Source organism: Fringilla coelebs, assembly GCF_963513975.1.
Source record: "Fringilla coelebs genome assembly, chromosome: Z".
NCBI classification, from domain to species: Eukaryota; Metazoa; Chordata; class Aves; order Passeriformes; family Fringillidae; genus Fringilla; species Fringilla coelebs.
The window spans coordinates 15561703-15705881 of NC_140031.1; the positions used below are offsets into that span (position 1 = coordinate 15561703).

Here is a 144179-nt window from a genome sequence, read left to right on the forward strand (position 1 = left end):
AACCTCTCTAGAAGTCAGAAAGCATCTCTTCCTCATGTTCAAGTGGAACTTTCTGTGCCTCAGTTCCTGCCCACTGCCTCTTGTCCCACTGCTGGGAACCGCCAAGCAGAGCCCGCTCCCTGCTCTGACCCTCCCTGCAGACACTGACATTGATGAGGTTCCCTCTCAGCTGTCTCCTCTGGAGGCTGAACAGGCCCAGCTCCCTCAGCCTGTCCTCAAAAGTTATCCCTCGGTAACTTCTGCACAGCTCCATGTCCTTCTCATCCTGAGGAGCCCCGACCTGGGCACAGCACTCCAGCTGTGCCTCACCAGGGCTGAGCAGAGCGGGCAGGATCGCCTCCCAGACCTCCTGGCACTGTTCTTCCCAATGCAGCCCAGGATACCACTGACCTTCTTGGCCACAAGGGCACACTGCTGGCTTGTGGACGGCTCCCTTCAGAAATTACCGTGTCATTTCATGGTGGTTTATCCTTAGGAGTGGAATGCTTTTGATCCTTTAAATGTTCTACCCCTGGAAGTCAGTATCTTCAGACACCTCTGAGGTTCGCTGTGCTGGTGACTGGCAGATATTCCTGTACCTTGGAGAAAAATTAGAGGTTTGGTTTGTATTACAGCTTTATTTGGAGCATATAAACGTGGAGAAAGATTTTTGTTGCTCTTTTGGAGTGTTGATGACCATTTTGTGGTTTTGGATTATTTTTCTGACCTCTGCCCTTTTGAATGCTCTCTCGCACTAGAGATATTAGATGCCAAATACCACTGCCCTAAGCTGTACATATTCCCTACAATGGCAAGCGTTCAAGTTTGGGGTTTCTTTAGTTTTTCTTAAGACTTCTAGTGTGTGTCTGTATGTCACTTGAACATGTTTGGAAAAATATATAAAGAAGAGAGCTGGGGAGAGAACAGGGTGTCCTGATGCTTACTGAAATATTTCTAACAGCTTTACTAATAGGTGGGAAGGGGAGTGAGTTCTGGCATAAAATGAAAGAAATCTGCTTAGTCTAAAAAAGGTGAAATGCATTTAAGAGCAGAATTTGTCTGACCTATGCATTTCCTCAGTCACTGTTCACACATTACTGAAACACATTCACTGTGTTGTTTCTCTTTATTTTTCCAGTGTTACATTTTGGGCCAGTCTTATTACATAAGTTTTCTAATCATGTACCTCCATTAATTTAATTTCTTTTCACTTCATTTACACCTCTGTAAATATTTTCAGATTTCCAGGAGCACTAACATAAAAGTTATTTGTGTTTCTTTTTTACTTAACCAGTTCAGTACAATATAACTGAGGTGAGCTGAACTTGTGACAAAACTAGAAATTACATGAACCAGTTTTTAAGACTGAAAAGCAACTGGAAAGACATATCCTGAATTCACCTTAGCCATGACTATTACTTTCAAGGCCAACTGTCCTACTGCTCATGAAATTACTTGTAAAGCTCTCCAGGAAGTTTCTTCATGGCTGTGTGTTTCTACTTCAGCCAAAGCCAGCACAGAGATTACATCCCTTGTGGAGGGATGAAAGCATGCATACAGATACTTTTGCAATAACACTTAAGGCACCTGGATGCCAGCATCTTGTCAATTTTAACAAATTTAGGGATCAATTCTATGGATTCACCTTGCCTTTCCAACACCTGATTTCAGTATTTTAATAAATGGAATGACCTCAAGCTGTGATCGAGCTTTTCCTCACTGAAATCAGCAATTGCTGCCATAACTGTACTGAAGTCATCAGGTAATCAACAGCCAAATTGATTTTGGAAAATAATAATTTAAGAGCCACTAACAACAACAACAACAACAACAACAACAAAATAGAATAAAAAACCGTACTGCAGATTTCTTGTTCAATTCAGTGGATGCTGTGAAGCCAAACATACTAACTTTCTTGAACATGGTGTTTTTAGTTTGTGGACGACTCTTCAATTCACTGTTACTGAGCCTAATAAAAGTCTGAGGCTTAAAAAGGCAGTCAAGAATTGTGCTAATTGACATGACACTGAGAAGAACCTTGTGGTTAGACTAAACTGTAAGCAGAATTGTCAGCATAAATATCCTGCAGCTGGCTAATAACCTCCCCCTTTTCTGGTCTGCCTAGGAGGGACAAGAAGAGACCTTTCACTACAAGGTTCAGGACCAAAACCCCACCACAATAAATCAAGTTCTAATTAAGTCTGTAAACTGTGATGAAGGGGAAGGCAGCAAACATGGCTGCTGATATTCTAGATGGAAGAGCTAGAAAGACACCTCAGGATGCAGCACTTCTTAACCAATGTTGCATCACTTGACAGAATGAGAGTGTCTTACCATATTATACTGTATTTTGGACTATAGTGACAATTTCTGTATGCCTTGGAAAAGTCTTGCTGAGTAAAATCATAGAACCATAGAATGGTTTGGCTTAAAAGGGACCTTGAAGATGATCTAGTTCCAAACCTCCTGCCATGGGCTCCAGAAAAACTTCCTCACATAAATCTTCTGCTGAAAAGCATTAGGCTGGTGCTCTGTCTGCTTTACCAAAGCAGAAGGGAAAAAGTGTAAGCTTTTAGGGTAAAAAAATCGATTCCTAACTGTATGTAAGTTTTATCCAAGGACAGACTCACATGAAAAGCAATCTTGCACAGTTTCCACACTGAAAACTCATCTGGAAGTCTCCCTTCAAGATAAATTATTTTATTAAGAGGCAGAAAGTCATATCATGTGATGGATTTAAAGTTCCCTTCTACTCCCTCCTATAGATAGAAAAAAATATGGAGTTAATTTTTCATAAAATACTTCTTGTCTTCTGTGTTTTAAATCAATACTACAAGATTAACACAGACTTCCTAAATGAAAAAGAAAACCTCACCCACTATGAATGAATAATCCATAGAGGCTGTTTAGAGCAGGGTGAATACATAAAAGCTGAATTTTGTGAATATTCTTTTTTTTGGTGAATATTCTAATATTATATCGAATCCATTTCTACTACTTTCAGATCTGATTTTATTAATTATATGCATTGCACTGGGGTGGAAGAATACCTGTTTTTGCGGACTTGATGATTCCTTCCAAGTTATATTATGGTCATTACTTGTCCTGGACTAGAGCCCCAAGCCTGTAACTTGGATGTGCGCCCACTGCTAGGGACTGGACTGCCCGAGCTCTCTCCCGAAAACCTTAGGTCTGCGAGACAGTTCTGCTGGAGAATGAAGGGAGAGGAGCGCAATTAACACCGCGGTGGTCGCAGAGATCCTCCTTTTACTGTTTGGGCACGCACGCCCGTCGGGAGGCTGGCAGAGGACGGCACTCGCCAAGGTGGGCTGCCGGGGAGTCGTGCCCGGGAACGGCGGGGCACAGCCCTGCCCGCGGTGCCGGCCAGGGGCGCAGCCGCCGCGGAAGAGGCGCGGGGGGCCGGCGGAGGGAGAGCCGCAGCCCCGGCAGCGCAGCCCCGCCGCTCCCAGGAAGGGCGGCACAGGTCGGCATTCCCTCCGGGAGCACGGAGGGCAGCGGGCCCCGCCGCCGCCGGCCTTGCGCAACACGGCGCTGTCCGCTTCCTCCCCGGTGCGGCCGGGGAGCCGCCCCGCCGCCCGCAGAACTCCTCCTGGCGTTTCCCCAGCGCTCGGGAGGCGGCGGCAGCCTGTGCCCGGGCCCGGGCGGGCGAAGGCGAGCGCCGGCGGCAGGGCCGGGACCATCGCGCCCGCCGCCGCCTCCCGGGGCGCCCGCACGGCTCTGTGCATCCGCCTCTTCCTCCCCCCGCGCCGCCTCCGCCGGGGGAGCCGGCGGGGGCCGTACGTGCCGGGCCGGGAGCGAGGGGAGGGTCTGCGGCTCGGCGTCGCTGCAGCAAGCGCCGGCCCCGCCGCGCCGCCAGGGACCGAGTGCGGGTGCCGCCGCCGGCTCTCCGCGCTGTGCTGCTGCTGCGCGGCGATCGCCGCTGCTGGCGGGAGGGGCAGGGATGTGAGCGGCAGCGGCCGGGTCGGCTTGGCCCCCCGCCCTTTTTTTTTTTTTTTTCCCCTCCTTTTTTTTTTTTTTTTTTTTTTTTTTTTCTTTCGCCTCCAAAAAAAGACCAAACCAGCCAACCAACCCCAAAAAACCCAGAGGGCGTGGGGGGGGGGAGGGGGGGTGGGGGGATCCCGTGTCGCCGCCGCCACCCTCCGCTGGATCCATTGTGAGGAAATTGCCATTCGCCAGCAGCGGCGGCACATCTGGGCGGGCGCATCTGGGCAAACAACATCGGCTCCCGCCGCCTGCCTCCAACGTCCTCCAACCGGCCGAACGGATCTCACCGGGCCGCCGGGGAGGCTCCTGCTCGTCAGCCCCGGGCTCCTTCTTTCGGGCTGAATCTTAAAAAAACCCTGGCAGCGCGGGAGGTGGGGTGGGGTGGAAATAAAGGCTGCTATTTTTTTCCCCTGGGATTTATTTCATGGGGATGTGTTCAAGACAAGAGAGGATTCAGAAGGATATTGACGTTGTGATCCAAAAGTGCAAGGCGGAAAAGGACTGCCTGTTTGCAGGTGAGTTTGTCCCCGGGCGCCAGGTTGGCGGCGCGGAGGCTCCCGTGGCCGCCACCGCCGCGCCCGCCCCGGACCGCGCTCCCGCCGTGCCCGTGCCCTTCGCCGCCGTTCCCGGCCGCGGGGCCGCTCTCAGATCCCGTCTTCCTCCTCTCCTTCCGAGGGCATATGAGGGCAGAGGAGACCGGGCGCCGGCCGGGAAAGGGGCGGGCGGGGTGGGGGGGCGGCATCCCGAGCCGGGGAGCGGAGCGGCGGCCGCACGCAGCACCGGGAGCGTTGGGGGCAGCCCGAGCCGGGCGCGGCGCAGCCCGCGGCGCTTTCGCTGCGCGGCGGTTCCCGGGCGGCCGCCCTCGGCGCCTGCCCTGATCCCCGGCCCCAGGCCGGTGGCACACCCAGCCGCAAGCGGGGCCCTGTCCCTGGCAGCGGCCCCCGCCGCCCTCCCCTGGGCATTGGCGGCGCCCCGGCGGTGCCGGTGCGGTGCCGGTGGCGGTGAGCCGTCGCAGGAGCCCGGCTGTCGGCTGCCTGTTGCCGTGTGTGACAATGGAATTCCCTGCCGTTGCCATAGCACCGGGCACTTGTTGCGAGGGGCTGGGGGGAGATGCTGCATTTCCTCTGGCTCACCCCGACTCCCTCTCCACCGCCCCCGTGTCGGGAGCTGAATGCTGCTCCGTAAAACCTCGGCTACTTCAGCCGAAATAAAGACAAGTTGTAATAAAGCAGCTCTTTGTCTTTCAGATTTCAGGTATTCAGACTCCACCTTTACCTTCACCTATATTGGAGGCTCCAAAAGGTACTTTTTTTACAGTAATGACTCCATTTCCTGATGGCAGAAAATGCGGTAGTTCAATAACGTGGCAGGTTTTTTTGTTTCCATATCTTTTGCAAGGATGATTAAATCATCAGCCTTCGTGCAAACGTAAACTGAGGAAGAGGTGTGGAGGGAGGTGATGAGAAAGGTGATCCTGGTCGTCAGAGGCTCCTTCCTTAGAGTCCTGCTCTGTGAAGCTCTTTGTCTTTGTTTTTTTTCTCAATTTACTTAGAGACATAGAATTCCTGCCGCATGTCAACCTAACAGAAACATTGCAAAGGCATCAATGTATGGTGTAAAGTTAATTCTTGTTAAAAAACTGGGGAAAGTTAAGATTGTAATAACAAATAGGCCAAATTTCACATCAGCAGCTTACTTCAATGCACGAGAGCCATATTTGGTCCCATGGCAGATGCAAGGCTGTCTGCAGTTGACCAAATTAAATTCTTGAGACTTTAAATGAAATGTCAGTATAACCTAGAAGGCTAAAAAAAATGTTGTTTTGAGTACTATTGTATTAAATAGTATTCAATTCAACAGTGTGTTTTGTATGAAATACTATTTTTAAGTGGATCCAAGCTTGTGGTTAAAAATTGGATAGTACCTGTACACATTTTCAAAATATATTTCAGCATTCATTTGTTGTGCTTGTCAGTTTTCAAAAAGAAATATATGCAGAAACTTGAACACATTCTTCTGCTTTCCCTGATTGTTAGTTATAAGGTGTTAAAGTAAAAGTAAATGGTAAGTTGGTCTCTTTTAGCTAGATTTTGAAAATTTGATGTAACAAGAAGTTTTGCATTTATTTTTGGTTCCTTTTTTTTTAAATAATTCAGTTTCTCTGGTATCTTTGTCAGTTATTTTTCTTTTGCAGGGTACATCACATTAAAGTACTGCATATGCACAAGAATATGCGTTCTTTCATATTCTTTGCAAGTGAACCTGTCAGTGGAGGCAGCACTCCCACAGCCATCGATGCTCCCTCTGTGCATACTTTGGGATGTGGCTGTAGGACCAGACTCCCAGATGGTCCCCAGGCTCCCAGGGTTGCTCTGAAAAATGTTTTCCCACCTCACTACCCTACCACTTCCTACTAAAGGAAAGGACATCTTCTGTCATTTTCAGTAAAGTAGAATATTTTACCCAGTATCTGAGAACCAATATATTTTTGGGTTGCTCATAGTATACTTTTGCTTTCAGCATTTTAATATATGCTTTGTTTTGGTGCGGTTTTAAGACAGTTTCGAAAGGATTGATACTGAAACACAGGCCTGACGTGACATAAGCACCTTAGCATAGATATGAATTCACAAAACCTTAGAGGTGTGACTGCCATGTTTATGATGGCTTTGCAAGCAGGGCTAGCTCTGGTGAGCTGTCGCTAAGGGGGTGAGGAGGGTGAGGCATGTTAATTGTCGTGAAAGGCAAGGAAAATGCAAAATCGTAAGTTTTGTTTTAATAGATAGAAAAGAGAAGAATGTAATCCATAAAGCGCAGGTTTAGCAAAGCGTAGTACCAGCTGGATAAATGTGATGAATATGATAGGAACTATCTACCACGTTTGTAACCCTAAGATAATGAAACCACGAGTTATGTAAGATCTCAGCCCTTAAAACTGTGCCTTTCAAATAAGGAAACAAAAAAGGGCGGATGCCAGAATTGTAAAAGTATAAAAGCCTGTGTGAAAGGAGCCACAGTCAGACATGCATATGGAGGTGCTAACCCCTGCATGTTCTCTTGGCATCAATAAATGTGTGCTTTTCTTTACAGTACCTGCTGTGAAGTAGATTCCTTCAAATCAGTGCAGTCAAAACTATTTAACAGAGACACCATTTATCATTTAACTAAAATGACTGAATTTGAAAGTTGCTTTGGACTGTTCTATAAATCAAAGATCATAGCAAGAAAACAGGAAGTTAAGCCTGTCTTTTCTTTCCATTTTCTGAGCTGCATAAAGTGAAGCGCCTAAGGGCATAAATGATGGCAAACAAACTGGTTTATCAATGTTGAAATAAAGTGTTGGCACTTGCTCAATGAGAAACGGAAGAGGGCCTTTCGTTCCTCAGCCTTGAATTTTAACAGGGGTCAGCATTTGCTTAGGAAGTTGATGGCTGAAAAACAGTCTCGGGACCTTGATGGTTCAAACATAATTGAGAAACAATCGTAATGCTTACAGAAATTGGTGGAAGTGAGTTGTTACTTAGAGCACACTCAGATTCCACTTTTTTCATATTTTAAGCACATCAAAAAAGTATCCTTTTAGAGGAGGGTTTTGTGTTCTCTGTGTTCCCACCGTGTTTGTATTGTGATTTAGGAAGTTGTTCTGCGGTATTCCTGGTGTACACTCGTGTGCTGAGTGGCAGGCTTACGGCAGTAAGCTCTCATACATATAAAGTGTGTGAAATGAAAGCTATTCAGAACAAAACTTCAGCCTCTTACATCAAAGGTGTGTGAGTGGTTTCTTCTCAGAGGAGGCTCTTGTGGAGCAGCAGCTCTACTGCAACATGTGCAGCATTTGAGCGAGTCTCCAGGACAGGGTCAACAGCAGTGACTTATACATGGTGATAGCTTAGGAGAGCACAAGGTCATCCTAGGACCTTGTTTTTGGCCTTGGGGTATGAGATTTTTGCTGACACTGTGCTCTTCCTGAGTGGTAACACCATTTTCTGGTTATTGCCCTCAGGACTTGTCCCAAAATGATCTTTTAGGTCATGGTCATCAGCCAGTAGGCCCTGTTCAGCTGCTTTAGATACTCAGCCCAATGAGTTCTGTTTTTCCAGTCCACAAGAGCACAAATGTTAGAGTAATGGGCAGAGGAGTGGATGTTCACTGAATGGATGTTCAAACCAAGAAAAGGTCTGAATGAATAAGAGTAGAAGTGTTGTGTAAGAAAGATTAAAGTACTTTAGTACTCATTATTAGCCATGCCTGTAACTAAGAATTTTTCATGCTTTGTTTCCATTAAATATTTTTTTTTAGGTCAGTGTGTATGTACTGCAGCCTTGGTTTAGCTGTAGTGGTTACATGGAACAGCAGAAGTCCTTGAAAAAAGACAATTTGTTTGAGAAACAGGATTGTTTGGTAAATTATGATACTAGCAAGTTAAATATCTCTCTGGGTTTCCCTCAGCATACTGTAGTTGCCTTTAGTGCCCATTATGTTTGTTTATCAGTGATCTTAAATTTATAAATCCAGAGCTAGATTAACAGTACATCAGGGTAAGTCCATGGAAGTCAGTGTACCAGTATTATTTCAGTTATTACGAGGACCTAAGGTTTATTTGTGCTTTTTTACCTTCAAACTGCTAAGTTTATCTGTGTGAGATTTTTTTTCTTGGGACCAGCTTCTCAGGTTTTATCTGATTTTTTCCCTTGTTGCTTGCATTGATTGAATAGCCTCTTTGTGCACTTTTGAAATATTATGGTAGTACATAAGCATGCTGCAGATCCATCCAAATAGATAAGTGTGATACAGAGGACATTTATTATTGCTTATGTGGACTTAACTTGTAATCTCATAGTAAATTAGTAGTAGTTCAGACAATCCTTTTAGAGTGTATTCCTTAATGCACTGTGTTCATGCTTCCAAATTATTAGATCTGTTTGTCACTGCAGAGATGTGCCCTGTTTCGGGAAGGTTGTAATTAGCGATTTATTAGTAAAAGCACATCTTGATGCTAATGTGGGCACTAAGTGGAGGGCAGATTGTTTATCAATTTAATATGTTTTTATTTCATTGTCAGAAAGCAATAAGTAGGTTGATTTCTTATAAAAAGAGGTGTTCAGCCAAGTGCTGTGACTGTGCAAGATTTATTCTCCTTTAACTATATCTAGAGAAAAAATTAAAAATTAGTATTTTTTTTTCTGCAGGATCTAAGACAGATATTAAATTGTGAACATGTGGAGTTCTCCATTTTAAAAGAATCTCTGCTTTTTCTGTCCCTGTATGAAACACTGTTCCTCCAGAAACGAAGCAGACTGAACAGATCTGCTGATCTGTCATCTTTCAGATAAAAATGCATGCTGCCCTGAAGTTGTTTTCAGTTTATATGTCATTTGACATGCTTTACATAGAAGCAGTGCTTGGTTGTCCTGAAAAAAGATATTTTCTCTTTAGTATTTTTCCACCCTGCTCTTTTTTTTCCCTGAGGCTAAACAAGGACATCATATCAGTCCTGAAATACTTCTTCATTCAAATACATTCTTAACTCTCATTGGCAGTGAAGGACAATGGCGATAAGATTGTGCATGAGAACTAATAATGAGATTTAATACTGCAGCATATTGCAACTAGGTTACACCTGAACATACAGATTAATTTTGCCAGCAAAGTTCTCATCTCCTATTCATGCAGGGGACTTATGTTCTGCCTTCTGTACTTCAGCACAGTGATTGTGGCAGTTCTGAAAAAGCAAGGAAATTTTGGTCTGGAGTATTTGTTTATTTTTGCTTAAAATGATGACAGTTTGCTATCTATTATGTGATTTTCATTTTGAATATTTGGCTTGTTGTGTTTTATTCAGGAAGTTATTGTAGTCCCATGTAAAATGATGAGTTACTTTCCATTTTGCTGTAGTAGTGCACATTTCACAGATAGGAAGCTGTGCTACTGAAAGAGTGACTAAATTGCTTGTAACTTTATAGCTAGAGATGAAAGCACTATCTGAAGTTCTAGCACATTAGGTCCACAACGTGTTTAAACTTGACAATAAATAGGTGCAGATAACCTTTTTCTCCCCTTTTATGGTATGCTCTATTGATGCTTCTGTGGATTTATAAAACTGCCTACATTTGGTGAACAATTTTGACATTCTAGTGTAACTGGTAACACTGAAGTCTTTGGTGCACAAAGTTTTAAAGAAAAATGTGTTTGAGATAAATGATACATATCTTAATATTGATGTTCACTTTATGTAAAATATAGGAAAAAAGAGAAAACTGAAAAGCAGTTTTTAAACTAAAACATGTAATTGTGTCCATCAGAAAATACCAAAATGAAACACATTTATTTGGTTGGTTTTCTTTATTTCCAAAGTCATGTAGTTTAAGACCAGTGTCTTTTGGATTGGACTCAGCTCCTCTGTCAGGTTTGTTACATGGCAGTGTGCTTACTGGCTGTGCCAGGATTGGAAGGGCAAGGCTGGACTGTTCCTTTTGGAAAGAGTGGTAGCTTGCATAAGATGAAAGTATGGCTTATGAAGGTGAGAACTTGAATTAAATGGAATCCATTGCCCTGACTGGTTTTAGTTTAGATGTAATCAGTTTTATGCAGAGCCTAGGAAGGGCTGGTGCAAGCTCAGTTCATCTCCTGGTGCTGATGGCTGTGTGTAACTTTATGTTCAGTTATTAAGTAGGTAATTACATTCCTAAAATCTACTCTTAGAGTAAGAGGGGGTGAGAACTGGATACAAAACTTTGACCTAGCCATCTGTTAATTGCTGTTTCAAAATACCTGGAAATTTTTACATCTTTCAATTTTAAATTTTCTATCATTTTTTGCTGTTACTACACCATTTCCTACAGTGTTTCCATGGGGGAGAAGTCTGTGGTATGAGATGGGAATCTAGTATAGCTGTAAAATGGCAAGAGTTGTGATTTTCATTTTTTCACTAAAGATTCTGTAGATAAGGAAATGTTGAATACAGCCTTGGGTACTTAAAAATAGCAGTTTTGGGTCAGGCATTACTAAAAATGCTGCTAAAAAGGCATTACTAAACAAGTGTTTTCCATTCTATGAGCTTCTGTTAATGTACCTTCATTCTAACTTTATACTGCTTTTTATATTGTCTGTGTGCAGCATGTACATGAAACCTATCCGTACATTCTGGTAGACAGTTTTTTTGGTAAATGCTGCAAGATGTCCAGCAGGTGTGATTTGACAAATTACTCATCCTAGAAAGAGATCTAGTAGAACATAATAGTAAGAGTGCATCATTAAGTTCAATGCTAAAAGATTGTGAAGAGCAAAATCGCTGCAGCATTCTACTCCCGGTGATACTGAAATTGCCTTATTTTGCTGGGTTTGTGTCTGACAGCTCCTTATTACCTTGCTATTAAAAAGTCTGTCTGAAATTAACTCTGTCCCTACCACTGCATCATTTAAAAAACATATACTTCAGGGAGAGCATGCTCTTGTGGAGATCCTGTTCAGGTCTGGTGAAGCAAGTTCCTGTCCTCTTTCAGCTGCCTACTGTGCTAATACTAAGAACAACTACTTTGAATTGTGAACCCCTTCCTTTCAGTGAGAAAAATGTGGTTTTAGGCATTTAAATTAATGGTCTAGTTTTCAGAAGTGTCAAGCTGCCATACCACATAGCAGTCTTGGTATTAACATGGGTTGTTTAGCACATTTTAAAAGTGTCACAATTTTTATTGCAGGTGTTTTTGCCATACAGATGTATGCAATGTTTTTTGAATGGTTTTCCAGCACGGAGTTGGGGAGAGTGCTTGAATGTCTTTACCGAAAACAATTTCAGTAACTTCTTTCTCTACTTTCATCACATATTTTAACATATTACTACCTAAAAATAAACCTGTAGGCTGTCACTGTTAAAGTGTTAATGTGGTATGACAAATAAATTTGAAAGCAGAGTTCACTCTGCCAAAATTAATTTAGATCATTTTTCGCCATATTGGGACTAATGCCATTTCTGCCTTTTCCTGTTAGTCTCTACTAATTTCCCATATATTTCATTGCTCATAAATAAAGATATGAAGATACCTATTGGCATATTTTTTTCCCATGGGTTACTTACTGTGTAGAACTTGAATTCTCATTTGAGTCAGAGTCCAACCACTCCCGAGTCAAAATACTTTCACCACCTAGAGAGAAAGTAAATTTGAAATTGCTGGGAGAGTTCGCTTAAAACTAAGAAAGGGATCAAATGTGAGTAAATCTAAAAAATGTCCAATGTGTAATTCTGCTTCAGCATTAAATAAATCCTGTGGAAGAGGACAATTTATGTCCTCCTTGCTACAGGAGGGTGAATATTTTTACAGGTATTTCATGAAATATGCCTCATCTGAGGAAGAGGAGCTCCTTTTTAATGACATAAAATTGACTCATGTGGGTGAACCTACTGTCCCATGTCATAGTGGCAGGAAAGGCTTACTGAAAGAAGAGAGCCCTAACAAGGTACAGATTTGACATCTCCTTCCCCTGAGATCCCTCTGCATGCTCACACAGGATGGCATCCATCCATTCTATGGGCAGAAGAGCAAGAAAGAGTCTTGAGTAAGGAACAAGGGCAGTTGTTTCTTTTACAAGTCAGGGTTCTGTGGGAGTTTTGCATCAGGAATTGTATTCCCCTACTGCTAGGGCATCCCAGTAAGCCATGGTCTTGCACATGCTCATGCAAGGCAGCAGGCAGAAAACAGCCTTGGTCCAGTGCTTTGAGCACCTTTCTGTAGCTTGCCTGAAGGCAGAGGATCTGTGTGAGCCTGCCTTGTCTTCTCCTCTCTGTCACAGGAGATGGTGGCATATCCTGGCAATTAGGATAGAACTGGATTGTTCTGAGGAAGAGGTCTGTAGGGCTCTGTAGGAGCCTGTCTGGAGCCAGGAATTAAGGGTAAAGAGGAAGCTCAAAGAAACTAGCTAACCCTTCAGATGTTTCCTCCCAGCCTCAAGGCATTGATCAGAAATAAAAAAGGCAACAGCATGTCACCTGGATAATGAAATATACTGTTTGCCAAAACAGAGTGCAAAAAATGGCCCCATACCATTTGTAGAAAGGAGTATGTAATTAAAGGATAAATTCGTTTTAGATTGTGTAGCATTCTGCATTTCATCTTGTGCAGGCTCCTATCTTCAAATCTTGTTGCTTTAAATAAGTGTTCCATTTTAAGCTTTTAGAGAAGAATTTTTTCACATTAAGAGCCAAGCTAGAAGACAGCATTGTTTTGCACCATTAAGATGTCATGTTTCTACCCAAAAAGGTGTAAGGTGTTTGTGACAGACACTGGTTGCTCTCCAGTAGAAAAGATAAGCTATGGATTAGACACACTATTTCAGGTCATTAGCTTTTCAGCACATTACTTTTTTTTTTTTTTTGGTGTGTGTGTGTATAATCACTCATTCTTGCTTATTATTCTTTCTTAATGCTGAAAAAGTCATCTTGGATCGGGAATTCCCACCCCAGGATGTTCACACACACAGTAAAATATTAAAATAATTAGGATGCTCTTCTGTCAGTCTGGAATTGATCAAAGTGTTGAAACCAAGGAAGCATTTCATTGTAATAAAAGTACCTGTTGATAGTCACTTCTTGATCTGATTTACAGCTCTGAGTCTAGAGTAGTTGTGCTGATGTGATGAGGCTGGCTTGTGCACACAGTGAGATTGCTGAATATTTGATTTCGTACTGACTACTCACAGTGAACAGCAGTTTGGGTGGTTTTTTTTAGATGAGTGGAAGAAACTCTGAAGACCAGAGTTGTGTTTGCTGTCGTATTTGCAGATGTTTTCTCATTTTTGAGTACTTTAGTAGATCGGAGAGCTGCAGTCTATCCATGGAAAAAAACTCTGTTTCATGCATACTTCCAGGTTGCTGATGTTGCTGAGGGCACGGACAGATGGCCAGTTGTCAAACTTGTGCTCCTCCTCTGTCTTTCTAGCCTTAGCATCTGAAAACCTGGTTGTCACAGAGTCATCTTCTAAGAATGTAATCTTCTGGGCCGCATGAAAAGCCTCTTTACCTGTCATTCAGTCATTCAATCATTATCAATTCTTAAGCTGAGTCTGAAAATGGTTCAAGATCTTTTTGTAGGTATAGTCTATGAGTTGAAAGAGAATTGATGATTTCTTCTCAAGGATAATTCAGTGAAAAAAACTAAAAGGATCATACTGATTTTTTCTATATTGAAACTGTGTGAAATCTGGTGATTTCAATATATATTTTTGCAAAACAGTGGAAACAGAGGAAAAGAATTACAGTATTTCAGTTTACAGTTTTTCTGACAATTTACAGTATTTCAGACCCAAAAAAAGTGACATTCAGGTATTAAAAACTTCTGGAAAACCTACTTTGTTTATGCTGCAGCGCAGCAGTTATGGGCACTATCAATAGTCTTTGTTACAGACAGGGACTTACATAAAGCAGTTTATGTTTTAATGCAGTTCTATGAATTTTTCATTAACTCTTTCATACATGGTTGTAGCTGTAGTAGAGTTACAGCTGAAAACTGAACATGGTAATTCTGCTCTTTTAAGAAAGTACAATGTTAAGGAATTATTTTACTGCAAAGACTTTTAACCATTCTGTAGAAGGAAACTTGTTAGACTTGGCATAAAATTTCAATGCTGGGATTTTGTAGGGTCATGCTGAAGAAGGACTGTTGTTTTATCGGTGGTGACAAGAATAGTGAAGTTGGATATGTTTAAGTGGCAACAGGAGGAACATAACCTTTACCTTTGGTATGCAAGTCCTGCTTTCTACGTGTTCTCTGTGCCAGATTTTGCTGTTGATGGAATTTTTACAGAAAATTTCAGTGTTGATTAAAGCATTAAGTAAAATAACATGGGGCTAGCACCTACCAGTTCAGTTTTTGTTAAACTATTTTGCTGTGTAATCTGAGGACATTTACAGTTCCATGTTTTACTGTTCCATTTTATATATTCATTTTGGTATTCTATTTTTAAATGATGAGTTGTGAGTGATTCTAATACTTCTTTGGTTTTAGCTAGATACAGTGAATTAGAAGAATCTCATTCTCCCTGTGAATCACAGATGGGGAGGAGGCAAATGCAGGGAGACTCCAGGCTCTTTTTGTACCTCAATTTACATCTCATTCATAATCATTTACTTGCTATGGTTTGTCCCTCTTGTGATGAATAATTGCTTATTATGCTGTTTCTGTGCTTAATTATCAATGATTAGATATTAAAAAATATTACTTCACTAAAATGTATGCCTTCATTTAAGACATGAAGAAACACATTGATTCTGCAGTTCAGCAGAAAACTGACCTTTGCCAAGGGCAGCAAACAGAAAGAGATATGTTGGGTAAATATATATCTTCTATATCTAGCACTGTCTGGCTTCAAGGCAGACACGGGTGTGTGGAAGATGCTGGCCTCCCAGGGGGCTCCTAAGGATTAGATGTTTGCTGTCCGTGAAGAGAACGGGAGTTGTAGTTAAATGAGTCAAGATAAAAATTACAAAAGCTATTGGTTTTATGGAGCACATGAATCGATCACCATTTGGGGTCAAGGAAAGCTGGCTGCAGTCTTCACTTATTTCACCTATTAAAAAGTCATGATCAGCCAGCAGCACAGTGAGTCAAGTCTTCGACTGAAGATCACTGTCAGAGGGGGCCTGTCTTGTGTGGCATGGCAATTTCTAGAGCACATTTCCAGCATATCTCAGTGTGTGTAAGTTGCAGAGCTTTTGACATAAGTCCTGAGCAGATCATCATAAATTGCTGGCATTCATGAGCATTTTGTCCTTCTTATTGCTGTTTACAACATATTCCTGTCCTTATTTTGTTCCAATTTAACTTCTCTGTTGTACTTTCTGTGATGTAGCATTATTACCCTATTCTCAGCTAATTTAAACAGACAAATTGCCATGGAATTTGGTGAAGTCGTGCCAATTTACAGCATTGCGGACCTGTCTATAATTGTATCCGTCTTGTTAAGGAAGTGTAAGTAGAGCAAAGCTAAATATAAATGTTATCTTCTTTGACTGCTAATAGAAAAGTTTAGTATATGCATGATTAGTTACATACCAAAGTGAAATTACACATTATTTGTGTTTGTATTTAGGTGACAAGTAAGGACAAGTTGCATTGAGGCTGATAAAGTGAGATACAAAGTATGGTTTTTAGGAATGGCTTGTATTGAAGTGGGAAAGACCAAAATGGTGCAGAGATTCCTGAAGCAAGAGGGACTTGAGATGTTCTCCTATGCAGCAAACAAGTGTTCCCAGCAGTGTGGCATTTGAGTCTCAGGTTTGTATGTGCTGCAACTCGTAGGCAAAGGCCAAAGTGCCACAGTGGTGTCTTTTTTTGTTTTCTGTGCAAAGCTGAACTTGGCAGAGCACTGACCAGTTTGTTTATAATGTTGGTGGTCCCATGGGATACCTCTGGCACAAGGAAGACTTTATCCCGCAGAAAATACCACCTCTGTGCTCCCCCTTGGGCAGTAATGATGACTTCAGTCTGCAGAAGTTAGAGAAAGTTTGACACCAACTGTGGCTGATTTCATTTTGTCTGTGCCACTGGGGAGCATAATCTCCTTGGGATTGTCTTCCTATTTCTTCCCAACTTGTCATTTTCCACCTTCTTTGTTACAGCCTTTTGTTTTTCCAGAAGTGCTGTGTGTACTGATTTATTCTAACAAAAACTTCTGGTTGTTGTCTTCACATTGTTGAAGCAGACAGACGTGAAACAGTTACACAAGTGTTCCATGAAGCTTAACAGCACGGAGCAGCTCTAGACCACGCATCTTCCAATTCTTTCCAGTTTAGATATAGGTTCTGAAATGCTGGTTTCAGTTCTTTGGAAGTTTCACCAGAATGAATAATGGATACACGTCTTTGTTGCTGTGTGGCTAGGAAAAATCCCCCAGAAATCACTGCTGAAATAATTGCAGCTGCTGCCTGAGTTGTTTGCTGGTTTAGGTTTAAAAGTCCTTTTAAGCTAGGGTGTTTTTGTGATTTCTGTTGAACCTAAGTAAGTCTAAACTTAGATGTTGGAAGCGGTATGTATTTCAGATCTTTAACTGTAGATGCTGCACAGGTGTAAGAGTGAATTTTAGCTTGAACCAGTAGAAGTTGCATGCTCTTAGCATGACAGAAATTGTAAAATACAATGGCAAAGGAAATAAACCCTGTGTTGCCTGCCTGGTTTCCCATTCTTCATATTCCAGGCTCCTTATGCTTTAACAAGCAACCTCTGTAGACCTCGTGAGTCTCTCTCCAGTAACTATTTTTTAATTCTGTTCCCCTAAATAAATGAAATCTGATATTTTGATCAGTAACAATGTATGGTTCATTAGGTACATGGCGCTCTTAATTGTCACTTTGGGCGCTGAGGGTGTTCACTCACAGTACTCACTTTGGTGATCATGACAATGTTCTTTTCATGTGTGTGGTCAGTAATAGGACTGCTTGATAGTGACTTTTTGCTTACTGTAATGTTTGAGCTTTTCCTTGGTTGGATTCTGCTTTGATTTATAATAGTATAAGTCACAGATGAATTGTCCTGTAAGTGGAGTTTCGCTAGTGTGACTTGAGGACAAGTGGCAGGCTGGCAGATAGCAAAACCCTGCAGGGTGGTTTGGTGGAAGATGGGTCAAGTAAAATAAAAATTAACTTCTAAGAAATAATAATGAGGCTGAAAGAAACCTTTTGTTGTCAGCAAAAGGCTTGCCAGGCAAATAGAAGGTTTCAGTTCAGTATCAGTGAAATCTGGGAAGAAAGGAGTTGAAGAAGGATCACGTACCTTTTTTATTGCCTCTGCTTCCCAGAGATCTTGGAGTCCTTCAAGTTAAGCATAAAATATTTGCTACTGGAGAGGAGCTATGCAGAAAGTATCTCTGGCATCGCTAATCTTATGCAGTAATCCAGCATGAACCAACCTGCTGCATATGCAGCCACTCCAGACAGGAGCCAGTGTGTGCACACACGTTGATTTTTGGCAAGTGGTGTCAGCTTTCTTGTTAGCATTCTCTCCTTTCTCAGAGGATTTATAGATCTGAATACATCTGAGCTCTTCATAGTAAGTTGGGTTTTTTTCCCCTTTCATTTTTTTTCTGGTTCAAATCTGTGTGTTTTTTTAAATACCTATGCAAATGAGTTTTTGCCCTTCATTTCCCTTCTAAGTTGTCACAGTGGCCCTAAGGCTGGCAGAGGTTCTGCAACATTGCTTAGGCTGTTGCTAATATGTGGCTGAAGATGGAAGATCCTTGTCACAGGAAGAGGTTCACTGTTTCCTTTTTGTTGCTGCTGCTGTTGCATGAAGGACTACAGAAGCGATATCAGGAGGAAGTAGAGCAAAGAAGGACCACAGGGTGATATTCAGCTCTGTTTCACCAGTTTAAGGTGCAAACCTGCCTGTGTGGGGAAGGCATCTTTATTAGACTGTGTTACACAGCAAAGACAGAGTAAGATGTACTTTCCTCTACAATTAATATATGTTAAATGACAATCAGGACAATTAAATATCTGTTTTCTCATTATCTGTTTACCTCTTATTTTCTTTGAGTTATTTTATTTTTAATGGCAGTACATAATTCTGGCAAGAGTTTGAGGCCGGATGTGTTATGTGCTATAGTAGTGTTACTTCCTTAAGAGATACAATGCCAGGCTTTGTATTATTTTAATCTTAAGGGCTGAGCATGACTAATACCACACTTTGTTCAAATTTTCTACCTAAAGTTCAAAAAGTAATATCTTATGCATCTGACTGGTGTGTATTCAAGGCTCAGATAGATAAAACAGTTGAGCTGTTCCTCCCCTAATATCCTTAAGTTCCTTGTTGGGTGCAGCCCATAGTTCTGCAGTGGCACATTGTGCCAGTGGTGGGGACATTAGCTGCTACTGACTGAGTGAGGATCCTTTACAGCTCTCAGACTTCAGTGATTTCAATGTCTAATGATTGCAATATGCTTATGATGAACTAACTAGGTAATATACTGTACTGAAAAAATGCTTGGTTGGTGAGGGCAAGGCTGAGTGGGCTGGAGTGATGTTGGGACTTTCCTACCTAGATTGTTTCAATTTTGAAGTCAATTGGTCAGAACTGCTGAGGTTTTTATTATTGTACTTGTTAAGTTTCGGGAGATTATCACAGAAACATTTTCATTTTGCTGCTGATCAGTATGTTGACTGAAACAGAATATATAAAAGGTTTCTTCATTTAGCCTGATCCTCTCCACCTCTGGACTATGAAAGAAGACTGATGAGATGACATAAACTTAACTAAAGAGAAAGCAGTTTAATTTCTTTTATATGGTAAATTTTTACCTTTACTATTCAGGGTCTTTTTTCAGTTAAAGTTAATTGGAGTAATTGAGGAAAATATTTAACTTCTGGCCAAATTTGATTTAGAAATAATCTCATTTATAGTTCAAGTTGCTTTGATTATTTCTGTAGCTGCAATCATCTGTGTAAAGTTGAAGCAATGGTACTGGCTTTATTTACACTCCAAGAACCTAACCCAGTGTATCTATCTGTGTATCTTGGCCATCTGTCTAGCTAACCACCTCACGCCCTGCCTTATGTTTAAATGTAACGTGTATTTATTTACACAGGCTCAAGGTACTCTCTGATTCCTTAATATAATTTTTATTAGGATTGACCATATCACATGGTCAGTGTCACCAATAGCATTTTGAGAAATTCAGTTTGCATTATTTCACAACCAGCTGCATCACAGTTACATTTAGTAAAGTGGCAAATGAGCCTGCAGAGGTGTCTTACAAAACAGCATGGTAGAAACATTTTAAAATAAAATCTAGAACTTTATTTTCCGCTGACAGTGAAGATGGATGAACATGCCAAGCAAGTGCCCGTGTGCTGGTAAGAAGGCGGTGGGGGACATTTGGGTCAGAGAAGCTTACACTTGTCGGTCTTTTGAATAATTTGAATAATAGCTACCTCAGGTCCTAGAGCAGCTGTCTCGTAAGGTGTTCTGGCCTTTCTCTGGTTTCCTGTGCCCTGGAGCTGACAGTGCGGGCACACAGCTCTGGGTGGGACCGTCAGGGTGCTGAGGAGAGGCTTTGCAAAGCTGTCCAGTAGGAAAAGCTGATAGCCCTGTGTCAGGACTTGCACTCCCAGGGAATTTAGGTACTTGGCTCCTGTCTGGAGTCATGCAGTGTGGATGCCGTGGGGCAGAGAGAGAGAAACGGCAAGTGTTGCAGCGGCTGATGAGAATTTTTAGGGAGTTGCAAGGATGTGATAACGTGTTAAGTATTAACAGTGCAAGTGGTGTTTTTCTACTTTGTCTCTCTGTTCTTTTCAAGGACAGTGTATGAGGAAGACGTTTTTGTTAGTCAGCTAATCAAATAGAATCTATCGTATCACTAAATAAACCGTGCGGTTCTCTTGAATAAAGCCTTCTTTGCTCTTTCTGCAACGCTGCCTCCTGCCCGTTCCTGTGTTATTCTCGGTGCAAGAGTGACAATGTAGCATTAGGTATCTTTTGTTTCAAAATATGACTAAATGTTTTGTCCTAGTGGTTGCCCTCCATTCCCTGGTGTGTGATCTTGATCCGTTCCCAGGGTAGAGGTGTCAGGGTGCTCAGCTGTGAGACCACACAATCCAGCTCCACAATGAGGTTGCACCAGCATGAAAATAGAGCCTGAAAATTTCTTAAAACCTCTGCATTGTCAGGTCCTTTCTCATTTGTTGCCTTTTACTTCTTCTAAACTTTGGTCTCAGGATCCTAAATCCTTTTGTAAGGATTTTTGGGTGTGACTAATTGTGCAGGGCCACTTGGATGCTGGCAGCTGGGATGAATGCTTTAGAGCAGCAACATAGGTGCTTGGTGAGACAGCTGGTATGGAATGGAGATGTCAAAGACCTTGTAATGAACATTCAGTCTTTTGTCTCCTGGGTCATCTAAAGAGTTCTGTTGGTGAAGTGAAGCCCAACTGAGTCAGTCGACATAGGTTCCTGTATTTTTCATTGGGATTTTGCTCTAAATCCATCTTTTAATACAAAGCAGTTGTGGGATTTGTGCCTTACTCGTGTTTTCAGTAAAATGACAGTGCATGTCCAGCATACTCTGTGTGAGGTTCAGGTGCCACTGAATTGTGGCATCAGGCCTTTGACATCTTAAGATTTATTTCACAGATGACAGAATTTTCTGGGTTGAAAGGGGCGACCCGCAAACGTGGTGGAAACGTGCTTGATCCTCAAGGATCCTCAAGTCCAGCTCATAAGTGAATGGCCCATATGGTGATTGAACCCACAACCTCAGTGTATTTAATCAGTAAAGAAAAATAACAGTTGGTTCCCCCCCCAGTAAAGTCTGTGCATTGTGATCTCCAAATCTATACATCTCATTCTACAGCTTCCCCTCAGGCTGCCTTGGTACAGCATGGTTTACAACCTGTTTCTGCTCTTGTGTGTTCTCCTCTTCTGATGGTACGTTTTGAAAAGGTTAGAGATAATGGAGGAGAAGGTCTGGATGAGCTTGTCTTTCACAGCTGGGTATTGAACTGAGGACAAAATGTTGCTTATGAACTCAAGCATCTATACTGTATGAATGCATATAGCTGCATCCAGGTATTTGAAATTAATGTTTAAAGAGGTATCTGATGGAATGGAGAAAAGTGACATACCATTGCATCAGCTTGAATGTCTGTGGCTCTCAATGAGAAGTGCTGTTCTGCCAATTTTAAAACAATATGATTATGCAAGTCTTGTCCTAATGTAGCTTTGGTGGATGTCTCATGGCTCAGTGAATCCTGTTGTCTTGTTACAAGATCTACAAGATAAAAAGGTTTAGTGACTTTAGGGGGTGTCCCTGGCTTTACTGGAATGCTTTGGGGCATTTCAGGAATGATGATCTTCCATTGCCTTTCATGTCCTCACACCTTTTGGCAGCTAGGCAGATTGGAAATCTGACGTGGGAGCGTAGCTCAGACTAGGCGCACAAACCCAGTGCTCCGTGGGTGTGCTGGAGCTGCCTTACTGACTGGGAGCCAGGTGTGGGTGCACAGAAAGGGTTAATCAGGAGACAGCACTGGAGAAACTGAGGGAAGGAAGACGGCTGGCTATTAGTAGAAAGGGCAGGGGGAGCGACAAGGAGATAAAACATGTGATTTGGAAGGGGAAATGAAAAGATAGGTGTGAGAGCTTGAGTCAGAGAGAAAATGACGCCAGTGTGAGCATGTGAGGAAAGACGGTGTCTCAGGGAAAAGGAAAAGTAACACTCTTGAGAAAAAAGGAGAGGAATGTATTATATTCTAAGAAAATGTAGCATTCTTTATTGATAGCCTAGGAATAAAGGGAAGAATAAACTTTGATGCTTCAGGGAGAAAATGGACTACACAACAACAAAATAGAGTAGAAATCAGAATCTGTAGGTGCATATGTATTCAGTGCTGCTCTGTAGGATAAGACAGGTTTTATATCAGCAGGTATTATGGAGAGAAGTCTGTATGGATAGATACCTGGAACATCCATCTTTCTCTTAATATCATGTTCTTGATCTAAAGTTTGAGGCCTCCAGGTCTGGCAAATAAGTACATATTTTTTTTCATGTGGGTAAAAGGAAAGTCCTAATTAGTCTCATTCTTAGAAATAATTGGCCCATTTTAGATTTTACGTTTTTTAAAAAAGAAAACTAAAGATAATCTGTTGGAGGAAGTGCCCTCAAACACTACAGTTTGATAAAATTGCAGGGTGTTTTTAATGGTGGCCATGATCAGATTCAAAATTGGATTTAAATTAATTTGTGTCCCTATAACTTGTAAGTGTGATTGCAAACTGTAATATAATCACTACATCTAACTCATGGCTTTTTCGTTTCAGGAAAACAAATTAAAATTGAGTTAATTATAAAAAAACATTTGAGTGAATATAGCGTAGGTTTCTTATTAAAATACTTTACTTTCTTGTCTTCAGTCTGAAAACATAATACTTGCATATTTGCATGCATAAAGTTGAAGCATTTGTAGTGTTTGTAACATCTGTCAGTGGGATTTTAAATAAGGATTGTAATCCAGATTCACATAAACTTACTCATATGATAGGTTACTGCAGGGAATGATCAGATAAGTGTTTGCAATGAGGCCTGTGGTGATGCCTTAGGATTTTAGCTTTTATATTTTTCATGTATTTGTTATGATCTTTAGTGTATAACACTAAAATCCTTACAGCGTGTTAGCTACTGCTTTCCCATTTTGGTCAGACAAAACAATTCCTCTCTAGGCCTGGGAATCAAGGACACCTCACTCTCTCAGGCCCTGAGAAATGCAAACAAAAGTGAGCTGGGGGGGGAGCAAACTTGGGGTAAATGACTTCATTACCTGAAGCTGTAATTGGAGATTAACTCCCAATATGCAAATGGACTGAACTTATAAAAGTGTAAAAACCCGTGACCCATCATCCATTTTTGGGTGTAGCCCCTGGATGGGCTCTGTTTGCCCTAAATGTATATGAAGGCCCTTCAATAAGTATTACTGATTTTTATTCTCTTCATTTTGTCTGGCCTCTGGTTTTAGGTAGTCCCAAAAAGGCATCAGCAATAGTACATGGAAAGTATGGCGAGGCACATGGGGTGTGGGTCTGTTGCTGGTCTGTTATGTGTATTTTAAAAGAAGCTACCACAGTATTCCAAAAGTAACACCTGAAGCAAGCCTGGTTATCGTTGAAAAGATGTTATCCCTAATGGTTTTCAAGGTTCCTTCAAAGCTGGAGATGGAGATGCACAGTCGTTCTTGGACTTGCAAAAGTTAAAATGGAGAAAGGAGATAAGAAAAGCACATCTGGATGCATTTGAAATTTTACATAAGTACTTGAAGTGCTACTATATGAAGTGCTACTGTATGAAATCCAAGCTCACAGCATATACTGTTTGGAGCATCCTCCTTTTGGGGTCCCAGTGAATTCCCTGGGGCAGCTCAGCCCCACAGGGCCCTGCCAGTCACTTGCTGGCCCCAGCCAGGGTGACTTGGGGTTGGCTGTGCTGGCTGTGCCCTCTCCTGGACTCTTGCCCAGCCCCACCACTTACTTAATGCTGTATAAGCTCTGCACAGCAATACCTAGAAGAACCCTGTCTTACCAGCACTGGTTATCACAGAATCATAGCATGGTTTGGGTTGGAATGAACCTTAAGTAGCATCTTGTTCCAGGATGGGCAGGGACACTTCCCTCTACCCCAGGTTGCTCAAAGCCACACCCAGCCTGGTGTTGAACACTACCAGGGATAGGGCATCTGACAGGTGATGCACCACCACCTCTCTGTGCAACCTGTGCCAGTGCTCACCACTCCCATGGTGAAGAATTTCTTCCCAGCACCCAATCTAAACCCACGATCTTTTAGTTTGAAGGCATTCTCCCTTGTTCTGTCCCTGTCTCACCATGTAAAAAATCACCTTCTGTCTTTTTCATAGGCCCCCTTCTGGTACTGGAAGGCTACAGTGGGGTCTCCCCAGAGCCTTCTCTTCTCCAGGCTGACATCTCCAATCCCTCAGCCCATACACATGAGGCTGAGAGGTGCTCCTAGCCCTGTGATGAGTTTTATGGCCTTCTCTGCACCCACTCCAACAGGTCCACATCTTTCTTGGGCACACGGTTCTTCAGCATCTTTCCAAGGAACATGAATTCCCTGTTGATATTTTGCCATCCCCTTGTTGCAGTCTCCTTCCACCCTACGTTGAAAGAGTTGGACTGGTCACTTCTGGTCACATACCCAAAACACAGCATTGTACAAGCTATTGTGAAGAAATTAACTTGAGCCCAGACAAAATCTGTACAGTGCCATACTTTGTCACACATACAGTTCAAGGAATAGGTAGCACATAAGCTAATAGGACATGTGTCAGTCTGCACTGACACTGGCATTTCTGGGAGTTTTTCTTCTTCCAGGAAGAAGGAAGTAAGTTGGTAATTATTCACAGCTCAGCAACTCCCTTTCTGCCCTCACTAACATTGTGTGAATTGTGAAACTACTTCCTTTGAAATCAATAAAGTTTGAAGGAACTACAACAAGCAGAAAGAATAAACTTCTTTAACCTTCTGTGCTTTCTTTCCCACATCTTAGACTGCAGATCAGTGATCCTTATTTGGAACCATTGCTATGTATCTATTTTTGCATAAAATCCTTAAAATGCTTTAAAGTGCAATTGAAGCATATTAAACAAATACTTTTATCTGTTCCTAAGATTGCTTTAATTTCTATCCCTCATGTTTCTTATAGGTCTAGCCACTAAATCTGCATGAAATTAAACTCTGGTGAAATGAGACACTAAGTGCACTTCTCTGGGTTCAGGTAAATCAAGTCAGGTTAGGACATCATTGTGCATTTTATTCTTCAGAGGATTTGTTCACGTGACCAAGGCTGTTTTCCTTTACTGATTCAATTTAAATTAAATGTTAGATCACTTCTGTTCAATAGGCATAGGAAAGAATATGTCTGAGGGAGGATATTATTTAATTCAGATCTTCTTTCTTACTTCAAGACTTCTGGTAGCATTGGCAACCCAGAGATGCATACTACACCTGAAAGAAAGATGATTGACATTTTTATGTCATGTATTTTATCCATCAGTGCTGAGACACTTCAGAATTAAAATATATGGTCCCATTATCTCTTTATGTTTCCTAAAGAAAAGAAGAGTGTCTGTTATGCATCTTTAGAGCATCGACAGGCTGTGGGTTAGAGACAGCATCTGTCTCTGAAGGTAGCATTGGGAATATCAACCCCCCAGCTCCTATCCTTTGAAGAGTTTCCTCTCTTCAGAGTTTTCTGCAAGAGGAATAAGGTGTATGGAAGTGGCTGCTGCCAGTGCTTTTCTTAACAGCATCCCTTCAAGTTGTTAAAAATCTGCTGGTGAAACTGCCTGATCAGTGAGGTCTGTGTGCAGTCACATTTGCAGGCAGAGCAGCAGCTCTGTTCCAGCTGTGTATCTGAGGGTAGGGAGGGTGTAATGGTCGTGCTCTTAGTGTGCTCTTTGCTTGCCCAGGAATCCCAGATGTGAATTTTCTGTACCAAATGTTAGGCTCCTAACCTTTCTCCCATTTAACCGTAAGTGCTCCAGTTCTGCTGGGAACGTGGCCTCTGTCTATCTGTAGATAGATATATGTTACCAAGTCTTTGGGTTTATAAAATATTTGGCTACTCTTCCTACGGATGCTGAGGCTCTTCTTCACAAAGTAGTTCTCAATACTGAATACTTCTCCTTTCATGAAAACTGTTTCTACTGCTGTGTTTTCTGCATAGAAGGCATTTTGTGTTGTATATGTTGTTTTGGGTAGAAATAGAAAAAGTGTTAGAAATACTTTGGTAGGAAGAGATTATTGTATATCCTAGAGATGCTCAGGATGTGGATTCAGCTGATCTTCCTTAAAGAAGTGAAATGTTCCCAAGTTATTATTTTGTCCTTGTCTTTCATAAAGAAGCTTACCTGGTCATCCATGGTGGTTTTGAAATGCACTGTTGTCTCACCTTTGACCCAGCAGTGTCTGACAAGTCTCTCTGGCTGGATCAGGATCCTTCAGACAGGCAGTTTCTTGGCCATGTGCTTTGATCCAGAAGAGGCCTTTTTGAAACAGGTCAGATGTGGTACTAGCTTCAGCTCTTGACTGGTGTGAGTCCTCTTCCAAAAGCAGGGTAGTGGGGGTGGCAGTGAGAAAATGGCAAACCAGGACAGTGAGTTGGATTCCAGGACAAAACAAGGAGAGCTGCAGGGCTGCTGTTACCTCTGTTTGGTACTGTACAGACAGTAGGAGATGGTGTTGAGTCATATAATAGTAGCTTCTGCCTTTTGTTGGGTTTTGTAGAGGCTGCTGCTCTTCTTTTTAAAAATTTCCTGTGTTCCCTGGGAATGGCCACTCTGTTGTGACCCTTCTACATTTGGAACCAGCTAGCCTACAGGTCATGGAACACCTGCTGATGCCTCAGACTCTGCACTCCTAATTAACATTCGTTTCCAGACCTTCATTATCAGGGAATTTTTATGCTTTAATAAGTAGCTGTCGAGTGAGAGGTAAAGAAAGCGAGTAGAAGATAGGTTCAACATGAGTTTCTTGTCTCAGTTTTGCCTAATTTAACCCATATTGTACACAGGGGCTCACTGTCTTGTTTTTTTTTGCTGCTGTGAACATCCTTTGGCCTCGAATCAGGGTCAGGCTCTTTACTGATGTACAAACCTTCCCAGATTCTAGGCTGATCTTGAAGCTTGGCGCCTGCTGGCTTGCTGGAAAACCCTACTTCAGCCTGTCTTTGGTTTGGCACTTCTCTCCATTTGTCCTTCCCCTCAGTCCCCCAGAGATCACAGACTACAACATTGGAGCCTGGACTCTTTATACTGTTTGCAAATTATTTATTTCCAGACTTAACACCTTTTACAGAGAAATCAGAAAAGCCATTGTGCCTTGAAGTAACCATGCTCATTAATTACTAGCTCTTAATTACTGTGTTGGCTATTTTTTTCTCCCTGACAAATTAGTAGTTGTTATTTTTCTTCTTTTAGTGGAAGGAGCACAGTTCAGTGTACTTTAAGAGTGAAAAGCAGCTGTTAGGTATAAAAATCAAGGCATAAAGTTCATAAAGGCAGAACAGAATTCTTATATTTTATGCACACAGATTCACCCACAGCACTGCAGACAGCATTTTCAGTTTTCACTTGTGCCCTGTCCTTTTTTTACCATTTTTGCCATTCTTTCAATTTTTGCACATTTTTCAATCTGTAAAAAAGTACAGGCTTAAGATGCCCAGCGCAGATACTCCCTTTTCCTCACTCTATCTCTCTTGCATGTTGCCTCTGCTGTCTTGTACTTCTCTGGATTTTATGTGCCTACATGGAGACTGTAAATTTGGAGGGGGGGTACTCCTGATACTGTGCAGTGCTCACTTCCTCTTGCTGCAAGAACTGTCACCCACTCACAATCACAGAGGCCCTGGGTCTGTGGGCTAAAAGGAAGGCTGAAACAGTTGTTGGGGAAGATGATAGCTCTGTGTAGCAGTTTTGAGGAAGGAAACTATCGGTTTCAAAGGCATCTATGGGTAGGACCTGTGTTGCCAGAATTAATGTGATGAGCACAGAAGATGTGTGGTTGTTTACATGGTGACTTCACGACTGAGATTTGGCTGAAAGATTAGTATGTTCTAAGCAGCAGAGTTCCTGTTTTGTAGTACATGATATTCAACTGTGTTGGTAAGATATTATTTCTCCCTTTTTTGTGCCTCTCTGCTGTCATATCCTTAACCTTTGTGTGGTCACCGACCAAGTGATCAGTCTGGTGAATTCAGTTTGTTGCAGAAAATATTTGTTCTCACAAAAGCAAGACTAGACTATATCCCTGGTGGCCAGGCATGTTTTAACTATCAATTAGTACCTCAATTTCACCGGTATTGCACGGGAATAATTTGATTTCACATCATAGTAGTGTTCTCAGATTAATTAGTTTGTTTTTTTAATACTGTTATAACTTGTCATTGTTATGATATCTGAGGTTCAGGCAGCAAGAGCAGTTGGAATTTCAGCGCCAGTTGATCTCAGCTTCTCCAGATGAACTCTGTACTCGCCTACTGTGGCTATTGTGAGAATTGTAAGGTAGTCCATTTATTTGTCTAGCAAACTTTTTTTTTTTTGTCTTTCCTTGAGCAACATTTGCATTCTTTTTTTTCTTTGGGAATATCTACAAACTGCATATGTAGTTGGTACTTTTAATCTCTGTGGATATATACCTTAGGACCTGACATTTCAGGGCTTAGGTTTTTGGTGACTTTTAAGGAGCAAATTTCACAGTTCATGCTTGTGGCCATGCAAGTTATTCTCTCAGGGGTTCTGACATTCCTTGAGACGTCTGAAAGCTTTTTGTTGCAGTTTTGATACCAGATGGGGAAAACATCTTCATAACCAAGATGGTTTCTAATGTGTACAGCTCCCCAGATTGGAAAATTTAAGGCAGATAATGCAAATGCAAGGTTGAAATGAATGAAGTATTTAGGGAAATGTGGGTGCAGAGGCTGTGCAGTTCCAGAGTGTGGCTTCTCATTGTGTGCGATCCAGCAACCCAGACTGCTGCCCAAAGGCAGCTTTTTCATTACTCCTGGTAAAGAGGGGTATACCGCTATATTAATTCTCCTTCGCTTCCACCAGTGCCTTGATTTGCCAGAGAACTGGTGATTATGGCTGCCCAGTTGTTATGTGCAGTACAAGGGAAAGATTAAATAGGTTGCTGGCTCTTGGGAACGGTGAGAGTGAAGAGGGGAGAGAAAGGAGACGCTCTTGTACACAGTACAAAACTGCTCGCTCGGGTGTCTAACATTTAATAATCTGTGAGATGTTTTAGTAGCACTGTAGCTCACTGCCCTTGCTTGCTTATCTCCCCTGTCAGCCAGAACATTTCATTCTCCCTTGGTTTTAGCTCGCCTTGCCTCTTGTGTTATATTTATGTATTTGTCATTGCAGACATAGCTGTATGCTGTACACATTCTGATAGAGAAAGCCGTGAGCCTCTTGCCTTGCTCCCCTGTTTGGGGTCTGGTTTGGATTTCATTAGGCATACACCTTCTGGTTCCTCCCATGCCCGAGATGTGATGCCTGCTGTAGCATCTGCTCCCTCAGACTCGTGTCTTTGTGCAGGGAGCACGTTCAGACAATCTCTCACTGTCATGCTGCAGCAGCAGGACCAGGCACGTCCTTGCTGCGCGCAGACCACTTAAGGATTCAGGAGCAGTTCTCTCACTAGGCTCTGGTTATAGCTGTTGGGGTGAGAATTAGCTATCAGAAAATTTTCATACTCTTAATATTAATCACTGTAGGGCAGCCGTGCTGGCATTATGACTTCCAGCTATTTGTTTGTGTTTGTAAGGAAGGTAATTGTGATAACTAGGCAGGCATGTGAAGAGAGAACTGGGAAAGGAGGAGGCATGTTTTATTGATGTGCTTTGGATTTGCCTACTTACAATACTGCTGAGAATGAGATGGACTTCCTGAAGATAATGTATACTGGCGAGAGATCTGGCTGGAGCTTTGAATGTAAGATTGAAGAGATTCTGTGACACTGAATCCAACCTATTTCTGAGCAAACTCTTTTGTGATAATCCACTTGGTAAACGTATAAATCTCCAGAGACAAATTGGTGACATTGGGAGATAGTTTTAGACACCTTCCTTTTAATTATTAGATGCTTTTCCAATTTCTGACCACACTGTAGGTAGTGAACCAGCATCTGTCTTGTTCTTGCAAAAACATATTCCTTTCCATCAAATAGTTGCTCTTCCTTTTGCAGTTTTGTCAGACACAAGCTACACTCATCACTGCTTTGTTTTTGCTTGGCCTCCCTGGTTAGATTCCTCTGCGGTGTTGTTCAGTTTGGAAATGGCTGTGAAGAGCCTAGTACTTGACATCTCATTTCAGGCTGAAAAATAAACTCTGATCTTTGTCTTTGCACTTTGTATTGGTGCGTTTTTTGCTTTGGGTTATTGTGTTAGGACCTGTTAAATCGGTAGTAAATATTTGTTAATTGTACCTTTGACGAGTGTATATGACTAAAAGAAATTGTAACTGAAAGACATAGCTTCTTGTTCATGGCTGCATTTAGTTTATTCTGCTCTGTTTGAAAGAATTCAGCAGTTTAAAAAGTGGCAGCCATTAATGCTGTGGCATCTTAGTGTTTGCATTTTCTGTTGAACCATCCATTCTTAGTATAAGCAAATAGTGTAAATGCAGGAACTTGGTGTTCTCTAACATTGTGTAACATTATTGTTTGTTGGACCTGGTTGTTCCGTTGTAAGAGCTAATTTTTAATACAGTTTAATTTACTGTAGATCCACATATGGTAGAGGTGGAAGCAAGTGTCTGTGGAGAGAAATTTCTCAGTACTTTAAAGAAAGTATGTCTTGCACAGGGTTCTGCTAATAAAAATTGGATGAAAAATCTGTCATGGTGATTAAGGTCATGGCTGTCATTTTATATAAAAAATGGAAATGTTAAGATAAAATTAAAACAAGTGTAAGTATGTAAGAACACTTGATGATCTGTGTAGTTAGTTTTCAGACATTAGTGGAAAGTCTCAATACATGGAGTATAGATGAAGTTCCAAAATGGTTGTAGAAGTGCTTCATTTCCTCACAAGGCAAAAAAAAAAAGAAAAAAAAAAAAGAAGAAAAAAAGCAAAAGCTGCACTGGCTTTTTTTTTTTTTCATTGATGTGTATTTTGTACTTGCCTCTGATACATTATGCCTGATAGACCTATACTTGAATTTATATTTACAGGTTACCAGCTTCTACTTTGCATATTAAAGACTGCAATGTACCAGCTGCAGACTGGGCTCCTAGCCAAGACTCTTTTCACATGTGTGTGTCTTTCTGCAAGGGCGTGCCTTCATTTCTCAGTGCACGTTTTCAGATTAGGGTTTCTGTACAACACAGATGTATTCCTTCTAACTTCAGCTACTTGCTTATAACAGAAGCTCCAATGAGTGGAATTGATTGAAAGGTGTATTAGTTAATATAACTCTCTTAATATAGTATTTTATTCTTTCCTGCATTTTCTCTCTCATATTTGAGGCTGTGATGTTTGATTATGTGAACAGTGAATGTTCAGAATAAGCTGTTTTTCTCCATGCATTCTCTTTTTAACTGTTCTGTTTTACTCATGGAAAGATAACCTGTTTCCCATCTCTGTGCATTTTAAAAAAGCAAGGATTACAAATCTCCTTTGTGTCTTTCAGATACCTGTATTAAATCAATAGGTGTTCTTGCCTTTGAAATCCGTTTTTTCTGGAATGTTTATTGAAGTGGGACCATTTAGACTGTCATGCTCTATCATATGGTGCACTGCTGTAGTTTTTCTTTCAGTTCTGCATTGCTGTGAAGATAATTTAGCATTGTTGACATAGTCTATACTTCTGTTTGAGTTTTGTCAATAAAATATTTCCATGGGTAGAAAGATTCATTAAGAAAATAATTTTAATAATGCATGGAGAAGGTAGGGGTTCTGCTAATGAACAGACTTCAAAGCAACAAAACCAATTATTTAGCTAGGATCCATTTTAATGTATCTGTAAGTAGGCAAAATGTTAAAGTTGTTTGGAACTCTGGGACGATCATATTAAATAGCCTTAATAGCTTTGCTCTAATATAATTCAGTTATTATGGAGACAGTGGGATTTGAGTTGTGTGCTTAATTTCCTTACTTGACCAATATAGCCTGTGTTCAAAGTCTTAGGAGGTATACCTTCTGTATCCTTAGGTTGTGGTGAGTTTCCTCTGCTTGCACTAGCTTTATTATTATTTTTATTGTTATTATTATTAATAATAACAACAATAAACTCTGGTACTGAAACGGGAGTTGTTAATTCAGTGTCCTAATATAAATTAGGAAAAGAGGAAGAATATTAATTTCATACAGAAGTCTGTGTGTTCTCTAATGAGGCTCATGCATCTCATCCCTGTTAGTGCTTGCGTGTAAAGACTCTCGAGTACTTGGAAGTATAGCCCAGGGAGGATTTTAATTGTCAAGTGCAGTTTTCAGCCAAATTTTGTTTTTGTTCTCCCATGAAGAGGCAAAGAAGTCCCCTCTTATGGTGTTGCTGATGTCACTCTTAGAGGGACTGACTGAACTGAGGGGATGGAGCAGTACTATGCCTCCCTCACAACTCCCGCTTTACCAAATACCTTGTTTTGTTTTTCAGTCATTGGCATTGACTGAAAACTTGTGCAGGACTGATTCTGCTTGCCTGTCAGTTTTTACTGTACAGAAATAGTCATGCAAAGCCATTACACTTCTTTTCACTGCTTGGTCTCCAATGGTATTAGTTGCTGTAGTGAGGCTTTATCAGTGGTTATCTGCAGGAGTTTGAAAAGATCATCTTAGTGCCTCCTACCAGAGCATAGAATATGACTGCTGAATTTTATATTTGTCACCTCTAGGTCATGTATCCTAGCAGGATGGAAAATAATTGAAAGGTCTAGATCAGTTGTCTGTCCAGCGTATGTAGGTGAGCCTACAGTTAACTCAGAAAAGGCACATCATTATATGCCTTGTGTATTTGCCAAGTCCTGATATGGCCATTCCCTTCCTGTTTGCCTTCAGTAACTCACATCTAAATCCACAAATTTTAGTCCAGTTTTGCTGTGTATTTGTGTGTTCATATAGTAAGAGACCTTGACTGAATGAGGTTGTAGCTTTGCTTGGATGGATAGTCTTGAAAAGACACGGGAGCCCCATTTTTGCCTGAGTTAGTTATTGCTGAAGTGTTTAATTTAGGCTTTTCATAATAAAACTCACTTAAAGTGATTTTTAGTAATAAATTGTCTAACTATAAAAGTTTGCAAATGTTTCAGTTCAGACACTGGCCCAATATTATGTCTTTTCTTCCTTACTATGTTGTTGGCAAGGAAATGACAAAGCAAACAAATGTCACTGTTTGGTGACCCCTGGACTTTTACTGCTGCATCCTTTGTGCTTGGTCTACCTGGCAGCTGAAGGCAGAAAAGTTTAAATTTCTTATTTCAGCCCAAGACATTTTGCACTTTGTCTCCTGTGAGGCTTCTGTGCCTTTGGTCCCTCTAGAGTTCCTTTTATGATCTCTTTGCAGTGAAATGTGGGGTGGGCTGGTTGGTTGGTTGGTTGGTTGGTTGGTTGGTTGGTTGGTTGGTTGTTTGCCTGGGGTGATGGATCATGTGCAAGAGAGACTGACACTGTGTTGGATGTGAGATGCTACTCTGTTCAGGCCACAAAGGACATGAGGTTTCTCAGCTCCAGTTTCCAGGATTCACTAAGGCTATATAAATACATTTCAGCTGTAAGATACTTACCATTTTGATTAAAAACTCATCTGCTTGGAGGGTATGTTTCTCATGGAATTTTTTGTTCTTCTGGAGACATGATTTTCTGTGGTGAAATAAATGATGGGGAGTTTCAAAATCCATTCCATTTTGCATAATAAACTACTGCCCTTTTACAGTTCTGTGCAGATCACGAGAAAAGAAATGGATATAAAGAGAAGGTGAGAAAATAAAATGCAGAAGAAAATTGGAAAGGAGAGAATCTGATATGCAAATCAGGAAGAAAGATTTCATAGAGGAGTGAGGGGAAGGAGAACTTGACAGTGTCATTATAGTAGAATGAAATGAAGTTTGTATGTTATTAAGTGATTACATAACATAACAAAGAGAAAATAATGACTAAGTAATATTAAAGCAATGCAATTTTAAGTGCACAAATCCTTAGCAAAAGTAGTTTTAGTAATTTAATAAGTAAATATGTACTTCAAAATTATAAATGTGAACTGTTAAAAAATGCATTAGAAATCTTTGTTTTCTACAAAACCTGTAGACTTCTATTTGCATGGCCAGCAATAGTTTCCTAGTTTTATTTTGTATTTGAAATTCAGTCTTTAGAAACTGTCAAATTAATGCCACCAGATTTTACTTTTATGCTGAAAATATAGTAACCTACACATTTTTAAGTTAAAATTAGTTAGTCCTGAATTTTTTGCCACTTTATGGGGATGTTTTACAAGATAGAGAAGCAAATTGGCATGGAATATGAATAGTATTTTTTTGATCTACTCAGTCCTGAGAATTAAATTGGATGGGGAAGTGACAAACAGGTATTCTTCTATTTGCTGCTGGCTGTGCGTGACAGAAGCCCCAAGTTGCCCAGGCAGAGCTCAACTGGAATTCTTCTCATCAGACCAAGTGTTGCACTTCACCTATCAAACATCCTGCTTGAACTGGGGGAGAGGGACACGCACTTTCTTCTTTATTCCTAAAAACAATCTCCTACACCCTGACAGGATTGTGTGCCATGTTTGCCATTGGCTTCTTCTGGTTTTCTTTCCAATGAGTTTGCCCCTCTGCCACCTTTTCCTCCTATTAATCATTGTGAAATACACGCCAGCAAAGATGTTTCTGCCAGACTTCTGACCTCACCATATCTAAATGGGGTGTCAAGGGAGAAAAGTTTATCTCTGCAAACGAGATAACAAGCTATCACTAAAAGTACAGGATTGTCATCCTGATCAGTTTGAAATTGAGGGGATGAGAAATAAGGTATTCTCCGTTCTTGTTTGTGTTGGGGTGTAGGGCATGAACAGATTAAAAAACCCTCTGAGACATGGGGATGTGGGGATCTTTCATATTCAGCAGGAAGGTTCTGTTCTGACCTGCTCTTGAGAGAAATAAAGTATAATACAATACCTTGAAAGAATGATAAATCTTTAAACCCTGTGCAGACAAATAGTGTTCTTCAGTGATAAATAGTTTTGGAAGTTCTCAGCTAAGGAGATATTTGTTATCCCTGCAAGTATTTCAGGTGAGTTATGACTACTCATGACTAATACAAAATCTGGATCTCAAATGAAGACATAATTGGACAGTGGTCCAGTGACACCAAGTTCTACCAATCTTCAGAAAATAGTTGTCTCTTCTTTCTTGTTTAGCAGAGGATAAGTGTTTAATTATTGTTTCTGTACTACAAACTCAAACAGATATGGTCTGTGTTTATAGCTACAGATTTAGATGGTGCATGTGTTTCATTTATTGTGGCTTTATTCCTAATCCTGGAAGATACTTGAAGGGTAATTTCTTCTCAATATAAGGTCAGTAAGAAGGTAAGGTCAATATAGAATAGTAATTCATACTAGATTTTCTTGGCTTAGCACCTGCGTTTGTCAAGATTTCAGAAATAAAAAGGTTCACCAGGAGTTAAAAGCCTCCATATACGGAGCAGCACTGACAGCTGTCAGTGCTTTGACTGTGTCAGGAGTTTCAAGAACATCATGGATGTGTTGGAAATGCAGTGACCTTAGAAAGCCTTAGAACTTCTGATTTATGTTTACTTACAAAAAGCGTAGGACCCCTTGGGGTAATGTGAATTTGGATAGCCTGCTCTGTGAGGAGAGTAACTTTGCCTGTTGCCGTGCCCAGAAGTATTTCTGTTTGATGCTTGCTCCCTCCATGGTGTCAAAGAACAAAGTGTGCTGGCCTGCCCCTTGTCTAGCCTCATCCTCTCCTGTCTGTGGCAGCCTTAGTGCTTCTGATGCACTGTTTTGCACTTTGGAACCTCTCATGTGCCTCTGATGTTTCTTTCTGGCTGTTGTTTTCTTGTTTGTTTAGTTGTGTTTAGTTCTTTCATCATATCACACACAGACATTAGTCTGTTTGGTGTTACCCACTTTTAGGACTGCATACAGTAAGTCCCTACCTTATTCTCATGTTGGTAAGTCTGGGAAGTAATCTATGGATGTGTATGTGGTAGTGACATGAGAGATTAATAGTATGAAAAGGCATCTTCAGATCTGTGCTCAGATCAGCAGTCACTGGGCTGAGGGGTTTATGCTCACAGGAGGCTGGTTATTCTGTCTGCATTTTTAGGGCTGCTCACACAAGGGCTCTCGGAAAGCACTGCTGTTTTGGGTGTACCTGTGGTTGCTTATGAACGTTTTGGTCTCTGAAAGCACCTGTCCCCTGTCTTTGTATGATGGGACTTCGATCTTTCCCCCTTGTAAGTGTAAAATCACAGGCTGAAAGACTGTACTGTCTCAGACAGAGATCTATGAACCATATCAAATATTTGTTATCGAACAGGTTTAGCTGGATGCCTGTGTTTTCAGTGGTTCTAACAGAGAATGGACTTGGTGCTGTGTAATGTTTAAACCTGAATAAATAAATAAGTTTATCTAGTAAGTAAAGACAGAACATGGGGAGGAATTCCTGCATTGTCACAGACAGCCTTATAAAGTAGTGACTTTGCAACACAGCAAAGCACTGGAGAAAATTGTCTCAAAGTAACGAGAGGTACTTCAGTTAAATTAATGTATATTCGTATTTCATTGAAAATAAGCATACATGGCTTCCCTCCTAAGCTAAGAATAAGGCAGATCTTGATTTATGTTTGCTCACAAAGCACAGGACCCCTTGGGGTAATGTGAATTTGGATAGCCTGCTCTGTGAGGAGAGTAACTTTGCCTGTTGCCATGCCCAGAAGTATTTCTATTTGATGCTTGCTCCTTCCAGGGTGGCAAAGAACAAAGTGTGCTGGCCTGCCCCTTGTCTGGCCTCATCCCCTCCTGTCTGTGGCAGCGGGAGGCACCCTGGGGTGATGGCAGAAGGGATGCTCAGAGTGCAGGATGCAGCGTGGCTCTGCCGGTTCTGCTGCAGGGATACTGCATCCTGGAGGTGTTTAATGACAGGGGTGCTGGAGAGCAAGCAGTGCCCAGTCCCTCTTAGCATCTGATGGGTTTTCTGATCCGCCTTGAGACAAGCTCCTTCTGCACCCCAGCCTTTCAAAAACCTCTGTTTTTCTGTCACCCCTTACAACTCACTAGAATTTCATTACAGGCACTGCAGAATGCTTTGCCATTGCTGGGAAAGACTCTGAGCCTGTGCTGCTGAGAAACCATGAGTCAGCTTGCTCAAGGGAAGGAGGAGGAGGCAAGGAAATCTCCTTTTATGATGAATCTTCCCACACTTCCTGCTGTTTCTGTTTTGGGCACACTGGTTCAGAAGCTGTGGGCTGTTTTCTGCCTGGCTCTCAGTGTGTGAAAATTGTTCCTTCCCTAAGAGGGATCACCTACTTGTCCTGATAAGAGGTGACAGTATCCCACGCCTTTCCCCATCTAGAACAAAAGGGATAATCTTTCATCTCCACTCGAAGCGAAGCACAGTGTCGTGGGGGAGCTAGGGCAGGAGAAAGCCCTTGCTGAGCTCTGTAGAGTTTCAGAGTCCAGCAACGTTAGGGAGGTTTTCTGAGTCACTCTTTACTCTGAGAGGCTGTTGTTTAGTCTAATCCTGTGGGATAACTATATTCTCATTAAATTCACAGGGACTCACATCCTAACTTAACTAAGGCGTGACTGGACTCACAAGACTTAAGAGCAAAGAGTTTTTTTGCAAATAACACACCGTACATTTCTGTAGGTTATTCAGTAAAAAGCCCCGCTTCCACCTCTTTGCTTGGAAGGTCATATTCTGAGGGTGAGCAAAACAGTGCTGAACTGGTTTTAATATAATATGATTCTGGATAAAAATGATGACAAAGAGCTAACAAAACAGTGTAGTTCACTTGCTGGAAACATCTTGCAAGTGCTTCAATTATATTTCATGCTCGAGTTGAGAGCTGCTACAATAGTGACAGGAGGAGAAAAATAGAATTGCTTCATTTCTTTTCTCCCACCCACGGACGATTCTCAGTGTGGAAAATGACTCATCAAGAAGAGGTATTTTTACTTTGCAACAGACATTAGAGAAATGTTGATCTTCAGACAAACTGTGTGTCAATTGATTTACTAGGTAAGAGGTCTGATCCTGCTTGCACAGATTTCATTTCTTTTGGAACCACTGCGAAGTCACAACCAGAAGAAGCCAACACAGACTCCCCAGGGTTCACGGTCAGCTCAGGTGTGGCTCTGCTGTGGCAGCTGTGTGACATGGCTGATCTGAGGACTGTGCCAAGTTGCTGGGGTATGAGTCTGCTTTGGCGAAACTGGGGTGGATCTGTCAGATGTGGTCAGGAACATCTGCTGCTTTTGGAGACGTAGACTGACATATCGCGGCTTTCAAGAAGTTTTTTAGAAGAAGTCTCCTGTCACAGGTGAAAAGTTAGCATCAGCTAAATCATGAGGTGGCCTCTTGGTTTGAGAATATCAGCTGGGATGTCTGGGCATGCTGCTGTTTGCCGTCTGAGAATTTGAGCACTTAATCTACTTTTAATTTGTATCCTATTTTGGATTGTAAGGCTTCAGTATAATGTGTAACAAACATAGGGATTTTATCTGTCATCGTCAAAGCATTTTGCAGAAGGGGATGAGGAAACTTGAGGCTCAAAGCCGTGTAAAGGAGTTAATCTAATCGATCTGCAAAGCGCAGAGCTCATCTTCATTGTTTCTCACTAGACCTCACTTTTATTCCTCTAAGCTCTTCAGAGGTGCTGGTGGCTCAGAGGAATGCAAAGCAACAAACCTGCTACCGCAAACTAGTATTTCTCACACCCAAACTAGTATTTATCACCCAAAACGTGTTTCTGGCAAGCCGGTGTTACTGTTGAATTAAGGTTTTTCCCTTCTACTACCTTGTACTTTTGCTAGTATTTACTCTCAGATACCAAGTTTGCACACATCTGGTGAGCTTTCTGTGTTGTTCTCTCTGGGGTTTGCACAGCCAGCCAGGTTTTGGTAGCAGGCAGACTCCTAGGGGTGACTTCTGTGAGAAGCTGGCAGCCGTCCCAAGATGAATGTGCTGCTGGTCTATGACGGGCCTATCAGAAAAGGTGTTAACACCTCTGTGATATTTAAGAAGGGGAAAAAAAGTTATTGCACAGATGTAATTGCACAGATGTAATTGCAGCCAGAGAAGAGAGGCCTTAGAAGAAGTGAGAGGAGCCACTCTGCAGGCCAAGGTCAGTGGAGAAGGACGGGCAGGAGGTGCTCCACGTGCCAGGGCTGAGTCCCCTGCAGCCCAGGGTGCAGACAGTGCTGAGGCTGCTGTGCCCCTGCAGCCCAGGAAGGAATCCAGGTGTTCAGAGATCCACCTGCAGCCTGCAGTGAAGCAAGTGGGTGCCTGGGAGAGGAGGAGGCTGTGACTCCCCTGGGAAAGCTCTGCAGGAGCAGGGTCTAGGCAGACCCATGGAGAGAGGAGCCCATGCTGGAGCAGGTTTCCTGGTAGGACTTGGGACCTGTGGGGGAACCCACACTGGAGCAGCCTGTCCTTGAAGGACTGCACCCCATGGAAGAGAACTGTTGCCCATGTTGAAGAAGTTCATGGACAATTATCTCCCATGGAAGGGACCCACGCTGGACCAGGGGAAGGACTCCTCTCCTTGTGCAGTAGCAGGAGCAATGTGTGATAAACTGATTGTAATTCCCATTTCCTCCTGCACCACTGTGGGGGAGGAGGTAGACCCTTCCTCCTAGGAGGAGGGAGAGGTGGAGGGAAGGTGTTCTTAATTTTATTTTAATTATCCTGGTCTGGTTTTGATTAGTAATGGAATCCTCTTAATTTCCCCAATGGGAGTCTGTTTAGCCCGTGATGGTATTTGGTGAGTGATCTCTGTCCCTGGACTTATCTCATGAACCATTCGTTACATTTTCTCTCTCCTCTTCTGTGGAGGAGAGCGATTGAGAGGCGTTGGTGGGCACCTGGCATCCAGGTTAGCTGGGGCTATCTCACCATGATAACTGATTTCTGGAAGTTTGTGAGCTGAGAGGATTATAGTTAGGATCTCCTTAACCATGCTTTGGTGGCTATATAGTTCTTTTTTGGGTATCACAAAAGGAGTTGACACTTATTTGTGCAAATCCAGTGCAAAGACTGTGTCTGCCAGTAGTTGACAGTGGTGGTAGCCTGCCAGAGGTCAGGCTGACAAAGTTCAGCGGGTTGTGGGGCTGGGCATGCATTCCCAGCAGGCGTGATGCACATCGACATCTCTGTATGACTGCTCCTCCACCCTGCTCACCAGCTAGGCCAGCTTGCTGCTCAGAGGGGCTTGCTGCTCGTGCTTACCCAGTGCAGGGCAAGAAGACAACAGCTCTGCTGACACAGCGCCAGCCTCTTTTATTCCCTTGTCCCTCTGCTTCCCCATGCCTGTTGCTTTCACCCTGTTGCTCTGTTTTGTTGCCTTCCTTTGGTCCTTACCATTGCAAGACTTGAGGAGTTCCCAAGTGCCTTTCCCAGGAGCCTGGTAAGTGTCCCCTGCCCTGGCAGTGACCTTGCAGTTTGGAAGATACTGCAGGAAACCTCTCCCTCTGACCCCTGGTGCGGGGTGTCAGCCCCAGCCCTGGAGCCAGCCAGTCAGTCCCTGGCTCAGCTGGGGCTCCCTGGCCAGACCAGGCTGTTGGCCTGCCTTCCCTGGCTGGTGTCCCTGGGAATGGACCTGGTCACCCCGCCTGCCAGCAGCCTGAGCGCTGTGATGAGAGTCCACATTTCCAGTACATCTGTTCAGGGCTCCCCCACCCCCAGGCCTGTTGCCACCAGTGGCTTCAGCTCTGGATCTTGTCATAGGTGTCCATGGTGTGTGAAAGCTGTGGAGATTTCCCTCAGCTGCTGAGTTGTACTGACTCATTAGGCTGTTTCCATATGTTTTTATCTGTCTATTAATGACTTTTGTAAATAACTTTAATTTTTTCCTAGGCAGAACTGAACTCCTTGAATGCTTGTGTCAGTGTATTTAAATTGTGATTGCGTGCAAACTGATTCAGGAAAATTACAATCTTTTTCCTCCTTTTTTTTGTTTTTTTTTTCCTTTGGCTAGATCTCTTAATGGATTGTAGAACAGACAGCTCGCTTGCATTTCTTGTCCTGGATTTTCACTTGCTGAGACATCCCCTTGCCTGATCCTCTGTGAAGCTATGTAACCACATGGAAGCAGTTTTTCCCTGTGGAAATGGATGTCAGGGCTCCCATTGGGTTTAGGAAGAGCTCTATTTAGAAATGTAATTGCTAGGCATTCCCAGTTCATATTCCTCTTCATGTCTTTTCAGTCTCACATGTTCTTTGGGTTAAAGCATACCCTCTCCTTGCCCCCCTGTTACAGAAGAGGGGCTGGCATGGTGTTCTCAGTTCTTTCTTTAAGAAAGGAGGTTCATTTGTCTCTCTGGATTTGAAAGAAGAGGTGCAAATAGAGACACAAAACAGCCTTTGCCTTAGAATTCTGTTTTTCTGAGGGCATAAGATCCACTGAGGTCACTGAAGGGATTGCAGACCCTGAAGAGAAAAATGGAGTCCTGTTAAATACTTTATATGCCTAGACCTCCAGTTGCCTGAGTCAGCTGTACCCTTTTTTTCATATTCAGATTTAGGTTTAAGCTATAGTTTCTGCTTGCACAAATACTTTGATGAGAACAAATACAGCTCAGTGGAAATTTATTGTGAGAGTAGTTGTTGCCTATGTTTGCCTACTTTATTAGGCACATTTACAGTATGCTGCATTTTTGTTTCTCTTCTGATCTAATATAGTAAAAATAGTACATCAAATTAAATTAGCTTCGTTTTATATTTACTCAGTAGTGGATGTAGTGTCTTGCAGGATCTGCTTTTTATTTTTAAAACAAATCAAACAAATGAAATGCAGTTATTTCCCAGTAATTTAATTTCTTTCTAATTATAATTTTCAGAGGCAAGTGGTTTTGATATTAGAAAGATTATACTGATGTTCATTAGGTTAGAATGACATGGTGAATTCACAGAAGGGGAGGAACAACAAATTGTTTGAGAGATTGAATTTGAATTACCGTAATTTCTCATTAAAGCTTGGATTCATTAATGAAGTATATCAAACAAGAGCAATTTTCTTTCTCACATTTCAGTGCGATCCGTGTTGCAAAGAATGTTCTCAAAAGAAATGGAAGAAATTCTATAAAGGAAAGGATTTGTTGTTCTTTAGATTAAAGTCACCTAGTCACTCTGTATGATCCTTTTCTTTCAGTTTTTCTTACCAGTTTTCTATAGCGTTGCTGCATCTCTGAGCTCTGCATTGGCTTTGCTGCTGCTGCAGAGCATTTGGCAGTGTTGGGATGGTGCCTGTGGGAGTGTGCTCATATTCAGGGAAGTCTTGTATGATTGCACTGTCCCAATTGCAAGAGGTGTAGCTGTACCTCTTCTCCCGATGGAATTACTTCTTGTTCCCAGTGCCTCTTGTGCTATTTACAGACATAATGTTAGCAAAGTTTCAATCTTTTAAAAAATCAAGCTGGTTACTACTCATCTGGCTCTCTTTGCAGTTTAGCAAATGGGAGGACAGTAAAATCCCCTTTCTCTGAGAAGCTGCATGTTGCATGATCAGCTGCTGTGACCTGATGTTTAGTGGAAATTTGGTAAAAATGTACAGGGAGTGTTCCAAAGGTAAAGCTCTAAGTCCTTATTTTATTGAAAATGCAATCGCTTTCATGTGAGCCTTTTCACTTTTCTGAAAAATGGAAGTGGCAGGGTTTTGCAGCGTGTGGAGGAGCAAAGCTGTGTTGTCTGCATTATGTGAATTTTCATTGCATAACATACTCATGGTTGGATATACCTAGCTGAAGTAAGCAAGTGATAGATGTAACCTTCTGGTTGTGTGTCTGATGACTTCAAAAACTGTTAGCAAAATGTTAGTCAGCTTGACTGTTGGGAAATGGGTAGTAAATCATCTGTTGGGATTGAAAGTATCTGTATTTGGCAGGGGACTATCAATGTGAGAGACTGGTACTCTGTGGATAACAATAGTTTTGGTGGCATTGAAGAATGTAGTGTGAGGAAGGATGGTTTCTATCTTGTACCTGCGATGGAAGTGATCTTTTGTTATCTGTCACAGACTGCCTTACACGATTTGGTGTCATGGCAGAGTATTTGTTTCCCGCTTACAAAACAGAACCATCAAGGAAAACACCTCCAGTATCAAGGCCAGCCAACAGCAGAGCCCTGTGAGGGTTGGAACCAGACCACATTCCATGTGCCACATCCATGTGTAGCCTACACTCTCCCCAGGGATGGCAGCCCCACCATCCCACGGGGCAGCCGTGCCTTTCCCATCCAGGTGTTGTCCCGAACCTTTGAGAGTTTTTCCACAAGGACAGAGGTCCAGAGAGAATGCACCTGAGGACGAGAGCAAGAGGTGTGTCCTGTGGTGGCCCACCAGCTACAGAAGTTGGGAGGAGGGGAGAAAAGGTTTATTTCTGTTCCCTTTGACTCAGAGTTTTGAATCTGTGTAACTCGGGGTGAAATGGTCAGGGATTTGTGTGGTGGTGGTTGCAGTTCGGGTTTTTGGGGGTTTTTTTTGTAAAGCTTGAAATTTATTTGCATTTACTCCTAACTCCATTGTTATTGAATGTTGTTAAATAAAGCTTTTTGATCTGATTGAGTAACTTAGGCTAAATTTTGTTTGACTTTTCCTTTGAGCACTGAGGATCTTACCCTGCCAGGTGCTGAATAACCTTATGCTCCCACAGCCTTCCCAGTAGGAGCTGAGAACGCTGCACTGCCCCGGGAGGTGGCTGCATCTTCGTGAGGCCAGGTCACACACAGTCTAGCATAATTTAAAAATAGGATGAAGGTTTTCAAACGTGTTTTAGTTAATACGTCAAGGACCTCCTACAGTAATAGCTCCTGTGGCTTAATATATCACCATAAGTATTTTGTTTAATAGTAAGATCATGCTAAAATTTTCAGGCCATTTGTTACTCATATCCTGTTGAGAAAAAAGGCAGCTATTTTCCCTTTTAATTTTGCTGGTGCAAATAAGTGGTACTGCTGTACTGTTCCATTTCACCACAGGCAATAATTTCAAAAGGCTACACCACTTCTTTTGGGCTTAATGACACTATCAGATGATGGAAAGTGAGTGACCTTTCAAAATGGAGTGAACTGTAATCACTCTGCCACTGAGTTCCTGGTTTTCTGTTCTGGAAGGAACAGCCTCCTCAGTAACCTTCTAGCACCCAAAGGGGCTGTGGCAGAGACAGGAGAGTTTATTGATCAGATGCTTGCATGACTCACATCACCACATCACCACTGCCTCCGTAATAAACAGTCCTGTCAGCAGGTGAGCAGTTTGACCCATGCCTGTCTGCTTGTAAGTTTTCCAGGGGAATTAGTCTGAGATGAAAATGTGGTGTACCCACCCTCAGGTGCCAGTATACTTGACACTGTGTTAACAATACTTGTGCCAGTACTACCTGTTTTTCATGTGAATTCTCTTTCCTCAGGACCCCAGGCCTCAAATTTGCAAAACAGCCTTCATGTGTGCTGATACTCATGTTATTTTGGCTCTTCCTACTTGCAACTATTTGCAGTTGGGTGTTTGTATGTTTTGTGTGTCCTGAAGTGCCTGAGATGACACTCTGTATCTTGGTAAAACTGACCCAGATTTTAAGATGTAGATGTCTGAGTCGGATTTTTTTAATCTCTATATTTAGGTTCCTCTGTACAGTGGCCTCAGTAAAAACAGGATGGCAAGCACTTGCAGCTGCATTACTGCTTCCACTGATGCTTTCTGTCGAGTCTGGGCCCCTGCTAGCTGAGCAGTGCTTCAAGTCCCTGCGAGTGTATGTGGTGTCAGTGAGACATCCATCTTCGGCGTCTGATCCTGTCTTCTTTCATTCTCTCGGTTAATTGGTTTTGTTCTCTTCAAGCCATCTAATTTTTCTTTACATTAAGTCTTCATAGGTCTGTCTTTATTAAAGGCTCTGAGGAGATTTTCAGATTAAGAGCTCTGTGTTAGTGAAAGGTTTACTGGTCTTAATTTCACATTTGCAGGAGACTGAAGTTTTCTGGCTGTGTTTGCTTTCATTCTCTTAACTTACTAGAAATGCTTAATAATAGAATGCCTGATTACAACACTTGCACTTTACAGGTTGTTTCTCATCTTCTGGATGCTTTCCATATTTCTGTGATAATTTTGGTGGGTGGCTGTGCTAAATAGTGCAGTCAGAGCAAAGAGTAAGGAAGAGATTAAGGGAGTACATCATGTTGGACAATTTTAAATTGCAAGTTTACTCATGAAGAAGCAGACAGAAGGATAAGCCTTCACTTTTTTCCTCGGAGTTTTGCCTGTGAAGTTTCATGGGGCCAGGATTTTATTGTGTGTTTTAAAAAGCATGTACCAATTTTGAGCACCTTAGCATGAGTCCTGTTTTGTCATTTTCTCAAAGGTATTTAAATGCTGGCCTCATAAAAGGTGCTTAGTAGCCATATCCCTTTTGAGATACCTAAGTTTCTACTGAAATCTGCAACAGAATGGAAATTTTTGTACCATAGTGAGAACATTGCATTATCTAAAATGGTGAATATGTACTGATGGTATTTTCAAGGGAATATGAAGTTTAGTTTTCTAACTGCCTTTTCTGCACAATTATTGTTGACCAATTATTTTTAAAATCTGGACTCTAAGCCCTATTTTTCAAAACTGCTGATGGTTCCTGCTGATTTCTCTTGGAGATGTAGTGGTTCAGCACACATGAAAGGTAAATCAATGACTATAAGGCTTTGTAGTTACGGATCGCTTTTTGAGAAAGTGTGCATTTTTTCTTGCTGGGAGGCATTTAACAAGACACAGCTGGGAATAGAACTATCTCTGCCTTTGTAAGAATACAGGGGCTTCCTAAACCAGTGCTTCATCTGGCATGTAATTAGTTTTTTGAGAAGACAGGGATCTAATTAAGACTGGTAGAGAGTTTTTTTTAATTTTATCTTTACAAATTAAAATTGCATTTAAAATCTTAACTACATGTTGGGATAGGATACCAGTGTTACCTGTTGTTTTTTGTTGTATAGTTTGTTTAGCATTTTCTGTAGAAATGACGGCCAGGCAATATTCAAATATGGTGTGTTTGGATATAGTATAACATGAATATTCTATGAAAAATCGTGCATCTCGAAGCATTCTTTGGCTCAAGAACTGCCCAAATATTTTAAATTGTTCTTTATTAGATGAGCTGCTACTAAATATAGCTGCATTAAAAAAAAAAAAGTTCAGTATGCTTCCTATTGCTTTCTGTCAGGAGGAAGAAACAGATTGTGTGATATTCAGGATTAGCTAAAATTTGTGAGAAGGTGGAAGAACTGTTTCAGATCCTCTCCAATGCTGCCACTTCAAATGTATAAAAAGCTCTTGAACTGAAATTCCCTGCTGCTGTTATTCTGCACCCTATTGAAATATAGTACTGGGTTATGCTTTGAATTTTTTCCCTGAGTCACATTGAGAGTTGTCAATGTTGTATTCAACCTACAACTTTGCTCTCTGAGCTACTAGTGAGAAAGGGAGGTAACATTTTGCTCATTAACATTTAACTCATGGAAATTAGCAAAGCAAACAGTTGTTGGTGACCTTCCATTGCAAAACTTTTCCATTAATTTTACTTAAACTCCGTCTCCATCCTGGCTTTAAGTTTAGCCCTCTACACATTCCCTAGAAGACTAACTCAAAGTTTAATGGGGTTCTACATTTCTGATACTCAGTCAAGTTATACCTTCTCCTCTGATTTCACATGAATATGGCTTGCCATTTTACCCTGGGCTGTTGTGTAAAAATTGTGCCCATCTTCATGCTGGCACTCTGCAGAAGGTGCTGCAGCGGTCATCACGTCTCCTACCGTGCTTGCTCCTTGATTTGCCCTCCTCTGTGTTATACCTGGCTGTCTGGACCCACATAAATATTTTTGGTCCCTATCCGTTCTTCCAGATTTGTGGTTGTTTCTTGATGATTGCTGTATTCCCCTCAATTTACTGACATCTTCTAATTTTACAGACACCAGGACTGAATATTGCGTTAGAAGTTTTCTGTGCCCTCAGACCGAAACTCTCATACCTGAAAAAAAAGGAATTAAAAAAATGTTTTCTTGTCATCTCATACTGAATTTTCATTTTATTTGCTGCTTCTGAGTGCATGCTCTTCCATGACCATGGTGTAGTGGCAGAGATAGGTATCCCAGTGGGGCTCCAAGGGTGAGGAATGACTACTCTGCTTTTCATGTTATGCCTTTCATCTCTGTAATTCCTGGGTCTTTTGGGCAGAGCAGACAAACTCCCCTGGCAGTGCCCCAGCCATGTAGCAAGTCCTTTTGTGTCTCTAACCACAGAAAACAGAAAGGTTTTGACCCTGTTAGTGTAGCAGGACAGGGGGATGAGCCAACCCTTTGGGTTTGCAAGCAGTCCTTGCATCTGTGGGCAGGAAGAGCAGCTGTTGCCGTGGATTTAAACGCGTGCAGGATATGGGTCAGTGCTGTACCACAGTCTGGTCATTTTCAGAGGTGCTGGACTTCACCTTAATGATTTGAAGATGGGACTCTGTGTACCTGTAAGCAATAGATAAATGACTGGCTACAGGAATGCCAGTGGTCCTTATTTATGTGAAGGGGTTATATTGGCATAAATGAATTGCTGTGGACAAATCCACAGGAAACATGTATTAAAAAATCTTGGTCTGTGGGATTTTATCACGTTGAATGTGTGCGCTTTTGGTTTAGAACAGTTTTAAAAGCAATGGTTTGACATTCAAGTAATATATTTGGAACTTGTATATTAGATTTGTACTAGTGATAATGGAACCTGAAAGTATGGAAAATAAAGAATAACTTTAGTTCATAAATGCAGTATTTCGGCTGTACCAAGAAGTATTCGGGGCTGACTTTAGGGGGAAGGGGAAAAGTTTGAGTTTTGTGAGATGTATCAAAGAATGGATAAGAAAGAGTATTTAAATTTGTTACTTTTTCCCTGCACAGCAGTGCCTATCGCACACCTCATTAGGTAAACGAGCAAAATGCCAACTAAGTAATGAATGTGTAGAGTGTTCAAAGAACAATGCCTTAGACTATCCTCCTTTTCTGAGTGCTGCATGCAAAGGAAAGGAGCCCTTCTGCTTGTCAGGGATATAATGAAGTTAAACAGGGAATATCTCCAGGGATTTATATGGGCTTAATTTTTGGTTTTCATTACTGCTGAAATGCTGAAATTATAAAATTATCAGATAAAATGTTTTATGTCAGGCTTCTCTCGGAGAGCTATAACTGTTCAGTTTGTAGTTTACCTTGCGCTTTGGGTTTGTGGTTGGTTTTTTTTGTGCCCTGTTATTTTAGTTTTGAAAAATAACAACACAAAGGCTTTGTACAGGGGCTCGACAAGGTGTTACTCTTCAATTGATCTGAATTGAAAATCTGATTACTTGAATTAGAACCATAGGACCCTCAAAACAGGCTTCTAGTAGGAGCAATGTGGGTTAAACCTTTAAAATAACTCTTAACTGGCTTCCAAAAGGGCAGATCACAGTGTCTTCTAACAGCAATACTCTAAAAGTAAAAGGTGGAAGCTGAAAAGAGAAAAGACTTTCTTCTCTAAAACCACTCCCCAAAAAACCACCCGCAAAACCATGAACAGCAGAAAAAAACTCAAAAAACCCAAAACCAAAAAAATCCACCAAAACCCCCCAAAAACCCAAGCTAAAACAAAATCAACCTCTAGAAACCACATGGTGGAAGAAAACGGACCCCATGATGTAAACAAGGTGGTCAAAGGCACACAGTACCATGTGATGCTCTGGCTGCTGCTGGGCTGGGCCAAGAATTTTCTGTCCTGAGGTTTTTTTTAGTGCTCTGTTTCCTGGGGAAGACTGAAATTGGATGAAGAGCTCATGGGGAGTAGGCAGGGAGAATTGAAACCCGCAGGATCAGCAGAGGGAAGGAATACCGACCAGAAGTATAAAATGGATCTGTCTTGGGAGGAGGGGGCTGCACCTGGTCAAACAGGGCAACTTGACAAGCAGGAGGCTTTAGTAGTTCTCAGTGAAATGGTCAGATTCTGGTACAGACTGATTGTGGGGAACCTGGTTTTGCACATGTAGGCATACATGTGCCAAATAGGACACAAAATAAAACTGCACAGACACGGGACTCTCCAAGGTAAAAAAGAGTGCATTTAATTTCTGACTCTAACATTTATAGATTTCTAAAATTGACAGTGGATTGGAGGACGACAGTGCCACCTCTCCAATGACCCTGGACAAACTTACAGTCCATCAAATTTCTCCCCCTCCATAAAAGAATGCAAAACAATGAGTTATTTACATAAAGTACTTGAGAAAGTTTGTTACAAGAATGTAAACATCAGAAGGCTTAGAAAAACTTAAAAAAGCAGGGCAGCATACTTGAATGTAACTCTTTCCAGAATGACACACAGCGCATACATTTTTCCCCTCTCCCAAGTGTTGCTGATTTGCTAATTTTACTTTTGGAAGTGCCCTCATGTTTGCTACAGTAATGATCAATCCTGTAGACTTTGATGTAGTTACTAGAAGTTTTTGTGCCTTTTTCGTTGGAGGCTTTGCTAAAGGGAAATGTTTGAGCTGCAGTTTTCTGTGTTCCCTTTATTTGAATAACATGCTAAATCCAGCAGGGCTTTATGAGTAACATTCCCCATTTGATTCAGGTGCAGCTCAGTTTCATGAGAAGACCAGTAGCTCAATTATTCTTAGTGACAAATGCAAACTATAATAATTTTAACTCGGTGCCTCTGTACCCCCAGGTAATGTCAAGAAACGAAAGCAGTGCCATTTTTGACTCACTGACACTGCTCATCTCTCTTTGGAATAGTTCTGATCTGACATCAATAGATGTGCCTGGGACTTTTCATATGTCACCACACACGCACATTCTCCATCATCCAGAGGAAAAGATTACTCAGAACCACTTGTTATTCTTTTCTGTCTAATTGCTGGTGCATCATGGGAAGTTACAATGTGTGATGAAAGGGGCTTGTGTACAAATTTCAATTCTTTATGGGCATCTGTCTGTATCTAGCAGCAAAAAATAGCTGTGACTAATGCTGGGCCATCAGTTGTTGGATCACAAGGAATACAGAAACTCATTGAACTGAGGTGTTTCAGGAGATCTAAAGTGGCCTGAATATCTGTAAAAAAAATTGCTGAGATGCAGACATGTACATTCAAAACATTTTCAAGGGTACTTCAAAAGGTGTTTAGAAATCCATGAAGATTGTTGCAATAAAGAATCTAGAAAATTGTATGGATGTGAAATGGTTGGCAGTCCAGTTGTGTAGCAAGATTCAAAAATTAAGGGGGGAAAAAAAAAGTGCTCAAAAAAATTTGCACCCTTTGGAATACCTACTGGAATTTTTAGCCAAGCAAGGAAGTACTTGCTTCTAGAAAATAACAGAAGTGTGGTAGGGGGCCAAAAGTCTTTTATTTTCTGTGCAACTTGCCTGTAATCTTCTTTGACAAGTACTAAAGTCACCCTTGGACTTCAGTGGGATTTAGTTCAAGTTCTAAATTCTGTAAAAGAAAATAAACCAATCTTTCATAGTGTGAGATTATTCTTGCTGTGCTTGACTGACAGTCACTTTTCCCATAGCTGTGCAAATATACACATGAAAGCCCAAGTCCACCTCCTTTTAATTTTTGTCTCATTTGTGGCGTCTGATGCTTTCTCCCAGAATATAAGTTGTTTTTCACTAATCATCAGTCTATTTAATGGCATCAGTTTTAAAATCTGATGCTTTAAAAAAAGGTGGAAGTCCTGTGCTTTTGTAGTTATTTTCCCATGTGAAAAAGCAAAAGCCTGTATAATCATTTGTATTTTAAAAAACCTTATGCAAATTTTTATTTCCAGAACCGTGTTATGAGATAGGCTCTCTTGTGTACTTCTAACTGTCATGGTTCTCACACTGTTTGTGTTTGGAGATACACCTCACTTTGTGGTTAGTGTTTTATGCAACTGAAACATTTACTTAGCGCTGTTTATGGTTTTGTCACATTACTGAGACTGTATTGTAAGGGTGTCATGAGTGAATGGAGTGCAGCATGTACTGATTTGTACTGCCTAGGAGTATTCATGGATTCACTAAGTTTTCTGAACTTTTTTTATTGTTTGCCTCAACTTTAGCAAGGCTTTGGCCGCTGTCTCTCCCAGTACCCTCATGGCAAGATCAGGGATTGTGGACTGGATGAGAGAGCAGTGAGGGTGATTGAGAAGTGGCTGAACAGCTGATCCCAGAGGGTTGTCATCAGTGGCACAGTGTCTTGTCACCAGTGGTGTGCTCTGGGGGGCAATACAGGGCCCAGCAGTGTTTGATGTCATCAGTGGCTTGGAGGAAGGCAGATGCCTCCCCAGGGAGTTTGCTGATGGCACAAAGCTGGGTGGAGTTGCCAGTACCCCAGAGAGCTCTGCAGCCCTTCAGAGGGACCTCAACAGGTTGGAGAGGTAGGCAGAGAAGAACACTCCAAAATTCAGCAGAGACAAATGCAGGGTCCTGCGCCTGGGGGAGGAATAAAGGAATAACCCCAGGTGTCAGTACAGGCTCAGGGCTGACCTGCTGGCCAGCCTTGTCTCCTGTGAAGGACCTGGGCTCCTGAAGTCCATGAGCCAGGACAGCAGTGTGCCCTTGTAGCCAGGAATGACAATGGTAACCTAGGGTGTTTTAGGGAAAACACTGTCAGCAGATTAGGGAGGTGATTCTGCCCCTCTTCTTGGCCCTGATCCACATCTGGAGAGCTGTGGGAGTTCTGTGCTCTTCAGGACAAGGGAGACAAGGATCTCCTGGAGCGGGTCCAGTGCAGGGTTACAGAGATGATCAGGGGACTGGAGCATCTCTGCTATGAGGACAGGCTGAGGGAGCTGTCCCTGTGCAGCCTTGAGAAGAGACAGCTGAGAGGGGACCCCATCAGTGTCTGTCAGGGTCTGCAGGGAGGGTCAGAGCAGGGACCGGGCTCTGCTCGCTGCTGCCGAGCAATGGGACAAGGGACAATGGGCAGTGAGGGGGGCACAGGAAATTCCACCTGAACACGGGGAAGAATTCTACAGCACAGGGGACCAAGTACTGGAACAGGCTGCTCAGAGATTCTGTGTAGTCTCCTATAAACGAGATGTTCAAGGACTATTTGGACACAATCCTGTGCCATGTACTTTGGGGTGATTCTGCTCGGCCAGGGAGTTTGGACCAGATGACCCATTGTGGTCCTCTAGTCTGAACCATGCTGTGATTTGTAACAGAATAATAGCATAGCTGAGGTTTGAGAAGGCCTCTAAAATCATCAAGCTCAACTCTTAACACCACTAAACCATATTCCCAAGTGCCATATCCATACACCTTTTAAATACTTCCAAGGATGGTGATTCCACCATTTGCCTGGGAAGTCTGTTCCAATGCCTAATTACCCTTTGAGTGAAGAAGCAGAACAAAATTTGTGTTATATAATTGTAAATGTACGTTCTAAAAGTCTCCATATCTTTTTGGTGGAGACAAAAGTCAACGCCATCAGGAGTTGTTTACAAAATCTGCCAGGTAAGAAAATACAGGATGCTGCCATGTTTCTGTGTATGTTTGTGAATGTGAGCTTCAGTGGACCACTTGCTCAGCTGATGTGGGCTAAGCGAGATACAATCTTCCAAAAGCTCCAGAGTGGAAATCAAGATTATTTTCCCATTCTTCTATTATTTTTTTAAGAGCTCCACTGACATGTAATGAGGTGTTTCTCAGCCCAGCACATATATACCAAGTGATGGAGTATCTTACTAATTTACTTGTTCATAATCTGTTGAAAAAACCGAACATTTGTCATTCACTCATACTTGTGGCAGTTGAACACCAAATGGAGACGTTTTATTGAGTTTCTTTGTCATAGCTGTAGTATTTTTTGCTTATTTATCAGTTTTGTTAATTTGTTTGTTCTGTTTTCAACATAAAATTAAACAGTTGTCTCCAGGCTGTGACTTCATAGAGCTTGTCTTTTGGTGTGTCCATCAAACAGGAGATACCTTTTTGCCATAGAAAATTGGTGCTTCTGGCTTCTAAGTCTCTTCTGCTGTTATTTGCATACGTGTAATCTACAAGCAAATTGGAAGAAAGACTTGGCATTGGAATCATTTTCAGTGTGTTTAAAAATTAATTTTGAATTGTACTTCTCTTTGCGTAGTCTAATTCATGTAAGGTCAGTTACAAAAATAAAAAAAAAAAAAATTGGGTTTTTCTTCTGTTAACTAATTCAGTTTTTTGTGTAAATAGTGTACCTAATTTTTCATCTGGTCAATACCTAAATGCCTTCATCTACCAGTTCCCAAGGCACTTCATCAAAGGTATTTCAGAAATGCAATTTGAAGGTTTTGTTTGGGTGCAATCCCACAGTTACTGTCTTCCAAAAATCGTAATTTCTACCCTGTATTTGTGATGTGATTTATTGTAAGGTTATAAGGTTCCAAAGTGGATCTCAGAACACAGAGTGTTGAGAGTGGCTTGTGTCCATGATGAAAGGTTTTTTGGAACCAATTTTATTTTGTTTGAGGACAAAGGCTGGTCAGAAGTAAAGCAATATGAAAGGTCTGGTTTCAGGATCAAATGCTGGCCTTACTGAATAGAAAAGGAGACTAAAGCTGTGACAGTAATAGGAATCCACTGAAGAATTTGTAAGCATTCTCAAAGATAAGAAAGCAAAAACTTGAAGATAGAATTATTCACTGTACAGTTACTGAACATTTGTGAAATGTTGATCTGCTGTGGCATGTTGTGTGCAGATACTGAAAATGTAAGAATGTTGTCAGTTTATAGCTAGTAAGTGGTGAAAGAATACAATTCCACTTGCATCTTTTCAGCTGGATCTTATTCCTTTCTACAGTTTCACCTAGAAAAGAGTAAAAGCATGATGTGTAGATGATGATGTACTTTCAGCAGATCATTAGAGAGGTCCTTTGGCCCAAAGTTGTCACCAGCATAATTTTTTTTTTTTTTTTTGTATTAAAGTTTCAGTCGTATTTTTTTCATTTCACCAACTTGTTGGTCAAAAGCTGACCCCAGCATAAAATCAGTAGCATTTCATATTTCAAGTTTATCCATAGCTTGCTTTGCTGAGTTTTAGTGTCCTTCTTAAGGTATAAAGTTTTGTGCTGATTGCATTACATCATTGATGAGCTAGATCTGAGATTTTGGCCTATTGCAAACAAAATCTCTTGCGAATTCTGTAGTTTCAGATGTATTATGGTTAAGTCCTATTTACTCTTTCTTTTGTATTTTGTTATAGATTGGCATTACCATCAGATGCCACATGACAAAAAACCTTGTTTTCTTTCTTCATCAAGTTTGCAAGAAACAACATTAGGACATAGAGCTCTGGCTCTAATAGAGATGACTAAAACTGGAAGAGAAACTAGATCACAATTTCCACACTTAATAAGGCAGTAAGTCCGTTGCTATCATGGGAAAGAGCTGGTTGAATTGCCATAACTATTCTGTAGGCATAAATCTTAGACGTGCACCAGATGCTTCACACTGTTCCTGCTGTGCAAAACAGCTGGAAGCTCAGCTTAAAGGATTTCTTTCTTAGAGAGAAACAATGGGTGACATGGAGCTGAGATAACCTGAAACTGACGGGAAGCTGCATCCCAGATACAGCATGGCTTTTGTGGCTTTAGGATGTGTATCTGATTATGGGTAAAATGTATCTGATATGTATATATGCATCTGATTATATGGTTCGTATCAGGATGGGTAAAACTGCAGTTCAAGGCTCAGGAAGCAATCTTACAGATGGATATAGGGAGGTGAAGATGCTTGGTTTCCTTTTTGTGAATGTGCTTTGCTGCAGTAGCTTTTGCTTTGCTCTTTTTTTTTTTTTGGTTTTCATGAGTATTTTTCTTTGCCCTGGAGATGCAGTTTGGGGGTAACAATTTGCCTGGTAATGTAATCAGTTAAGACTTTCTACTTCTTTTTAACTAGCTTTGAGAAATTGTAGTAATGTCAGATGAAGATGAATCTGCTTATTTTGTATTCAGTTGGGAAAGATTAATTTAAAAAATAGCAATTACATGGTGCATACCCATCTGGTTGATGAATTAGTTCTCCAATGGAGATGAACTCTTGCATAATAATTTTTCTGTAGAAGGAATAGATATTGTTAAAACACATTGGAAAATTCTTGCAATGAGACCCCTGTGAGTAAAATTGTTACTAAGCCAAGGCTGTCAGTGTTAATATTATTTCAAGCAATAAGAAGTTTACATTAAAAGCATGAAACATGGCAGGTTCCACTGATTTCTCATGTAGTACTTTACTATTTGTTAAATAACAAAAAATTTTACTAGGCCATTTCGAATATGAAGCTTGTTCTAAGCTTAAGGGTTGAGAAACACAGGTATTGCAGGATGTCTTCTGTAGAGGGTCTGAGCAAAACAGAAACAGCACCATCACAGAGGCTTTGTTTATACCCAGGAGTTTAACTCTTCCTGTAGCTGCAGCAGTGTAACTGAACGAGCAATGGTGAATGTGTTTATGGGAACGGGAATAAATTATACTGCTGTAAGCTGTATTTAGTAACTTCAATAAGGGTGTACTGAGGAGCTGCATTGCCAGAAGGAAAAATCATTTCCCTCGCTGGAATAATCATGTTGTACTTCTGTGTGAGGGCCAGGCCTAAATTAATTCCAGTTGCATTTCTGAGTTCCTAAATGAGAAAGCTGCTTCAGTAAAGGCTTTCTTTAGCTTTGGGAGGATTTGATGCTGAGAGGTGTTGAACATCTGCATCTTCACTGAGGTCTGTGCTGTTTAAGGTGCTGTAAGTCATCACGGTCGTGTGTTTATGGCTTGGCTCTAAATCTTGTTTAAGTCAGTGGGAAAATGCTTGGGTGGCTGGAGGACAGGAACCTTTGGGAGACCTTTGTTTGCCTGGCATATCTTGTTGTCTGACAAATCAGGTGTGCAGGCAGTAGGAAGCAGCTTATCCTGAGAGCAGAAAAATGTGCCGAAGGGCGACTGTGTGTGACAATCACAGAGGAGAGCTCTGATAAAAATCCAAGTTTTGTTTTGTTCAGTAGTTTTATTTCCACTTTTTGCTTCCATGATCCACACATAACTAACACGAGCTGACAAGCTGAAGCAAAGCACTACCACCTCTCTCTGGGGGAGGTGGAGTGGATTTATTCTCCCTGTTGCTGGATTCACTGGGCTCTGGATCAGATCCCAAGTTTGAATAGTCAGGTTTGAGACTATTTCTAGCTTGCATTTTCCTTAACCTTTTAATTTATTCCACCTCACAAGACAAACAGTGTGTTGTTTGGTTACTAGTTTCTGTTTGGCAGCGCCACAGCTGCTGCTGGCAGAGCTAACCACATGATGAAGAAAAAGGAAGAGAAAACTCAAGTTCCGTCAGGTTTCTGCACATGGTACACATTGACTAGGCAGAAGTTAGCTTTGAAATCAAATTCAGCTTCAAAGTTAGGTTAGGTTGCTGATGTCTTTTCCCAGCTGAATTTTGAGTATCTGCACTCAAGAGGTTGGGAAGCTCTTCAGCCCCTGTTCTTGTTCTCAATATTGGAACAAACCCATACCCAGAAATTCTGGAGGCAGCAAAGAGGTGTGCAGGCAGCCAGTCTAAAAGAGCAAGGCTCTTTCAGTACCTCTTTCAGTAGCAGAAGGAAGAAGTCATGGTCACAAACGTTTCTAGGAGATGGGGTTTGGTGAGAGCAGGCACGCACTCAGGAATTTTTTGGGGTATTCTGTTTTTTTTTCTGCGCCACAGAGCAAAATTCTCTATATATGACTGCGCTGAGATGTAACATTTCCTTATTTTGGAATATTTCCTTATTTAAAATAGTGATACTATACATGATGACAGATTAATTAGATTTAAATAACCCAGTCCTTAGGAAAAATACTCCCAAGATGAGGAGATACAGATGCTGCCTATTCAAAATACCTAAAACATAATTAAACCAGAAAAGTCATAAAATGTTGAATTTGTACAGTGATGGGATTTTAATCAGCAGTTGTGTGGCAAAATCCATGGTCAGCTGTAATAAATGCTCCTTCTGCTTCAATTTATGAGAGCATTTGCAGCTGTTTGTGTCTTAGTCAAACAATACATAAAATATTCTCAAATAGATGGTGTGCAGAAACAGGTGACAGAGCTGGGTGTTAATAGATCCCTTGCAGAAGCAAGTGTGAGGGAATTGATTGCCTCTTACAGTCGCTGGATTGTGAAAGTGGAACTCACTTAAAGGAAACCCTTGAGAGAGAAACATTAAAAATCATACCTGGCTTCAGTTTCTTGTCTACATGGAAGCTGTATTCATGTCATTTAGAAAGATTGTATGGACCAATTTTCAAAAATTTTTCAGCAAGTGCAATACATACCAAAATTTCTTAAGAGGACTGTACTATCCTGTGGCTTAACTCACTACAGACATGAGCCCACACCATATATTATTTAAATGTGTAAGCTGACACAATATATAAGATTTACAATTGCGGAGAATATGAATTATGCAGCAGAAACCTTTCAGTGTGCTTCACAGTTGAATGTTTTTAATACAGAAATTAGGATGCACACTAAAAACCAGAAGGACTTGGTGGGTAGTTAGATAACTGAGCAACCCATCACGCTTATTTGTCCTGCTCCCAGCAGCAAGTTTAGCGAAGATCTCACCAAAAGATAGGGAAGGCAGCTGTAACTGAGGTGCAGAATCAGGATGGTGCTTTTGAGTGACTGTTTTCTGATGAAAGAGATTCAGAAAATCCACGTAGTGAAGCTGCTCTTCAGTGTGTGACCGTGGCTCTCTCAAATTTTAATTTGAGCACAGTTTGACAAAAAGGTACAGATGCTATGTAAAATACAGAGTTTTGATGGAAGGAAGGAGCCCAAGACATCCAGAGCCCTTGGTGAAAATAATAGAAATGTACAACAATGAGAAGGGCCTCCTGCTGAGTCTCGAGTCAAATGCAGAAGCCAGATAGAGGAAGAACTGGGCTTTACTAGTTTCCTAGTTCTGGTGTTCAAAGAGTGACTTTTTTTTAATCAGAAGTGAAATGTTACTCTAAAGGGAATATAACGCAGCCTTGATACTCCTTTTAAGAACACTGAAATCGGGATATGCCAATTTAGCAAAGTAAGCTTTCAAAATGGGCATGACGCTTTTTATTTTCAGCTGAGCACTTCAAAAGCCATCAAAATCGATGTTACCTTCTGTTCTGGAAACTGTCAGGAAGCTATAAATAAGCATAAAATAATACAGGAGCAGAAAAAAGTGTTGTGCCAGCAGTTAATGTTGTTGTTTCTAATTTTGTTGTTGTTTGTTTTTTCTTCTTTTTTACAGTGTGTCCTATTCAGTGCATGTCTCTGAGGATTACCCAGGTACAGTGCAACATCCCTGCCTGTGACACACGTGTACATGTTACCACAATTTGCTATATTCAAATGAGAATATCTGAAAGGGTGCTGATGTCTTCCAGGTGCATCTTGTACTAACCATTTCCCATTAGTTAAGTTAAGTTAAGTTAAGTTAAGTTAAGTTAAGTTAAGTTAAGTTAAGTTAAGTTAAGTTAAGTTAAGATTATTTTCACGGTCCCTTCTCCTTTTCAGGCGTCGTTTATCAGCTGGGTCAGGGTGACAACACGGGTTCACGGATTCCGATGGAGGACTGTAGCTTGGGGTGCTGGAGCCAAGATAGGAGTGAGAAAGTGCCCAGCTTCTCTTTGGCATGGTAGATAAAGCTTGATCTTTCAGGAGCCAGAGGAGGCTGGCGCAGGGCCAGCAGGGCACTTGTGCTGGAGACCCTAATGAGGCTGCTGGTGCTCTCCGGGTTAAGCCTGCAGACCCTGTGCCTCTCGGGGCAGCAGCACTCGTGTGCAGCTCTTTGGCAGTGCTGGCTCACAGAGGGGCTCCCAGCTGCTCAGCCCAGCCTCCCTTTAGTGCTCTGAGCTGGGTTGGCAAAGGTGTTTGTGTCACCACGGGGCCAGTCTTGATGTGGCGTGTTATTCATGGGAAGCAGAAGCAGGTGAGAACAAAAGCGCGTTTTCAGGGAGCCTATTTCCCCAATTTCCTTCACAAAGACGCTGCACAGATACTTCAGGCAGCACAGGCTATCAGAAGCAGAAGAGGGAAGCGAGGATGACAGGTGCTGTGCAAATAAAGGTTTATGGTAGTGCTGTTGGACTGCACCACATGGTGCACCTGTGATTATTTTACAGTGTAAGGACCGTGAATGATATGAAACCCTCTGCCCTTTTTTGTTCTTTATCTGTAGCTTTTCTGAAATGTTTCTCAAAGAAGTACTGTTTCTTTTAGAAACTCTAAAGGAGTGTGTCTTTGATCTTCTTCACTGATAAGCAGCAGATTCTGTCTCATCAAAACACCGGTGTTTGAAGCAGATAGAGAAAGAAATCAAGAGTGGTGCCAAAAACATGGATTCTGTGAAAGAATGCTAAAACCTCTATTAGATGTACTTTTTTAACCAGTAAAAACTGTGGAGGAGAATGATACTAGTCTGTTCAACATGAAGAAATGGGAGAAACTGAGATTCGTAAAATGCACAGTCATACCAGTGATAAATGGATTTACAGATTACTGCATTGAGCTGACAATGAACAGAGGGACAAATAGTTGGAAAAAATCTTCACCATGTGTTATTAACAGTTTCTTCCATTAAATATCACAAGATTTGACCTCTGGGAGCTTCTAAGTAAATGGCAAGCTGAAGCACTGAATGAGCAGCAGTCACTCCCACAGCACATGGGAGCTCGTTTCCTGGCCAAGTCTTCTGTCTGATAGACCTCAAAATTTCCTTCTGAGTGTTATTTGCAGCATGTCCCGATAGCCTACAAGCCTGAGTGACTTTAGTGTCCCTGAAACCTGATGAATATTCTGTGCCATCACGCCCTATATTTTCAAGGCAGATAGCAATTGAACATTTCACACTGTTGTTAGCTTGGAGCGGAGAATAAATCAGTACATGTTTACTGATTAAAATCCAGCCCTTCAGGGCTTTAGAAGAGCTGATTTCATTCACATCTCAAGCTTGTGCAGCATATATGTGTGCTCTGTGATGAAGAGATGTTCAGTGTGTTGGGAATGGGAAGGGCTTTCTGCCATTTTGCAGCTTTGATCATAAAACACTCATTTTGACTCAGTGAGCCCGGTTCTTTGTCATCTGTTTTTGTCCTAAATTTCTAACCTAATGTTATTGCTGACTGTGTCTTCCTTCTCTGACATGTGTCGTAAGGAAGGTTTCAGGGACATGCCAGGGTGTGAGGGTGTCAAGTCTGGGAGGCTCTGTGCTGATGTCCTCAGCTGGAAGGTGTTCTTCAAGTACTGCTGCAAGTTGATAGAGTTCAGAGCAGCACATGTTCTCAAATTACATTTCCCACAGGATAAACCTTTACAGATTAAGGTTTAAGTCCATTAGGGCATAGCTACAGCAAACTTTTATCCTGTGTAGATTAAGACTGTGTAATACAGAGTGGTTCAGATTTGTAAATCCAAGACAAGGCCGTCAGAGTTGATCATCAGATAAATTGCTAACGTGTGCAGTAAATATATGAAAGTAGGTGAGATTAGGCCACGATACAAGTGGTATAATTCAGCTAAAATGCTACCACCAAAAGTAAATTTTGGATGCTAAATGAAGAGCCTTGGGTAGTGTACATACTCCCACAGCCTGCTTTGCTGTAATGTGCACAGCATCACCACTTTGGTACTGACAACAGCGTGTGGCTGTTGCTGAATTACTGACTGAAGCATCAAATAGGAGCAGCTGAGTTGTAAATCGTGCCTATGGAAACCATAATGTGACATGACAACTTTCAATAATGGAAGGTGTTTGAAGGTTTCATATTTAAGAGTGAAAGCTAAAATGTGCTCACAAAGGCACAATGAGGACTTAACAGTGATAGTGTTGAGACAGTAGTGTCTGAAAGTTACATATCCTTTGCTGGAGTTGTGAAAACAGAACTGAAAAGTTTAGAGCCCGGTAATAACAGTGTTAGCAAAGTATTGCTGTTACAATTTTCTAGTAACATTGACACAACTGGAGAAAATAATCCTTCTGAGGAGCAGTTATAGAATATAACATCCATGGGTAGACTGAAGTCCCACTTACATGAGTGTACCATGGCTCCTTTGGGAGCCAGCAGAGCAACAAGCATTTTGCAAATGAATTTGTGTTCAGACTGATTTGTGTTGGCTGACAGAAACTTGTAGAACTGCTGTAGTCTTTTATCCCAGTGATTTGTAGGTTACACACCTACTTAGGCCTCAATAGATTGCAGCAGAGATGGAGAGAACCAGTTTGGCAGCTAGTAGTTTGCTGCATCCCTCTGCTAGGTCCAGGCACTACGTCCTCCACTGAAGAGGAAAAGTAGTCCTAGGTGTCAAGTGTTAGAAACAGGTTGTTAAAGAAAACAAATCAAAGCCATTGTCATAGTTTTCAAGTCTCATCATATCAATGGAAGGAAAAAAAAACCCCTGAATAGCTGCTGAATAGGAAAAGGAAAAAACCAGCTTGGCAGTGAAAGTCACATTATCCTGCCAAGAAGGAATGACAATGGACATAAACATGTAATTAAAATCTATAAAACCTGCAGCTGAGCAGTCCTTTTCCCATATATGTATGTTTATTCTGTACAGAGCATACTCTGTTCCTAGTTTTCTGTATAGCAATGAGCTGTAGCACAAGGATTCCCTCTCTCCCTTCCATGTATGTGGCGCAAGGTCTATTTATAGCCAAATGATGGCCTCAATTATCCCAGCTCATTAGACTCTATAGCAGTAACTTCACTCCCAAAACTGGGAAGAAGCAGATGTGTTTGTATAGTAGGTGCAGAGTGGACACGGAAATGATGGTGACAAGGTGGAGAATGTCGGTAGAGTCAAGGCTGGGCTTCTTGCAGAGGGCAGGCTGCCGCTGTCCTGTGGCTGTAGCTCACAGTCCCTCCTGCCAACAGACAAAAGGGGGAGGAGGAATGAGTGCTGACACAAGGGACCCCGCTTTGTTCACACGATGCCATGCCTGTAACACGTGTCCCCGTGGCCAGTGTGGAGCTGAGCAGCCGCAGACTGATGTTTTGCTGTGCCCCACAGGAGCGCAGGGCTTGGGCATCACTGGTGTTGGCCTCCTGCAGCACTGCCTGCACACACCATGTGTGTGTGGAGCCAGCCACAGGTCCCTCAGATTGCCTCCCAGGACAGCACAGCAGTGGGAGCGGGCAAAGGACAGAATCAGACTGGCAGATGTGTGTGAGTGTGGCAGAAAGGCTGTTTTGCAGTGGCAGCCAGGGAAACCCAGGTGTGTGCGGGGTTAGCTGCTGCCCTGCTCAGCCTGGCACACCAGGCAAGGAACGGCCACATCCCCCTGCTCCCTCTTGACAGAGGTGGCCGAGAACTGCTGTGATAGAGGATGATATCATTGCACTTTCCTCCCAGTTAATGTTAACACCTGCAGTGTTTCACTGGGAGCACTCAAAAGCTTTGAGGCTGCAGCAGTATGCTTAAAATTGTGTGTGATTTCATGCACGCTGCTGATGTAGGACCAAAATGTTTAAAAGTATAATACGTAAGTCACTTTATCTGTGATTATCTTAATTGTCAGCCTTTCTGCTCTAGAGCATAGGTTTCAATTCAGCCCACACCATTAGAAAACAAAGTATCATTACTTTCATAAGCAATTCAGCAATACATGCAAAATTAGCTCCTGCAGATAGTACAGAAGACCCTGGTGCTTCTTGGTTTTTCTTAGGAAACATTAAGTTGGAAAGAGAAAAAAGAAACCAAACCAAACCAAAACAAACAAACAAACAAACAAAACAACAACATACACATTCCTTGGTCTAATCCCTACATTTTAAAAGAATATTTTGTAAAATAGTTGTAATATTCATACATACCTAAACATTGGTTTAATCCCTGGGAGGGATTTCTTTTCTCCCTGAATCAGGTGGAAGAAAGGTTATCCACAGATTTGAAGGCACTTCAAATAACCTTCTAAAACTAGGCAAAATGAGGCACAGGTATTGGCATAATTGGCTGTTAACACCCAGCTCTCAGTGCAGCTTTCACTCTGCTTGTCAGATCCAGCTTGAGTTTTGGTGTCAGACACAACAAAAAACATGGAGCAAGTATTAGTTTTAGGAAAGGTTGGCCACCCTCAGCCTTCTGGGTTGGTTCAGAGCACTGCTTGGTGTGATTCAAAAGAGCCATGACATCACACTCCATGGTTTTGCGTTATAAAGTTTGGGTCTGAATCTCTGGTGTTTATAACATTTTTCTTTTTGTTAACAATTCAAGGGAAACAAGCCAAACACACCAGGAAGGTGGTAATGATCAGCTTCCCTAAGCATCTGGGTACTGGTTCCTTGTGGCAAAAATCTGGGGTAGGAAGCATTGGAAGGGACCGACAAAGCACAATGGAACTTCATCATGCAAAGTGTTTTTCTTTCGTAGATAACACTTACGTTTCCAGTTCTGATAACGATGAAGATGTGCTAGTTACAACAGAGCCAATTCCAGTAATTTTCCACCAAATTGCTACAGGTAATCCTATATCCGGAGAGTTTGTCAAATTCATTCATTTTGGAGAAAAGCAAAGATGTCTGCACTTAGAGGGAGATGTGATCTTAAAGGGTTCAGCTGTACAGTTTGTTATTTTCCCTGGGCTTGTTCTAGTAAATTGTCCAACATTTCAGAATAGAGGAAATTAAAATATTTCTTCTGGGGATCACTACAGTTGTGTGCAGTATGTATTTTTTGCTTTTAATGTCTTGCAGCCTGTGCTAGAGCAATTCCCCTTGAATACAGCTAGAGATGCTTAATACTTTCCAATTATGAGTTTCCATGATCACTTGCTTAAAACTTCACTAAATCTTTGCCACTGTGGATGAAACAGTCTGTAACTACTACTGCCTCTGGTGTATTATTTCAGGAAATGGTTTGGCTGTTTCACTAAATTCTTCTATAGAAGATGATTTGTTTTTTCCCAATGATTTTGGGGGCCCTCTCATTATAAATTATTCCCTTATTTTCAAAAAGTAATTGATACATGAAAGGGAATACTTGTCAGACATACCAACACATTTATATTACATTTAGTAAGATTTGTGCACACACTTCATAGAGACAGTTTAGATTCTAGCATACAGATTATCTGGTTATTTCAGGCTGCAGAATAAACTGCACAGAGCACTCTTAATTCTGGCAGGTCTTCAGATAGGAACACGTGACTTAGTATATTATTATTATTATTATTATTATTATTACTAATACTACTACCACTACTATTACTATTACTGTTACTGTTACTGTTACTGTTACTATTACTATTACTATTACTATTATTATTGACTTTTGCATAACAGAAAATTATTTGGAATTCCACTGGGGGACCAGTATGGTCTTCACTCTCTATCTCATTAATGCAGATGTAAATCAGGAATAATCTTACTGAAGTTATTACAGTGGCAGACAAACACAATCTTGCTATTATCATCTGAAGTTTGTGATAAATTTCACTTGCAAATATTTCTTTACTTTGAAAAGAAATTAAGCCTGTAATTTATAAGAGGGTAAAAATCTATCTTTCGTAGAGAAGATTTTGTTTTCCTGAGGGGTTTGATCTTTCATTCTTTTATAAATTATATTAAATTAATGAATGACACTAAATTGTAAATCATGAATTGGGAAAAACAAATGTCCTAGATGGATCAGCTGAGTTTCAGTTCACACTTTTAAAAAGTCTTCTGGGAAGTAGAAGCTTCCTTATTTTAGACTGTTGCATTGTAAACTCTGTGATGCATTTCATATCTGTAACTTTTTGTTCCTTATTTGTTCTACTACTGCAACTAAGAATTCCAAGTCTGCATATGCAAAACTATTTCTTTTCCCACACATATGTTCCTTGTTTTCCGTTTTTTTCCCAAGAATTAAGAAAAACCAATGATGTCAACTATTGCTTATCCATAAAGTCAAAATTACAGAGGGAGAATGGAGAGGTATGTATTTCTTGTATGTATATTTTAGCAGAAATTATTTTAAGGAAGCAAAGAAAATAATAGAATGTGAATGTTTACCACAGACTTCTATCAAAATGTGCTTATTCAATCTGTGCATGTTTACATGTTTTAGAAGGTTACCATATTTTTCTGGGTTTCATAAATGGATTAACCAGTGATTCACTTAGTTGGGATAGAGGTTCTCCTCCTATCCTAGGAAAAATGTTTTTGGTGATTCATTTTTTGTTCAGCAGTGTTATAGACTCTTTTGGCCCTAAATATACAGCTCTCCTGGAAAAGTAGATATGGATTCCATTACCTTTTAACCTGCTCTGGCACATATGACCTCATCTCAGTTACCTCCTCCTACTGCTTCTTCCTACAGCCCCCAGCAATCCCACTGCAGACCCAAGACCTCTGTAGGACTCTTCTCACCATGAGCAGGGTCTTGAGGGTTAGGGTCTCCAGGCACGGTGGCGTTTGCCCTGTGCCTCCTGCACAGCTCTCTGACCAGTCTTGCTGAGGAGGAGGTGGCACAAAGGTGAAATCCACCCTTGGGGCTCAGGGAAGGCACCACAAAGGCTCCTGCCTCGAGAGAGGGGCTGGGCATTGTCAGGTGCTTGACCTAAAGTCTTCCTTTGGTGAGGGTGGGTGCTGAGTTTCTTACCCTGGAAATGGGAGGTAAGCGTGCCTGGATGCTATGTGTATCATTTTTTTAGTAAATGAAATGTCATTTGACATGAAAAGCTGCACTGAAAATACTTTGCTTCTGCTGCCTCATCATTGTATTCAGTGCTCTGTGAGTATAAGAAAAACAAGTGTGGGAAGAATTTACCCATTTCCTTAAAAGCCTGAAATATAGTTAGCTTCTGTGGGACTGAGTTTGAGCTTCTGTTTTGTTACTAGTTGAATCAGGTACTTAAATGTGAAAGTACTGAGAAAAATCCCTTTACAAAAAAAATCTCTTAACACTGATGATTCCTGTGTGCTAGACAGTTCAAGGTTTGTTTAGGATATGATGGGTTTGTCACTATTCTAATGGGAGAGCTCTATGTGGAATTTTTGTTCAGTTGATTTCTGTTTTGAAACGTACTTCCCTCTGAAGTAATTTTATTATAAAACAAAGAAGACCAAAGTTATTTTATCTGTTTTCAGTGAAGTAGAAGCAGAAATTATTTTTTCATGTCTTGGCAGAAATTGCCATGAGATTGGGTAAATACACCTTTGCACTGTACGTGTACATACAGTGAATAGAGCAGGAATTTAGAGGCAGAGGTAGAAAAATGGGATTGCAATGTCTGACCACAGAAATTGGTGATAAGTGAGTGTACATACTGACATTTACGGCTGTGGAATTTAAGGGTAACTTCTACTTTTTTTGATTCATATTTCTGATTTCTGTTCCATTTTGGCATGTCTGTGTAGAACACGAAAAAGAAAAAAGGGGTTAAATACATTACGTTCAGGTTGAAGTGAAGAATTATTATTTTACTGGGTGTTCTTTAGGGGCTACTAGTCACCATAGGGCATAGAAATAACACAAGAATAACAAGAATTACTCTCTCAAGGAATTACATTATTATAAGTAAAGTTTCTAGTGGTGGGAAACGGAATATATTTTATCTCATGCTGAGTTGCAGTTGGTACCAGGATCATTTCAGTTTACTTGATATTATTCACAGAGCAGCCTATCTGGAGCAGATTTTACTTAGGTAAGCATAGGACTCTCTAATCCTTACTTTTCACTGTCTCAGAGAAGAGCTACTCAGAAAATTAAGTTTGAAACTTTCGTAGCACCAGGATGGAACATCTTGTTAAAAATAATAATCAAGCAGCAGAGTCTCAGGTTTTCACAGAAGGAACCATAAGATATTCCATGCTTGGACTTGAATTATTTCCTGAAACTATTAGGGTTTAATTGCGAGAATAAAGTAAAATAAAATTGTAGTAGGTTGCTGACACACCAAAAGATCTATGTCCCGAGCCATTCTTGATGAGAAAGTTATGCTTTGTGAAGCAGAAGCACAGAGTGAAGTATCCCCACAAAGTCTGCTGAATTATCCAATTCTTTAAAATATCATGCTGTGTTTCTAACCACACAGGTATTATTTCTCCAACATATATTCCAGGTGTTTTTATGTATCCTGTATTAGGTGCTTTTTTCATGTGATATTTCACCATTCTTAAAATGGGTCCTCTGGAAAAATGATGCTAAAGGATCTCATAAGAAAGGATGCTATGAACTTATTCGTAAAAGCATAATTCCTGTAGTTACATTTAGATCTGTATATGCAAGATCAACATATTGCTTTTATCATTGTTAACTTTCCTTTTCCATTAAGGAGTCACGACACAGCAGCACAGTTGAAGAAGACTCTGAAGGAGATAATGACTCTGAGGAATTTTATTATGGAGGACAGGTAATGCAGGAAATTTTTTGCACAAGTTCCAAGAAAGTAATATTTGAGAGTTCTTATGTTCATTCCATTACAAATTTATAATATTTATTTTCTTATGGGTTTTTCAGTCTTGAGTAGAGTGGCATGTGTATATATGTACCTAGCATTTTATGGCATAAATATTGAATGTGTTCAAAGTTATAATTGTAACATTTTCAAAATAAGATCCTTTTGCTTACTTTTGCAAAGCTATGAGAATGGAAAAAGCAAATACCCTTCAGAAAGCTTGAAAATAGAAGATACTTGCTTACTTCCAGGAAACAGATAACTGACTCTGTAAAGCTTACTCCATTATTAATACAGATAGGAAGTCAGGCTGGATCCAAATCTGTTTTCTTCTGGAGAATTGCCAATTTTTAAAGTAAAGAGCGCTGCATTTTTATGGTGAAAATCATTATTACAAAACAATTTTGGTCCAGGCAATAGTCCATTCTTTTTCTGAGCTCTAGAGTAAAAATCACCTTGAAAAATGCTGCATATTTTAGCTGATTGCACTGCTCTGTGTCTTTCCTTCTTGTTCCCTCAGCAGAATTAATTCTTCCACTCTCTTGTGTATTGGGAAATAAAATCTTTCATGCCTTTTTCTTTTGCAGAGTGCTTTGCGCTGCTAGTCTCTTTATTCAGGTTTCTCTTGTGTTTTAGCCTCACTGTTGCCCCAAGGAATCATTCCTGGCTTATGTTTATTAGAACTGTTTATTTCAATGAACACTTTAGTGAATTATGGTCACTGTTTGTGAAGGTTGTCCCTTCCCTCAGCCTGGAGGCTGAAGCCATCCGTGCCCTGGGTGCAGAGCCAAGGCTGCAGGAGCAGGCCAGCAGTGCCAGCAGGGTGGGTCGGTGCAGAGAGCGTGGGATGCTGATGAGCAGGACATCACTGAGCCTCTCCTCCTGCAGCGCCAACAGTGCCCTGGGGTTAGCACACAGACTGCATGTTGAGATGCTGTATGGTTAAAAAAAAACAAACCAACAAAACCCCACCAACAAACAAACAAACAAACAAACAAACAAACAAACCCCATGCCCCTGAAAAGCTATTAAAAGTTACATTGAAGCTGGAACTGAAATAATTTATTTTCATTTTTTGAAATAGCTAGCCTGGGGAATTGACTCATGTTCACTTTGGAAATGACTGCAGGAATTGCCTCCCTTCAGCTGCTGACTCCTACAGCCCCATGCTGGGGAGTGCTGGGGAGGACCATACACATAATTCACTGCAAAGAGAGATGTTTTATTTTAATCTGCCTGAGAGGAAAAAGCTTCTGATCTTGTCCTGTAGTGATGAGTTGTGTGTACTCTCTTCATTTTTCAGCTCTGAAGGAAGGGCAGTAACCTCAAGGTGAAGGAAAAGGCAGAAAACAGCTGGGAGTGCTTATTTCTTGAAGCAGGGCTAATACATTCGGTAAAGGATGCCTGGCAGTGCCCAAATGAATTAATAAATTTTAGCACTGCCTGTGAGATATGAACACAGATAGCAGTACAGCATTTTGCAAGGCATAAAAGACCTGTGTAATAGACAAGACTGGTTGGAATTTAAGTGCCTTATATTAAAATGGAAACGAGATTATATTGCATTGTCTTCGCTATGAGGTAATACATTTAATTGAAGGAATAGTAACTGGCAAAAAAAAATCAGGTCTGCAATAAAAATAAAATATCATTTGATTATGATTGTTTTGAATATAAAATATCCATAAACAAAATACGGTGAACAAGAAAAGAAAAAAGAAGGCATCACAGAAAGTGTATTTAAAAAGAGGAAAAAAGGACATATCTAATTTAAAATTTCATGGTCAAAAAGATAAAAGTCTAACAAAGACGTTTAGAGTTAAAAAATAGTACTGAGGGCTCAGAAAATAAATAGGAAATCGGGTAATGAGCAAAGTCTCTTGAAAGACAAAAGAGAACAATCCTTTTTCAAGCAGAGTGTTTGTAGGAGTTGTCAAGTGAGCACCAGGTGTATTGGGGAGACAAAAGATTTGACAAAAGATTACGTGGGGAACAAGCAAGACAGGCTCCTTCCTTTGAGAGAAGGGCCCACAGAGAGAGGGGGCAGAAATACTGACTTGAACAAATGGAGGGAAGAGGTGCCAGTGTAATTGTGTGCAATACAGGTGGGAAGGATGGAGGTCAGGGTAATTCTTATAATTTCTGAGTGGCTGCAGCTGGAAAGGCAGGAGAGTTGCTGCTGATGAAACAAGGCCCATGGAAGATGGGAAGTGGCATTTGATGGGCAGTGTAAAGAAGATGCAACCTTTTGCTTGTAAATTAAATGTTTGTATCCACTTCCTAAGCACCTGCTTGTAATCCTCCCCAAGGATTTAATGGATAAATACTTTAAAGTAGCTAAGTGGTTCAATAGTCTAAGGCCTATTGATTTTCAATGGGATTTAGGTTTGTAAATCTCTTAATCTCCTTCTAAAAAGCAACCTTTTGTAAAATAATCTGAATAAGGTCTCAGATTAAAAACAGAGACTTTCTGAACGCAGACCTTTCAGTCACAACAAAGTTATCAGATTTTTTAGCTTTTATACTCACTTTTTTTGCAACTCTGCTAATTCTTGCTTTGAATCACTATCTTCTACATTTGAAAATAAGAATAGGAGATGAAAACAGAAATACTACTGCCTTTGGCTCTCTCTCTGGATGTCTCTTGTGCTTCAGCTGCAAGACATACTTGAAAATGCAGAAATACAAAACCCTGACAGCCTCCTCTGCATACATCAATATGTCTGTGGCACTAATTCAAGGGTGGGAAGCACCATGCTGTGGTCTTAAAATTTGCCAAAGCACTGCTTTATTTCCTTTTTGAGTTCATAGCCTCTTACCATGAGGAAACAGATTAGAAAAAACTATTATTTTGAGCAGTGTGGTGTTCTGCATAATGCTCCTTTTTTATTTTACTATTATTGAAGCAGAAGATTCATTTAAAAATCTGGTTTAGGACCAACAAAGGTGGCAAGTGCACCACAGATACGATTTGTGAAATGATTGCTGTGCTTTCTTTGGAAGCAGGACAGCAATTATTTACGCATCTTTAAAGAATTCTTCTTTGAGTAATGAGAATGGAAAAAGGATTGGTTTCCCCCTACCTAAAGTGAAAAAAATTGCAATAACAATTTTCTTCCTGTGCTCTTCTACTTGGAAAATTGTTCTGACGTGCCTGCCTAAACAAGAGAAGGATACTTTTTTATAATCTACTGGTCATGAATATCCTTGGTATCTGAAAAATACATGTCCATGCCATGCTGATGAATTTTGTGCCTTATACTTAAAGAATTCTAGGTCTTAAGTCTAATCAAGTTACTCTCTGCTGATTTTCAAATGTAAAAAAAGGCGATCATTTGATTATTATTTTAATACTACTGACATTTAATTAAATTGAAAAGTGCATCTCTAAGTATCAGAGCTGAAAGTGTCATAGAACTAGTTTCCTATAGATTTGGGTGTACAAATAGAAGAAATAGTCCTGCATATGAATGTGGCTCTGCAATAACAAGAATTCTCTGCAGGATACCTGTATAAGGTTTTTTATATATATATATATATATATATATATATATGTGGGGGGGGGGGGGGGTGGGTCTAAAGGGATAAATTGCATTTGGCTGCTTTGCTGTCAGAATTTGTCAAACCTACAGATCAAATCCTACACTCATTTCTGAAACTGTTCAGATCTAAAGAGTTCATTGACTTCTGTGGAATTACTGTCATTCTAATTGTTCTGAAGACATAGATTTAAGTTCACAAAATCAGGATAATTTTGCTTGAGAAGAAGGTAATAATAGACAGATGATTAATAGATTGTTACATGCCCAACAAGGTATTTTGGACCTTGTAGAAGATAGAAGGATATTAATTATTTTGACTTCATACAGGCCAACAAACCATTTCACAAGTTTTGCTTTTTGGTGTAAGCACAAACATAACTTCTTCCATTTTTCATGTAGAGTTTGAAAAAAAAAAAGGGGGCGTTGTTGTCTAGATGTGTACTTTTTTTACCTTCTCTGGTGTAATACTTTACATGGGAAAGTGTTCTTTTAATTTTATTTTTTTTCATCTGATATTGTTGGACTGGTGGGCAGAATGTAGCCAGTGAGTAAGCTAAAAATGTAATTTAGATGCTGAGGTGCTGGGTATCGAGAATAGTTTCATGCTTCTCTTGTGCCCAAGCCATTCTTTGTCTAGTATATATGAGAGTGTGACAAGAGTGAGCAAACCTTTGTGCTGTAGGGGTTGGACTAGGGTGACAAGACTGGGGACATCTGGTTCTTACCCTACTTAATATTTTTAAAATACACAAGTGTCCCAGAACAAACCCTGGGACAAAATAGGACAGATGGATGAGTCCTTTGCAGCTTCTCTTCCCACAAACAGGAAGAGAACCCTCAAAACACTTGAAGGCAGAGGTGCCTGCTTTGGAAATCTTCCTGCTTTAGCAGATGAGGTGGCCTCAGGGCTTCAACTTGTCCTTCTGAGTGTGGCATTAAAGAATCTAAATGCAACGTATTTTACAGAGAGTAAATAGTCTAAATCAGGTGCCAGAAATGAAATACAGAAAAATACAAGATATTTTTCTTTCCCCAACAGGTTAGCTATGATGGAGAACTTCATAAGCACCCACAGCTGGAGGCTGATTTAACAGCAGTGAGAGAGATCTATGGACCTAATGCAGTATCTCTCAGGTATGCCACTGGCCTTTCCCTAGAGTGGAACCTTTAATGTTTTGGACTTTGAGTTCTAGATGGACCTTCCCTGACTGCCAAAGCACAAGTGCTTTCTGGTGATCTCTGCATGCTGTGTGACAAAAGGAGGGAGCACTGCAAACCAGCATCAGTGCTGGGTTTTTAGGGGTTCTTTTGTTGTTCAGCTTGGGTACAAGTAGCTGTGCTGAGAACAGCCCTGTTCTAAAACATCATTGTCTTTTGCAGTTCTAGTCAGGCAGTTCAGTGTTTTGTTGTAAATTACTATTAAACATTTCTCTAAACCCTTGTTAAACTCTTTTTCTGTCATATTCTATATTTTGCCCTGGAGGTGAACAAGAGGAAGGATAAGAGATTTAATAAATACTTTCCCTAGGGAACAACTAGGAACTGGATTTGTCTAGTCTAGGAGAAAAAGAGAGGGAGAAGACACAATAAGAGTTTTTCTTCTTCAAGAAAGCTGTTTGTAGGTAGAACGAGTGATGTAATACTCTGTGTTGTCATCATGAGAGAGACAGTAAGAAGCTAGGGTTTGATCAGAGATTAGGGAAGTTTTCAGACTGTAGGGGTCTAAAGTGTCCTACACAGGGAAGCAGTAGAACTTTGGTCAGATGTGAATTGCTAAGAGTAATTACACACTGATTCTGTTGGGCATATATGAATGTGCATGATTCTGCCATAGAGCGTACCACATATGTATTTTAATAAGCATCAGGTATTTTATAACTTCATTTTCCATCGATGTAGTCTTAATAATTCCATAAAAATAACAGGTAGGTAAGATGTAACAGACCTCTCCTGTATTGCAAGGAAAATATCAAAGTTGTCCTACAACCAAGTAAGGAGAAGAGAGAGCATACCTCCAGCTATGGTGTGCTATGCCTTTTCAAAGTAAAGGGAAATTTATTACACTTCAAGAACCTGGGGAATCAAAATCAGAATAGCTCTGAATGTTTCCTATATAGGTTTAGGAAACAAATAAATATTTATTTGCTAACCTGATAACTATGAAAATCCTTTGAGCTTCTAAAATGGAAATATTATATGCAACCTTTCAAAAACTTAAATACATATATTTTATTTAGTCACCTGTTTCACTGGAAACACTGTGATCCCCTTGAGCTCACTCTTGTAGAAACTGGCACCTGTGGCTGCTTTTGGCATGTGTAAAACTTTAATGCTTTATCCACTCTATTGCAGCTGAAAATATTTACAAATTCTTGGAAATAGCCCCAGAGCTTTAAGCGTTCATTTTCATCCTCCTTGTGCAGCCCCTCTTCTCTAAGAGAGAAGTTTGTCTGACAAGGGTATCTACTGAGAGTGGATATTTCCTAGACAGTTGGCCCTCCTTTCAGTAATCTCTTGCTGTCACAGAGTCAGTTTTACGTGTAAAAGTGATGTTTCTGTACCTGCATGCATTCCGCCACTGCCATTAGAAATCTGGCCACAAAAGCCCTGAGAAGGTGATCCATCCAGCTGGTCTCTTTACATTGCTTATTCATTGATGGGCAGAGGACCTCTGGGACCTTCAAACTCAAGATGTGTTGATGAAGCTATTGTAGACAGCAGATCATAAGATGCAAGTGTTGGAATGAAACATGCTTTCCTCCTCATGTCAGCTTGGGAAATTAAAACTAGACTTAGCATCATATGTCTAAAATCCATCTTCTAGGATATTAGTGGGGCGGGAGCAAAGGCATTTCAAGTGAATATGGAAATGTCACAGTTAAAACTAATTTTTATCTTATCATTCTTCACTAATCTTTCTCTTCCATTAGTTTAACCTAATGTAATAGAAAGAGTCCTCAGTTTTATTTATAATATCATTCTTGTTTACAGCCTTTTGAATCTCAGTTTTGTGAGTAACACCAGCGTGCAGCCATAAAAATTTCTTAAGATACCATAACATTGTTTGGATCTTCTGGAAGGTGAACACAAAACCTGATGCTGCTGTTGTGTAGGGTAGTGGCTAAGCCATTCAGTAGGTGCAGAACTTCGCTGTTTTAAGCCGGGTTTTCAGTGAGCTGTGGGAGGTCAGAGAGTGCCTGCCCAGCACCTGCTCCCTCTGGGTGAGGTGACACTGGAGAAGCCCTAAAGGTGGGGAAGTCTCCAGTAACACAAGAGGCCCTGTCCTGCTGTTCAACTGCCCTGTGATCTAGAGAGTGGGTTTTCCTTGGGTTTTCCCTGACCTGAGAGAACCATTGGGTTGCTGAATTTTGGTGGGAGGGGCTCCCTTCTCAAACTGTGCAAGAGCTCCACGATTTCCAGTGCAAACTCAGCCCTACCACAGCTGAGAGGTCACTTGGGTAGGAAACAGTTACACTTTATTCTTTCAGAACTGCCCGATTGACTGATTAATGCACAACTGCTGCTATGCACTTAGTCAAGTTTAATAGAAAAGCATGGAAGTCAATGTGACAATAAGCAGAGAAATGGAGTTTCAAAGTTAAAAACATCCTAGTGGCTGGACGCTAATCTGCAAAAATTTGAGAGAGAGTACTTTTACAACATTGTCCACTTAAGTAATGTAAATGAAAAGAGATTTTTGTATAGGTGTAAGAATAAGCATTTTCTAGCTCTGTTTTTCAGAAGTCTTCAAGTACATTGAGGGAGGGCAATCAGAGGCAGAAGATAAGAGGTAGAAAAGTCACAGTTTAAATGTAAGATTTCAGATGGCAATGAAATACCTGTTAAATCTGAATCTTGCAATACTACACATAACAGATAAAAAAGGTAACTATTGCCTTGACCACATTACGGAGCAGTCTTTATTTTTGACAAAAAAATGCTTGACTGTATGAAGTAATCCCCCAGGTATATCGTGCCATCCTCTAGGCTATGTTGTATTTGTCTTCAGTGGTTTATCTGAAGCCTGTTCTTAGGTTACTGGCTGTTAACCTGAAATACTTTTGAAAATTAACAAGGGTTTTCTTGTGCCATAAATGGGAGTAGCATGTGACTATTAATTTTTCTTTGTTCATCTGTGCAATAAGTGAGACAGAAATACATAGTAGCAATGGAGAGATATTTTGGGGGAATTAGTGGAAAAGCAAGCCTGTTTAAGCAAGATCCTCTGAAAAAAGCTTTTAAGTGCAGCAGACGGTCACCCACTGGGGATATTGATCCAATCTATGTAAATGTGTATTTTATAAATATACTGATTTTACAGATAAGATAATCCTTTATAAAATCTTCCATGTTCTAAGTACCCCTGGATTGAGGAGTGTCTTAAAGAGCTCTAATGTAATGTAATTATTTCCTTTCAGGGAATATGGAGCCATTGATGATGTAGATATTGATCTACATATTGATGTTAGCTTTCTTGATGTAAGTAATCTAATCACAGAATTACATAATGAACATTAATACCCATTTAATTTCTCTACACATCAGACTCTCTAGACAACCACTGATACTGTCCCTTTTTTGGGAGACTTGATCTTCACAAGTGGGTGTCACATTATTGATTGATACACAGTGGAAAGGTTTTCTTCACTTTCATGACCACATTGTTAAAATGCTGTTAGGCGTTTATTTGCCATGTGTGTATTTCCTTCCAAATATTTTTTTGTGAATGGTAAGTGTTTTAATAAATATAAATGAAACACCGTTATTTTTATGTTAACCTAGGCATGAGTCAGGTGAAAGCACTTCTTACAGTCCTGAAGGGAAGAGGACTCTGTCAGGAGTGCTCCTGTACAGTGATTAGAGAGAGACTTGACTGGCAAAGGGACAGTAGTGCTGTTTCTAGGCTGGCAGGACGGCACCTCTAGCTGTTGTGCTGTCATTCAGCTTCACACTTCCTCACCTCATCTGTGCAGCAACTTCCTGGCCTCTGTATAAAGAACAAAAATGAGAGCTTTTAAGGTCATCATTAGCTTCTGTGCAGATATGTCTTATTTTCAGGTCCACACAGCACATAAGACAGTTACTGAGCCTCTCTAAATTTTTAAGAAAATCTGATCATAGCTTGAATTATTTAGACAAGTTTTAAGGAGCGAAAGTTCCCTTAGCCCTTAGTTATGGGGCTAATTTCTATTCTGGTTTTTGTTGCTCCTTTGCTTCTCAGCTTTGAAGCAGTACTTGTTGGTAGATGGGAGTGTCTCTGCCTGTACATGCAGTGTTGTGTATAAACCTCTGCTTGGTTTAAATGAGCTCAGTCATAAACTGGAAGTAGTCTGACACTGCTCTTCATGGGGTGTTGACGTGCCATAATTTGTCCTGAGTCTAATGTGTTATGTTGGAGTAGATACTAAACAACTGGGTAAATGGATGGATGGTGTTTTTAGCAACCCTAAGGTAGACTGGCAAAAAGCAGTAGTTCCTCACAGTGGCTAATGATGTCTGTTGTTTTCTTTTTGTCTTAACACTAGGAGGAGATTGCTGTGGCTTGGGATGTAATTCGCACAGAGCCCATAATAGTGCGACTGCACTGCTCACTTACCCAGTACCTAAATGGTCCAGGTTGGTCAATTTTGTATTCTTCTTGTGCCTTATGTGGTGTCCAGTCTGAGCCATGGGGCAGACACTTCTTCACTACCAAATCTTTGACCCTGCTTGTGCTCACTTGTCCTGCTGAGAGGAGTCCTGTTGATTTGAAATTAGGCTGACATGTATTTGCATGGCTGGGCCTTTCCTAGTGACACAGGCATCTAATTTAAAGTATCATAGGTTGATTTTCAGAACCTCTTTTCCTGTTATCCTTTGAGATGCAACTGCTTCCCCTAGGAATCAGGGTTAAGCAGTAAAGATTGAGAGTTTCTAATACGTAATTTCCTCATTTTTGAAACCAAGCATCATCTGCATCGATGAGATATGACTGATAATGAAGACTTACACAGACCTGTGCAGCATATTAACATGCCCTTCTTCATGCAGCTTGAAAGAGTCAGGCCATGGTAATTGCCCTTGCAGCTTTTGGTTTCTACACGAATATTCTGGTGAACTCTGGAAATCTTCAGATTTGAAAGAATTTTTAAGTGATTTAAGTTTCCTCATTAGAGAAAAATGGCCAAGCTAATGAAGAATCAACTGATTTTGAAGATTGGGAAGCATTCATGTACGAGAATCAGCTTCAGATATATTTTTATAGTCCAAGTCAGACTCAGTTTGGACAATAACTTGCCCAGCCTTGGAGACTTGCAGTACAGGCTGTCAGTTCGTGCTTTTATCTGTGAGAGAACTCTGCCTCTGGAAAATGAATAGATATTTCCAGTCCTGTTTAGCAAAATCTGTCCCAATGAGCTATTTCTGTAGGATATGTTGTCCGATGATTCTAGCTATAAGCTATATTCTGTTCATTCAAATAAGCATTTCATTACACCAGTCTTTTTTTTCCCCCTTGACTGTGGTCTTTTTGTCTGTGGTTTATTACTTCAGTCAAATCTTAAAGTATACATTTGCGATAGCAGGAAGCAGTGTTAGTATTCAGAACATTCCCATCAAAATGTAATTTAAAAAATAAAGAAATGCAGCAAATATGAGAAGGTGAAGTGTGTAGAACAGCATGCAGTGAGAAATAAGAACAAGAATATATATTCTGCATCACTGACAAGGTTCAGGTGGCAAACATAGTTGCCTGTGCTGCAGCTGACTGCTTGTGGGATTGCCAGAGTTCTGAGAAAGGCAGGAGCAGAGCCACAGGCAAGAACTTTGCTGACGTTGGTTTTATGAGCTCAGCTGCTGTTGCAGCCATGCCTCTTTATTTACTAGCAAAGCACAGTGAGATGCACCATCTTGTGTGTTAATTATGTGAATTCCTCTTCTGTTTTCTTGAGATTGCAGAGCCAGAATTTTATGCTGTATCTTTTTCTGCTGTACTGCATTCTGTTGATTGAGAAACAGGAGCACAGTGCATTGCAAAGCGCAGTGGGGGATATGAGCACCACCCTGTAGCTGTGTAATGTACTGATTTTAGATAATTCTTCTAGTTAATAGCTTGTCTCAGTAGTGCCTGTGTGGGCAGTTTGTCCCTCATGCTGTAGAAACCTGTCTTAGAGAGGATGAATCAGCCAGTGGAGATATTGGCGTGTCTCATCTGATTGTGGAGTCTAGACAGAAGTTTTGGTCTAGATGTCAGATTTTAAGATTGCTGATTGTAGGTTTGGTGATATTTAAAGTATTCCCCATCCCACCAGCCCCCTGCAGTGTGTTTGAAATTTGACAATCCAAAGATATTGCTGTACTTAATGAAATTATTCATCCCTTTTGAAAAAAAATCATTGGTTTGTATTTAAAAGATGAGTTTATATTTGATGTTATTTGAATAATAACATTAGAGGAGAGGTAACTACTGACCTTTGAACTAAATTGAATTGCATGGCAAGCTTAGATATATTGTGTTTAAATTTCAAATTTAATCTATTGAAGCAAAAATAAAGTACAACTTGGATATTCTGAATAAAATTCTGCTGAGTGTTCAGAATAAAATCACAATATTGATTTCCATTTCTAATAAAATTTGAACAAACCCCAGATTTTTTGTTTTAGTTTCTTTTTGATTTTACCTTGGTCATTATCACCTTATGCAATACAAAGTATGCAGTCTATTGTGCTTGTAATAAGCTTTGGTTGTTGTCCTGCCTTGAGGCCCTGTGGTTCCCTCAACAAGTACTGGCTTCCATCTGCCACTTCTGTCTAGCAAATGTTATTGCAGGATTTCAGTAATGCCACTAGCTAATTTCCATCCTTTGCCTGTATGTTTGCAATTTCTAACATGAATATGGATGTACCAGTGTTAGGACAGGCCTTGAGGAAATTTCAGGGTAATATTTAGCCACTGGAATTCACATATTGGGCATTTAGATGATGATTTTTGATCTTGTATTAAAACACCCTCAGAAACAAAATCCAGATACAAATTAATTGCGTTTCAGTCTAGACTTTCTGTGCAGCCACAGGAACTCTACTGTGTGTAGACTACTTACTTGGGATAAAAGTTTAAAATATTAGGTGAGACAAACTGCCTGTCCAGATACATTTAATCTGATGCTGCTTGGTACTTGCATAGTGTATATGTAAAAAAGAGAGATATTTTTGTAAATAAAATGGATGGGAAGAGATACATTTGGGAGAATTCCATGTGTAAAATTGTAAATTATATTGGCTGAGATTTTCAAAAAGGGCCATTCCTTTCTTAATATGCTTAGATGGCATGTCCAGTCTTGCAGTCTCGCCATTCAATTTAATTGTCTATAGCCAAGCTCTATATAAGCCCCTCAAGAAGAGGGGCCTTAAATAAGATTTATGTGGTCACACATTTGTCATTACTGTTGTAAGTTCATGTATCAACAAAATATCCTTTTTCCCTAGTGCCAACTGTGGATGTATTTCAGATCTCTACTAAGGAAAGATTTGGGCTGGGACATCAGCTGAAAAAGTAAGTCTAGAAAAGTACAAACCCATGTTTATAGGCAAATATTGTACTCTTTCTAGTTTCCGGACCTTGTCAAGTAGAATAAAATTCATGTTGTCAGGTTTGTTGTTGGATCAAAGTATCTTGAGGTTGTTTATCTTTAAATAAGAGTCAATATTTGCCATATTAAGTTTGGGGTTGACAGCTGTTGATCAGAACCTGATTTGTGTTACTTGCCAGGGTTTTCTGTCGCTTTGGTGCCTTTTAGGAAGTAAGCTATCAAAGGTATAAAGACCATATCTAGGAATGTTCAATTTAATGATCTAGGTAGCTGGTGAAGCCTGTGAAACAGGAGTCTTTTTGAGCTTCATGCATACCCTGAGGGGGCTATGCTTTCATAGTTGCCTCCAGGATATACCACAGAAATTAGGCCATCAATGTTTTGAGAACAAGATGGAAGGACAGTCAAAAAAACTGGCAGTTTCTTGTGGTCATAGTGCAACTCTTTTTAATACCATTTTGCTGAGTCATCTCTTTCCATATGCTTTTATACATGTAATAAATTTTTAAGTATATAGGCTTTAGTATCTCACCATTACAACATTAAGAGACCCCTGAGGGGAAAAAAAATCCTGTTTAGTGTTTTAAGAAATTCAGCGCAACATTTTCATAATCTTAAAAATGAAGCAAGTTATTAAAATCTCTGTGGTACGTGACTTTGAAGAAGAAAAAAAGAAATGTTTCCTCAAAATTACTAGTCTCCTAAAATGTTTTGCTATATACCCTTCTGTGATTTTTGCACCAGGTAATTACTAAAGGTTCCCATATGGCATTTTCAAGAGCACAGCTGACAGTTCCCAACTGAGCAGGAGTAAAAACAGCCATGAGCCCAGTGGTTCCTCATGGCTGTGGCAATGGGATATTTGCTTTTTGTACCAAATTCAGCCTTGACTTCTATCACTATTAAGACCCCCACTGCCAGATTAGTCAGAGAACAAGGTTCTGCTTAGCCATGCAGATGCAGTAGCCTGTGGTCATGTGAGAGGTAGACCCCTGTAGCTGGAATTGATGCCCTTGACCCAGTTTGTCTCTAGATCTCCATGATAGGTATAGTCTGCATAAGTTTTGCAGTTGCAGTGGTTCTTTACACAGACTCTATTCTCATTTTGAGTCCCATATTAAATTAGTTCTATGTGTTAAAGAAAGGGTTTTTGAGGAGCTGGAGCACCCAATCACTAATCCACATATGTGACAGAAAATCTCGGCTGTGGAGTGAGAACACTGTGTTGTCACCTGCATGGTGACCACTGAGACCATAGAATGAAAATGAGTATGTCCTGTCTGGGATAAGAAAACCTTTCTTTTCTTTTCTATCTTAATTTGCAGAATCATGCAGACATTTGTTACACAACAGTGGAAGAACAGTAAAGAAAAATCTAACTGTACGCACAATAAGAAGGTGTCTGACAAAAAGGTGAAATCCCCTCTGCACATCTTTTCTACATTGCGCAGGTAATAGCAAGAAAAATGAGCTGTTATCACCATAAACTGTTCCCAATCCACAGCAGGCTTCACAAGGTGAAATCTTGACTTTTCTCCACAGAGAAGTTCTCTATTTATATCTTACCTCATGGGTTTCCTGTCCTTGCGTTGCATGACATCAGGAGTGAACTAGGTACTGTTGCAGCTTCTAAGATTATTAGAAGCCAGAGCTTCAGTGCCCCGCTCTCTGAAACAGCCATGTTACATCTAGGACTGGAAATAATTAATTTTATTTTAACTTGTGTTTGTATTTTTATTTTATCTTGAATAGCAAGAATAAAAATACAAGTAATACATATGTAGAGCATATGTTATGTATATTTAAAAAGACTGGTTTTCCAGCTCTTCTTTATACACCAGTTTGTATATTTAGTTTTTTAAAACTGGAATGATCATAACTGAAAGAATGATTTTTAAAGATGCTGAGCACCCTCCCCTCTCCAGTGTTTGACTACATTAATGTTTTCCACTTCTGAAATGCAGGCACAGAATTTCAAAGAGAAAAGGCATTAGAAAGCGTAAGAAAGAGTTTATGAATAGTTTGAATGAATTTGACTTTAATACGATTTCTGCCAGTTGCTCATTCTCGTAAGTATATGTAGAATCAGGCTTTGATTTTACCTTTTTCAGGGTTGTGACTATTTACTCTAGTGTGTTTTCCTCATTATGGAGGGTTGACAGATCACCCCTTCAGTTCAGCTACTGAATTTTAATCGAATGCTTCTTTGAATATTCCTTCTTTTTGATGAATTTTACCATTCAGGGTATGAAAAAGAGATAGAATACAGCAATCGCTCAGATTGAAAAGGGAGGAATGCCAAAAATGACAAAAGATTGTCTATTCAAAGGTAGAGGAGGAAAGACAGTGTTTTGAGTAGAAGTCTTACCCCTTCCCTACCACACAACATACCCCTGCCAGGCACAGGCTGTATCTTGGGGCTTGTTTTTTTCAGAATGGGCATACAAAACCAGCCCATTATTTTTCCTCTTGGTTTGGGAGCTGAAGTCCAGAGATGGCTCAGCCCAAATGCAGGGACCCTCTCTCTTCCCAGGGCACCAGCCCTGCCTCCCATCTGCAGGAGGGTGATAGTGAGCCAGCTGCTTAGAGTGAATCAGCAGCCTCCACGAGCATCCTCCACTGTCAACACTTGCTAACAGGGTGGGGAAACCTGCCAGCCTCTCCCCTTGGGTTTTTACTGGTCTATTTGATGCAAAAAACCCCCCACCAAAAAAAGAAAACCACCAACAACAAAAAGCCACACAACAAAAAAGACAAAGAAAAGCAAAACAAAGAACAACAACAAAAAACCCAAAACAAAGAAAAAAAACTCCAAAGGTTGGTGTTCCTTATAAAACATGGGAAAATGATTCAGCATACCTGTTACATGTTCTTTGCAAGGACAAGGAAATGTGAACCTTACAGAAATGTGACAGTTTTTGTGAATGTTGTTTCCTAAAACCTTTTGTTCTTTACTTCCTGCATTCATAATTTAGGTCTCTCACATTCTCATTTCTGAGGTGTTACAGAGTTAGAATTTGTCTATAAACAGAAAGAAGGGTAAATTTGTCCTTCACAAAGCGCCCAGGTTATTATGATGGTTTTAAAATAATATCCTTTTCATCCAAATTAAATTTAATGTCTCCCAAGTTTCACTGCTCATTGTGTCTTCCATTGGATCTGAACACAGAATTTCTTATGCTGCTTCTAGAATACAGTATCTTTCATGGGATCATGCTGTGATCATTACATAGAAAAGATAGATTTTGATAAGGAAAATATGTTATTAGAGGTGGATTTCATTTCAAAGATAATTTCTTGAGTAATTGGTTTGTTTTGAGACGTAGAAGACCTTACAAAAAGCTGTAAGGTCTCGGCTTCTACTTCTGCTTAAGTAGTCTTTTTGATTGATGAGCTGATGTGTAAATAGGAGTAAGTTGTTTTGATATTGGAAGATGTTTTATGTACATTTGTTTATTAAAAATTTGGGTTGCATTTATCACTAGTGAAAAACACAGACATAGGTGACACTTAGAAGTCTTTACATCTGTGTGATCTTGCTTGATTTGCCCAGGATTTTGATTATTCTCCAACTTTTCCATTTTCATTCTAAGGTCGCCAAGTTATCCTCCACCTGGCTGTGGTAAGAATAAATCAAAACTGAAGTCAGAACAGGATGGCATCTCCAAGACTCACAAACTACTGAGAAGGACTTGCTCTAGCACAGTGAAGGCGGAGGATGTGTGTGCCACAAAATCTCACAGAACCTTTGGCCGCTCGTTATCGAGTGACCCTAGGGCTGAACAGACAATGGCTCTTAGATCGCACAAACTGCTGAGTCGTGCTTGCTCTGCAGCTGTCAAGCAGGAGGAGTGCATCACTTTAAAGCCCCATAAGGTGTTAAATAGGTCGTGCTCTGGGGATCCTCGATGCGAGCACAACAGCACCTTGAAGCCCCACAAACTTTTAAGCAGATCCTACTCCAGTAACCTTAGAATGGAAGAATTGGATGGATTGAAGAATCACAAGTTGCTCAGCAAGACTTACTCCAATGCCCCTAAATCATCCAAAATGGAGCCTTTCAAGGAGTCCACCATGGCAGAGAGCAGGAGGCTCTCTCTTACCTCAGGGCTTATTGGTATCTTAACACCATCCTCATCATCACCTTCACAAGCTGCTGTGCGTAATATTTTTTTTTGTATTCTGCTCATTTTCCTCCTATTATTTTCCAAATGTGCTATTATGCGTTTTGTGCAAAGGCATTAATACTTAGGATATATGATAGTGGCTGTATTAGACATATTAGAAGGCAAAAGCAATGAAGTCAGCTTTTTAAGGAGGATTCAAACAGCTGTGTATACACATATATTTAAGTTATAAAATCAGAATTTGCTGGGGTCAGGACAGAGATTTTATGTGTCGTGTTGAAATGCAGCTCAACGCACAGCTGCTGGCCATGGGAAAAATTCAGTCACACACTTCTTCCCTGCATACTTCCTGCAGGAAGAAGAGAGAGTGTGCACCTCTGTGCTGCAAAATTAGGTTGGTTGCAGAGGACTTCTCTCATTTCCCTGCTGGCTTCGTGGGGGAAGCAATTGTCTATTAGATGGCTTGAGTGCCACATCACCTCTCCTTCTAGTCTTTGCATCTGCCATCATCATGATCATCATCATCATCATGAGCTCCATTGGATGGTGGAGCTCATCCCGTATGAACTCCACCATCATACTGGAATGAGCTCAGTCATGGTTCCACCCACCTTTTGCACATTTGTGATTTGTGAAGGGTTAAACGTAAACCTTCAAATGTGCTGGGGTATGTAGGAGGCCACAAAAGAAACTGGGCCCATGCTGGCCCCTCTTACTTTCTGCAGAGACATGATCAATTGTGGAAACAAAGGGCAGCACAGAGGATTGCAAGAGGAAGGCAAGAGCATTCTTAAACGCTCTTGCATTTAAGAAAGAGCTTTCAAAATCGATTCTTCTGCCTATACCTCCTTAAAGATGGCTTTTTACTTTAGAAGGAAGAGTGGGTTTGTTTGCAGTCTTTCAAGGCAACAGCCTGTTTTTTGTGTTTGATGTGGGGAGAAGTGTTTAGAAAATAGTTCTCTCTACTCCCTTTGCCTGGTGGTACCTTGGAAGCTGAGTCTTCCTTCAGATGGCATACATATGTTTAAAATAGTGCATTCTAAATAACGAAATTACATTGAGTTTGCTATGTTTCATGGTAATTTAGTTTAGTAAGCTTTAAGCTGTACTGTTCAGATCTAAAGGCAGGGATACACTTTCTTAAGATCATTTTTATGTATGCTCTGTGGTTGATTAATGTGATGTGCACAGCAAAATTAATTTAAAATCAGACTTTATTCTTGTTGCAGTTTTAGAGCTGCACTTTTTTTCTGATTCAGCAGAGGATATATTACCATAGCAAGACTTTTCTCTCCTGACATTAATAGGAAAAGTCCCTCTGGTGTTTTAGGATAATGAAGAGCTGACCAGGTGTCATTACTGATGGCATCAGCTGATAAGGAAAAGAGGCAAGCCCTGTTTGCCAGCCTATAAAAACTACCCATAATTTATTGGTTCAATGCAGTTTGAGGAAAGATCATCACATACATGGTCAGGTGTAGTTTGATTTTAGTGGAAGGGCATCAAGAGTCTATTTCACATTTCATATGCATATATGGATATATGGGTATCCTAGGTGCCAAACTGCAATTTGAAGTCAGTGGAATGTAGGAGTGATGAATCAAGATACTGAGTTCTCTTCAGTTCTCAGTTAAAATATGAGAGTCTCATATATGAATACAAGTAGGATTGTTTCCCAGAAGACAAATGAAAAAGCAGTTAAGCAATTAAACAGTAGAAAAATGAAAGGAAATAACCCTATTAAAAAAACCTGCCAAAACACTGCAAATGAAGCTGATGTAACTCTATTCAAAACAATGTTTGATTGAAATAGATGTCGATCTGGAGGGAAGTCCGAACCTTACTGACTCCTGTTAACAGAAGTTGCTTCTAATTTATGTTGTTGTGTACTGAAAGAAAAATAATTTGGGTAGTATCTGAGCATAAAGATCTGTTAGCCCAGTGTTGTAGAAGTGAGACCTTAATACATATAAAATAAAAAGGTTTTCAGCCTTACTGAGAGTTATAGTAGTCTTTCAAGCCTTAACATACAGCCCATATTTGGATAGGCAATACGCAGTGAAAACACAATGGAATTTACCAAACTTTACTTTATTAAGATGGAGTGAAGGCACTGGTGTTTTTATTTTTTGAGATTAAAGTTTCTCAGATGGTGAGATACAAAATTTCATCAGATTTAAGAACTAGAAAGAAACACTAAAAACCTACACCAGACTCAGTAAACAGTAAAAGGATTGATTATTTGTAATGCCTGGTTCACGCAAGTGGGTGATCTCTTTAGATGCAAATTGTTTACATATTTACATGCAAAAACTTACAGATGCTTTTACCATTTCCTTGTAATTAGTCTGCCAACACTGAAGTTGCCTCAACTTTTCCCTTGCAGCAAAATTATGGTGCAAAATGCATTCCAGTGCGAGACCGTGGCTTTCTTGTGCAGGTAGGATGTCATATCCTATTCATATATGAAACACTGTGGAGCATGAGCTGATTGTTAATTATTTTTAAGCAGATGCTGTTATTCTCATTTTCATTGTTCTCAGACTATTGAATTTGCTGAGCAGCGGATACCAGTATTGAATGAATACTGTGTGGTTTGTGACGAACCTCATGTGTTCCAGAATGGCCCTATGCTGAGGGTAAGTGGTGTGCTGGTAAAACAATGCATTTTATAGTGCCTTGAATAGCTGTGGACCATGCAAACCTGTTGAGGGTAAGTGGTGTGCTGGTAAAACAATGCATTTTATAGTGCCTTGAATAGCTGTGGACCATACAAACCTGTTGGAAAACCGTTAAATTATTTCAGATGGGTTTCATCCTAATACTCTTTTGAGATGCAAAAATATGAAGCACATTAACTAGATTTTGCTGTAAATTTGGAAACAAAAAAAGTCTTACAAGGAAGGGAGAGAGAAGTTAGGCTTGTATCCTTCCACAGACGTGTAAAGGGGCATGTATTTCACTGAACATTATTGTGCTGCAGAAGTCACAGCCAGATAACACAGAGAAGTGCATTAGAGTGTTTTCCCAGTGCTCTGGCATTCTTCTAAAAGCTTAGGGCAGCTCACCCCTGAGCTTTTATCAAACCATGACCACGGGATTTACATACACTGGTGTTAATGCCAGCAGTCTCCGAAATTCTTCTGACCTTGTTTTGCTCACAGGCTGCTGGAATGAGATGAGCCATTCTCAAATGTGATAAAAAAGGCAGTAGAAGGAGATGTTCTGTGAAGTGCCTGATCTAGCAGTGACCCAGTCTAGGAGCACTGTTGTTGCTCAGTATGTCCAAAGTCTGGCCACTTAGCTCTTCCTTTCATTCCTCTATGATTGGGAACAGAATTTTGCCTGCTGACCATTGTAGCCTCTCATGCTCTTGGTGGAGCAATGGCAGAGAGTAAGATTGGTCATGAGAGACACACTGCCTGGAGCTGCTGGATCAGTGCAGCTTTGTGAAAGAGTATATTAACAGAATACAGTTCTTATCTTTAGGACTGGTCTTGCAGTTTAGAATCCTCTTGTTTCACCTGCCCTTCATCCAGTAATGGAATTACATGAGTAACCTAAAAAGATTACAGCCATGGAAAACTAACTCCAGTGAATAAATGGTCTGATACCAGGCAATTTCTCCACAGTGTGGCCAGCAGCTACGCATAAGCTGAAGCAGATCTTGTCTATGATAGTTCCATGGAGCTAAATTTAGGATTATTGCTCTACCTGGTAGCAGAACTCACCTCAGTGTCACTCCCCATAGCATTGACTGGCACCAGGGTCAGGCATCCTCACTGCATGCAGGATGTGCAAATGGGCTGCTGGTAGGATTTGAAAAAGATATTCATACCCAGTTAACACTGTTTAAGTCATGGTTAAACCCCTATAGTTGTGGATATCCAATCAGAGTTATTTTTGCCTCTTCTAGCTCGTATCTATCTTTTAAAAGCAAGGTTTTCTGACAGGTTTATCAGTAGCCAAAAATGATTAGAAGCCTGTAAAAAGGCTCATCACCGTTTGTCTTTGAATGCACTGCTATGTATATTACCCGTGACAGAAAGAGATAAGACAAAATCAGTAATGTTTGAAGAATGATTAAAGTTTGAAAAACATTATTATTTAAGTTATTGGAGTTTATCTATTATCTGTAGGTCAAAGCAAACAGTAGAATTTATTCTATTAAAAAGAACCAGAATGTAAAGTTATCTGCTTTATATTTAAAAAATCTAAATTCCTTCTTTTCCATCACAAAGATTAAAACCTCTCAGAATTACTCTTTTGTGTCTTCAATTTAAAGGATCATTTTATAGCTATCTGTTTAAGAGTTCACAACAGAAGAAGCTGCAACCATCTTTGCTCCTGAACGTATATTCATCTGTGCCTTTGAAGCAGCATAACCTGACAAGCTTGGCAAAAATGAAAGTGTCATTATATAACCTAGGAAAAATTAGATACCAGGAAGAAATCTAGCATACTATGTGTATGCTTGAATGACTCAATAAGCAATATAGAGCCATTAATGAGTTTGCACTTTTGTAGAAGGTGAGAAAGGATCTCAGTGTGAATTGAGCATTAGCTTGCCCTGGAGTGTGTTAAGGAAATTTATGTTTCATTCTACTGAGAGCTCTGGCCAGGGCCAGCTTGAAGAAGTCAGTTTGTGGGGGTTATATATACATGCTTCAGCTGAACACACACATATACATACAAGCATACATATATGTGTACATAATTAACATGTGTGAGGAGAAAGAGCATTTTCTCTTTAGCACTGCTGCAGGAGCAGATCTGAGAGCAGAGCAGAAATTGAGTGCTTTTGTTACAAGAATGCAGCAAGTTTTCATTTAAACCAAGGCTGCATGCAGTGTAGCCTTATTGAGAATCCCTGGCCTTTATGGAGAGATCTTTCTTTAGATACCACAGTAACCTCACCAGGTTTTGTAATGGTGGGTGCCTTGCCATGCTGAGCTTAGCAAGAGTATCCAGATCTCGTTTTCTGCAGATGCCTACATCTCAAAAGCATTACATGATAGGGTCTCTGTGCAGCAGGTTGTGGCACAGGACGTGCCACAGGCTCTATAGTGCTGGGTCATTCACCAGTTTTTCCCTTTAAAGTTTAGTTCCTCCACAGAGATGCACACAAGTTCATGTCTAGGTATGGGTACTCTTAGTAGTGATTTTCCCTTCTACATTTTGGACCTTTTTTCCACCAGCAAAGAAGACTTGTTAAATTAAAAAAGCATAATAAAGTTACTGCTTGAAAAGTTACTTTAATATGTATATAGGTTTGATTTTCTGATCTTTTATGGAGTTTTATGCAGTTATAAGAAGCCACAGAGAAATTTGAATTTCTGATCCTCCCATGTGTCAGCCTGGTGCCTTTGCTGAACTATAGTGTAGTTTATTAATTATCTTAAATGCAGTTTAAAAAATGGAACAATTTCCATCACACAATAATTACAGTCTTTTAATACTGTGAATTGCTACACCTACTTACAAACTCTTATGCTGTACATAGTTTTTTTGTGCTAGTTATTACTGACTTGGGAAATTCAGATGTCTCATCCTCACAACAGCTGAAGAAACATCTGAAACTGAGAGATAAAGTTTTTTTCTTTCTACAGGCTATAATTTTATCTTAGTTGTAAAGTATCTTTCAATCAATTTCTCTCAGCAAGTATTCTTCTCAGTATTCTGTTTCATTTGCCTAAATAAATTTTTCTGGGGGAGTAGTCTGGCTTTACTATCTACTTAAATTTAAGTTACTTTTTAAAAATCCTGACATCTTTTTTCCCATAAGATAACAACCACTTGATGACAACAAGATTGTATTTTTTGTTCATTTTGTATGGCTTTATTTAGGCACTAGATCCACATGGCAGACATATCACTGTATAGAAGATTCTGTTGCAGAACAGCTGCATGACACGATTGTATATGTTTGACTTGATTTTACAGTGGGCATCTGTTTTGCTCCAGAGTCCTCAATAATTATCTGATCATGCAAATCTTCCCTACTGGTTCAAGGATCCCTTTGTACATTGAAATCTTTGGGTGTTGTAAGGTCTTCTTAGTCCTTTATTGAGGATAAATAATGGGGCTGCCTTATTGGTTTACTGAAGATGAATAAGTAAGAAATTCTTATAGTTCTCTTAGGAATTTCTTTACAGAGCAAATGAGTATCTTTGAGAATAATCAGCTTTCTTTTGAGCTCCAAAATTCCCTGAAATACAGAAGACTGGACTTAAATACTCAGTTCCTCTGTGTACTCCACAAGTTTGTGTGTGTGGAAAACAAAACAAATTTGGTAGAAGGGGTGACCTTAGTACATGCCCAAACCTAATACCCTCATGAGGAGCTGCACCTGTATGACTGTGAAGGAGAAGAACAAAGGTTCTCTTGAATGGAAGAAGGAGTCTTGGAAAAGTACTGTAACACATCATGAAGTTGTAGCACTCTTCTTTATCAAGGCTGACGGTCCACAGCTTCATTCCATCCGCTTAAAAAAAACCCCAGTAGTAAAGTGGGTAATGTTTTCCTGTAAATATTTACACCTTCCCCAGATAAGATGGGGATGAATGAAAGTTCTCATCATAGCATGTTTCTTCTGTATTTCTTTCAAAAGCACAGTGAGATCTAAGTATTATTTGCAGTGCACCAGAAGTTATAAAAGCCAAATTGGATGTTTAGAGCTACACACTTGTATAGAGTACCGCCACTTGAAATCACTGCATGGAATGATTTGCAGTTGTTCTGCAAAGCAGAGGAAAAATGCAGTGACTGCATGGATCTTAAGAATAAAAAATATTATTTAAGCTCTTACATAACATGGATCAATGCTATTTCATGCAGTCATTTCTAATGATGGTTGGAATCCTGCATATTTCTCTTTTCACAGAAAGATTAAGAAACAGCTTTGAAATTATCAGCAAGTGTTGGGACTGCAGTCTATACATCCAAACAGCTCCCTTAACTCATATGAAGAATGACAGTGCATCTTCCTGCAAGGCTGCCTGTGCTACAGAGCTCCCAGGAGCTCTGCCATCTTCTGAAGTTGCTCCTTGCCTCTGTTTTAAAAAAGGGGGAAATGAAAGGTCAAACACAGGTTTGAATGGAAGAGACACACAAAAGGCAGACATGGCAAATCTACTGAAAAACGTGAGGGTCTGGTCATTTCAATTATCAGCCTCATGTTCCCATCTTTGAGTTTGTTTTCAACAGAGTTGTTGTTTTGATGAGTGAGAATGGACTATTATTTATTTGTAATTAATGGCTAGATTTGGATTGTCTCAATAGCGTTGTGAAATGCTTTTTCCCCCCCTAACATTCTCAAACAGTTGGTATTTAATTCACATCGATGTTGTTTAAATAGTTACATAAATTATCCTGTCAAACTACAATATTAGATTAAATATTAGAAACTAACTTAGGAAAGTTGAATGACTTCCACAAAACCCATTATTAAGTACTGGCAGATTCTTGCATGGGGTGTGTGTCTCTAGTGAAAAATTCCTGCAAATGGAATTTGTTTCATCCACTGCCTTTCACTGGCTTTCGAAGATCTCCAAGGTTGGAGACTGCACAGCCACTCTGAGCAGCCTGTTACAATGCTTGATAAAGCTTTAGGAAAAACTTACTTTAGTTTTATCTAAAATTTTGGATAAAGTGTAGATAAAGTTAGTCCTGTATGAGAGAATAAAAGTTCTGACTGACCTCTAAAGGTCCTTTTCAACCATCTGATTTGGTTCATCTATCTCAAAAATGTATTTTCCAAAGCAGATTTAAGAATGTAATAAAGAAACCTAAGGATTATTTGGTTCAATGTTAGAAGGCTATTAACTTCTCTTAATGCTCTATGAAAGTCTTCATTTTATTATTACTAGAATATTCTGGGGAAGGACTAAGTTGCATTTTAATAATGCAACAGTTTTGCTGCCGTAACAGTAGAGAAATAAGTTGTTTTAGGAATTCAGCATGTACTTTTATTACAAACATTTAATGTAATGAGATCACGAGTCACTAAGAAAAGTGGTTATTATATTTAAGGATCTGATTAAAAGAAGTGCAATAAAAATGTGATATCATATTTGAAGACTGGAGTAAAGAAAATGTCAGTCCTCTATTAAAGGGCAAGAAGGAGAGGATCCAGAGAACTCCACGCTGGTCACCCTCACCTTGATCTGTAGAAAGGTGATGAAGCTGCTAAGCCTCAAAACCATCTCCAGGCACGCTAAGGACAAGAAAATCTTCACAAAGAGCCAGTATGGTTTCACCTCTGGGAATTCATACTTGACTGACTTGATTAAACTTCTTTGAGGAAGTGACTGGTCTGGTAGATGAGGGGAGAGCAGTGGATATTGTCTGTCTGGAAGTGAGTAAGGCTTTTGGCAGTGTCTGCCGTCAGATCCTTTTAGACAAGCTGTTGATGCATGGACTAATTGAGGGGATGGTGAGGATGTCTGGGCCTCGAGTGTGATGTTCAGCTGGGTAAAGTCTGCTTAGAGGTCAGCAACACACGGTGTACCCCAGGGGTCAGTAGTGGGTCCAGTCCTGTGTAGTACCTTGATTAATCACCCAGATGATAGTGCAGAGTGTATCCTCAGAGAGTTTGCAGATGCTGGAAGAAGTTGAGAAATGTGCAGTACTCCGAAGAGATGGGCACTGCTCAGAGGGACCTTGACAGGCTGGAGCAGTGGGATGCCAGGAACATCATGCAGTTCAGCAAGAAGTGCAAAGTCCTGAAGCTGGGGAGGAACAAACCCAGGCACCAGCGTATGCTGGGGGCCACCCAGCTGGAAAGCAGCTTGGCTTGGGCAGGAAAGGACACCAGCTTGAACGCAAAAGAGCAGTGTGCACTTGTATGGAAGGCTACCAGTGTTCTGGGCTACATTAAACAGTAGAATTGTCTGTGTGTGTGGAGAGATGTGATCCTGCCCCTGCACTAAGCCCTGGTGAGGCTGCACTGTGCCTGTTCTGTTCTCCTGAGCACAAGAAAGGGATGGTGCTACTGGAGACAGTCCAGGGAAGGGTCACTAAGATGATTAAAGGAGCTGGAGCACATCACATAGGAGGAAAGGCTGAGAGCCTGGAAGAAAGAAGGCACAGGTGGGATCTTAGAAATGTCTGTAAATATTTGAAGGAAGGGTGCAAAAAGGATGGGGCCAGGCCCTTTACGGTGGTGTTCAGTGGCATGACAAGGGGCAGAGGATGCAACCTGAAACACAGGAGGTTTCAGTGGAACAACAGGAAACCTTTTCACCATACCTTTTTCACCTTTTCTGAAGGTGACTGAGCATGGGAATAAGTTGTCTAGAGAGGCTGTGGAGTTCACATCCATGGAGAAATTCAAAAGCTGTCTGTTCAGGGCAGCTGGTTCCAGGTGACCGTGCTTGAGCAGGGATGTTGGACTAGATGACCTGTGGAGATCCTTGCCAACCTCAATCTTTCTGTAATTCTTTGATCTCATTCGGCTTTTACATAGTGTAATTTGTAAAGCTAATGTCTGTCTTGCTGTTCTGTGCCTTCCCAAATTCCTCATTTGCAAATACTAAGGGCATTGACAGAACAGCATGACTGAATGGGTTTTAAAGACCTGTGAGACAATTATACAGGACAAAATAATCTCAGAATATATTCAATAAGGTAAATAAAAGACCATCTGTGTACCAGGTTGTTTTTTTTTTTTTTTTTTTTTTGTAAAGAAGTCTCTATAGAGTGCCATCTTGTGTTGAAAGCTCAGACTGAGACCTCCTTACCTCCTTAGAACAAAGAAAGGATTAGCAAAAAAAAAATCAACAAAATTAAATATTACAACTAGTCATTTCTGCTGTTTAATGTTTTTCCCATAAAATATAAACAGTAAAATACCATAAAGTAATATTTGAAATACCTGTTCATATTATTTAGCTGTAAAAATAAGCACAGTCTTTTAATTCTGATACATTTCTTCATTTTTTTTTAATGTTTTTCATCCCAAAGTGCTCTCAGTTATGTTTTATATAGGCAAAATCCTGACCTTGGAGGGTTCTGTTTGACTTGAAGAGATCTTGGATTTCTCTATGCTTTGAATACAAGAGTCTTAGATGCTACTGAAAACACAGGAGCATTGAGTATGCTGCTTAATCATGGGAAATTTCTTGAACAAAATAAACATCACTGAACTGTGGAGAAAAGTGTAGGTGTACAAATATGTTTAGTAAGACTGGAATTAAGACAAGATGCTAATGGAATTCCAAGATTTTTGTGGAATAACACTGTGGTCTTTCTAATCCTTATGCCACAGTATAGGCTGGTTTTATCTCTTTTTATGAAAAAAGCCTTTCCAGCTACAACCTGTATTTTAATAGAATAGGTTTCAATTAATTTATATTTTACTGACAGAACAAAATGACCGAAGTATAGCTTTTTCTGTTGCCAACAAATTGCCAAGTGCATCATGCCCATCTAGCATTCTGTAAAGCTTGTTTGTTCATCATTTTTTCTGTATCTGTGAAGTAAAAATATATTTTTGAAAGTGTGTAAGATGCAGAAAAAAACCCCCTATAAAACCCCAGAAAATAAAATTTAAATCAGGCAAAACAAAGGCAAACAGAGCAAGTGGCATTTATTACTCAGCTACAGACGACTCTCATCTTTCTTCAGGTTTCATCTGATCACAACTGTGGTATCTCCCATGGCTTTGAGCAGCTTGTTCCATGTAACACATGAATATCGAGAGACTATTCAGAGAGTTTACCTTACAGTAAAACTAAGACTTGACATAATGGAAAGCAGGAAATAGAACAGAGATTCGAAGTTTTGTCTCCTTGTCTGTTGCTTTCATTAAGAAAAGTGGGATGGTCACTAATGGTTTCAGCTTCACCATTTAATACATTTGCTGTATGTCAGTCAGTGAGCCTTGCCTGAAGCATCTCATGTTAGATCAGTAGTTTTTAGGTGTGTCAGTCATGTTACAGGCTCTTTAGTGTCTGTGTGATATCCCTAAGAACACAGGAAAGGGTGACACGTTGCTCTGAGCGCAGCTGCAGCCCACATTGAAAGTTCCTAGATTGATATACTCTATGAAAGTTTCATCTTTTTCAAATTGAAAGAATGTCTAGAAAACATTTTAGGTAGTGAATTAGTCCAGGAGCCCAGGATATGTCATAGTGCGTAGGTGGTTTGTGTGTCTGCCAGTCTCAGTCACTGCAGAAACAAACACATTTGCATTGTAACACACGGGAACTCTGCTTTTTTCACCGCAGCAGCAGTTGGGTGGGAGCTACTGATCATGCAAGGAATGGGGGTGGCTAAAGGAGAACTCTGAAAACTTCAAACATTCAGAAGATGTTCTCTGGTTCTGTCATTGTCTTCTGCCTCCAAGCATTTGCAGTCTCAGGTTAACTGCCTGTGTCTTCTTTTTTTCCTGTTTTTTCCCCACTGGAATAATGATCCTCCTAATAGTGTTTCTTCACTTAGCTAATAGTTCTGTGAAGACCAACGGCTTTATGTTAATTTTCTATTTTCAAGAGAAAAAATACCAGGGTCTCTATGTGAGACCCTGGTAGCTGCTGCTTAGGAATTACAATTGCCTTCTTCAGGAAGCAACAAAGCCCCCAGCCAGGCAGCTCATATCCTCAAGGTGGTCGTTGTAATCTGTGGAACTGTGTGCACCTAGGATGAAACTCACATTCAGAAATAAATGTTTAAGTGTCTAAGCCCTACTTTGTTTTGCATATTCCCCTTGAAAACAATGGGAGATAGTAATCCAAGAAGAGCTGATTAATCTGTATGTTTGTGGCTGTGAATTCCACATCAGTAAGAATGTATTCATTGAACATTTCATGTACAGACACAAAAACTCTTAGAAAGTTTAGCTCATTGAGTGTTACATATAAATGAACCAAAGAATATCTGAAGATGACATTGGAACAACATAGCTTTTATAAATATGTCAGTGATATTCTTGTTTGTTTAGTGTGGCTGGGGACATTTCTCATATTTATGATCTGAAGTCAGAACAATACTCTTCCCATCCCAAAGGCTCGCATCCTATGACAAGAGAAGAGTGGGCACCATACTAAGGGAAACACACTATCAATATGCAGAACATTAGCATCAGGGTAGGAACCAGCCTTGAATCCCAGTTTCCCTGTGAAGCTTGTGGTTTTCTTTAAGCTCTGCCTTGTAGAATTGATTTATTAACTCAGTTTTCATATGTTTTCATTGGTTCTAGCATGCACAATTGCAGGCAAAACATAAGTAAGGAAATGTTACACTGAATAGGTAAGTCACAGAGTGTGACAAACAATCCCTCAAACATTTGCTTCCTAATTGCAAGCTAGTATTTTCATTTTGTAGGGATTTACACAATACAAATGGTTGATCTTAACTAGTGACTGGAGTAGAGGACCCTGAAATGGCCATATCAATGTCTCTTGGAATACACTGCTAACACCTGTGGGAAATTTAAATTAAAAACATCTTATTTTGGTAAACTGAGACAATTCCAGAAACAGAATTCAAAAGTACTTTTAAAATGACTATAGGGAGGGCTAAAAGGCATCCAGACTAGATTGTATTGACAAAATACATAGTGGACAGAAAAGTTCATCAAAAACACAAGATGAGAAGAATTGTTTAGATCCTAGCAGAAATATCTGTTCCACTTCAGGGCTACTATTCTGCTGTCTTGCTTGTCCTTATATCTAGAGTTGTCCAGTGTTAGCCTGAGGCAAGAAGACATGATTATGAGAGTTACCCCAATGAACAAATGATTTAACCATCTTCTAAATGTGGAAAACCCAAGAATAATGACAGTAATAGATACTTCTTGTCCAGCTTGCCATGACACAATGAATTTGATCATGTTTGGCTTCATCTGCTGCCTAATGCAATGTAACATGACAGATAAACTAAATCAAATGGGTGACATTATCAGATTTGAGAGATAATAGCTCTTTTAAAGCAAATTAAGTGAGACTGTATCAGTCCAGAAGATTTCAGATTTTTATTGAGGTCTTGAATCTTTGAAACACAGCAAATGAATGTTATAAGTTCTGCAAAGCAAGTGACTGCAAGGACAACAGTATGCTTGTTACTGGCAAAGCTGTTGCCTGAGACAGATTTCATCTAAATTTCAGGTTTTCTTTGTGCGTTTAATTAATTTTTTCATTTCTGCAAGTGCTTTGTAGAGGCAGTGGCTTGAACTTCAAAGCATACTACTACGAATGCTTTTGTACTTGTTGTGATCACTAGACTCAGAACTTTGATTTACAAAGATAAGTTTAAGTTTCAGTGAGCTAGTATTTAATACTATGCATTCAACTAAATAGTATCCAGGAAGTATTTTTGATTGTTTTCAGCATTGTCATAACGGGTTGTGTTGACTGGGTAGTTTTAAGGAAGGTTTTAATTCATATTTCTTTCAACTATTTGTTAATTTTGAATACTTGTAACAATTCATGGTGTGATATTACTTTATAAAGTTGGTCTGCTAGTTATCTTTCAGTGAATAAGATGGAGTTGCTGTAAGGGTTGTACTGTTAGGAAGCCCATGAAGACATGCCTATTTTCATTACCTAATGCTGTGTTCCTATTTGTTCCTGCTTTGTTTGCCTTAGGAAGGCAAGATGTTCTTTTCTCACTCAATATGTGGTTTAGATAACATTTTTTATTTGTGATGACATCATTAATTACTTTTTAATAGGCAAAAGCTTGCTTAGCAAGAAGGGGTATTATTTATTATTTATTACCTGAAAAAAGACTTTAAGTATCTTTATGTCTTAAAATAAGTGGGCTTCAAAATACAGTGTTTATGCTGTAAAAATGTATTGGATTTCCTTATAGTCTACCAATAATTTGTTGAATTGCCAAAATTTAAAAATAGCCTCTTCAAGAAATTTGTTTTCCAGATCAGATTTTTATGTGTGCTCTGAACATCAGTGTAAGAAGCTATGAAGAATAGACCTGCTTCCATTAGCTTCAGGATTTTTCTCCATTAAGTTTAATTATGTAGGAAGTTTTCAGATAGATAGTCTTAAGAACATTTTAGTACTATGCCTGTAATTTTAGTTTTGTAAGCGTGCTGGGATTTCTTTTAAATTTAGCCACTCTGAGTACTTAGGAGTTTTAGAGTTCTTCACTTTTGCTCTTCAGGTCATTAAAATGTTTCTCTAATGTATCTTCCTCAATAATTGATATGTATTAATTATTTAAAATTAATGTTGCCGTTAAAATATGAAGAATTAGAATTAATTGTGTTTGGGTTTTGTTGTAGCTCATGACATGCTAAAAGCAAGAATTAAATTAGAACAGAAGTAAAATTAACTTTCTTTTTTGTATAGCCCACTGTTTGTGAACGGGAACTCTGTGTATTTGCTTTCCAAACATTAGGAGTGATGAACGAGGCTGCTGATGAAATTGCAACTGGGGCACAGGTAGGATTGTCTAATGTTTTCTGTAGTTTACTCAGTCCTCTCTGTCTCTTCTAGTATGTGTTTTGACTTGTATGCACCATATGAGTACTGTTTGGTAAGTATTATTTATTTGTCCACTGTTATAGCTGTAAATGCACTGGGTTTATGCATGGTGTATTCAGATAGTACTAATGAGGTGTTTCCATTGTTTTGCTTCCATGTAATTAGAGTAACTGTGGTTTTGTGCCCTGTTGTATTCAATTAGGTCACCTGGGTTGTTAATAAAGGCAGCCATTGTAATTGGGAGATAATTCACATTTATTTTCACCTAATGAGCCATTACTACTCTCATGCAATTAATAAGTTACTTCCTGTTCATGGTCTTGGGATGCAGGGATCCACTGAGCATCTGTTGTTTTAATCATTACATAGCAGTGGGAAAGTCCTTACTGATATTGCTACATAGGGTTCTTTCTTTTTCTGAAGGATCAGGAATTTAATATAAGCCTGCTTCCTGACTCCAAATTCAGTTTGGAGTTTGATGTAGTTATAACCCTATCATTGTTTTCTTAAAGTATTTTAAATTGCACTTCCAAATTGCTAACCTAATTTTTCATTAAAAACAAAAGTTAAAAGATCTTACATTTAAGTTCCCTATTTAAGACCTTATGGTAAAAAAACCTGCACATCTTAAGGAAAAGTGCATTTGTGTCCAATTTTCTGGTTACTGTGCTTCTACATGGTAAGCAGCATGGGTTTTTTGGAAGAACAAACCTTCTGTTTATTTAACTTTAACTAGCACTAGTGAGTATAGTCACTGGAAGTAAACTATTCAGGTAGGTGGCTGAATACAACCATGAGCATATGCTCAAAGGTAGAAAGTTGCAGCAGTGTAGATCAGCTTCCTCACTTGAGAATGTGACTGTGGAATCAGAACAGCAGGTCTTCATCTGATGTCTGAAGACCACTGGATTTGTAATATCTAGATACCGAATATTGGGATAACAGTTTAGGCTTGTAAGAAATGGAAGAAGGTGTGCAGATGAAGCCCCACCTCTTCCTCAGCCTGAAGTCCTGTGAGCATTTAATTTTTTTAAATTCAGGCACATGTTACCTTACATGTACATTTAGAATCATAGAATAATTGGAGTTGGAAGGGAGCTGTGAAGGTCATGTAGTCCTATGCCCTGCCATGAGCCACGACAACTTCAACTAGATCAGGTTGCTCAGAGCCCTGTCTGACTGGACCTTGAATGTTTCCAAGGATGGGGCATCTACCACATGTCAGTGTTTCATCACCCACACTGTAAATCTTCTTTATATCTAGTCTGTATCTCCCTCCTCTAGTATAAAACCTTTACCTCTGGTCCTATCACAGCAGGTTCTGCTGAAAAGATTTTCTCTATCTAGTTATCCCACTTTGAGTACTGGAAGGCTGCAATAAGGCTTCCCAAAAGCATTCTCGTCTACAGGCTGAACACCCCCAGCTGTTTCACCCTGTCTTCATCAGGAGGGCATTCCAGTCTTCTGATCATTTTTGTGACCCTCCTCTGGACTTGCTCCAACAGGTGTAGCTCTTCCTTATCTTGGGGACCCTAGAGCTGGACACAGTGCTCAGGTGGACTCTAATGAGGGTAGAGGGGCAGAATCCCCTCCCTGCCCTGCTGCCCAGGGGGCTCTGGGTGCAGCCCAGGACACGTTTGGCTCTCTGGGCTGTGAGTGCCATGGCAGGGCATGTGCAGCCTCTCACCCACAGCACCCCGAGTCCTTCTGGGCAGGGCTGCTCTGGGGCTGCTCATGCCCAGCCTGTGCTGGTACCAGAGGTTACCATGACCCAGGTGAAGTACCTTGCCCTCGGGCTGTTGAACTTGGCAAGATTCCCATGGGCCCATTTCTCCAGCTTGTACAGGTACCTCTGGATGGTTTCCCATCCTTCAGGCACATCAGCTGTGCCACTCAGCTTGTGTAATGTGCAAATTTGCTGAGAGAGCACTTGAACTCACTCTCTATGTCATTAAATAGCGCTGCTCCCAGTATTGCTCCCTGAGGGACACCAGTCGTCATTAGTGGCCATCAGGACATTGACCTCTACCATCTGGATGAAACTATCCAACCAGTTCCTTATCCACAGAACTGTCCATCCATCTAATTGATCTCTCTCCAATTTAGAGAAAAGGATATTGGGAGGGACTGTTTCAAAGACTTAACAGAATATAAATGACATCTGTAGCCCTTCCCTTGTCCACTGATGTGGTCACTCCATCACAGAAGGCCACCAGGTTGGTCAGGCAGGACTTGCCCTCAGTGAAGCTGTGCTGGCTGTCATGAATCTCCTCCCTGTCCTCCACATGCCTTGGCACAGCTTCTGGGAGGAGCTGTTCTATGATCTTCCCAGGTGAGGCTGACAGGTTGGTAGTTTCCAGGGCCCTCTTTTCTACCCTTTTTAAAAACAGGTGCAATATTTCCCTTTTTCCAGTCACCTGTAACTTCACCCGACTGCTGTGCCTTTTGAGTTAGCATGGACAGTAGGTTGGCAACTTTATCAGCCAGTTCCCTCAGGATTCTGGGATGCATCTTATCAGGTCCCATAGAACTTTCTACGTTCACATTCCTCAGGGGCTCTCAAATTTAATCTTCGCTGGCAGTGGGAAGCACTTTGCTTCGCTACTTTCTGTCTTGAGCTTCATCAGCTCAAGAGGTGTGTGAAGGGGAGACTGCCAGTGAAGACAAGCAAAGAGCTGTCAAGTTCCTTGGCCTTCTCATGTCTGCAGTTACCATTTTGCCAGTCATGTTCAAAGAGGGGTTCTTTGACCTTCCTTTTCTGTCTCACATGCCTTCAGAAGCCTCTTCATTATTCTTTGCATCTCTTGTCAATTTCATCTCCAGTTGCACCTTGGCCTCTCTCGCCCCATCCTGACACAAGCAGGCTACCTCCCTGTATTCTTCCTAGAATATCTATCCCTGCATCCTTTGCCTGTGAATTTCCTTCTTTCCTTTTAGTCTTACCAGCAGGGCTGTAGTTATCCACGCTAACATCTTGTCTTCCTTTCCTGATTTCCTACACATGGGGATTGAGAGCTCTTGCACTCCATGGAAGGCATTCTTAAAGGTCTGCCAGCTCTGATCTGGTCCCTCGTTCCTGAAAACAGTTTTCCAGGGAATCCTATTGAAAAAGTCTTTGAACAGCTGGAAGGTTGTTTTCCTAAAATGAGTAAAGAATTAGGTGTAAACTTTTTTAAGTAGAGCTGACTAAGCAGAGGAGATGTGGCCCTGGTTAGCTCTGTTAGCTCTGGCCCTGTTTTATATAAGTATCAGTGTTGCAGGCACGTGCAGAGCTTGCTGTAGATCTCTGCAGTACCTCTGCATTTACCAAGCTTTACTGTAGAATTCTGAAGCTATTACAACCTTAAGAGTGCTTAAAAGAGTTAGATAAGGGGTTTTGTCTGTTGTCCCATTAGACCTAGGTAGCTAAATTCTGCTAAGTTTCACTCTAGTGATAGCATTGCAGCCAGCTCACTCTATTGGATCTGACTGAGCCCCCCCCCCCCTTTCTGTTTGCAGAAAAAAATCATCAATTCTAGAGTTTGATCCATCTGAGCTTTTTTTGTCATTAGTTTAGGACAGGGTGAATCACAGCATAGACTGTCAGCACAGAGGTTATTTCTCCAACAGCCTAGCAAGCTTAGGCTGACTAGTGAAAGGTAGGTGTTCGCATTTTGTCTGATTAATCCTCCTCCAAATCATTTTGTCTGGTGAAGAAGCCTAAATACAAGTTCCCATCATTAGAAATCATATCCTCTTTTGTCTTTTGTGCTTTCATCTAGTTTCCTGAGGTGCGCAACCCTACTTTGCACTCCAAATAATCTGAGTTCTCCTTGATAATAAGTGATTGTACTTTCTAAAACTTTCCATCCTGAACTCAGATTACCTTGTATTAGTCATGTAGGCAAAATGCTTGAAAATTAGATGACTGATTTCTTGATAGTTCCTACTCCCTGTAAAGAGTCTCTTGAGAGTAAGAGGCACTGTCTGAGGGATTGATGTCATAAGAGAAATTGTCATCAGCAAGTGTTGTCTTGTCCTTCATGCAACTATTTTAATCCTTACTTACTTCAGTACCTCTGATTGAGGAGGAGTTCACGCCCAGTTTTAAGGACATCTGCTAGATCCACAGTACTTCCTATTGCCAATGAATGCATACGCAAGGCTCTATTATAGGGTTTCTCTTAGATTTACCTCCCAGTTTTAAGTTGTTTTGCATTGCATCAACTCAAAACAATGACCTCGGGGAAGTCAAATGTAAAAAAAAAGCAGAGTTGGAAACAATCTAGGAGTCAACAGTTTGTTTAAAGGAGGGCTTAGGGATGGTATCTGAGTAGAACTGTGCCAGTTTTAAGACAGTGTCCCATCATGTAAATCATAAAGCAAGACAACTTTGACTCTCTGCATTAAAAGATCTGGGGACTCAAACAGCTCTTCCCTAGGAGTGTTTTGTGACAGCAGGCTAAGAAGTGCTTCTTAGAAGCAGGGTGAACTCATGCTCAATTTCTCGGTAATACATTTTCACAGGGGCAAGTCTGATGTCTGATCTGGCTGCTGATCTCCCTTGTAAATGCTAGTGCATATGCCCTATTTCAAAACATTCATCTCACATGCAGATAGCATAAACTGGAAAGTAATCAGAGAACCATTGGGGAAGGGATCATTATTTAAGTAATTTCATTTTTCAATATATGTGAGATATTTAGTAACTGGAACTAACAGAATATATTAAAACTGACGGAGAAAATTGTCCATTAATGCTGAAGGAGCAGAGGAGGAGAATGGCAGCTATATGACTCACCACAGCACAGTTCTTTTTCCCCTTTCATCATTATTCTTATTTTCATTCTGGTTCTTTAAAGGACTGTAATTTTTTTCCATCTAAATGATCAGGTACAATGAGAGACATAGAAAATCTTCTAGATGAGCAGGAGCTGTGAGATGAGATCTGCTCTGTGTGGAGTTGTGGGGGGAACCAGGAATGTCTACTAACTCCAGCTTGTCTCAGCTTTTCCTTTCTTTTGTGGAAAAGTCGTTTTCATACAGGAATATTTTCAGAAGGCACAGAAAAAACACGAGGAAATTAGTTAATCTGCAGCTACTTTTTAATGTAGCAGTTTTGGATTTCATTATGAGCTGGATTTATATTTCACAGCTGCCAGAAATCTGCATTCTCACATTTTGTTATTGCTGCATTCTATTTTTAACTTCTGAATTGCATATTTTGAAACAATTACATGGGACTCTGTGTCTAAGTGGTGTATTTACTTATGTACACACATCTGTGTGTGCATTACATGCACAATCCTGTGGAGAAATTGTGAAAATCAAAGATACTCAAAGTGTTGTAATTTTGTATAACAAGATAGAAAGAAGAGGATGCCCCAGTGTGAGCTGTGCAGATGACTGTTAAATCATTGCAGTACTCTGGGTTTAGCAGAAGCAATGTTTTCAAGTGTTTCTGTGATTACAGTCTTCAGGAGAAGAGCAGAAAGTGGTACAAATTTGACAGACTATTCCTTGTTCTTGAACAAAGTTTTTACTGGTGTGTCTATACAGAGATACAGAGATCTAGCACAATTTCATTTCCTTAGTGAATAAATTTGATACAGGAATTCACATGTGTGCACAAGAGAAAGCAATACTTTAAGCAATATATTTGATGTTATAATACTTTCAGGACCAGATACTGGTCCTATGCACATGGAATAATATGCCATGGCTGAACCCAAACTCTGTTGAGGTCAGTGGAAAAAATTTAGTCCTGTACTATCTCCTGTGAATAACACAGTTTGGGCAATATACGCAACAATGAAATACAATATATCTATAACATGTAAAAAAAGGCAGCCTGGAAGATACACTATAAAAGTACTTATTTTGAAAAAACATAATACATACATCTTTCTTTATTCCCAGGTCGTTGATCTGTTAGTATCTATGTGTCGGTCTGCATTAGAATCACCTAGGAAAGTTGTCATTTTTGAGCCATATCCTTCTGTGGTTGATCCTAATGATCCTCAGATGCTGGCCTTTAACCCCAGGGTAAGTAGCTACCTTTTAATTATGTCATTACTTGGTTTTAGTCATACATGAGATTTCAAAGCAAAGACTTCTCATGAAGGAGTCTCCTTTATTATGTGATACAGCTCCAGAATATAGTACAAGTGTGTTTTCAAAACTTTGCATCTTTTATGTATTGTCTCTGCGAAAGTACTTGAATATAGACTTGTCCTGACTTAATTTTTGCAGTAGCCAGTATGGGGTATGGCTAAGACCCAGAGATTATTCTATACCACATCATTTCTGGGAGCAGGGGGAAGGGAGTCTCTTTCAAGGAAAAGAGGGAAAAGAGTTCCCATTTTACTTGGCAGAGGGTGCAGTTGTATGTTGTCTGTTGCTGGTTTTCTTATCTCATTGCTGTTTCCAGCTGATTGTTCTTGCCTCAACCCGTGATCTTTACCTTTCTGCCTCCCAATTTTCTATCCCACAGCAGGGGGAAAGTGGAAGGAGGAGAGGGAAGAGGACAGTGTGCAGTGCTAGGTCTCAGTGGGAACAGTAAATTGGAGAATACCATCCTAAACCATGACAAAAGTTTACTATGCTGTAGGTTGTTTAAAGCCAAGGAACTTTTCTAAGGGACAAATTCTGGATGCAAAATTTTATATTCTAAGTGTTTTTCTCTCAATGTGCACATTGGACACAAAAAGAAAGATGGCCTTTGAGAGACAGAGGTCACGTAAGCCAGGGGATTTCCAGTCCATCTTTTCATTCTTAGAAGCGTCATTGCTGTCATCTCATTTTCTCACTGCAAGCAGTTATTTCCTTGTATGTAATTTTATCAGATGTTAATAGTTGAGTTTTGTCAAGCATAGATTTTGAAATAATGAAAATTTTGCTTGCGTTACCTGCTCCTTAGGCTCCAAATGCTGCCTTTCAGGAACACCCTCAGGCTGTGAATATTCCATCTCCCTAAAGCCATCTCCCCAAATGCATAGACAAGAACAAGGCATGTCCTGCACTGGGATGCATTTCACTCTTTCTGAGCAAAGGCCAGCTAGCAGGAGTTCTTTGTCAGGAGAGGCTGAGGTGTTCTGTAATGTGTTGGCAAGACCCGAAGATGGGGAACAGTGGAGCTGCTGAGGAGTGGTGAAGCATGGGCTGTTTAGCCTGTTCACTCAGTGAACAGACAGGTGGAGCTGTCTGGTAGTGATTCCCAAGCAGTAGCTCAGCAAAGATCAGGGTGAGGCAGAGGGACCGCTGAAGGATCTATGACGTTTTATAAACCTGCTAGCAAAGGAAACACATCTGTTTATATGCATTTTATTTAAAATCTGTTTGAGTCACTGAATTATTTGCCTCAAGAGCATGTTGCCCAAGTAACTGTTTAGTTACAAATATTTATTTAAAAATTAGCTGATTTTTGGAGTCTTTTGGAGATCCCAGTGAAATTCAAAGAAGAAAGATCATAATATTTTTTCACAGAATTTTTCTGGATGATGAATGACAGTCTGTGGAAGAAAGATAATGGTTTGAAATGTTTGAAAGAATTGATTTGTTGAACATTTCTCTAGCTTTGGTTTTATACACAAAGAATTCAGGCTTTTAGAGCCAAATACTAATAATCTTTGAACTTATTTGTGTATTTTATGCCCCATCAGAAGAAGAACTATGACCGAGTCATGAAAGCATTGGACAGCATCACTTCCATCAGAGAGATGACACAGGTAAATGTAAAAATATTTACCTAACTTAATCACTATTTCTAGAACTTGAAAGATGTTTGTATTGCCTGCCTGTGATGGCTTGGGAAGTAAATAGTATCATCTCGTATAATTGTAATGATACTGAAATGTTTGTTCAAAATAACAAACCTATCCCTAATGCCAGTTAAATAAAAGCAATGAAGTAGAACTCAGATCTTTTGAAGTTTAAATAAGAGATAATAACAGCAGAATGAGACATTGTAATGAGGTAACCACCAACTGCTGCATTTCTGGAAATATCAAAGCCAGAGACTTTACTTCCAAAGCAAAAGAAATTGATCTTTTGTCAATGTTCTGAATGGTATTCTGAATGACATGATATTTATTTCTATTATAGCAAAATTCTCTATCAACTAAATATAGTTGGGGACTTGGAAGGTTGGGTCTCTTGGGTTTACTGTCATATTATCTGATGGTTGTATTTCTGTTTATTTTTATGTTCCTTTCTCAAACAAAACAGCTGATGATAAGTTGTTGTTTAAATCTCTTCCATATATCTTGCTTTTCCAATTGCTATATAAATGCATCCTCACAACAGTTTTCAATCTTGCTGTGTGTAGTAACAAAATACTTTGGGATTCTTGAGTGAAGATATATAGAGAGGAATAAAATTAATTGAAAATTAAAATTCCCTTTTTATTTGTTAATTTGTGTAACATTTTGTAAAAATTTTAAAAATCAGGTGTTTCTATGATTTCTTATGATGTCTTTTAAAAATAAAAAAATTACCATTCTGGTTTTTTTAAATGTTAAAACAATTCTTGGACGAATTAATTTTAAAGGGATGCTTTGCATTGAAATCAAGAACAGATTTCAAGTGATTGAAATCAAGAACAGTTTTCAAAGATATTATAATATGACATGATATTTATACCTTGAAATGGTTGAAAATACCAAATGGATTATTTTGGATTTCTTTGAGGGACTTAATTTTGTGAAGTCCTGATTTCTTAATCGAGAGCCATACAAAAATAGATGTCTTCTTCTATTCTCCCTGTGATCACCAATGTTTGCTGTAATATAGTAATTTTGATGCTAATTATATGCTTATTATCTTACTCTAGGGACAATAATCACTATATTAATTCTTGTTGTCAAAACACATTTATAACTCTACTATGCTGTATATATCAGTAAAGCTGTGATTTAAACCTAATAATGTATTCATTTTAATAGATGAAATAATGGGCAATGTAACATATAAAATCCAACTTAGAAGTGACATAATTACTCTTTTCTAGGCACCTTACTTGGAAATAAAGAAGCAGATGGATAAACAAGACCCGCTTGCACATCCTCTTCTACAATGGTATAAAGTTGATTTGCATGAGATAATAATTATTAAATTATCGTTTGTAGTGAATAATCACTTGACAGAGGGATTGTAATATGTGTAATATGGTATAAGGTCAGCCTAATAATTAACATTGATATTTTCAACTGCAGCTATTCTGGACTGTTTCTGGACCTCATCTGGGTCCTCTGATCTCATTTTCTAGTGAAGGTTTGGCCTACTTCCATCTGATAGGTTTAGAGGCCTGCAGCTGCATGCTTTGTGATGGCCATTCATAACACATTTTTAAGTTTGGTTTGGTTACCACGTCTAATACATCTGTTTCTTATTTTAGGGTTATTTCTAGTAATAGATCACATATTGTGAAGCTACCGGTGAATAGAGTAAGTGTCTGTGGGTTTTCTTATTATTTTCTGATTTTTTTTTTAATGGCTTGCATTAGTATTTTAGGTGGGAGTTTACTAGCAAAATGTAGGTGTCTTTATTCAAACTGATTGCATGGACTCCTTTAATAGACAAGGCAGTTTTAGGTCCTGATTTTTAGAAACATGAATATCTGAAATAGGTCAAGGGAATAATGTTCATAAAAAACCTATTTGAGGTGAGTACCTCACATTCAGGTAATCATCTGGGATTAGGGGAGAAAAACATCACTTTTTGTTCTGTTACCATATAGAATATTAGATGCAGAATTGTACAGTAAGCAGTGCACACAAACATGCTGTATCAGGAGATCCACATGTAAGTAACCTCTGATTAAGGGCGCAGTAATGTGCAGCCTTCCAAATAACCTTGGGGAAAAGGTCAGCTCTGGTAGAATACTATGATGAAATTGTTCAGTTTAATTACTAAGGCCATTTTAAATTGAAATCTAGTTTCCAAAAACTTCCATAAGTTTCATAAACTGAAATTCATTCTTATTATTTGATTTCAGCTTGAAACTGTGGAAGTGAGACCAGTTTCAACTTAGTTCATTAGTTATTTAGATGCAGTCATGTATGGTATGGAAAAGCATGATATCTTAAGGATTGCTATCAGAGAATTACAAAACTTTCATATTAATCAACTTCTTTTCACATGTGCACTCTTATATTTTACAGCAACTGAAGTTTATGCACACTCCCCACCAGTTCCTTCTTCTCAGCAGTCCACCAGCCAAAGAATCCAATTTCCGAGCTGCTAAAAATCTCTACGGAAGTACCTTTGCATTTCAGTGAGTACATATATTCCTAATAACCAAAGGTTGTTGAAATGCCATGGTATTGTTTTTACTTCTGGCATTTGAGGTTTGCAGCTGTGAATGTACTGTTTTAAAGGATTTCTGATGTAATTTTTGCATTTTACACTGTGAATTTTACCGTTTTCTTTTTCATTTTGTTCAGTGGTTCACACATTGAAAACTGGCATTCCATCCTGAGGAACGGCTTAGTTGTTGCTTCCAATACAAGGCTGCAGGTAAATAAACAAAATAGATTTTAGCTAACCAGTGCATACTTGGTTACATACCAGCTTTGGCAAGTTTTCAGGGGGTTTCATTCTGGTAGCCATATAGCTAGAAGAAGGGATAATTTCAAATACCATCTTGTTTCCTGGGAAAAGTACTTTTCTGATGCAATGAAGATGAAGCAATGTGTCTGCTAAAACGTCTAGAAAACCTCTTTGTGGGAATCAGTGTTTCAGTTTTACGTTGCAGAACAGCACCTCTAGGAGGCTTCATTTGGTACTGCTTAAAAGCAGTTGCAAGTAAAAGTCAGAGCTGCCTAAACTGTCTCCGTGTCATAGGATCCAGAAACATGCTAGCATTGCAGGAACTGGGCTTGCAGCACTTTCTCTGCCTCTCTGATTTCTTTGGGATTGGAAACATGAAGTGTGACGGCCATAAGGGATCTAATGCAAACTTCTCAGACTGAATCATCAGGAGACCTCTATTGCAGAGCAAAGTAGGCACTACAGAGGGATTGGGGAGCTCTAATGCAGAGTATTTTAGCATTGTGGTTTTGGCAGCTCTCCCCAGAGCTGTCCATGTACCTTGGAAGAGGATCCCAGGGCATATTTGGTCAGGTACGGAAACACTCTTGTAGACTTCCTCTATTGTAATATTAGATTTAAAAACAGAAACCACAATTTTATGTATAAGTCTTATGTAATATTTTGTGTGGGCATCTGGTTTTTTTGTTTGAACATAATTTCCAGGAGATATATATATTAGTTTTATGCTCAGGGTGGTTTTTTTTTAAAATACTTCTTTGAACACTGTTAATTACCCAGAATAAATTAGTAGGGTGGGTAAATGTGCTATGACCTGTTCCTGTAATTATTATTATTTTGTCCAGGTAACCAAATTAATGCTAAGTAATCACTCTGCTCTTTTTCAGCTCCATGGTGCAATGTTTGGAAGTGGAATCTACCTTAGTCCATTGTCAAGCATATCATTTGGTTACTCAGGTGATATTTATAAATCACTCTAAAGCTGGACAAATATAGGACTGTGTCTTATTCTGCTGTTTCTTCTTTAGCTTTGCTGTTTAAAACATCATATTCAATTTAATCTTTGTTGACTGTGATTAAATTTATTCAAAAAAGAGATTTTTTTTAATATAAATAATAAGATAATAGAAAATTACCTCATTAAACACTGTCCTTATTTTTCAAGGTACTTAGAATTCTTAAACTGTGCTTGAAGTAAATATTAGCTAATACTGAATGCTATATGTAGTAGGCCTTGATGATTCAGCTGAAATCCAACTTTGTGATTTTTGTGAATACCTGCCTAAGTTGCATCTAACTTCACCTCTGAATTCATGGTCTTTTACAACTTCATCGGACAAAACAAGTATTGATGAGCAGACATGCTCAATGCTGTATATTTAAGAGTATTTCCAAGTATCACCATGTCAAGATTACATTAGAAAGTACAGTTCAGTGTATTTTAGCCTGAGAAGGAACATCATTTGTCCCACTAGTGAATCCTAAAGTGATTTGTGCAGAGCTTTCCATGTAAGAATTAAATAATAAACAAAAGTATTAAACTAATAAAAGCATTAAAACAAGACAGTTGGTTATGTACATTGAGAAATTAAAGGTATTTTAAAATATGGTGACTTTTTTCTTTAGGTATGTAGTATTTATCATTTCCTCACATATGAAAGTGCAGGTATATAGTTTAATGTGTGTTCATGTGCATGTAGATGATTTTTAGTTTGCTTTCTGATACTCAGTGTTTCTAGGTCATGTTTTAGGAGCTCAGCTTTTTGAGCTACTATTTGAGGAACTTCAACATCAGTTATTCTCTAGATGCACTTCTAGCTTGTCAGAGATTACATGAGTATGAAGGCTTCTTAGGTATCACTAAATGTGCTGGTTGAAGTATCCTTATCTAACAAAATGTCCTTCTTTCTGGATAATACTGCTTTGTCAACTTCAATGTGCTATTGCTCCTCTCTGCCTATCTTGGCCCCTTCCATCCTGTCTTCTCCAGAAAGGAGGCTTGTGTTCCACTGAAGTGTGTAATCCTTGAGGCAAATAAAAACCATGAAGGAGTCCTACACATTCTGTTCCTTCAAAGAGTTAAACTTCCCCAAAATTCAGTCATATTTGCAAAGAGCCAAATAATGGAAGTGTTCAAGGTCACGTTAGATGGGTCTCAGAGCAACCAGGTCTAGCAGAAGGTGTCCTTACCCATGGCAGAGGGGTTGGAATGAGATGATCTTTCAGGTCCCTTCCAACCCAAACTATTCCATGATTCTGTGAAATACAGGATCCTGGAAACTCAAGGAAGCCTATAGTATCATGCAAAACAGGAATTTTATATAAACCGACATGAGGGATATGAATGAAATCTAAGGCACAAATGTTGTTGTTTCAGTTTCAGAGATAGAATTGGATCAAATGTGACTGGCTAATAATTTAATATTTTATGTGTAGATAAGGAGATCAAACCAAGGTAGATTTCAAAACTTAAATTGCCTACTTATACAAATTAATTAGACTTCTAATAAAGTTCCAGAAAGGGCTAAAGATGTATATCTAAAGTTCTTTCTGTCATGATTTTTGCCTTCCCACCCACAGTAATCAGATTTTTATTTCAGCCTGAATAGGGTCAAATGGACTGAGGACATGCTGACCTACAACCCAATTAAGTCACATCATAAGAATATTTCTGGTCTGAATTCAGTGGCATTTGAGCTCAGGTTTATCTGCTTTTGCACCTACTCAATGCTAACATGACTTTGCTAAAGTCTTTGCAATACATGCAGAGGTACCTGTAATTTACAGGATTTATATTGTGATATTCGGTGACAGAGTTAACCAGCTTTTTGAGTGCCATGCAAAAGACTGTGATTCTCACTGTGCTACCTCTTCCATTCTCATACCGAACTCTGCTTTTTATGGTATTTATAGGCCAGGGTATCTTACATGATTTTAATATTCCTAGGGATGAACAAGAAGCAGCAGAAGGTGTCAGCTAAAGATGAACCAGCTTCAGGCAGTAAGGGCAGTAATACATCACAGGTATGGTACACCAACTGTCTCTGGAAGACTTGTGGGATTTATTATTGGGAGCTCAGTAACTGAAAGAAAGGTAATATTTCCTTTGTGCGACTTATCAGTGTTATTGCATTGAATGAAATCAACAACTTCAGAGACTGCAAATATCAATACAGTCCAACTGCTCTAGTAAAAATTTACGGAGCATATTGCAGACCTTGTGCCATTCTTTTCCAAGCAGAAGAATTTAGGAAGAGAATGAAGATGAAATACAGGTTGCATTATGGCTCCTAGCAACCCCTTGCCTTCTGAGTTTAAGACTTCCAAAATGATGCAAAAGAAATTGAGAATGGTTATTGCTGGGAAATGAGTAGAACTTAGTTTATAGCAAGTAATGTTTTCTTTTTCACAATTTTTACATGTTGAACAATTAAAATTCTGCTGTATCTAAAGCAAACTCACAGCACCTATGCATAGGGCTAAATTTCAAGAAACTATCTTATATCTGTCTCCATGATTAGCACACAGAAATTAGAGAATAGTCTGGCTTTGAAGGTAGATTGGCACATCCCAGTAGAAGCTCTCAGAAACAGGAAGGCAAATAAAATATCAGGGTAGTGACCAAAGAATTAGTGACTAAATTTACGTCTCTTTTCCTCTTTTTTTCTGATATCAATTTATCAGCAACACTGATATTTCTGGTAATATTTTAAATTTTGTAATAATTAGGCACTTTTGGATATTCTTCTGGATAAAGGAGTTCAAATATCTCCTACAATAATGTAAATAAGTAATAGGGGCTTTTTTTATAAATTCTATTACATTTAGAAATAAAATAGAGACATTTTAGAAAGACTGCCTCTTTTCATTAATAAATCACTGAAAATAGCAGCTGTCTTCTTTGTTGCTTTTTGTCTCTGTTTGTTTTACTGCACTAATTCTATTTTCTCACTTTTTTACATTGTAGTCACAGAAGAAAGGACAGCAGTCACAATTTTTGCAAAGCCGTAACTTAAAATGCATAGCCTTATGTGAAGGTAAGCTGAAAGCCCTAGTGAAGCTGTTTTAGTCACGGCCACAGGATGCACAGGTTACAGGCTGCAAATCAGTGGGAGCTTTAGTTGGTTGTTTAGGTAAGAAACTACTGGTAGGCATAGGAGTACCTGCTCAACAGCTGACCTTTGTGCTTCAGTAAGAACATTTCTCCTCTTTGAACAGAACCTGTAGCAGCTGCTGAATTGTCATGGAATATCATATACGTGTAGTGACTGATCATCTGGTCTGTGCTTCTAATGTGATCCTCTTCCTAAACCATCAAGAAAACCAAAGTCCTGTCCTTTATTTGAAGCACTGACTTCCTGTAACTCTTGAAAAATGCTTTAAACACATGAAAGTCAGAAAAAACCCACCTTTTCATACAGAACAATTTTTCACTGTTCAAACAAGCATACTGATCATCTGGTAACCAGTATGTTCTCTGTGCTTCAGAAATTTTGGGAAGTTAAAATCTAATGCTTGAGTACAGTCATTCTTGAAAGAATTGGCTATTCTGTTAATAACTGGTGAAACCTCAGCAGGTTTTAAGAACAAATTGTGACATTTGAATAAGAAGTGCATCTGTTAGGAGCTAGTCTTAGAAATTATATTAACCCAATTTGCCTATAATTTGGAGCATTTGTTTGTTTTAAAACGTGAAAATTAAGACAGAATGTGGAAAATGTGGTATTTCAAAATAGAATCTTTCAGCTGTACAGAAGTAAGGATGTGTCAGTCAACATGAAAATGCAATTTGAACTGTACAGAAAAATACAGAATTTTAGTTCTAAATCTTCCATGTGGAACAATATTAATTACTTGGCCTTTAATGCCTGAATTTTAAAATGTAAATTACATCTTTCAGAAGGGCTTTTTCATCCATGTTGTTCTTTCCTTGCACTTATTAATAATTACCAATTTTATAAGAGTCAATTTTAAATATTTGATAAAATACATTTTGCAGCTTTCATATTCATTTTTCTGTTTAAGAAGGTGGTTTAGGAGAGATTTTTAATAAAGATTTTGTGTAAAATTAACTGCAAGAAATGTTTGTTAAAAATTGCAATTCATGAAAAAAATAGTATCAAAATTGGATATGCATGCAGTTATGTTAGTGTTTGAATAAAATAAACCAGGCTATTTCAGTGCCTGACAACTGTCACCCAGGTCCAATCCTGACGAATTCAGGGCTGCATGTCATTAAGAGCAGTGTTTAAATGCCTCTTAATTGCTGACTGGTTGGGCACACCGACCACTCTGTACAAAGCCAGAGTTTGACCAGCTGTTACGGTTCAATCCCAGCTAATATCCAAGCCCCACAGAGCCACTCACTCACTTTCTCCCAGCAGGGCTGGGAGAGAGTCCAAAGGGTAGAAAAGCCCGAAAGCTCATGGGTTGAGATAAAGACAGGTTAATAGGGAAAGCAAAACAAGAAACTATTTCACTGCTTCCAACAGAGCTATTCAGCCATCCCCAGGAAAGCCCGGCCCCATCACTTGTAGAGGTTACTTGGGAAGACCAACACCATCGCTGCCCTTTCCTCCTTCTTTCCCTCACTGTGTATGCTCATGCTTTTCCCTTATGCTTTGTATGAGCATGATGTCACACGGTCTGGAATATCCCTTTGGTCAGTTTGGGTCAACTGTCCCGGCTGTGTCTCCTCCCAATCTCCCATGAATCCCCAGCTTTCCTGGAGTGTGGCAGTGTGAGAATCAGAAAAGGCCTTGCTTGGCTGGCTCTGTCTGAGCCCTGTTCAGCAGTCACAAAAACATCTCTGTGCTATCAACACTGTGTTCAGTACAAATCCAAACACTGGCCCCTGCCCATCACTGGGAAGAAAATTAATTCTACCTCAGTCCAACCCAGTATACCACCCTCTCAGTAAAGAAATGCTTTGAAATGTCCAGTCCAAACCTCCTCCAGCACAGCTCTGAATCATTCCCACGCACACATCCTGTCCCTGCCTACCAAGGAGAGGCGCTCAGCACCTCCCTGTGCCCTTCCCCTCCTCAGGAAGCTGCAGAGCGGTGAGAGCGCCCCTCAGCCTCCTTTTCTCCGAACCAGACAAGCCAAACCCCTCCATCAGTGTCCAGGACACGTTTTCCAGCCCTCCCACCGGCTGTTTCCCTCCTCAGGATGCACGGCAGGACCTTCCCGTCCTCCTCCACCCGCAGGGCCCGGCGGGCCCGGTGAGGCCGCCCCGAGGCCGAGCCCAGCGGGACCCTCCCCTCCCCGGGCCGGCCGTGCCGCGCTCGGCGCTCTGCGATGGCTTCGGCCTCGGGGCTGCCCGGGCACTGCTGAGCCGCCCCGAGCCTCCCTGTGCCCCGTGTTTCTCCTTCCCAGGTGCACAATTCAGCGTTTGGACTTGACACGTTTCACCCCATTTAAGATTGCTCAGTTCTCCCATCTATCCAGATCCCTCTGCAAGGCCTCTTGTCCCTCAAAAGAATCCACAGCACCTCCCAGTCTGCATCATCAGCAAACCTGCTACTGGTGCACTCACCTGCTGCATGCAGATGGTGGATAAATACACAGAAGAGAACTGGAAAGGAGCCCCAAAGAACAACCACTGGTGTGACTAGTCAGCAATCAAATGTTGTCCCTTTCACTACAATCCTTTGGGCTCAGTCCCTCAGCCAGCTCTTCACCCACCACACCATGAACCTCCTGCTCATCCCACAGCTCAACAACTTGTCCAGAAGGATGTTCTTCAAGTGCATTTAGATATCTTCAAATGTGGACTGATGGTGTAGCTTCTAGTTAGCAATACAAAGCTTTCTCTCCTGTGCTGTCCTCATTCTACTGGTAAACAACCTATCATCAAATATGTAGAGCAAGTTTTGGCAAGCTTTTTGAACTTCTTGAGTCATAATTGCTATTTGTTTTTAAATATTTGGTAGTATTGCACATCCCATGTATAGCAGTTTCAGGCTTTGTCTTAAGCATCTTGGTTTCGGATCAGCCATCACTGAATACAAATATCTGTTCCAAGTGCTGATTAGATGTCTCAGACCATCTTTAACGGCCCTATGGCTTTTTAAATTCAGGTTTTAATAACTGCATTTTTAAGCTTTCATTCAACTTAACAACTTTCTCCCATACATCAAGCATCTGTGTTTTCAGAAAAGTATATTTTGGAAATAAGAATCAAGTTCATCTCTCTTTTTGTACTAGCAGCCAACTCAAAATCTGCACTGCAGCACAGACATGTAGAGGAAAGCTGCATGTTCCCAAAAGACGATTTTAAATATATAAAATGCAAAATCTTTTAGAGCAGTGTTTTCCAGGCATGTTTTCATCACTATGAAATTTGTTCTTTCTCTGATAGTGATAACCTCACCTGATCTGCACAAACATGGGGAGATATGGGTAGTTCCCAACACGGATCACGTGTGTACAAGATTTTTCTTTGTGTGAGTACAAAGCTTAACATTCAACTTCATACCAGACCTTTTTCTTATGTTCCCTCCAATAGTTGTAATTAAAGTAGATAAAAGACATTTCTTCCTAATTCCGTTCAGTATTCCTTCATTTTTTGTCTTTTACTGTACTTACTTGTCCTAGAAATTTATGGATAAGCTAGTGTCAGAAGCTTAGTAAATGTCTTTAATACAAATGAGCAGAGAGTTCATGATTTTTCCTATTCAATGGCATTACTGCATGTTATAGTAAGTCTGTCCATGTATTGTGAAGCATAATTTCTGTTTGGCTGTGTGTATTTAAGCTGAGGAATTCATTAAAGGCTTCCTGTCTGTGCTGTAAGCATTTCCCCCTTTCACCTAATATTTGTCCCCTTTGGGTCCTAGTGGCTAATTCAGCCTCAGGGTTTCAGTGACAATGGCAGCCTTCCACTCTCCAGAGTTTAGGATCTGCATATAAAGATGAAGCATGGCAGAGCACTTCAGTAGAAACATGTGAACATATGGAATAAGCACTTAGAAAACGAGGGGGTTTTTTAATGTTTTTACATAGATTAATAAAACACTAATATGATATTATTTTCTGTACCTTTTTTTTTTAGTTATGAAGATGGTCAAGTGGGTGATACAAGTATAAATACACAGGAACCAAACATTCATAAAGAGATTCTTCGAGTCATTGGCAATCAAACTGCTACTGGTTAAAAGGACCACTCTTATTTAATTGATGTGAAGCCTTCCTCAGTCTCAAAGCTGGATTTTGAACTGAAGAAGATGCAAAAAACTAATTTATTATTACTACACTTAGCAAATTAACCATTTGAATACTTACTGTTTTCTTACTTAGTATTTCGTATCTCATCAAAATACCTGAGATGGTATCAATTAGCAACTGTAGGGGTGCAAAGTCTATTATTATACTAAAACAATTAATAATTAAATAGGCATTTGGGTTGCTCATAATAAACAGACATTAAAAAGGACTTTTGTGCTGATATTTTTATACTAAACTTCAATTGGAAGTTTTAGTACTGTATATTGGTATTTTAAATTTAGAATGAATTACAAGTAAGAGAGAAGATTTTATAGCGGAGCACCTGTATTATGCAGGATACTTTGCAATAAGTAAAATATTCTCGTATTAAATCACAATAAAAAGGTTGTCTGGAATATGTAAAATTGAAGAGATTGGTTACCTGCAGCTGTCTTTGATTCTTTTTATTTTACTCAAATGCAGTTAGCATTTAGACTCCAAGGTGAAAACAACAATGCATTTTTTATTTACTGGGTGCAACAAAGCAAAATGAATGTGATGGTGTATGTTCAGCTTTCTTTATCTTCTCTGGAACACTGTCTTACCCATTAAGCAGCTCAGTTGCATTTTTTAATTATACAAGCCTAGGAAACACCTGGAAAACTTAAAGCTGTTTATTTTCTTTTTAGAATTTTTGTTTTTATATACTAGATTTACAATTTCATTAGATCAACAAGGTTTTTTAATGTTTGCATCTTAACTTCAGTGAAATTGCTCTGTGATGAAATTTATCCCCATATTTTAAAGTATGTGCTGAGTTAAGGCTTTTACATGGTTGAGTTGATTGTTGGTGCATCAGAAAATATATACAAATGCAAAATTCTACTGATTTTTGTCTTGGTAAAGTAGTTTTATTAGTTAATTTCTAAGCTATAAGAAATCAATTTAAATATCTCTGTCTTTTAAATTAACAACTGTTTTTTCCAAGTGAGTAGGATGGCAACACAGATAGAGAAGGGTCCAGTCTCCAAGACAAAAAGCATACCCTGTGCCCTGCTGAATGCCCTTGGCAGCCCTCATGGTGGCTATCCTGAAGCATCAGTCACACCCTTGAATATGGAGAGCAGTTGAACTTACCCATCTGTGCAACTACTGCAAGCCACCTCAGAAAGCAAAAATAGACTGAAACTTCTCTTATGTTACTTTCATAATAAAGATACTAAAGCACCAAATAACAGCACAACAGAGCACAGGTGTGTTTGTTTCTTTTAAAGAGAACTGAATTAGATATGCTGTAATGGATGATTCCTTCTTTCTAATTCATGCTACACTCCTGTATTACTTGCTGCAGTTGAAGTGCCCTACAAGTTAATAGTGGTATTTGGCCTAGGAGCATACATGGGATGTATTTTAGCATTCTACACTTATTTGCTTTAGTGTTAATTTTTCTGGGTTCATATCCAGACTTGTAAAGCAAATTCTGTTTGCATATCCCCATTTTGCTGTTAGTTCTATTGACTTGCACTCTCATTTGGTGGACCTCTAAATTAGAGAAACACTGCTCTAATTGTTGTCTTTCATGTTGGGACACAGGTTAACTTCTTGAAACAAAGAGGTTTCCTGAAATTTGACTGTCTACATAAGGACTGCCATAGGTTATGTGACTGCAAAAAGTCATATTCAGAAGTGGAGCTGAAACCCTGGCGTGACCATCTCTGTAATGGTGCTGCCATATGTGTCTGAATCACTCTGCCTAACAAAAAGAAACTGGGAAGCAAGACCACAAAGATGTTCTATGATTATTTGCTGGGCTGGTAGTCCACCATTCTGGGATGCCTCTTGCAAAAAATAACAGGAGAAAAGAGAGATGACAATGGGTGAACTGGAGAAGCCAAGTAAACAGTCATCTTCCCCATCCCCTTAAGTTTATAGCAAGGTCAGAAATGAAACCCTTGAAGAAAGGAATCTGAAATGTAGCTAATGGGTTGACCTCTCTTTGCATTGTGGGGTCATGGTACTGGTCATGCATGGTGCCATCATAAGTACAACCCCAGGAAATGGAAGAGAAAAACACATCGCTGCCAAATTTTAAGACTGCTCAGAGTCTTGTTTTAAATGGATGAGCCGCAGTAAGGGACAGTGTGCAGGAAAGCAGGAGTCCAAGTTGTATGGAGGCCTTGCTGTTGTGCCTGTCTCAGGGAGCACTGCAGTGACTGACTTAAGGGGGGAGAAAGATAGTGAACAAGAGTAAAAGGTAGAATGTGACAAGCACAAGGGTTACAAACCAGTGGAAGAGGGCAGAACCTTTCAGGGAGAAAGGTACTTGTGAAGGGATGGCAGTAGCAAGATGGCATTAGCAGCTCAGGTCCCACAGTGTGCGTAGCAGGAAAAGGGACTGGCAGAACCAAGCTGCAGCATGGGGATACACAGCCCGTGGCAGTGTGGGGCAGCACCATGCTTGGGGCAGCAGGGCCACTTGAAAAGCTGTCGCTAGGCTACAGTGCAGGGACACAAGCCTGGTGTCCTACATAAACAGTGATGGAGCTAGAACAAAATTCTTTGGCCAGAAACTCAGTCACATTTTTCTTTAGCCAGTATGTTAATGAGAAACTTCCAAGGCATTGTATTATTTGCAGGGGAATTTGAATCTTCAGATCATTTAGCAAAGTATTAGTTCTCATTATTTTCAAAAGATGAGGGGAAGGAGGCATGTTCATTTGGCATCTGATACTCCTTATATAGGAAATGTCAAAGCTGAAAGACTTTTATCACCAAGAACTGGAATGAAAAAGCCTGAGGGTAAGATTTTCTTTGAAGGATTTGTCCTTTGGAGTTTTATGCAAAGGTGGCAGTTGCATGTAGCCAAATGCTTCCAAATAACATGGGATCCAGGGGATGAAAAATAAAAATCCCAGGGTTGTTTGAGCAAGACCCTGCTATGTGTTATGCCCAGAGCCCTTGCATTTTCCTTCCTTGGTTACCATGCTCACATATTAGTGACAGACCAATTGTTGTAACTCCTGCTGTAAAAGATGCAGGCTTTCCAAAGATGGCTTTTAATCAAAACAAGTAGAGCCCCAGGCTCTGCCATCTCTCTTGATAGAAATTTCCATGAAGTCATTGCTGTCACCATACCCAGTATGGAGCAACCAAGGGACTTCTTGGTAAACAACTTTCTAACTTCTTGATACAACAAAATGCAAGCCCTCCTCACGGTAGAAAAGTTTTACAAAAACTTGCGTTAGTCCTTTAATGTTGCACCCTAATTATGAATTATGAATTATTAGTTAAGTATTTATACTGCTGAGTATTTAAACATTGTGAAAGGAATTCAGAAAGATGCTTTTAAATCTTCCTTGAGATTCAGGCAAGTATTTAGCATTCAAGGGCTGAATTAAGCAATTTGAGGTATCATCTTCTATGATATGAATCAACATGGCCCTGTTTTCTTCAACAGAACTACACTGTTTTGATAACTGAATCTTTGGCTTCCTATTACTTACCATAAAATGGCCAGGTTGTATAATACTTTGGTTAGTGTTTTACAGGAACTAGTCCATGACACTGGAATTTTTTAGGCTTAAATTTTTTTCTCTACAGCCCTTGAAAAAATTCTTAATGAAGCCAAATGATTTTAACAAAATAGCTGTTGGTACTAAAAATGCATCTGATGAATTATGTTAGGATTGTCCCTTTGTTAATGCAAATATAAAGTCACTCCAGATTAAGACTTCCTGCATAGATCAATTAAACTTTGCTTATAAATCACTTACTACTGGGAAAACAATTAGCATAATACCTACAGGGATAAATACAAAGGAAAAAGAAATGCCGAAAGAGAACAACTGAATTAAGAGATTAATGGTTAAGAAGGAGATACTAAAATACCCCAAACCATAAGCAAATGCAAAAGTAGTATTTAGTTACTTAAGAATTATAATTTAGACAGATTTTTTTTCTTGGCTCTGGGAAATGCAAGTGAGATACAAAGAATATGAGCCATTACTCACCACATGCAGCCTCTGCTGGCAGTGCTGCTGCAGCTGGAATGGCCTTGGCCACCCATTCTCTTCTCTCCTGTGGCACACAGCATCCTGTGGTGTTTTGTTTGCAAAATTCAGGCGTTAATCTGGTGTTTGTTCAATTTCTTCATTAAAAAACCACCTCAAGGTGAAGGATGAGCCTGTTGAGTAAACCAAGCAAGGTCTGTTGCTTGTAGAGTAGTTACAATTCTGTGAAGCACCTGAAGTTGTTCAGAAAGGATCTTGAGTCCAGTCAGATGAATTTATTCCTTAATTCCACTCAGGAGTGGAGTGACATGTGCTTCAGAAGGGGATAAATAAAAGGGGATAAATAAAAGGGGATAAATAAAAATGGGAAAGTTTGCTCCAAGCAGAGCGTCATTCTGTGTGCACCATTCTGTGTGAAATGCACAAGGATGTCGCCAGGAGTTTGAATTTCCCGATTTGTGTTTGGAAACAGGTCTGAAAGCACTGACCTCCTCTATCTCTCCTGGCATGTCAGTGTTGTACTCCTGCTCACTGGCTGCAGCAGCAGCCACTGACAAGAGCTGAAGGAATAAGACAGCTTGAACTGCTGTTCCATAGCATTTTGATTGCATGCTTCTGCTAAGTTTCAGTCTGACACAGAATAGCTAGGATGTAAAATACTGCCCATTACACTTTGTGTTGAGATTTTGTACATGTACTAGGCATAAGGCTTTTGTAAAAGGGAAAAAAAAAATTAGTTTTTAGATGAACATATCTACTGTGTTAAAAACCTGTTCAGAAGATTGCATTGATCGTTTATCAAAAAGTCAGTTAAAATATTCCTTATACATAGACATTTAATTTAATGTTCTAAAAATAATTTTTTAATTTACCCAGTACATATTGTATCCTTCAACTTTAACAAACAGCCACTCTTTTATGTAAACATAAAATATGCCAGTGTTTCTTTTAACTCCATAGCCTTTTTTTCTCCAAATAAATTTAATAAATTCTGTGCACAAAATCATACTGCAGCCTGCTATTTAGCCTATGGTGCCTTAGAGTTACTCAAATATTTAACAAAATGGAGATAATGTAAATACTGCCAGAAGATCACTAAGGCCAAATATTTTCTCTATTCACTTTTTACTGCACTTGCTTTCTATTGCTATTTAAGCCTCTTTTATTCAGCTTTGTAACAGCTATAGCATTGTAGCCAATGTAAATGTTTACCTTCAATAAATCAGAATTTGTTCAACAAGCACTGGGCATTTGGGCACTATTTTGAGAACTCTGTTCGAAGTTAAAACAGCCATCTAAGAATTAAACTGCATCTGAAGCAGTTTCTTGACTTTTGCTAATCTCAATGACATCTAAAAGCTATGCCATGCTTTTACACATGTTTTTGAAGTAAAATTTTTTTGCAGTGATCTTTTTAAAAACACTTAGATGAACAGTAAAACCAGCTTTTCTTGCTGTGTTTATCTGAATGGGTTACCCAACTATAATAAAAGCATTATTTTGCATGTACAGTATCATAAAATGCATAAAGATGTCTCAAGATGCTTTTTATAATTGCTTTTAAAGAAGTTCTCTGTTTTTCTGTAGAGCTGTTTTTGTCATGAAAACACAGCAAATATATGACAAACTGTGTCATACTTTAATGTGGCTATGTTTAAAGTATAAATACACATCTGTAACTCATAAAATATGCAGATGTTTGTGGGACTGGTTATTAATTCAGTGAGTGTACTTTTTTCCGCTGCCTGTGAGCTCATTTTAATTATATGGGTGGATGTAGCTTGAAACTTTTGGAAGTTTTACCATTTGTTTGTTAAATTTGTTATTTTGTGATTGCAGATTTTGGATTGAAAGAGTTGAAGTGGTACTTGCTATTATTTTGACTGCTGTGAAGCGTATTACACAAATATGACTGTCAGAGAGACAAAAAGATACATCATTGCTACTCTAAATGACTGATAATTTGCCTTCGATTTAAGTGTAGAGGCTGGAGCTTGAATTCTCTAATGGAAGAGATATTCCAAATTTCGGGGATCTTGAATTTAGAAGCACTAACTTCCAAACTCACAAAAGAAGAGCTGAATCAGTGGGGAGGTCTCAGATCTCTCTAGAACTGGTACCCACAGAGAGCAGGAGGGACAGAATTTATATTTTCTTTGGTTTAACTTACTTCATTTCCAAGTGGCTACATCACAAGTTCTCTCAATATGCACCAATATTAAGTTTTCTGCTGAGAAGGTCTTTGGTACATTTTATTCACCTGTTGAACATGTGGGACCCAGGAGATTAGTAATCCAAACAGTATATGACAGCAGTAACAAAATTATTGCAATGGATAAGAGCTACTTTCAAATGCACACATTGCATTTTTAACAGAAGGAAGAGCAGAGTATAATCTAAGAAAATATCACCATTGCAAAAAAGGACATATTTTTTATTGAGCCATGTTTGCACACTTGACAGAACTTCTCTTTTTTGGAATTGGTGTGCAGTGCAGATTGGAGCAAGTAATTTTGCACAGAGGTCACAGCCTTGGCCCCCTCCAAGAAGAATTTTTCCTCCTGAAATACTGTAAGGCAACTTAAATAGAGCTGCATCAAATGAATGAAGCCAGTAGTAGCTGAGGGCCACAACTTTGCTGTGCCCCAGTTCTCAGCACAGTGCAGACACTCTAAGAGAAGAAAACTTAAGGAATGAAGCAAAGGGCTCAGTGCCTTGCCAAAACCTAGTGTGAAAACAGATGAAAAAAAATAATGGCACTTGGAAAAAATATTAAATTGGTATTTTTATTAAACAACATGTCAATCCCTCAAGCTGTTTTTCCTAAATGCAAACATTTTCCATTCACAGTTAAGGGAGAGAAGTGTAATTCAACAGACAGAAATTGAAGCCTCTGAACAGGGCATAAGGCCCTTTTAGCATCAGCACTGTTTGTAGCAAACCCATGTGCAAGGCGTCAGCTCTTGGATTCCAGCCAGTTCCAGAAAACTGGCATTTTGCAAGATGCTGAAGCTGTGGGAATTACACTAGCAACAGGAACAGTGACTGCTGCAGAAGCAAGAACAGCACAAGTCTCCAGGGATTGTGTCTGGAGCAAAATACAGGAACTCCTGGCTTATGGTTTGCTCAACAAAAGCCAGAGCTTATCATCAGCAAAGCAATTCTAATTCATAACTTTTAAAGAGAAAGCTTTCCATTGTTTGGGAGGAATGCGAAGGGAAAAAAAAGAGTAGTTTTCTTCAACCTGCAGTCCTGTAGCTGGATAGTTCAGTCTAGTAGCATGTCTGGGGCAGTGTCCCACTGTACTTGCATGTAGCAGGTTTACTTACAGCACTAGTTAGCAACTTAGAGATCTCAGGCAGAAGGAGGAATGTCTCAATTAGCTGACAGTTCCTTGGAGCTGGTCGTATATTTTATATATAGTCTAATGGAGTCTGTACAGGTAACATATTCCAGAAAGGGAATAGGTAGCTGATACTGTCCTTACTGGTTTTCAAGTCTGATCAGACTGTTCTTCCCATGAGCTGCTGAAAAAACAATTTTGCTGATTGTTTTAAAAAAACCCTTAATCTCTCCTGATCTTTCCACCTCTCCTAGACAATAGCTTGGAGTTTGGGTGTATTTCTTTTCACAAACATCTATGAAGGCTTATGCAGTATGAAGAGTTTCAAAGATGAGAGGAGTCAGAAGCTAAACTAGTTGGAATAGGTATAAATGTAATTTGAATGTATATAGATGAAAATATGTAGTATATATTTAAAATTTTGCATATATTTGTAGGAACAAAAGTTGAAACAGAACTTTTGACTCAAAACTAAGGATCAAAATTTCACTGTTTTGCAACACTTCAGACAAATGCAGTGTATTACAAACAAGTTTTAACTACCCTAATGTGATAGGTTTTGGTAGATCTGACTTGCTGACTTTTTGCCAAGGACATGTTTTGCTAGAGGCTTTTAAATTTTTACTTGAATTTTGCTTGTGGGGAATTCAGTCACTCCTCCTCTGTATGTGTTTTCACACAGCTGGCATGTTGTACTTCATGCGGTATTCCATATGTGTGAAATTGTACTATTCCACTCTTTGGCTTTCTATTGTCTTACGCAAACTTTGATTTCATGCTTGCCATTCTAATCAGTAGTACCTGAGTATCAAAAATACCAAGATCTTCCAGCACCAGTCTCATTTCAGATTCCTGCTGATAGTTTATGCTTTGGAACTTTGCAGCTTTCTTTTTCAGCTACATCTCTCCATTTTATACTGCGGTTGTAAAGGTTTTTGGGTAGTTGCTAAACACCTTGCTAAACCTGAGAGGTGGCACTTCTGTCTCTCTGAGAGTTTATTTATATTTTTTGCTAAGATATCTCTTTTTTTTTTAAGTCTCCAGTGGTCTCCTCCACTACCAAAAGTTACAAAAAAATTAGAGGACTTGTTGGGGAGATGATTTTACTGTTTGTTATGTTGTTCAATGACTTCATATTCTGTATATCTACGCTAATGCGAGCTGAATTTCTCATTCATTGAATTTCTAGTTCTTTCCTGTTGCTCTAATTGCTCACAGAGCTATCCTTTAGAAAAGCATTAGAAATTAACATTAAAGGACAATACTGAGTATATTTCAGTTAAAATGCAAAAATAGGCAGTCATGAATAGAAAATAAGTATAGAAATTATGGCCTTTCAATATGAAAAGCATGTGTACATACTATTAACTTACACATGAAAACAAGAATGTGTGGCCAGATAGGTATGCCAAAAAGGATGCTGTTAAAAGGTAAAGAGTTTTATAAATACTATCTCCTGTCATAATTTCATTCCATCTAAGCAAATTTGGCAGTGTAAGTTCATAATACTCCCTACCTGTACTTCTGGCTATGTCTTTAAACAGGGTTCACATTGAACTGCTGGTCTTTCCTTCACAGATTCTTCTTTTCACGTGTTTTTATGAGGAAAGCTTACTGGGGTCTTAATTACTTTAAAGAGTGTTACTGATCTCCTAAATTAATCTGCTTTGAAAATTTCCATAGATTGGTTTGAAATGGGTTTTTTCATCAATAAGCTACCATAGGCATTTGCTTCCTTTTCATGGAGATTTTTTTATGTTTGTAAACCTCAAGTCTTGAGTTTTTACTTGAACAAATCTTTTCTTAAGGGGATTGAAAGACTTGATGGTATGTGTGCATGAGATTTATTATGAAATTTTACTTTTGTCTTTGTAAGTGGTGTCTCAGTGGCCTGGGCAGAAGATTCTTGGTGTAGTGCAGCAATTTATGAATTGGTCCCAGTGAGGACTGATTTGGATTTTGGCTTTTAGGGTATCATTGACCCATTTGATAAAGCTAAAAATTCTGACTATTCTTATCAAATTCTGTTGTCTGTAAATTATGTTACTTTGTGTAAACTGTTCCTTTACATTATCTGCTCTGTGAATCTCTATTCATATATATTCCTGCCAACTCTACTATGCATGAATGCAAAGAAAGAAACAAAGGTACAATAAAGATGTGGTTCATGGTCCCTGCTGTGTGTGGGTTCATGTAGGGTAAAATATTGCAAGAGGTCACTCTAGCAATTCTGTGAGTTGAACAGTTGCCTTTCATGCCCATCAGTGTTCTTGAGCCTGTTCATTTTGCTTGTATAGGCACAGCCATCCTGGTCAGACTTGATCTGTTTGTGTATCTGGGTCAAGCTCTTTTCTCTGAAGTGGCAAAGGTGTTCCTTGGTGGAAGGTTTCATTTGTTTGGGCACTACTGTGCTTGCTTTTCACTTTGTACAGTTTCCTGTGATAAAAGCAAATGGAAAACTGATGAAGGATACTAGTGTTTTGATTTGTAGCATTGTTCCTACCTCATGAGTAAGTAAAAGTGATTCCACAGCATTCAGGCCTCTACAAACACTTCAGTATCCACAATAATAGACTTAGATATTCTCTGACTAGATATAGATATGTATACATGCTTGTATCCTTTTTAATTTTGATATTTTGATTGTCAAGTGGGTCTTTGAACACAAGAAAGTGGGCACCATTGTTTTATATACAGAGATTGTCTAGACTTGCTAAGAAAGCTGAGCAAGTAGAACTCAGTTATGAACAACTATTTATTTCAGTGCTCTGCTAAACAGAGACTACTGAATCCTGTGGGTGGTTTTATGAAAAAATGTGAGCAAACATCTACTGGAAAACTAATTCACTCTGATCAGAACAGATTCAGAACATAGCTTCTTGAGGTGCAAGTCTTGTTGTTCAATATATTCCATCCCACCAGCCCCAAAACAAGGATTTGATTAAATACTTGTACTTGGTCTTTTTTGGTTTTTTTTCTTTCTTCCTTTTTTTTTTTTTTTTCCCTCCCCACCAGAAACTTTCTCTGGGCAAATAACTATATCCAAAAACTTTTCTAACTGTAAAAGCCATTGCCGGTTAATCACAGCTATGTCAGTTTAAGGATGTGATTTCCACAAGTTAGTCCCTTAGATTTATGGTGCTCTCTATGATTTTTATTTTCCCTCCACATTATGAATGCCTCATTCCTCTTGAGGCTCATAAAAACTTGAAAGGTATAGTAGCAATATACAATGCAGACTTCCTTGCACCCTCTTGCTGGTCTGCATAAAACCTGAATTGAGGTACTCATTTCCTGCAGTGATTAATCAGCATAATGTGATCACTTGATGAAAATCAGGCTATAGTAGTTAGATATTTTGAAGAGGAATGTTGAGCTTGAGGTTTTTGTTTCACAAAGCCCTTTCAGCATTGAGTAAAATTTATCCTTTCTCTTGTGATTTGAACTCATCTCTATATCTTTGATTTTATTTCTTTAGGTCAATCAACTGAGGGCTACTTAACTGAGGAAGCAATTTTGCTTACAGCATTTTTCATTCAGTGTCCATACTAGACCAAAATATCTGGTATGAAATTCCTTTCTAGTGTGTTTCTTGGTGGGCAGGTTTTGTCTACTGCGGAGTGTACCAGGCAGTGTGCCTTAAAATTGTCAATTCCTACAAATTCCCTCTGAACTGAGTGCTATCTTCAGTTGCACCAGAGACATGGCCTCCTCCACCTTCTCCAACTAGCCCAAATGCTTTTTACTTTTCTCGTGGAGAGACACAAACAAAACCTTTTTTTTTTTCTTTTTAAACAGCTTCAGCAGCTCCAAAGGCTCACTTACAGTAGAACACATATTCTTGCTCAAGAAAGCACTTAGTTCTGTGCTCACATTTTAAGCATTTGCATAAATGCTGTCTTGGAGCTATACTCTGTTGTTGCCACAAAAAGTATCAGGGGGTTGAGGACAGGCCAAGAGAGCCTGGGGCTGTTCTGTCTGGCAAGGAGAAGGGTCTAGGGAGACCTTACTGCAGGTTTCCAGTACCTGTAGGAGATTTAAAAGGAAGACTGAAAAATTTTATGTGGGTCTATTGCAATAGGACAGTGAGTAAATGTCTTAAAATAAAAGAGGATTGATTCAGACTAGATATAAGGAAGAAATTATTTACAATGAGGACATTGAAACAGTGCAACAGGTTGTCCAGAGAGGTAGCGAATGCACGTCCCTGGAAACATTCCACACGGGATGGGGCTCTGAGGAACTTGATCTAGTTGAGGCTGATTAGAAGGAGTTGGACTAGACAGCCTTTACAGATCCCCTCCAACCCAAATCATTCTATGATTGTGTGGAGAACCTTTACCAGAATTTAATCACCTGGCTGTCTCCTGGTCAATCTCTGAAGGCTGGAAGCCTGTCTCCTCTCTTTTCCCAGTACTGGCTAGACAGTATTACCTCTCTCTTTTCTTGTATACACTTACAGGACTTTCACAGGAAAAGTGGCCATGCCACTGGGGCACAAGCATTGGACCAGCATCAGAAAATCTGGCTTATCTACTGGCTGTGTTTGCCTCATTACCAGACACACACATCTATTCAAGTGATTCTTCTCCTATATAAATGAGGTCAGCTGGTAGAAAAATAAAACAAAATGTGTGAAGTCCCTAATGGATGTAGGCAGTGATACTTTTGAGATCTAATGCCACTGTTGCAATAGCAAAAATATAACAGCCTGAACTTTCAAGTGGTTGTCAAACTCTCTGCTCACCTCAGTATGATCAGATTTGGATTCTCATCAATGCTATGTGAGATGAATGCGCTGTACCCTTTCCTTCACAATCCCATTAAATACGGGTGTGCATGCTAAATTCAAGTCAGAGTCTGTTTTCTACACAGCAGTCCTGAGAGAGATCAGCCGCAAAAACTACAGAAATGCATACAGTGTGTCATACCTAAGGGGAAATAGTGCTAAAAATCTGTTACTGTGAGGGCAGAAACTTCTTTCTGTACAGGAAAAAAAAAGCCTTGTGTCAAAGACATAGAAACAGATGGTAGTGATTTATCCTAAGTAGGATGTGGGATTCGGGTTCTTCCCTCTGTTCCAAGAACCCCTTTTCCATTATCCTCCTTGTGGTGCAGGGTAGCAGTTCTCAGTTCATAACTCATGGAAAACCAGGCACACCCAGCACACAACACCAAAAGAAGATGAGGACAGTGGCATAAAACCACACATGAAATATACACCGAAATTAACTGAAATCACCAAGAATGCATCTTTTACAAAATGCAAAGTGTTCTTCAGCTTATAAAACTAGTGGTGTAAAAGCAAATATTTTCTGAGTTATGTCATTGGTTGCATGGGCACAGGGAGGAAAGCTCTTAGCAATACTGACAGTGCAAGAATTCCCTGAGGAAATCTGGCTCAAGCACTATGCTGATGAGCCATTCCTTCAGCCTTCACTGTGAACTCAGGACTGAAAGTCTCAGCCAGTACCAGCTGTCAGTAGAAGAGTCCAGGAGACAGGGAGGTTAATCTATGAAAGGTAAAACCATAATTTAATAGAACAAGATCTGCAGAAAAGTGGGTGTATATATATACATATAAATGACAGAGCTGTCTTTATTGCTGTTCTTTTCTCATAAAACTAATGCAAATGAATAATTCTCATAGAACTTTCTTTATTCCTCCTTCTAAAATTTCTAAGTATCCTAATCTGAGAAAGCTGGCTGCTAGAATTTCTATAGAAAACTGGACATTTCCCAAAGCTCAGAGAAGAAATCAGTCATGTCAAAGAAACAGGATATGACCCTCACAACTGGGTGTCTTCTTCCTGGTGGAGTAGATATGAAATTTAATGATCTCAATCTAAATAAGCAAATCACAGAACTGAGTTTTCTACTAGTGATAAACTATATTGTTCTTTCATAAAAGCCAGCGCCTTCTTTGGCAATAATTAATATGGAAAAGAAGATGAAAATTCTCCATTTTTCCTGAAAGAATATATATATTAACTTGCCTTCTGTGCTCATTGTTTGTAGAAGTATTTGCCTGCAGCCACCCACCAGGTATCTAATCTCTATAAAAGTGCTATCTAGCTCATGTTTTCTGAAATTTATGTTAATATTGGCCTGAATAGGGATTTATACTGTCATGGGCAAAACAAGACTCATCTTCAGGATATTGATTGAATTTATTATTAACAAAATGAGAGCAGGGCAATGAGAAATAAAATAAACCTTAAAAAACACCTTTCCCCCACCCCTCCATCCTTCCCAGCTCTACCTCCTCCCCCACAGCAGTGCACAAAGAAAAGGAATGGGGATTACAGTCAGTTCATCACACATTCCTCCTTGCCACTGCTCAGGGGGAGGAGTCCTTCCCCTGGTCCAGTATGGGTCCTTCCCATGGAAGATAATTGTCCATGAACTTCTTTAACATGAGTCCATCCCATGGGCAACAGTTCTCTTCCATGAGATGCAGTCCTTCAAGGACAGGCTGCTACAGTGTGGGTCCCCCACAGGTCATAAATCCTACCAGGAAACCTGCTCCAGCATGGGCTCCTCTCTCCATGGTGTGCAGGTCCCTGTGAGGACCCTGCTCCTGCACAGTTTTCCCATGGGGCCACAGCCTCCTCCCAGGCATCTCCTTGCTCTGGCATGTGTCTCCTCCAGGGACTGCAGGTGGATCTTTGCCCCTCCTTGCACCTCCATGGGCTGCAGAGGCACAGCTGCCTCACCACAGTCTGTGGCAGGGGTTGCAGGGGAATCTCAGCTCTGGAGCCTGGAGCACCTCCTGCCCATCCTTCTCCAGTGACCTTGGTGCCTGCAGAGCTGTTCTTCTCTCATATTCTCATCCCTCTCTTCTCTGGCCACAGTTACAACTGTGCAATAATTTTTTTACCTTTTCTAAATACATTATCACAGAGACATTACTATAGTTCCTGATGTTCTTGGCTTTGGCCAGCATCAAGTCCATCTTGGAATTGTCTGGGATTGGCTCTGGTGGACATGGAGTAAGCTTCTGGAAGCTTCTCACAGAAGCCACCCCTATAGACCCTCACTACCAAGACCTGGCCAGGCACACCCAATACATCAATACATTTTCTTGACTGGAGTAGGATAAAATAATTTATCTCTGCGAATAGGTGAATATTTGTGGGGTTTTTTCTGTGAGACGTGCAGTCCAAAAATGTGTAATGTTTCTACATGTTCCTTCAGCATGAGACTTAGGAGATTTGATTCTCTTGGAATATGATATTGTTTTCTTTCTTTCCATGTTATTTTGGTGTGAGAATAAGGGTTGTCTTTTCACTGAGATGTCATCTAGAGCAGGACTGTAGAAATATACCAGTTAAGGTTCACAACCTGGCCTAAAATTTTCACATTTGTTTTTTATATTATTTACACTTTAGAAGAAGGATTATTTCATAAGATATTTTAAAAAATTTATTTTTCTTGGAAAGAACACTAGCAATAGTCTTTAAAAAATAAAGATGTATATTGGCATGCTAGCAACTCTTAAATGACTACACGTTTGTATATATTAAATACTGGCAAAGAAGAACAAGGGTTTTGCCATGGAAAGATTGGCCCTGACATCAGCATGAGAAGTACACATGAGATACACATACAAACCTGACTTGCCAAAATGTACTAACATCTCATGGGGTAACTAAAATGCAGTGATATAAAATACAGCCACTCCCAAGCACTCTCTGGATGGTCCTACTCCTGTGTTTCTTCTGATTTATTGTTTTTTCTTGTCACACGTACATAGGTAAAGTGATACATATACCAAAGGACAGGAAAGCTAGACTGACAGTAAAAGTGACTAAAACCAAAAGTTATCTTTAGCTGTTGGGAACTAATATCCAAAACATAAGAGTAGGTATACCTGTTCATTTTAAACATTTGCTTGTCGGGAGCTTCTGCAGAGACCATGTACTTCCTTCTGCTTATTTCCAAGAATGCTGATTTAGCCAGGTGTTCTTGTTGGAATACTGGTAATAAAAATTATTTCCAAACACAGTGACTGTGGTATGTTAAATACTTTGTATAAATAGGTGAGGAAAATCCCTAACATATATTTGTCTTTCATCTGTTTTAATTAGAAATGGTCGCTGCCTACTAGGATGCCCTCATTGTGGCAATGCTTTGATTGACTGTAATGTCTTGTTCATTAATTATTATTCTTTTACTTAAATCTCATAGCTACTTATTGTATCAGCTACATTAACATTTTCTTACAATACTTTTAAGGGAACTATTATGTGTCTTTCAGAAAGGGCAACTGAGGCAGAGGGGAGTAAAATTCCCTATGGTGTGAAAATTCCAGCATATATGATATCCCACAGAAATCAAGGCAAAAAATGTGATTAGGGCAAAGGTAGAGGTAGCAGTAGGCTGGTAGGTGGGACACAAAAGGAGCGTGCAGTGGCCAGCTTGTGGTCCAGGCCATCTGCATGTCTGACACAATAATGTTTCATTTGTGGCAGAGACTTCTGTATGCTGGCACTGGACAATTAGATGACATAATTATGTAGCCTAGCAAAATTCCAGTGTGTTGTCCTACCTCCAGACTGAGCAGCAAGGGAGCTTCAGAGTTCTCTCCTGGGGCACAGGCATTTGGGCCAGAGCTCCTTACCATTTATGAAAAGATATGACACAGGTTCATGCAGCAGAACAGACTGGCACATCACAGCAAATTTAGGTCCTTCACTAAAACATGTATTTAAATAATCTTTGAAATGACACTAAGGTAATCAGTTCTCATTTATTACTTTATTCCTAAATAAGGTATTGAATTCATAGAAAGGTAAGGGAAAGAAAGAGAAAAACCAATGAGGTTTTCCTTCCCCTCTTTCTTTTTTTCTGATAATGACTGAAAGGAACCATTTCCTCAGAAAAAGATGTCAGGGTTTGCCGTGTGCAGTGGGTAGGTGTTGCTTAGGGGAGCAGGCTTATCTGCCTAGCAGTTGGCTCTGTGGGAGGGGCAGTGTATCACAGTATTTTGAAGTCCTTGCAAAACATATTTTCTGGTTATGCAGATAGAATGAAATGGAGGCAACAGCATTTCATCTTGAAAAGTGTGCTGAGCAGCAGCAGGATACCCTAATTGAAGATGTGCAAACGCAGGAAGAGGGCATTTCTTAGACTTATTTTTCAATTTAATTTATTTGTCAAAAGGGTGTCCTCCTGTTGGTGGCAGAGGCCTGAATGTCCAGAGATAGACTGCTTCCAACTACTTCTTTAGCAAGAAAAGATCTACAGTCTGTCCAAGGATCAAGGGTGAAGTTTTCGTGAGCATTTGATGTGTGGGAACCTTAAATTCCATTTTTAAACCCTTTTTGCTTAGAGTACTTCTGTAACTGCTTTACTACTTCAGCATATTAATTTCCATCAGAACTGGATTTCTAAACTTTTATCATTTCTGGGCACAAACATGGACAGCTGCAGCCAATTAGGTGCTTATGTACATCATGATATCTGATAACTTATTGCCCCAGAAACAAGACTGCATAGGAATATTTGAAAGACATAGGAATATTTGAAAGAAAAAGCAACTTTGTTGGGGAGTGGTAATTCAGGAAAGTTTAAGAATGCTTTCTGGATGCCCCATCCATGGAAAGGTACAAGGCTAGGCTGGCGGGGCTTTGGGCAGTCTGGCTTAGTGGAAGGTGTCCCTGCCCATGGCAATTCAATTCTATGAGTCTGTGTTCCTACATATTGTCTTCTGTGAATTAATATTAAATAGAGACAAGCAGAAGTACTGCCAGTGCACAGCTGAGGAGGCTGTGTTCCCAAATTTCTGTCTTCTGGGCAGTCTGCCAGCCCCCAGCAGTGTTTAGGATCTCGGCTTCCAAGGATACTCAAGGATTCCTGGGACTCTGTCAGGGCATTAGGAAAAAAGAACTGGGGAGGATTTCAGGATGCAGATGGTCAGTGTCCTAGAATTGTGCTACAGCACGTTGAGCTACCCTTGAGAGTCATTGAAACTGCTCACCTCTAATGTTTTATTTTAGAGTTTTTTTGTGTCAAATTTTCCACTCTCGTAGCAGTTTTGTAATGCTTTTATTTCACTCTAGGAAATAAGACTTCTCCTCAAAGAGCTTAGTGCTGAGTGCAAGTTTGGGCTTTGAAACAGAAACTATTCTTGAGTTTGGTAGGTGCCCATAAAAATATTGGACCAAACTTGACCATCTACAGTGCAGCTCAGAGCTTTGTGAGATGGATACCCAGGCACTATAATCGGTCTGTTACTGCCACTTGTACAGCCAATAGTCATGTAAGTTAAACTTGTGCCTCTGGTAATTCATACCTGATGAATATTGCACTCAGAGTGTTTTATTTTCCCTTCCTGCACTGCTCAGGTCTTCTGCAGATCTGGTCTTATGCCAGTCTTCATAAACCAATTAATATGCCATGTTGTTATGCCACCCAAAGTCACCTTTTCTTTGGTTTTTCTGCCCCAAATAGTAGTGTAAGTTAATATAATGTACCACCACCAAACTCTTTAGGAGGCAATCTAATTTGTGTTGCATTCCTTTGTAAGCATATTTCTAGCCTACGCAAAACACATTTATTTTCCTACTACAAACATCTTATTTTACAAATCTATTGTTTTCTATGGATAAAACCAAAACAACCACTCTGAGCTTACAGCTGTTTTTTTGCACTGCAGGTTATTTCAAAACATATTAAAAGAAAACTGTCTCCAAGCTTAGTGTCTTAGGATCTGAGTCTCTGTTACCTCCTCTTGCATAGTCATCTATGCATTGTTTTGTATTCCACCTTTTGTCCTGCACCTGATCTGCATGCGACAGCATGAAAAATATGTGGTATAGGTGAGAACTATTAAAAAAAATCAATTTGGAGTCACTGTTGTTGGACAAAATTTTTTCAGATGTATTGCAGAGAGAGGCCTATTCTATCTACAGAGTTGACTAAATTAGTTAGGAGATAAATTGCAGTGACATAAAGCTGGTTTTGTAAATTTCTTAGGAACAAAACCAGTAATTCTTGTAATAGATTTTAAAGCCTGGTCCCTTTTCTTCCTGAAGACATTCTTACCACTGTTTCCTGCACGGTTCCATTTTGAAATCTGTGCTGATTTTTGAAGGCTTTTGTACAATATAGCTGCTAACTCCACGTGGTTCCATAACATCAGCTGCAACACGATTGAAAGCAGTAATTGGACAAGTAATCCTTCCAGGGAAAAACAGATCATGTCTGGTTGTAATGGTCTGAATAGCTCTTATTTCCTATTCTGTGTAGTGTTTGTGATGTTTTGCTGGAAACAGGGAAGTAGATCTTCTAAAAAAAACTGAGGAGTCTGGCAGAGAAAGATCAAGACAATTTTACCCCTAGAAGATGAACAGAATACAAGATTACACTCATTTTTTTAGCAGATGTAACCAATGGGAGCGGGGTGAAGTTATCTGTAGTTTTCATCCTAGAAATATATGCTTTCCTAAAAGGCATCTGTAAGGCTTAAAAGACTTACAAAGGGAAACATAATGAGTTTCCTTTGCAGGAACAGAGATAAGATGGCTGTGTCTATTTTTCACAGTATTAATTATATAAAACTCTTCATTAACCTTTCCCTCTTCTTATCTGGTTGGACAAGTAGTAAAATTGCCATCTCACAAATTTACTACTACAGATATCTGCCTAGAAGTAATTGATAACTATTCAAATGTACAAAAACTTGCCCACTAGGGCCCTTCCAAGTCCATTGACTATAAAGCGGAATCTTTTGGGGAAGTGCAAGTACGGTAATACCAAAATTAATGAAAATATTCCCATATGAATTCCCATACATGGCTAATTCCCATAGGTAACAAATTCTATAAAAGTAACTTAATTTGTTTTTCACAGGAGAATTTGCACTTAATGAGACAAAGTTTTCTCCAAAGATGAAAAAAAGGTGAGAAAATAAGCCATTATTTGCAAATGATTTTCAACAAGAAAGAAACTGTGGGGTAATTGTGGATAGTCTTTTGAGAATATGAGGTCTGAATTCAGGGTCCAGATGACAAGTTGAATTTTAGGAGTTACTAGGAAGGAATTTCAGAGTGAAACCTGTAGTGTGTATACTGTTCAGACATATTTTATAATATAAAAATATTTTATATATAAAATACATATTTTATAATATAAAAATATAATGACATATAATCATAATCAGATATTGCAGGAGGATATATATGTGGCTAGGTACTCCAAACAAAACAGGCTTTAACTCTTCAGCTTGTCGAAAAAGTGTCCTTAAGGACAAAAGCTATGTAAAGTTGGCACCGAAGAGAAGGTGAATAGAAATGATTCATCATTATTATAAAACAAGAACCACAAGGCACACAATAAAGTATACAAAAGCAAACTTAGGTGCTTTCCTCATGACTCACAATGACATTATGAAATGCACTGCCACAGGGTGTTGTAGAGGCTAAAAAAATAAATAGGATTAGATAACTTAAGAGAGGGTGAATCCATCAAATGATACGATCCTACTTCAATCTGTAGTTCATCAGCTCATTGTCATTCTAGCCAGAAGTCAGTGGGGTAAATCAGGAAAGAATCACAAATCTCTTTTCAGTATAGGTGATACCAGACTTTGCTATAGACAGTCTACTGATAAAAACATGGACTTGTATCAGGTCACACTTTTCTTACCAAGCTATATTTCTACTTTCAAATGCATCTAACTTTCTGGTGATATCAGTCTTTGCAATTATTTTCCTTTCATATTTGAGTCATAGCAGGAAGAAATATTTTCAATACCCATTATATATCTAAGTTTTGCTGTTGAGTATACAAGAGGAATAATTTAATAGTTGTGCTTGTAAGTTATTTATAAATCTATATTTCACTTGTTACATAGTTTTTGAATGGAATGTAGAGAGGGAAACCTAACAGGAAGCAGGTAACAAGGAAGCAGGTAGCTGCTGCCTTGATGAACTGATCTGGCTTTACTAGAAATGCTGGCTCCTGTGCACACTTTGAAAACAATTATTTTATATGTTGGCTCTAAGTTTCATTTGATTTTAAACTGTAAAATTAAAAAAAAACAGATAGGATATTTCAGAGAAAATGAGTTCCTGAAGTATCATGTGGATATATCAGGTGTGCATCAATTAGGAGCAGGCTTCTTGGCAATCATATGAATACAATTCCTTTGCTCATGCTTTTAATAATAATCTTTTTACAATAAAATAACCAGTCAGTTTCCAGTTCCTGACTTTTAATTCTCCTTCCAGGTCTAATGTTGCTAATAGAAAGCAAGATCCTGACGGATTCGCATCCAACTTTGATGTTTTCCTGCATCCTTTAATCTACTCTAATTCACTTCTTTCCCTGTATTTTATTTCTCTTTCCCTGTCTTCCCTGCTCTGTACTCTCCCAGTCTCGAAATAAAACATAATTTGATCAAGTAAAGATACCATCATGGTATGCTTAAGGAAACTGCAAATATAGAAGTGTACAAACCTAGGGGCTGCAGATCTGATAAAGTTCCAGTCCTTCTGCTCAGGTACACAGTGCCTGGTACTTGTTTTCAACATTGTGTAAAAATCAAGCAGGCTTTGATATGCCTTATCAAGTAATTGTTTTGAAAGAGCAAGCTCACATGTCTTCTAAAGACACTAATCCCACATTCACATTAAATCATGGGATGAGAGATGGAAATACAGACTGTAACTTGATATCAATTATATAGAGTATGTCTCAGTTGCACTTGGAGATAAGAATGTAGGTGGAGGAAGAGTTTGCAAATGATCAGGAAAATGGTACAGGGTTTTAAGCCAATATTAGAGGATGAGTTAAAATCCCTATTCTAAAATAACAGAAAACATGAAACAAAAGTCATTATAAATTGAAAAAAACCCTGATTCTAAATCTCCTCATTAACATACACGAACTGAATCCCAGCAGACCAAAATGAAATATCTAAATCAGCAGTGTGCTCCTGGGTTTTCATAATACATACACTGAGAGAATATGAAACAGCAGGGTGATTTCACAACTCTGTCCAGTCAAAACAATGGAAAATATTGTGAATGCTCCTAAGCAGCTGTTGCTCAGCTACTGCCAAACACCTGAGACACATTACAAAAAGGACTAGACATTCTCTGTTAAAACATGGAAAATATGAATGATTAAGATGGCAGAGTGCATTTATCTCTATAGCCTCAGCTGAAGTGCCCCAAGCACTGCCTGAAGTTTTGCAGGATGGGAAGAACTGCAGTATCCTGGTACTGCCAAGCCCTTGCCTTTGCAGAAGGAGTTTGGTGATGACTTGAATTGTTTGTACAGTAGCTAACACAGTAAGATAGCTGTCAAGAGATGGGACAGTATATAGTAACAGCATGACAATAAAATAATTGTACTGCACTTAAGTTTCAGAAGTAAACCTTAAAGCCAGGAACACAAATACTTACAGTTACTATCAAATAACACCTATAGTAGTAGAAATAGTATCATCAGTTCTCAATTCTCCTCAGAACACACTTCTGCCGTGAGGATTTTAAAAAAAGCCACCAAAACACACAGTCATAAAATAATAAATAGCTCTGATAATCTAGACCAGAAATGGAGAGTTCTAATATTAGAATATGTGTCATCCTTTGCTTTGGCAAGGGACAATCACTTAAAGGACTGCTGTAATGATACTATGAACTTTAGCTCACATAAGACAGACCCTGAATAGTGTCCAATAAAAATCAAGAATTACACTACAAATTTCTTACTAGACCAATGGAGTTCTAGAGCAATAAGCTTTGCAGTTGGTGATGACTTCAGCAGTGACAGAGGATTTACCCATGAAGCCCCAAGCAACTGCCCTAAGTACTACCACGACTGCTAGCACTTTACTCACTAAGTTGCTGCACAGTCTAAAATCTTGGAAAATGCAGGCTTTTTCAGTGTCATTTCTGTATTTTCACAACAGTACAATTTTCTTTTGAGAAAAGTAGATAATTCTGAACATAATCCCAGAAAATCTCATACTTTAGAAACGCTGTTTCAAATTATTTTTTCCATATTAGTACTGATTAGCTGCATTCATATCTGCACTACCCGGATATTTTTCAATTTTCAAAATAGATTGCTTGTATAAAGATTGTAGCATTTCTTCTTTATTTATATTTTTTAATTTCAACCTAGATGGGATGCCTCAAAATCTTCTGGAAAGGACCAAAGCAACATTTCTGCATGAAAATTGATAGTAGAAGGGAAATGCTGATAATACTGTCTCAGTGTTGACTATATTCTGTAATGCTGTTTCCTGTGTAGACCTCAGCTGCAAATACTACAGATTTTTCTTCTTCCATGTGGCCCACCAAATCTGTATGCATTATGTTTTTAGTCCCTTCGGGTAAGAAGAAGCTTCTTCATAATACTAAACAACCCCGACCTGTAGGATCCCCTGTCTCCTCTATTATTCCTACCCAGCAGTTTGCAGCTGTGTATTTTACATCCATCTAAGGCAAGCATCATAATTCCGCCAACATGAATAGCTGCTGATATTTTGTGATTCATTGTTACTATATGAGTCATTGTAAAATATCCCATTTCTTCAGGAATCATCAAATTCTACTATCAAAGACAATATGATCTGCTTTTGTTTATATATATACACCCTTTGATAAAACATTTATGAAATATCTTATCTCTGGTCCTGCTAACTTACCTTTGCAGAGTAGTCCATCTCTATAAATCAGGTTTTATAAATCATTCTTATGTTCTGTCAGCACCACTCACACAACAAATCTGGAAGTGTCTGTGGTGACCTCCAGACTCTTGCTTTCAGCTGCTTTGGTTCCATAGGCCTGCAGTGGGTAAGTGCCACAAGTCAGTAGTGCTTATTTGACACACAGATGTTCTGAAATCTGTAACTGATAGAATTTTTATTAGTTTTTTGCAGATGCTTTTGTCACAATGCTTTTTGTTAAGGTATGCTCTGTTATTGTCTCCAACCCTGACACAATGTTCTGAGATGGTTTGATAAGCCTGTTTAGATACAGTTTATTCTCTGCCTAATACTTTTTGTACTATCATTTCTGTAATAGTGATCATCACATTTGGTTTGCTTTGTCTCCTGTCTTCCACAAGATTTAGTGCTGTTTTGGCACTACTGATGTTTTGCCATTAACTTTGGGTGAGGCACACATTATGTGCAGCGTGGAAAGGAACTTAATGCTGTCCATTCTGAACTTTAGATTTTCTCACTGTGGGAGACCTGCAGCTTTCTGGGGCCTATTTCACTATACAAGAAATGTTACAAGGCAGTATTCTAATTAACAGGTTTGGAAACCGTTGTATGAGCCAAGTCAGATGCAGGAGCCAAAGACTTAACTTCTCAGATATTGAAGGTTGTGTGTCTGTCTTCATTGTACTTTCAAATCTGTACTTGGAACATATTAACTAAACCATATTAATATGGTTTGATGCACTTTTAGGCCTAAAATCTCTACCTATGGCATTAATAGTCTTGCCTAAAGGATTCTGCACAAATTTCTATCCTTATGAAATACTATTGTAACGGCAACATAAGGTATCATGGAATGCTGGAATAGTTCGGGTTGGAAGGGACCTTATATATCCATTAAAGATCTAATAGGGAATAATTGCACAAAACATTCATTTTGGAACATTTGCAGCTGTTAAATTACTTCCACTCTTTTAAGCAGTTTGCTAAAAAGTGGACCCCTTGAAAAATTGATTCACTCGGTCAATACGAGCTAAACTAACACCAAACACGTGCTTGTTGGTATGGAGAAAGGGAAGTCAATTTCACTATTCTGCTACGTGAGATGTTGCTTCTGTCATTTTCTTGAACACCTAAACATTTTGGAATACTGCATTGCTGTGAGTGGTCATGTGATGGTGTTCAAGCGTGACAGAACTGGAACCTGGCCAAAGTTGCAGTGAACTGTTGCCACCAGAAAACATCTACTACCCCATTGCATGGGGACTTAAACAGGCAGGTTTCTGGATCACTGAAAGCAGGTCATGCAAACAGAAACTTTGCAGGCTGAGGCAGGTCATGACTTGTCTCATGTTCACAGTGTGCCCTCTTTGGTGAATCCCATGTTGGCAAGTCTTTGAGTAATAATATGTCAATCACTTCTGCAGGAAATGGGCAAAATCTAACTTTGAGGGCTACTTCAAATATTGATAATATTCATGGCATTTATTTTGGATCTCCTGTGTAACAAGCTCTGTGAAAATCTTTGCTGAGAGGGATATTTTTGGTTTGGTCGTTTTCATAAACTTATTACTGAGATTTTTGTGAGATTGATTTTTAGAAATCCGTAGTTATAGTGTGATAACAAATCCTGACATTACTCTGTAATATTTCAGCCACTCAAGCTAGCAGTCACATATATGTCATTCTCTCAAAGAGTGTTTTCTACACTGCAAATGAATTGTCTAAAGTTATTCTGATGTCACTATAGCCCTTCATTGCTCACAGCCACAAAGAGAAATTTACATAGATTGATCTCTGTTCTTGTCAAGAAAATCAATTTCTGTGATTATGCAATGTAGTTTACTACCGTCAGAGAGACTTTAGTGAAGTTATTTATGGCCCTGATGTGCCAGTAGATAAATATAAACTATTAAGTTCTGTGAACTGAAAATTGACCCAATTCCTTCCTCTTTTGCCATGAATTACCCTTCCCATCTGAAACTGGTTGTGGAAACCATTGCTTTTGACAAGTGAATTCAGAAAAGCATGTTCATTTATTTTGCTTGTGTTTCAGGGTGTTACATGTCTGTCGTTAAAACTCTAGCAATTTAGTGCGAGGAAGTAGTTTCAGCTCTTTGCAAGATGTCACACCACTGCAAATGTGCGTGTCTTTTTCACCCTTATCACTTTTAGTGATGGAGACATTACATTTCTAACAGTTTGGAAGATGGCCTCCACCACTCCCAAATATTCCTCACTTCATAGTGGTGTCATCAGTAATTTTAAAAGTCATTCCCAAGGCTGCCAGTGACAAAAGTACTAACTGAGAGTCTAAGGAGGGATATAAGGGTATCTTCTGAGGAAAAAGCTGGCACAAACCAGCCAAGAAATCAGGGCTGAAGACTTTCCTCCTTGCATAAAGGGTAACATTGTGCTTGGGGTTGTTTGTTCATTTTGGAGCATGAAGGAAATGCTGACATGTTCCCATGGAGCAGAGAAACTGAATTATGACTGGTGCCATCAAAACCAGAGGATTCTAAGAGCAAGGATGGAAAGATTTTCCTATAAATTGAGCAATCATTTTAAGAGGCAGTAAAGAGTGAGACAGTGTGGTGCCATTTCATGCCTCTAGAGGCTGCATTTAAATCTTTATTTCAGTTTTAATTGCATTATTTCATGCATAATTTGCCTCTAAGAGGCTAGGACATTTCTAGAATAAATACTAAAATTTAGATTGCTTTGTGACAGGAAGGAAAAAAAATTGTCCTATAGCTGGTTATTTATTTCTTTGTTTAGTTCTTCACATAATACATCACTTTCCATCTGCATCTGCAGTATATTATAAAGTAAAAGGTTTTTTTTTTTCTAGAAAATGCCCTTAGTAGATGGTCCCATGTCATAAGAGACCTCCTTAAATAACAAAGATGTTGTCATCTGTCAGGTGCTCTGACTACTCACAACATTGTTGATCAAGACAAAAGTGTAAGACAGTTATCAGAAAGTAGGAAACTGAATCAGAGGATGGGGGAAAAAGGGAAAATTAATTTACTATTATTAAACTGAATCATTAGGGCTTTTCTATAGAATATCAGTCTGGGGAACTGTGACCTATTCAAGATTATTCCTAGTGTCAGCTGTGAAAATAGCAGAACTGATTAATGGCATCAGGTGCTGTCCTGTAGTCTGGATTAGGTTTGAGGAATAGCATTTTCAGATACCTTTTTAAAACAATGCATCAATGTACATATCAACTTGTTTTTCTTCTCTGCTAAAATTTTAACATAAATTGGTCCAAATTTTCAGTGGTTTTACTCCTCTTTGTCCAGCAGTCAGAACAAAAAACCCGCCTGTCATCCTTCTCTTTGCCTCTCCGTGCCTCAGCACAGGAGAGGAGCCTGAGGCTGTGCTGAGCCATGCACACAGACAACTCTGTGGTGACCATGGAATATTTAAATTTTTGTGACAACAAAATCTAAGTAATTTATACAATTTCCTCTTCCTGTCTTTTGCATTTGGATCTGTTCTGCCTTTCTAGAAGAGTGTCTTCCTGAAGAATGTTCTTTCTTAGGGTCTGTCATAATCTCTATACCTCCTGAAGACATCCAGGAAATCATCTAATACTAGGATTTCTTTTCTGGTAATGAGTAGTCAGATTAATTTTCAGGTTAGTAAGATTCCTGAGGCAATTTTTGGGGGTGTGGAGTAGCTATATAGGGTCATTTAATGTGAGTGGCATGTTAAGAGTTTATGTAATTACCTACTTTCTTCTGTTAGGGTAAAAAGGTAAGAACCTCTGTAGAATAATTTAGCCCATCCTAAGTACATGCATTTAAGGGAATGAGTCAGCATCTGTAGGTGCTGTTTGCAGGTAGGAATCATGTTTAATTCCAGGTGGGAGTTGAATGCTCAGCTAAGTAATCAAAGCTTTCAGCTGTATCTAGGCACCTTAACAGCATAAATAAAAACAATTAAAAGAAAGTCAAAAGAAGTTGGGATCCAAGTCTGACTTTCCTCTCTTGAACCCACTGTGTACTTTGGTGTGCCTGGAGGCTTTTTAAGTTCTCCCTTCGTCTTTGCAAATTTTATCTTACGGTTTATTTTTAGAAGTGAGCTGGACATTTTGACCTAAAT

General features: G+C 39.7%; 1 protein-coding gene across 2 annotated transcripts; it reads left to right on the forward strand.

Moving 5' to 3' along the window:
• Positions 1-4402: 4402 nt before the first annotated feature.
• On the forward strand, positions 4403-117042 carry PARP8 (poly(ADP-ribose) polymerase family member 8; the record flags this gene model as incomplete). Of its 2 annotated transcripts, XM_084225329.1 has the most annotated exons (26): positions 4403-4499; positions 5232-5286; positions 58488-58525; positions 63608-63697; positions 65081-65151; positions 67494-67571; positions 72198-72292; positions 75577-75637; positions 76684-76774; positions 79622-79688; positions 81051-81176; positions 83319-83883; positions 86239-86292; positions 86396-86491; positions 98162-98254; positions 104195-104320; positions 105937-106002; positions 107283-107350; positions 107670-107718; positions 108436-108548; positions 108718-108790; positions 109711-109780; positions 111771-111847; positions 112791-112860; positions 116187-116271; positions 116880-117042. In XM_084225329.1, the coding sequence occupies 26 exons, from the start codon at positions 4409-4411 to the stop codon at positions 116980-116982; spliced, it is 2571 nt and encodes an 856-aa protein (XP_084081455.1). In that variant the 3' UTR covers positions 116983-117042. The 2 variants fall into 2 exon arrangements, with proteins under 2 accessions (XP_084081455.1, XP_084081454.1); XM_084225328.1 differs by lacking the exon at positions 104195-104320 and having other exon boundaries at positions 4409-4499.
• Positions 117043-144179: the final 27137 nt, after the last annotated feature.